This window comes from Oreochromis niloticus, linkage group LG19 (genome assembly GCF_001858045.2).
Source record: "Oreochromis niloticus isolate F11D_XX linkage group LG19, O_niloticus_UMD_NMBU, whole genome shotgun sequence".
NCBI lineage: Eukaryota > Metazoa > Chordata > Actinopteri > Cichliformes > Cichlidae > Oreochromis > Oreochromis niloticus.
This window is the reverse complement of record NC_031983.2, coordinates 29,889,287-30,011,182: the sequence shown is the minus strand read 5'-3', so window position 1 is coordinate 30,011,182 and position 121,896 is coordinate 29,889,287. Positions and strand designations below refer to the sequence as shown.

At 47.9% G+C, this 121,896-nt stretch overlaps 8 protein-coding genes and 1 long non-coding RNA gene across 14 annotated transcripts in view; 7 read left to right on the top strand and 2 right to left on the bottom strand.

Moving 5' to 3' along the window:
* The first annotated feature begins 795 nt into the window (after positions 1 to 795).
* Positions 796 to 4,534, top strand: LOC102075914 (uncharacterized). The gene is made up of 4 exons (XM_005461906.4): positions 796 to 895; positions 973 to 1,034; positions 1,137 to 1,243; positions 3,521 to 4,534. The coding sequence occupies exons 3-4, from the start codon at positions 1,137 to 1,139 to the stop codon at positions 4,413 to 4,415; spliced, it is 1,002 nt and encodes a 333-aa protein (XP_005461963.1). The 5' UTR covers positions 796 to 895; positions 973 to 1,034; the 3' UTR covers positions 4,416 to 4,534.
* Positions 4,535 to 6,573: 2,039 nt separating this feature from the next.
* Positions 6,574 to 34,361, bottom strand: LOC100694553 (MAGUK p55 subfamily member 5-A). 2 transcript variants are annotated; one of them, XM_005461907.4, is made up of 18 exons: positions 34,137 to 34,361; positions 33,851 to 34,025; positions 26,320 to 26,626; positions 25,599 to 25,770; positions 25,211 to 25,311; positions 23,504 to 23,611; positions 20,825 to 20,902; positions 20,441 to 20,581; positions 20,066 to 20,227; positions 19,876 to 19,953; positions 19,587 to 19,770; positions 18,888 to 18,956; positions 18,715 to 18,786; positions 18,444 to 18,611; positions 18,274 to 18,363; positions 17,863 to 17,975; positions 8,140 to 8,250; positions 6,574 to 8,052 (listed from the first exon to the last, which is right to left on the bottom strand). In XM_005461907.4, exons 3-18 carry the CDS (start codon positions 26,500 to 26,502, stop codon positions 7,876 to 7,878), a joined length of 2,007 nt encoding a protein of 668 aa, XP_005461964.1. In that variant the 5' UTR covers positions 26,503 to 26,626; positions 33,851 to 34,025; positions 34,137 to 34,361; the 3' UTR covers positions 6,574 to 7,875. The 2 variants fall into 2 exon arrangements, with proteins under 2 accessions (XP_005461964.1, XP_003457244.2); XM_003457196.5 differs by lacking the exon at positions 33,851 to 34,025.
* A 13,794-nt stretch (positions 34,362 to 48,155) lies between these two features.
* On the top strand, positions 48,156 to 50,167 carry timm9 (translocase of inner mitochondrial membrane 9 homolog). The gene is made up of 4 exons (XM_019348583.2): positions 48,156 to 48,298; positions 48,538 to 48,586; positions 49,653 to 49,748; positions 49,830 to 50,167. Exons 2-4 carry the CDS (start codon positions 48,548 to 48,550, stop codon positions 49,962 to 49,964), a joined length of 270 nt encoding a protein of 89 aa, XP_019204128.1. The 5' UTR covers positions 48,156 to 48,298; positions 48,538 to 48,547; the 3' UTR covers positions 49,965 to 50,167.
* Positions 48,163 to 53,792, bottom strand: LOC112843117 (uncharacterized). Its single transcript, XR_003215259.1, has 2 exons — positions 53,658 to 53,792; positions 48,163 to 48,714 (listed from the first exon to the last, which is right to left on the bottom strand). It is a non-coding gene; the product is annotated as an uncharacterized LOC112843117 (long non-coding RNA).
* Positions 52,089 to 72,928, top strand: kiaa0586 (KIAA0586 ortholog). Of its 5 annotated transcripts, none has more exons than XM_019348556.2 (22): positions 52,089 to 53,164; positions 53,777 to 53,846; positions 53,923 to 54,154; positions 54,307 to 54,377; positions 54,504 to 54,588; positions 54,794 to 54,884; positions 55,833 to 55,944; positions 68,104 to 68,233; positions 68,311 to 68,732; positions 68,817 to 68,889; positions 69,122 to 69,283; positions 69,376 to 69,583; positions 69,663 to 69,869; positions 69,971 to 70,071; positions 70,153 to 70,296; positions 71,345 to 71,526; positions 71,599 to 71,723; positions 71,804 to 71,994; positions 72,063 to 72,216; positions 72,314 to 72,473; positions 72,549 to 72,792; positions 72,875 to 72,928. In XM_019348556.2, exons 1-21 carry the CDS (start codon positions 52,834 to 52,836, stop codon positions 72,709 to 72,711), a joined length of 3,414 nt encoding a protein of 1,137 aa, XP_019204101.1. In that variant the 5' UTR covers positions 52,089 to 52,833; the 3' UTR covers positions 72,712 to 72,792; positions 72,875 to 72,928. The 5 variants fall into 5 exon arrangements, with proteins under 5 accessions (XP_019204101.1, XP_019204102.1, XP_019204103.1 ...); XM_019348557.2 differs by having other exon boundaries at positions 52,090 to 53,164; positions 55,836 to 55,944; positions 71,342 to 71,526; XM_019348558.2 differs by having other exon boundaries at positions 52,090 to 53,164; positions 70,156 to 70,296; positions 71,342 to 71,526.
* On the top strand, positions 58,596 to 63,684 carry irf2bpl (interferon regulatory factor 2 binding protein-like). The gene is given in 3 exon segments (XM_013265299.3): positions 58,596 to 59,682; positions 59,685 to 60,045; positions 60,047 to 63,684. Coding segments are annotated over 3 exon segments (1,914 nt in total). The 5' UTR covers positions 58,596 to 58,637; the 3' UTR covers positions 60,555 to 63,684.
* Positions 72,929 to 80,779: 7,851 nt separating the features above from the next.
* On the top strand, positions 80,780 to 92,333 carry dact1 (dishevelled-binding antagonist of beta-catenin 1). Its single transcript, XM_005461913.4, is given in 5 exon segments — positions 80,780 to 81,316; positions 85,848 to 85,977; positions 86,233 to 86,346; positions 87,938 to 88,888; positions 88,891 to 92,333. Coding segments are annotated over 5 exon segments (2,502 nt in total). The 5' UTR covers positions 80,780 to 81,079; the 3' UTR covers positions 89,961 to 92,333.
* A 17,978-nt stretch (positions 92,334 to 110,311) lies between these two features.
* On the top strand, positions 110,312 to 116,063 carry lgals3b (lectin, galactoside binding soluble 3b). The gene is made up of 7 exons (XM_005461914.3): positions 110,312 to 110,477; positions 111,799 to 111,820; positions 113,919 to 114,006; positions 114,585 to 114,763; positions 114,839 to 114,927; positions 115,514 to 115,682; positions 115,768 to 116,063. Exons 2-7 carry the CDS (start codon positions 111,815 to 111,817, stop codon positions 115,924 to 115,926), a joined length of 690 nt encoding a protein of 229 aa, XP_005461971.1. The 5' UTR covers positions 110,312 to 110,477; positions 111,799 to 111,814; the 3' UTR covers positions 115,927 to 116,063.
* Positions 116,064 to 118,133: 2,070 nt separating this feature from the next.
* fbxo34 (F-box protein 34) overlaps positions 118,134 to 121,896 on the top strand; it is an 8,464-nt gene continuing 4,701 nt past the window's right edge. The window contains exons 1-2 of the mRNA XM_025900969.1: positions 118,134 to 118,281; positions 121,037 to 121,235. The gene's annotated coding sequence lies outside the window, so the exon portion shown is untranslated. The remainder of the gene's footprint in view (positions 118,282 to 121,036; positions 121,236 to 121,896) is intronic.

Below are 121,896 nucleotides of genomic sequence, written 5' to 3'. Positions count from 1 at the left end.
CTCCAATGCACATTACATAGTTTGAAATCTACACTTTCAACACAAGTTAAATGGAGGGTGGCTGCATCTCGTTCCTAAGTCGTCTAAAACTGGTCATGTGATTTGGACGTGTCAGCGCGTCCGTCGACCCCGGAGGGTTAAAGTTGGAGTAAACTTTATCCAGTAGGCTAACCCTTTTTGGATTTTGGAGAACGCTACTTTTAAGTTCACATGATTGTTAAAGAGCTTTTAGTGGTCAGTTACACAAAAGTGTTACACAACTACTGTTTGACTTCTGTCACAAATATCTCTCTGCTGATTGCTTAACCTCCATGTTAAGCAATCAGAGACAATGTTAGAGCAGATCAAACTCTGAATGTAAGCTAAGGATGCTCTTGAGTATCAATCCATAGGTAAAGCAGCCATGACAGATCATGAAGCATGTTTATCGTGTAAGTCTCCACAAAGAGCCGTGAACATCAGCACAGAAGTACAGGTCACATGATCACAGCCTGTAGACAAATTAAATTCCAGCTGTTGTGATCAGTGTATATAGCTCTGGATGCTAAAGCTAACTCAGCCCTTAGTGCCATTAGCACCCAGCAGAACACATAATAGTGAGAACATTCAATCTATAACGGGGTTCTGAGCGTTACATCTGAAGCGTCAACGTCTCATTTTGGCTGAAGCTTGTAAAAAGCTGTCGCACTCACAGAGTTCATCATATTTGCTGACTGTGACCACAGGTGGAGTCTGTCAGAGATGGTGAGGGTGTGATGATGCTCTTCTTCTCGTTTCTGTCTTCCTCATTTTTAGGCTGCTGTGCCCCTCTGCTCATATAAAAACCTCCTGAACGACTGCAGATGGAACCACTCCTTACAGCTAACTGAAGATCACAGACCTTCCACCCGAGCAGGTACGTGAAGCACTTGGTTCACAGTTTAGTCCCAGTTCAGTTTCCTGCATTTCACTGGTTTCTTTCTTCTGTTGCAGTTTTAGGACAAACAAAGCAGTGAAGGTGGAAACTTTTGAGATTTTTAAAAGACTTTTTAAAGGTAAGATATTTTTAAAAGAGTTTTGACTTAACAGTTTACTGTTATGGTTAACTGTTTACTGCATTAAAACTCATCATAAACGTGTTGTTTGAAACGATGCAGATGAAGGTGCTGCCCTGCTTCATGCTGGCTGTGCTACTGTCAGCTGGAACCATTCAGGCTGTGGATGTGAACTGGTTAACTGGTATTATAAAAGCCATAAGGACAGAGTAAGTGAACTTTATTATGTCATTCATCAGTAATCTTCCTGTTTTGTCTTTTTATTGCTTATTTGTGAGGAACTGTGCATAAAACCACTGACCTCAGATGACAGATTTCTTCTGGGGCACAACATTAAATAAGCTGGATATCAGCTGATGAGGCTTTTTCAGGAGCTCACACTGATATCAGTGATTATTAGTAATAAAGAACAACGAAAACTAATATTATAAAAAACAGAAGAAAACAAAACTTTGAGTGATTTAAGTATTTTATATTAAAATCATCTTTCCAAAGGAAACTGTCACTCATTTCTAATCTTAGAGCTGTCGCAGTCTGGAGTCACACGTGTGTTTGTACATTTTTATTATTGTGTTTTTTAATACACTAAACTTTTGCTATTATTCTACTTTTTGTGCTCGCGTGCTTCCACGTTCATCTTCATGTTTTTGATCGATAAATAAGAACTGCAGATGAAAATCTGTCTGTGACTAAATCGACCACTTCTACACATCAGTCTCAGAGCAGATTATGAAATAGTTACGACCTCTGACCTATGATTGGCATTTCTGCACTCTGCGGTTTAACAGTCCACTCTCATATGTACTGATTCATGTAGATGAATGAAAAACGTCCACATGTGCAGGTTGGAGGGTGTTGGAGCACATGAGAAACAGAAGCTGAAGCCATGCATGCTACAGTCTTCACACATGGTTCTTATCTTGAAATGCAGTCATTTCAATGTATTAATTAAAAATTTTACTTTCATCAAAACCTGCTGGGCGAGGTTTAGTAAAAAGCTCATAGTGTCATGGTGCTGGGGTGCTGGGTCGGTGACCCAGCGTTTTGTGTTTATCATTATGATTATTATTATTATTATTATTATTATCTGATGTGAGTGTTTGATTTCTTCATGGTTGTCTGTATTAGTGTGTAGGTTTCACTTTCAGGGTTTCCAGTTCTTAGGTTTTTGTCCTGTGTCCTCCCCCCAGTGCTCTGTTCTGTGCTTGTGAATTTCCTGTTTTACTTTGAAGGTCTGTCTCTCGTGTCTAAGGCTACGTTCACACTGCAGGTCTTAATGCTCAATTCTGATTTTTTGATCAAATCCAATTTTTTTTGTCTGCTTGTTCACACTACAAATAAAATATGACAGCAAACGCGCTCTAGTGTGAACGCTCAAAGTGGCCCGCATGCGCAAAAGAAGACGTCACACACAGCGCGCTCTGTTTAGACCCAGAGCAAACAGTATTGTTTGACTGATGGTCCTTAATATAAAGACTTCGGACTTTACGTTTCCCAATTTTGCTCTAAGTCATAAAGTTATTTTGTTATTTACATTTGGCCTAATAATGATCCTTATTGCTGTTTTAGAGACCAGCAGTGCTTCAAAGGATAGTTGCAGATTTCTGTCAGAATCTGCAGATTATACAGTACAAAAAAAATGTTCACGTTTCTCCAACGTTGTCTTCCCAACAGTTTCACGGGATGGCCAGGAAGCGTTCACGATGTCTTCTCGGGTGCTGAAAATTGGCGTCTGTCTTGTGTCAGTGACATAAAAGACGGATTTAATGCGACATGACCGTTCAAACAGCAGTCGCTTTCTAAAACATCAGATATGTATCGGATTCAGTACCACATACGAAAGTGACCCAGGTCAAATTTGAAAATATCGGATTTGTGCCGTTCACACTGTCATACCATGATCTGATGATTTGATGCGCTTTCGCCTGCAGTATGAACGTAGTCTAATTAGACTCAGCTGTGTCTTCCTCCTGTGTACCATTTCCTCGTTACCTTGTGTGTGTATTTATACTGTGCGCTTGCCTGTGTTCATTGTCGGTTTGTCTGTGTTACCTGGTGTGTCGCTGCTCTACATTCTCCGTGCCGTCTCTCTGCATTTTATGATTTCAGGTTTGTTACTAGTTTTTCCCAGTTTAGGTTATGTTTTAATTCTGTCCTCGCCATCCTCACTTTTGTTGTTTTTCACCTCCTGTAATAAAAGCTCACTCGCATCACAGCCAGTGCCTGCATTTTGGGTCCTTATTCACAAACACCACACGGCTTGCCCCGCAAACCGTGACATGTGGTTTGGGTTGCCTCTTCCTTTTAAGCTCTGCTTTCTCAGTTTTAGCGGTGCTTTACCTACCTCAGCACAACACAAATACACTTCCTACTGAAATACATTCCTTCCAGAGTTTTGCTTACTGACACAACAAAGGACAAAATTGAATTGGAACACAGATGCAGAGTGAAATGACCTGAGATCTTTGTTTCTTTTTCCATAACAGGTACAAACTAAGAGGTCAGTTCTGTCTGGCTGCAACCATCCCAGGTCAACAGGACCCAAACACCCTTATCAGTAATGTCCTTCATAAAGACCGCTTTGATGAGCGCATGGAGGACTCAGTTAAAGGGGGTGAGGTATATGTTGGCAGCAGGGTGGTTTTAGCTGTTCCCATAGGACCTGTACATGCAGAACACGCAGTTCTGCCAAGCTTGGGCAAACTAAAGAAACAGGGAGAGAACGACTTCCTCCTCATCTATTCTTACCTCTCGCCATGTAGCAGCTGTACAGACCATAACCAAGGATTCAACATCCTTAAAATGATTGAAAATCAGGTCAGACCAAGACGGAGTGATAAGGCCTTTGTGTTTACAAAAGTTTTCAGCCATCCTAAAGATGGTTCCATTGTAACCAGAGATGTTTTAGTAAAGTCACTGACTGAGCTTTCTAATTCGATGGGTGGTCTCCAGTACATATTTCGCTGTGATGGACCGAGCAGTTCTGAGTTAGAGTGTCACAGCTGCTCTGTAAATCACAGAGTTTCAGAGTTTTGCATTGATAACAACGCTGAGAGAGAGCGCAGCATCAGCAGAGAAAGAAGCAGGAGCTCCAGTGGAAGCAGAGGTGGAGGGCGTAGGAGCAGCAGCAGCAGCAGCAGGGAAAGAAGCAGGAGCTTCAGTGGAAGCAGAGGTGGAGGGCGTAGGAGCAGCAGCAGCAGCAGGGAAAGAAGCAGGAGCTTCAGTGGAAGCAGAGGTGGAGGGCGTAGCAGGAAGAGAGAGATGTACAGGAGTCAGAGTGAGAGCAGTATCAGCAGCGGAAACAGTAGAGAAGCTGGAAAACATGAAGGTGGAGGCAGGAGCAGCAGGAAGAGAAGCAAGTACAGGAGCAGCAGAGGTTAGAGGAGTTCAAACAAAGCAACATGGTCCCTGAAGACAAACTTTCTTTAAATTTCTTTTCAAACATGATTTAAATTCTGTTCAAACTAAAATGATAAATAAATGTTTTTTTCTGAAAAAGCTTCAAACCTGCTCCATGTGTCTGTCTCTGTTACACAGAACATTTCTGATTAAACTCAGTTTACTCATGTCAGTCCCACAGCTGCCTCATCCACCATCACAGCCTGAAACTTCACAAACACAGAACAATAAAATATCCTCAACTGTGCAGATGAAATGTGGATTATTAACCCTCTGGGGTCGACGCGCCGACACGTCCAAATCACATGACCAATTTTAGACGACATAGTGACGAGATGCAAACTAGCAGTTGGATTAACAACTTCATTTTAAAAATCCTGCTGCTATTCAAATTAGCCACACCGTGGGATGTAAGGAGCTCTCTGATTGGCTGGTCAGACACAGGCTGTCTGCCAGCCTTGATTTTTCTAGCTCATAGCTTCGCCCTGCAACGAAGCGTGTGTGCTTGTACAAAGGCCGTTCAGCCTCGGGATTTACACTCGGCTCGACACGGATATGTGACGAATGAAGGGACCCTGCAGCGAAACGGAGAGCCCAACCTCTGACTGAGTGCCCGTTTACTCAGTCTGACCACCTGTTGAAGGTAACGTGCTAACATGGCTAACGCTAGCATCACCGCACGTAGCCCCGTTATTTTAAGGTCATCTTAGCTAATGAAAGTTTTACGTCGCAGCTGTACGAGCTCGCTACGTGTTTTGTAAGCTGCTGTGCTCTAAACAAATAAAGCTGGAAGCAGCTCAGACTGTTAGAACCAGCACTGAGCCCTGTTACATTTATACGGTGTTAGAGCAATGGCTGCAACCTACAGCCTTTAAACTAGCGATTAAAATGCTGACAGTAAACTCGTCAGTCCAAATGTTACCACATTACTCTATGGTACTTAGAGTTAAAACAACTGAGACAGGCTGATTAAAATAACAGCTGTCAGTTCTCTCATTCCTTATATCAAGACTGGAGATCACACTACTGATTTCAGTTCATTTAATATGTGAGTGCACAGATTCATTCTCAACTGGACATAAATGATGATCAAAGCTTGTATATATGATGAAGTCATCAAATCCCAGCCTCTAACACAGTGCGCTGAATCTTAGCTTTGAATGTCCAGTATATTCTAATCAGTGCACTGTAAGCATTCACTGAACCTACAGTATCTACACCTGTGTGGCAAATGTGTGGTAAAGATACAGATAATGAAATTTAATTATTAATACAATATACATCATGAAAAATGAAAGCTGAAATTGATTCAGTTTAGTACTTTTCTCTGTATGCTCTGTGATTATAAAGGCCTTAAATTCTGTGATATATACTGTAAATGATTTTCACAGAGGTCTTAAAGTACTTAAATCACTGCTGATAGTCTGGTTGTTTATATTTTCACGTTTTTGTGTCTGTAGGGCTGTTTGATGACGATTTGGACTCCTCTGGGAGATGAGGACACACCCACATCTGTTCCATACTGCAGCCATGGATGGTGTTACAGCTCTGAGTCAGCTTTGGGCCATCAGACGCACACACTGGAAAACCAGCACCTTCATGCAGGATAGACGGCCTCAGTGATAATGGACTCTGCATCCTCTACTTTACCTCCTAATCTTTCTCTAGTTCTGGAAATAATGGATTTGTTTTTAGAAAGAATGGAGCTGTTATTCCACATCAAACGTTTATGTGCAATACAATTATGTTTACAGGACCAGGCCATACAAGGATCAGCATCCAGTGACGTCGATCCCTTCCTGTCAGACCTGCAGAAGCTACAGGTCGAATCTTTCTAGTTTCTCTGCTGTGAGAATGAAGTTATTGCTGTGAGTGTGCACGTCTCTCACACAGGTGCTGGTTTAGCGTTGAGCGGGCAACCACGTGCCGTACGGCTGAGAGGGGCCGGGTCGGCCCGAGCCCTCTGCCCCCCCCTCCCACTCCCACCACCGCTGTCCTTTCTTTGCCGTATGTCTCACACACAGCTCTGAGCCGCTGTGGCTTCAGGTAGGAAGCTACGAGTCTGTTTGAAAGGAGGAAGTGATGTCAGTGAGGTTTTTATAATAATAAAGTTTGAATAAAAACAAACAGGTTTATTTTCTACTGATGATCTATTTTATTCATTATTCGTGTCTTCGTGGTGAATATTCATACAAAGTTTTCTCTCAGGAGGAAGTGAGAAACAGGAAGTGGAATCAATTACATTCAGTACAGCTAGCCCCGCCCCCCTCCTCTTTTCTTCCTCCTGGACCAATAGCAGGGGATGAGGGCGAAAAAGCTGCACTCCTATTGGTGCATTCTGGTCTTCATAAATCTATTTTACAAATATATAAAAGCTCTACTTCAGCTCAGAGTGTCACACACACACACACACACCTGCAGGCCGCCGGGTCAAAGGTCAAACAGAATCAGCTGATACAAAAACAATCACAAGTGCAGTAAAAGTCAGTCAGACAGGAAGTCTGCGCTCTCAGCCCGGCCGAGGGGGCGGAGTCAGCCGCCAAAGTGTTTGAGCTTCACATTTCCTCCTGAAGAGCCTCACCTGGACAGGTGGGTGTGTTTATACAACAAACAAAAACAAACATTAAAAACAGACGAAGTGACGACGAGGCGGCACCGACAGCGGCGAGGTCCAACACGAACACGACTCCAAGAAAAACACGACATCCCGAAACAGTCTGACGTCAGAGTGTGTTCATAAACTGATTCAGAGTCAGCGACAGGAAACAAACATCTGAGACTTTCAGAATAAAGCTGGAAAGACGCTCAGAATCTTTCCAAAACAAAGTTTTTAATGCAGCGACGTCAGTGTCGATTTACACAATAAATATTCCAGCAAAACGTTTAAAAACGAGAACAAAGTGAGCAGAAGGTCAAAAGTTTCCGTTTGTGTCGTGAAAAAAAAACAAAAAAAGGATTATAAACTCGCTGCTCCCAGCCTGCTCGCCCTCAGGTATCCCAGAATGCCTCAGTGGGGCAGGGCACGGAGCGCTGCGTCTCTAAAAATGTGAGTGAACAACTCCGTCTGAACGCTGAAATGTGAACCACAACAATCGAGCGGCAGCGATACTACAGGCTGTGAGGCCCGCCCCCTGCTGGGACACTGAGGCGCTGCGGGGAGGAGGAGCTTAATGCCGAGACACATTTTTATTGGTGAGAAACCAGATTGTTCATGTTCCCACTAAGATAACAGAAATAATTTGAGCTGGTTGTGATGTGTGACGTTACTCCGCCTCGTTAGTCATTCATGATTTTATTGTTTTTATTTTCGCTCAGCTCGCAGGACTCGTTCTACCCTTAATAACAAACACGAACAGTTATGATCCAGTTTGATTCAAAATCTCAGATGATTTCTGTCCTGACGCCGACCCCGAGCTCCAGCTGTGTGTGTGTGTGCGTGTGTTCAGCGCAGCCAGGAGCAGGGCACCCACTGCGGCTCCGTGTCCAGCTTGTTGATGAGTCTCAGCAGCTCGGTGAAAGCTTTGTCCTGATCCGTGTTCACGATGATGGAGTCGAACAGGTGACCGCAGCCCTGCTCCATCTCACGTGCCTTCTCGATGATGTCACGCAGCTCCTCGGGCTACACACACACACACACACACACACGTTAGTACTAAGACACACATGCATAAACACAGCTGATGGGCAAAAGTAAACGGACGAGCACCTTGGGGTTTTTGTTTTCTTTAGCCAATAAGGCTCGAAGTCGTTCCTGGGAGGGAGGAGCTATGAAGATGATGTAAGGCTTCAAATCTGAACTCCTCAGCACCTTCAGAGCCTGGAAACACACACACACACACACACACACACACACACACACACACACAGAGTCATGTATAAAAAAGCAAACAGTGGAGAAAGCTCTTCAGCACAGGTGTTACCAGGTATGAACACCTTCATGGCTTTCTGCAGGTGTACTTGGTCACCTCCACAGAGCTCCCATTAGCTTGTTGGCTCAAAGCTGAGCTGCTCTGAGGACCTGCAGCATCTGAACAGCTCACATTCATACTTCAGTGTCTGTTTATCAGGATCACCTGCACTGCAGTGCAAATGAGGTCCGTTTGTGATGAGTGCAGCTTGTTTAATGTGGATCATCAGTGGACGTGATGATGAGCTGTTATTTGCATGGAGAGCCTCTGAGGCAGCTGTTTGACACTCTTCCTGTGTCTGTGCCTTTATCTCAACCAGCAGGCAGCGTCAGAAACGTAACCCCTGTCCTCTGCTCTGTGTCACCTATTGTAGCCAACCTTTACATGGAGGAAGTGGAAAGAAAGGCTCTTGGCTCTTTTAAAGGAAGAGCACCCAGCCACTGGTACAGATATGTAGACGACACTTGGGTCAAAAATCAAGACACAAGAAGTGGAATCCTTCACTGCGCACATTAACGCTGTGGATAAAAACATCAGGTTCACCAGGAAGACACAAAGGACAACTGTTTGCCTTTCCTGGACTGCGCTGTGCACATTGAAGAGAATGGCAACCTCAACATTGAAGTTTACCGGAAGCCCACACACACGGACCAGTACCTCCCCTTGAGTGTAAACTCAAGATGGCGGCGCGCACGGGTGCAGCGGCTCTTAGCTCTCCAGTTTGGTGCTCGTTTTTACTTTTACTGTGTATATTTTTGAATGTTTGCAACGCCACCATCTCTTACAGTCGCCAGAACCTAATTGACCTAGGTTTCAAATATAGTTTGTCTGTTTCTGGCGACTATCAGCGAACACACAACATCCTGGAGGAGATAGCGAGACTGCCAGGGTCACCGTGGATGGTCTGCCCGCCCAGCAAGCGTAGAAGGCGACGGAGGGAGAGAAAGCAGAAGAGGGGATGCCGGTCGGGCTCAGATGCTAGGCTACGCAAACAACCACACCGGCCAGCACTTCCGAGCCTTTTCCTATCGAACGCCAGATCCATCACCCACAAATTAGACGAATTGGAGCTACAGATAGCCACCACGAGCTTTGTACGTAACTGCAGCATTATTCTTATTACGGAGTCGTGGCTTCACCCGCTGATTCCCGACGCTGCAGTCGAGTTAGCAGGCCGCACGCTACACCGGCACGACAGAAACAGCAACTCAGGTAAAAGCAGAGGAGGGGGGCTATGTGTTACGTGCATAACGACTGGTGTTGTAACAGCAGGATCATTCACACACACTGTTCTCCTGATTTGGAGGTTCTGGCAGTCTCGTGCAGACCTTTTTACATCCCGAGGGAGTTTACAGTAGTTATTGTGATAGCTGTTTATATACCGCCGGATGCTAACGTTGGCACGGCTCTCAGCCTCTTGCTCAACACCATAAACAAGCAACAGCTTGCCCACCCCGATGGGGTTTTTATTGTCGCCGGTGACTTTAACAAAGCGTGCCTAAAGACTGTGCTTCCTAAATTTGTCCAGTTTGTGGACTTTGCTACGAGAGGAGAACACACCTTGGACCATGTCTATTCAAACATCAGGCATGCTTTCAGAGCGACAGCCCTCCCCCACCTGGCTGGATCTGACCACCTCTGCATGTCCCTCACCCCCACCTACACCCCCCTGCTGAGAAAAACAAAGCCCCAGACAAAGACAATAAAAACCTGGCCTGAAGGAGCCCTCTCTCAACTGCAGGACTGCTTCTCAACTACTGTATGGGATTTATTCTCCAGCCACAACCTCCAGGAGTACACGGACACTGTACTCTCGTACATCAGGAACTGTGTTGACAATGTCACCGTCAACAAAAGGGTCAGGGTGTTTCCAAATCAAAAACCCTGGATGAACAGCGAAGTGCAATCCCTCCTAAAAAGCCGCAACACTGCCTTCAAGTCAGGGGACAGGGCTGCGTATAGGGCGGCCAGGGCAGACCTGAGCAGAGGCATCAGGAAAGCTAAGGCTGCCTATAGGAGGAGGATTGAAGATCACTTTGCTGACAACGACCCCAGAAAAATGTGGCAGGGGATCAATCACATTACCAACTACAGAAGCAACTAGAAAGCGAAAATTTCAGAAGAAATTTTATGTGTGCCTATGCCGCTGCTAATCACTGTAGTTGCCATTCATACGGCTACAGACAGCAAAACTCAGAAGAGCAGCCATTCTCCACCATGAACTATGGTAAAAACAAACACCGCTCACGCTTCACAGATGACAGCTTACAGTTTTGTGTAAAGATGAAGTTACTTCGTACAGCGCCGATTTGCAGACGCTGTGCACACAGGTTCATGAGCAGAAGTCCCATTGTACTACGGCAGACCCGACAATGTTTGCATGAACACGCTTTGAAGCATTACATTATAGACCACTTTTCACACATGCATTCACTTTTTGTTTTTTGTTATTTCTACACAGTGTTCTGAATGATGAACAATGGTCTACAGCCAATCTTGTGTATTATTATACAAACTTTGGTTGTAAGATTCAGATAAGTATTTAATAAAAGCTAAATATTTTATATGAGAGTAAGAAAGAAAAGTATATCTTTATGTCCACCTTTCTCTGTTAATGCCCTACCTGGCCCCCTGGCAAAAGCTTTGCTAGATCCGCCCCTGCACAGTTACCAGCTGTCAGCTACACAAAAAAAGGAGCTTGGTGTTTACAGGGAGTGCAGAATTATTAGGCAAATGAGTATTTTGTCCACATCATCCTCTTCATGCATGTTGTCTTACTCCAAGCTGTATAGGCTCGAAAGCCTACTACCAATTAAGCATATTAGGTGATGTGCATCTCTGTAATGAGAAGGGGTGTGGTCTAATGACATCAACACCCTATATCAGGTGTGCATAATTATTAGGCAACTTCCTTTCCTTTGGCAAAATGGGTCAAAAGAAGGACTTGACAGGCTCAGAAAAGTCAAAAATAGTGAGATATCTTGCAGAGGCATGGTCTTAAAATTGCAAAGCTTCTGAAGCGTGATCATCGAACAATCAAGCGTTTCATTCAAAATAGTCAACAGGGTCGCAAGAAGCGTGTGGAAAAACCAAGGGGCAAAATAACTGCCCATGAACTGAGAAAAGTCAAGCGTGCAGCTGCCAAGATGCCACTTGCCACCAGTTTGGCCATATTTCAGAGCTGCAACATCACTGGAGTGCCCAAAAGCACAAGGTGTGCAATACTCAGAGACATGGCCAAGGTAAGAAAGGCTGAAAGACGACCACCACTGAACAAGACACACAAGCTGAAACGTCAAGACTGGGCCAAGAAATATCTCAAGACTGATTTTTCTAAGGTTTTATGGACTGATGAAATGAGAGTGAGTCTTGATGGGCCAGATGGATGGGCCCGTGGCTGGATTGGTAAAGGGCAGAGAGCTCCAGTCCGACTCAGACGCCAGCAAGGTGGAGGTGGAGTACTGGTTTGGGCTGGTATCATCAAAGATGAGCTTGTGGGGCCTTTTCGGGTTGAGGATGGAGTCAAGCTCAACTCCCAGTCCTACTGCCAGTTTCTGGAAGACACCTTCTTCAAGCAGTGGTACAGGAAGAAGTCTGCATCCTTCAAGAAAAACATGATTTTCATGCAGGACAATGCTCCATCACACGCGTCCAAGTACTCCACAGCGTGGCTGGCAAGAAAGGGTATAAAAGAAGAAAAACCAATGACACGGCCTCCTTGTTCACCTGATCTGAACCCCATTGAGAACCTGTGGGCCATCATCAAATGTGAGATTTACAAGGAGGGAAAACAATACACCTCTCTGAACAGTGTCTGGGAGGCTGTGGTTGCTGCTGCACGCAATGTTGATGGTGAACAGATCAAAACACTGACAGAATCCATGGATGGCAGGCTTTTGAGTGTCCTTGCAAAGAAAGGTGGCTATATTGGTCGCTGATTTGTTTTGGTTTTGTTTTTGAATGTCAGAAATGTATATTTGTGAATGTGGAGATGTTATATTGGTTTCACTGGTAAAAATAAATAATTGAAATGGGTATATATTTGTTTTTTGTTAAGTTGCCTAATAATTATGCACAGTAATAGTCACCTGCACACACAGATATCCCCCTAAAATAGCTAAAACTAAAAACTACTTCCAAAAACATTCAGCTTTGGTATTAATGAGTTTTTTGGGTTCATTGAGAACATGGTTGTTGTTCAATAATAAAATTATTCCTCAAAAATACAACTTGCCTAATAATTCTGCACTCCCTGTATTTGTCTCTCAAAAATAGTTCATAACTTCCCTTCAACTTATTCATGTCACCTAAAGGGTAAACCTGTTTCTCCATCACCAGTTCAGCTCTGATGATTCAGTAAGGACATCTGCCGTTTTTACAGCTGTAGCTCCAGCAAACATCAGCTGATACCAGAAATTAAAAGCAAATGAATTCTAACAACAGCTGATCAAGCTTAAACGTGCTGCTGTTGTTTTGCGCGATAAACAAACAAGAGAGAAACGCCGATCATTGATCAGTTTCATGACTGAAGTTTCAACAGGCGAGAGAATGACAGGGGAGGCTGTCATAAAGTTCAACATGCGCACACAGCTGTATAGAAACTCTGTCGTGCTAGCTAGAACGCAGTACGAGTTATTGTAAGTGATTGAAAAAGTCAGCACAACGAAAATAAACTACACCTAAACTCGGTCATAACTTCTTACCTGAAATTCAGTTCACCTCACGCTCCTGCCTTCGCTTTCCTTGATCCATGATTGACCACCGCGTTAGCAATCGCCTGCCCGGCCTCGTATGTCTCGTTGGCGGCATGTCCTTTCTGTCACACACCGGTGGATAGCTGCCCTCTGTTGTAGCTCCACCACCAAACAACTCAGTTATTTTTTCCACATCGACCAGCATCATCGGCCCATATAAACGAAAAATAAGTCCAGCTAAGACACAGACCCTTGCTGAGCGATCGGGCGATTAAACAAATTTTAGCCACCTCACTATCAGCCAAGCCTGGGTGGTTTTTCACGAAGGGTCGCTAGCCGCGCTAGCTAGCTAAGCTAGCGGCGCTAGCTAGCTAGCCAGCCGGCTATCAGCAACACGTAAGAGAACTGTTGCTAAATAAACTACACCTAAACTCGGTTTATATCTGACCCAAATAGAGTGCAGGTCATAACTTCTTACCTGAAATTCAGTTCACCTCACGCTCCTGCCTTCGCTTTCCCTGATCCATGATTGACCTCCGCGTTAGCAAACACCGGACGATCGGCGGTAGCCTCACCGCCTCGTATGTCTCGTTCGCGGCATGTCCTTTCTGTCACACACCGGTGGATAGCTGCCGTCTGTTGTAGCTCCACCACCAAACAACTCAGTTATTTTTTCCACATCGACCAGCATCATCGGCCCATATAAACGAAAAATAAGTCCAGCTAAGACACAGACCCTTGCCGAGCGATCGGGCGATTAAACAAATTTTAGCCACCTCACTATCAGCCAAGCCTGGGTGGTTTTTCACGAAGGGGCGCTAGCTAGCTAAGCTAGCGGCGCTAGCTAGCTAGCCGGCTATCAGCAACACTTAAAAGAATTGTCGCTAATATGGGATGTCTTGATAAAACGAGCAGATATTTGAAGTTTACACACCTACATTCTCGCCTGAAAATATCTTAAAAGTGTATTTTGTGACCTAGAAACACGAATAAAAGACATATAAAACGAAGTGGTGTCCGCCATTGTTTGACTCGGTAGAGGCATGCTATGAATTGTGGGATATGTAGTTTTCACCAAGCATGGCACCCTTTAGGCCGTACTACTCCCGGTATACCACTAGAGAGAGCCAACCCACCACAAATGAAGTCTGTTTCTATGGTGCCAAAAGCAGAATCTTTCTCAGGAGCCTAGAAATTGGCCTAAATTTGCACTAAAATCTAAATATTTCAAAAACTATAAAAGTTATGAACACCAAAAGTCACACCATACTAGCCCAGCTCCAGCCGCACAAAATGATGTAACATATGTACCCCTATTGTCAAAACTGTTTGGCAGAGGAGCGCGGGAAAATTTTCACTAAAATATTAATATTTTAAAAACTATAATAGTCATAAACACCAAAAGTCATAGCACACCATTCCAGATCCAGCCGCACAAAATGAGGTAACATATATGAAGCTTTTCTCAAAACTGCGGGGCGTGATACGTGCCGAAATTTAGGCGGAAGATGGAGAATAATAATAATAATAATAATAAGAATAATAAATCCGACGAATAGTAATATGTGTGCCTCTTGTCATAGGCACACATAATAACCAGGCGACATCTAGGACTGATGCCTCGCTGGCTGAGGATCTAAACCATTTCCTTGCCCGCTTTGAGACGACCAGGCCCTCAGCTGTCACACTACTTCCACCCGCCCCCAGCACCGGCACACTAACACTTAGAACACACCTCACTTGATGCTCCCTAAGGTCAGTGAATCCCAGGAAGGCGGCAGGTCCTGATGGAATACATGGAAAGGTTCTCAGAGCATGTGCTGACGAACTGACCGGAGTCTTCACTAAAATCTTCAACCTTTCCTTGTCATTAAACACCGTCCCACCCTGCCTCAAAACCTCCACCATCATCCCCATCGCCAAGAAGACAGCTGTGGTCAGCCCAAATGACTACAGGCCTGTTGCACTTACGCCTGTAGTGATGAAGTGCTTTGAGAGACTGGTCTGTCAGCACATCAGGGCCGGTCTGCCTCCCACTCTGGACCCCCACCAATTTGCCTACAGGACTAATCAATCCACCGAGGACACTATCACCATAGCGCTCCACACTGCGCTGAGTCACCTGGAGCACAGAGGAAGCTATGTAAGAATGCTCTTCCTGGACTTCAGCTCAGCATTCAATCACATCATCCCGGAGATCCTGGTCCAGAAACTGTCTCACCTGGGACTCTCCACCCCCATCTGCCTCTGGATCAAGGACTTCCTGACAAACAGACCACAGTCTGTCAGACTCGGCCCCCACCTGTCCAGCACCATCACACTCAGCACCGGGTCTCCACAAGGATGTGTTCTGAGTCCCCTCCTGTTTACGCTCTACACATCCGACTGCTCCCCTACCCATCTCTCAAACACCATCATAAAGTTTGCGGATGACACCACTGTGGTTGGACTCATCTCAAGGGGGGATGAGTCGGACTACAGAGATGAGGTCAACAGACTGACTGAGTGGTGTTCAGTTAACAACCTCCAACTGAACACCACGAAAACTAAAGAACTTATCTTGGACTTCAGGAAGGGCAGAGCAGACCCGGCCCCACTTTACATTCACGGGAGCTGTGTGGAGAGGGTACACTCCATGAGGTTTCTGGGCATGCAGATCTCTGATGATCTCTCCTGGACTGCAAATACCACGGCGGTGGTAAAAAAGGCCCAGCAGCGTCTCCACTTTCTGAGAGTGCTCAGGAGGAACAACCTGGAGGCTGCTGGTGACTAGGGCTGCACGATTTTTTTTGCTTAGAATTGAGATCACGATTCTCTCACGATTTTCTTTTCCACAATAAATATTTTTATTGCACTTTTTAACTGCACATCAACTTCGTAGCAGTTGAGACTGAACATAAAAACAATAAATAAAACATAAAAACAATAAATGTCTCACATTTTGTGGTTGCCGCAAAATGTTGTACTGCTTGTAATTCCGTCTCCACCGTTGCTCGACACTGCGTGTATAGAGCAGGTAGTGCAACAACAGAAAAATAGTTGCGGGACGGCACTGTGTAGCGTTTGTCTAGGCTGTTGATCATTTTCCTAAATCCCTCGTTTTGCACAGTGTTGATGGGAGCCATATCTTTAGCCAGGTGATAAGTAATAGCCTCCGTAATTTCTTTGTGCCTGCGGGAGTTCGACGTGTATAGGGAAGCGCTGTATAAGGTTCCCGTTATTGATGTTTGGCTGGTTGATCAGGACGGATTTTCTCCTGGATGAAACGTCTTCAAGAAACCTAAAGCAGTCCAGACGCTTTTCTTTCAGAGCTCCTTAGACTTTATTCTCCTGCCTTCTGTCTCTCTGGTGGACCTCTTCAGGCAGCTGGCCAAGGCTGTCAGTCTTTACTTGGCAGTTTCCAAGGACTTGCTGTGCTCCTTGGGCACATTCTTTATTGCACCTTTCTGCAGCTCCAATAGTTGAATAACCTCCCTCTGGGCTGATCTTGCACTCTAATCACCTTCTCCATGGAGGGTACTGCTCCTTGTGGATACAATAGCATACATTTTCATTGCTATGAAAATATCTATCCATGAAAGCTTTACTTAAAAAGCCATCTCTAGACCCAGCAGTCTTAGCTAATTATAGGCCAATCTCCAACCTTCCACCTTGCAGCGCTGCTTTCACAGGAGACAGATGCAAACATGCAAAAGTCTTTCAGTTATGAGGCGTTTTACGCTGGTCACTCTGTGGTGGCAGCTAAAGAACATGATGACCAACATGCTGAATACCACGTTTTGGAACATATTCAGAGTAGGTGGTGGAATGACCGCACAAATAACGTCCTGCTCGTCTACACAAATCCAAGCAGCAGCAGAACCATTCTGGGATCAATCGGAGCGATGGCGCGCTGGAAAGGGCACATCCTGGTGTTTCAGTAACCTTACTCTGATTCAAAAAGCTTAGCTCCCGTTTCTGAAACAGAATTAAAGACTGCTCTTACTACGCTCGCTCAAACGATCGGTTACACAAACATATTACGTTGTTACAAGCCAGCGATCGGTGCGTTTCACTGTGTCACATGCTTCTCAGGTCCACAGAACACAGTTGTTGATGAGTGCATTGAGAGCACAGATCCACAGTCATCCAGCAGGAGTGATTTGTTTTCAAACTGTAAAGCTGACAGTTTCAATTCTGTTAGAAATACTGAAACATTAAAAATGTGATTCTCTAATTTTGTGAATAAATGCCTTATTTCACACTGAAGCAGCTCAGCTTGTGTTTTCAGTTCTTCACACTGGCCTCACTTTAAGATGAGCTCAATACGAATAACACAGCTGGAATCAGCTGCTCCTCATATTTAAACTCTGCTTCGGCCTCTGCAGTGAAATCGGTTTGAGACCAGATGCAGGTAAAAATAGGTGGAGAGCTCCACCTTGTGTGTCCTGGAGCTGCAGGTGGAGGCAGAGTGACGGGGACCTCAGAGCTCTGATTCAGGTCCAGCAGCGTCTGAACTTAGCATGTTTATTTAAAAAGAGACGATGCATATGACTTAATGAACACTTAAATTGATCAGGTTAACATGCCAGAGTTAGCCACACAGGCTAGTTTTCATGTTGGTCAGCTGATCACAACACAAACAGCAGCTCCACACTCGCCCCCTTCACATCTCAGCTGATCTCACCTGGACCCACACCACCATCATCCTGGTAAAGAAGGCCCAGCAGCAGCTGCACTTCCTCCGTGGACCAGTAGCTGCTGCTGGCCTTTTACCGCTCCTCCTGCCTGGTGTTTGGTACGAAGGGGCTGCACAGAGGGTGTGTGTGTGTGCGCTCATATACACACCTGTGTGTGCAGACAGAGCACGCAGATTTTCCCGGTGTTGATGACCTGTCTCACTGAATCCGTACTCGTCCCGTACAGATTCTTCTCGAACTCTCCGGACTCGATCAGCTTCCCTGAAACACAAAAACAACCAAATTCACACCAACAGGAAGTTAAAGACCTCCAGACACCCTGGAGGTCTGTAACTTCACAGGCTGTAGTTTAAATAAAGCACTGACGCCACCTTGTGGTACAAACTGGTATTACATCAGAGTCCATGCTGCCATATTTCAGCCTCAGCATGTTTGGGACACGCTCATCACAGCTGCTCTCTGATGCAGCTGCACTTCAGGACGTTTAAACATTTCTAACTTTAAATCGAGCACATTTTAATGACATCATCACAAATATTCTCGGGTTTAAAGGTCTCACCCGCCGCCAGCTCAGCCTCGAAGGTCTGCCGAGAAACAAAGTGATAGTCCCGACCGCTCTGCTCGCCCTCGCGACGGCTCCGTGTCGTGTCTACAACACACACAGTTAGTTTACACACACACACACACACACACACACACACACACACACACACACACACAGATCCTTACGAGGTACAGCTCCAGCGAAGCGCTCTGGTTCACTGTTGAGCAGCCGCTGCCTGAGCTGTTCCTGCCCACAGCCGCTCGGACCAATCAGAGCAATCGGACGCTTCCTATTGGCCGGCTGGTGGTACAGCGCCATCTCCTCATAGGTGAGAATTTCTTCGTTATCAAGATCTGGAGCAAAAGACAAGCAAAAGAGACATCTGGAGTTTGAGTGAGGGTAGAACAGGAACTGAGGCTCCGCCTCCTCCAAGCATTTGGGGACAGACTGACGCACCGTCGTTCCTGTGAGGGTTGTACAGCAGCTTCTTCCTCTTCCTCTTGTTCTTCTTCCCACACCAGAGCTTCCCTGCAAACAGACACCACTTCAGTGCACGAGTCACATGACCTCTAACCCCACACGGGTTTTTACAGCAGTGAGGTCATAACGTGGGCGGAGCAGGGACTGACCGGACTTCTCGGGCTCGTCTTCTTCTATGGTTTGCTTCATGGCTTCTCTCTGCTGCTGGAAACTCTTCCCTGTGGAGACAGAAGCAGAGAGCTGCACAGCTGACACCAGAACAAACCGAGTTTTCCTCCAAACACGGACGCGTCCTCATGTTGAACAGCTGACCTCAGGAAAGACACGTTCACGCCAAACAAGAGGAAACGTTTCAGCCTAACATATGAAAACGAACACGTGAGCGCAGCATTTCTCCCTTTGCAGGAGTTCTGGGCACGCTCAAATGGGGGAGACCCCAGGGACACCCAGAATCAGCCGGAGAGATCCGACATCATCTGCCCTGGGATCATCCGGGAACAACTGGAAAAGCACGTCAGCTGGAATTCTGCTGATGCCACGGACAATCGGAAATGAAGGCAGAGCTTACTGACGCCCCCTGAGGGCAGCTGGCTCTTAGGACCGAGGCGGTAAGAAGGTGGCACTGGACACGAGGTGAAACGTCACTTCCTGTTTGGTGTGGAGTCAGCAGAGCGAAGCCACGAGTAACCGTCCCAATGGTCACATGGTCACAGAGGTCACGGAGGTCAAAGGCTGCTGCCAATCTGACCTCTGCTTCCTATCCAAATCAAACGCTCTGAGCGCGCTCACACCTTGCAGCATTCTTCAAACCCTTGAGATAAAAACCTCCGGCCGTCAGACTGCCGTACCTGGCACCAGGCCGGCAAGCGGCTGGTTATCCTCGTCTCCGTCCCGGTACGCCTGCCACCAGTTGGGGTCGGACTGGCTGATGATGTGCAGGATATCTCCCTTCTGGAAGGACAAGCCGAGCTCTCTGCACGGCACATAGGGGTCGTCCGAGGGGTCGTAGTCGAAATGAGCCTTCACGTGGACCTGAGGAGCGGAGCAGAGTCACGGGGTCAGAGGAAGGCTTCGACCCTTGGCTCATCACTTCACTGCGTCGGGAACGAGGCGTTCCTCTCATATCGCAGCACTCACCACACTCTCTTTGACGGGAGGAGGTTTGCTCTGATTGCTGGGAATCAGCATGAAGGTCAGGAGGCCGTGCATGTCGGCCTGTTTAGACACAAAGACACGAAATCATCTCCAACCACTGACGTGAAAGCGCCTGAGCTCACAGACGACGCTCAGCCGGAGTCCAACCTGTGCTCATACGCGAAACACTCACCAGGATGTCAAACACCTGGTTGACGTCTTTGCCTCGGATCTCGATGCCGTTAATCTCCAGGATTTCGTCTCCTTCAGACAGAAGCCCGCTTCGTTCAGCCGCGCCGCCGCGAACGATCCGACTGATCACCACGCTGTCCATTTCATTCCGCACAGTCGCCCCCTGCAGAGCAAACCATGCATTTCATCACACAAGCCATGGAGACAAGTCCTGGCATCAAACACCAGGACTTGTCTTCAGGATTTTGTTGTCGTTTGGAACAGAGCTCGACTGTTTCCCAGCCCTCAGATTTCACATCTAACTAAAATGGGTCTGACACAGCTGACTGTGTGTGTGTGTGTGTTTGTGTGTGTGTGTGTGTGTGTGCGTGCGTACCAGAGGGATGTCTCGGGCCTTCTCGATGCGAACAATCTTCACCGTCTCTCCTCCCCACTGCGTCAGCATCTCGCCCTCGGCGGGCAGCGGCTCCGGCTGCATCTCCATCTCTGCTATGCTGTCATGGGTCAGAAGCAACGACTGCACGCACACGCACACACACACACACACACACACACCTGAAGACTGAGAAATCTGTGTGTAACTGTAAATGTTTAGACATCTTTGTGGGGACCAGCAGTCCCGTCCTCAGTGTCAGGGTCACAGAGAGGTTATTCTCAGGGTGAGGCTGAGATGGTCAGGGAGGCTCGGGAAAGCATGAAAGCATTGTGTCAATTAGAGGTCCTCGCTAAGATATGAAAACGAGTGTAGGTGTGTGTGTACCTGCAGATGTGTGTCTGACAGCAGGCTGTGCAGCTCCAGGCCTTCTTTATTGTGGCACGCCTGTAGGAGGTTCCTGACCTGAAACGGCAGCAGACATCCCCACTGTGATCACTTCCTGTCACATGTCCTGCTCCAAACGTGGATTCTACATTCAACATGACCCAAGTTTCTAATAATGACAAAAACAGACATATTGGTGCTGCGGCTGCAGTGATGTGGGCCCAGCACTGGTCCGTCGTGGCGAAGAGACAGCTGAGTGTAAAAGATCTAAATATACTGGTGGATCTACGTCCCTACCCTCACCTATGGTCACGAGCTGTGGGTGTGACCAAAAGAACGAGATTGTGGATAGAGGCGGCAGAAATGGGCTTCCTCAAAAGGGTGGCTGGCCTCTCCCTTAGAGACAGGGTGAGAAGTTCGACCATCTGGGAGGGTCTCAGAGTAGAGCCGCTGCTCCTCCACATTGAAAGGAGCCAGCTGAGGTGGTTCAAGCGTCTGACAAGGATGCCTCCTGAGCAACATGCTCTGGGCTTGTCCCACTGGGAGGAGGCCCCGGGGCAAACCCAGGACACACTGGAGAGATTACATCACTTGGCTGTCCTGGGAACGCCTTAGTGTTCCCCGGGACAAGCTAGAGGAGGTGGCTGGGGAGAGGGAGGTCTGGGCTTCTCTGCTTAGGCTGCTGCCCCTGCGACCCGGCCCAGGATAAGAAAATGGACAGACGGACAAAAACACACCCGTGTTTCCCTTTACGGAGGCGTTGTGAGGCGTTGTCACCAGGCGTTGTGGTGCTATTGGTTACTACAACACGTCACAGCTGAAGACGTCAGTGTTACAGTTCAGTGGGTTTGAAAGTTGCTCATTTCCAGCTTCAGAGCAGCTTTGCCTGATTCACAGCTCACAATAATCCTTCTTTGTCTGATTCCAGCCTCGGCGATGTCTCTGAGTGACACAGGCTCCTCCCCCATTAGGACAATGCTCTACTGGTTGCTACAGATGTATGACCAGCAGTGGGTGTGGCTCACATGATTGTATACCGCCCTCCGTCACATCACACAGATCGCAGAGTGTAAAAACTGGTGGAGTGTACTTACTGTACACACGCTGAGCTGATTGATCAGCGTTGGGGTGACGTGAGGAAGAACAGAAGAAGAAGAGGAGGAAACCTTTGGTGCGGGTTTAGTTAGCGCACGAGCGTTACAGCTGAAGTGGTGCACGAGCAGTAATGTAAGGACAGTTCGATTCTCACGGTCATATTTCTGTTATATTAAAGATTAAAGGCAGATCTGACGTGAACAGCGGCGTGCTGCACTGAAACCATCCTCCTGCACTGCTGCAGCACGTTTCTGCTTCGTTCCTGATTAAGAAGCAGCATTTTTGTGAGGACAGCGTGCACGTCAGCTCTTCTTTTCTCTTTGATTCTGGAAGCCAAATGCAGGGCGGGGTCGAAGACGCCAACATGGATGATGTGCTGCTTTTAATGAGCTGCCTCTGAAACGAGGCCCGAGGAGCGCAAACCTCGTCACCAAGCTTAGCCTCGCTTTCACCGACACGCAGGAAAACTCCCAGAGTCACTCAGGCCGACAGTGTGATGGACCAGACCCCGCCCCTGAGGAAGACTCTGAGCTCAGTGGGAAAGGGAACCACACAAGTTTGATGCCAGGACAAATGTGGATGAGACACAGACGTCCAGAGCACGCAGCTGGACCAGTCCGACTGCTGCATCACATCTGCCCCGAGGAATAATCTGCGCCCGACCTCGGTGTCAGCTCCTCGCCTCGTGTGCAAGCAGTGAAACAGAACAGCTGTTTCTGTTTCTATGGCAGCGCCGGTGCAACAAATACATTACAGAGAGGCGAGCAAAGCTGGAATCGGGGACGCCGTTCTAGACACCGCTCGCTCGCTGAAACCATCTGCCTCTGACTGCTTTGGTTGCTAGGTGGTTGCCATGGTCACCCGCAGTTGACACGGGAGGAGTCGCACTGGGTTGCATGCGGTGCTTGCAACAGTTGGACATTTATTTTGAAGGCGCTTGTTTGCGTTTCGCTGCCACTACATGGCGAGCGTTTGCTGCTACCGGCGACTGCTGCAGTCTGCTCGTGGTCGGATCAGTCAGAGCACATTTCTCCCTAGCAACTGACGGTTGCCGGGGTTGCTGACTGTCTGTAGCCGTGTGTATAGATCAGTGTTACTCACAGACATCTTTACTATGAAGGAGGTCAAATTTGAGGAAATCCATAGTGAAACGTTTTCTGTTCAGATTAGTCTTTGATGTGATTTCAGCTGAGTTTGTGTTAGTTTCACTGTAAGTGAATCAATTATAAGAAGGCAGGTGTGGTTTAGATAAATCACCTGTGTGACTCCAAAGGAAAAGAAAGATCATGAACGATGTTGGTGAGTTACAAATGGCCCAGATCCTGCAGGAAACCTCAGTGTGTGACCTACTGCAGCTCTACAAACATACTAAAGTGAACGTGTCCCCGCTGTGCTGCCCCCTCACAGCAGCTTTGGAGAAACAAACACTAACTCAGTTTGATCTGCAGCACACAGAGGTGAGAAATAACAAAGGATCGACTATTGTAGACCAGCTTTAAGTGTTTAGTTCACATCCAGACTGATGAAGGCTAAACTCTCTGCTCCGTCTGCTTCATTACCGCAGTTCAAATACAGCTGTGTTACCTCCATGGCGAGTGGAAGCGCCTGCTGCGTGTGGGGGTACGGTGGAGACGGTCGGTGCATGCTGCTGGCCACGGCATTGTGGATCTTCAGCGCCGACTGGAAGTCCGACTGCAGAGAGAAAAACAAAGACGTCAGCGACTGTGAGCTGTCATTTATTCCCACTCGATGCTGCGCTGAGTCAAAAACTGGTTTAAACCCTCACAAACCGAGTTCACATTCAGCAAAAGCTCCAGTTTTATGACTGAAGTGTTGACCTCTGACTGTAAACCCACCGACAGGTCACTCAGGTGGACGGCGAGTCGAGGGCTCAGAGTCAGCATAAACATGGCTGAGCTTCTGGAGGAAGACCTCGGTATCCTCAGAGCTCGCAACAGTCGAGGGGAAATTGAGCTCATTTCCACATGAACTTTATCATAATAATGAGATTAATGCACATCAGCACTTTTTAAAGACACGCTCGTTTATCACCAGCAGGTGAGATACAGGTGAGACATTTTGCACAGGTAAAAACAGACTGAACCTCACACACTAGCGCTCCATTTCACTAATTACAGTAAAGCTACAGTTCTCAGGCTGCACTGCTGGTGTGCTCTGCATCAGGTCTGCTTCATGCTGGAAGTCAGGTTTGTGTCACCAGAACAGAAAAGAAAGATTCAGAGATAAAACCTGTGAAGCAGAGACGACGTGAGAGGAAGAAACGTGGCTCTGCTGCTTCTACCTGATCATTAAACGCAGCTCAAACTGCTGCGTAGCTGCAGAGTGACGCTGTCAAAACAAACCCTCGGTTCAGCTCATGACTGCGAGGAAATATGAGTCCAATCAGAGCGCGAGTTTCCTCAAATGATCAGTACAGTTTATTTTAATGAGCTCACAGGAAGTCCTGCAGTAACCCGTGTGGCAGAAATAATACAAACCTTCAGCAGAGCGAAAACCACTCAGGCTGGAAATCAGATGCCTCTATGTGGGCGAAAGGCTTCAGGCATCAGCGAGGCTCTGAAGCACGACTCAGGAGGGTCGACTCTGACTCCAAAGCATCGCAGGAATGCGCTCTTTTATGCATCTGACTGGCTGAACACAGCCACATAACTCCACACGGCTTTGTGACAAAGATTAAACCTAAACCTCTGAGCGGATTTTAAAAACCTCACGTCTCCATGTTTCTGCAGCTTTAAGTGCAACAGAGCGGCAGCGTCACGATGACCACTTTACTGGCACTCCAAGCACAGAAGGATGATTTTGGATTTAAGCTCTGTCAGAAACCAATCCCACTGCAGGTGTCACTCTGCTGAGTGACAGCTTTCAAACGCCAGTACAACCCGGCGCTGACGCTGTGACCCTGTGGTCACGGTCCACATCACGGTCAAAGAAAACAACGAGCCTTTTCCTTCTTCCCGTTTCATGCACTGAAGCGTGCGGATTGCCAGGTCTGTGTTTGTTTGCTGCTCAGAAAAGCACACAAACACAGTCAGTGCACACCTGCACCGTGTGAGAGCGGCTGCAGAGTCACGACCAGCCCGAGGGTCGCTGGCCATCCTGGACCCAGCAGCTAAAAGTAGTCCTGGGTCAGGAGAGAGCCCCGCCTCGAAGCGTCCGAGACCACAAAGCTGCAGCTCAGACAGCAGTGACGAGTCTTTGACCGCAGAATCTCACAAAGAAGCCACAATGACACAGCGAGCCGAGGCCGCATGCCTCACTCGCTAATATTACCTTGTTCAGCAGAGCGAGGACCAACTCGACGTCATTCTGACTCTGCTGGTCCGACAGGCTGCCCCGGACCTGCTTCAGCGACAGCAGCAGCTCCTCCAACTCTGCAGAGACAGAGCACACGTGTTCAAAGCAAGCACACACATAGCTGACCTGAGACGAACAGTGTGTCCTCCTGTGTGTGTCAGCACTGCCGCCCCACAAACAAACTCTTAATTAAGTCGTGTGCTTCACTCCCTCTTTGAGGAATTCCCTCCCTGACTGGCGTCTGACATTCCTGTTCACTTCCCTCCTTTTTCAACTCTGTCAGCATCTCTTTAACTTCCACCTCCTCACCCTTTGACCCCTCAGATCTGCACAGTAATAACTGCTGTGTGTGTGTGTGTGTTACCCAGCAGCGCGTGTGTGTGCTGGCTGCTGAGCGCTGGCAGCTGCGGTGTGTCTTGCAGGAATGTGGGGTTGTCGATCCCACTGTAGGGATTCTGGGAGAGGTTCCTGAGTCTGAGTGAGGCGTTCAGATCCAGCTGCCGACCCTCCTCTTCTCTACGACGCCGAAGGTCCTCCTGACACACAAACACAGAGCAGAGGAAGTTACACAGCAGGCCCTCCATATTCCTCATTCATCAGAGCACACATGGCGTCCTCTGCACTGACCTGTGCACGCTGAGCTGTGATTGGCTCTGTGCTAAAAGCCCACGTGAGCGTGTTATGTAAATGAAGCCCACATCAGGTAAAACCTTCATGGACGATGCTCAGGACTGAAAAATCAGCCGAAGCAATCCCACACCCACTCGAGGAAACTAAACCTCAGTGTTGTCTTGGCTGCAGCTCATTCTGAGCCGACACCTCCCCCACACGCTCAAATCAGCCTGAAAATTTACCCACAATGCACTTAGTGAAGTTTCCTGCACTGAATTATCAGAGATGTGTTTGCAGGAACTCTGATGAGCACTGGCTAACCTGAGCCTCGGAGGGTTAGCAGCACAGGTTAGCTCAGGTGTGCTTTCATCCCTCTGTCGTTACACAAAACCTGTCACAGTGAAACATGCACAGCCCCAAACTGAACACCTGAAGCTAAATGCCCCACCCACGCAGGTTTCTCTGTGTCGTACCTGATGCTGTCGTATCCTCTCCAGCTGAGCGGAGCGCCGCAGAGGCAGCGTTCGGCTGCCCAGGTCTCCCGGACAGTCCACGGCCATTTCTCGGTGCTGCTGTTCTCCCCTCGCCTCTTCATCTCCTCCTCCTCCCTCTCCAGCAACATGGCCGTTCAGATGGGAGGTCGTCATCCCTCGCATGCACGCAGGTCTTGTACTGGGTGCGTTTGATTCGATTCCTCAGACGGGCAGCTTCTACGGTGGTTATGTTAGCGAGATGTTTAGGAGGGCAAGTCGGTGAAGAAGGCAGCCATGACACCGTCACCTGTGCAGGAAGCAGACACACAACGTCACCTGTGTTGAAGGAGCAGATAAGGCAGACAGCGTCTGCTGACAGGTCACAGGAAAATGGACACATTTATGAAGGCGTGACGCCAACCAGGTAACACTCAGCAGATTTTCATCAGGGTGGAGCTGCTGAAGCACAGCAGGATCACTTTAAAAAGGAAGTAAGGACAGTCCCGCGACACACCCGTTTCACCATCACAGCATTTTAATATCACGACAGGAACCTTTTCGCTGCCGCACAAGCTACGAGCGGCAACGACGAGGTGAAGCGATCGGCGCTGCAAGTCAGAGAGACGTCAGGTGGGCAAACAGTTTATCCAATCACAAGACCCCAAACATCCACCCTACGTTCAAACCTCTCCATCCTTTTTGTAACGCTTATCTGCAGCTTAGGGAGGGAAGACCTCCCTGCCCCGGCTCCTCTGCAGGAGCACCGAGGAGTTCCTGAAACTGTCACCGGCTCTCCCCCAGGTGTCCCCCAGCTAGGAGGCACTTCTACTCCCTGCTCCTCACCCGTCTCTGAGGCTTCTTTCGTCCACCTTCTGCTCACAAACTGTGGGGACGTTCTGTCCATAAAGTCTGAACAGGACGGGCGCCGAACATTCAGCCAGATGTGCGGGACACAAACAGCTGGTTTAGTGACAGGGGCAGCAGGTTAACAGCAGCGCCAGATGAAGCTCGGTCATTAGTTCAAAGGCAACAACATCAAGACCGCCGCCCACTCCCCACACATAACCATGACAACGGCTTTGTCTGCAGCCGGGTGGTCCGGGTAGGTGGGATGGACAAGGGACAAGGGGAGGGAGAGGGCGAGCGAGGTAACGACGGATGGAAAGCAAAAGAGAAAGAGAGAGAGAAGGTGAATATAAACAGAGACGGATGGAGGCCTTATCTCAATAACACAATAACATGTTTGTATGTTATCTGTGACACACACACGGCCCATGATGCAGCAGTGAGGAATGCCAGGCAGCCTGGGAACAGCATTCCTGTGATGGGGGAAGGGAGCGTGTCCCCAAAACACAGAGCTGGGATTCAAACATCAACCCACACTTTCAGCTCTCGTCTCTGAGCTGTGCACAAACACACCGACCTGATGAGGGCACGCGCTCGTTTACAGGCACACAAATAATAATCGAGTAAAATACTGAGATATGCAACCAAGCCTGACCCCCGCTCTCAGCCCCCCCATCATCTTTAATATTCACAGAGGTCATCTACGTTTACAGTGACAGGAGTACAAACACACATAACAACCAGCAAAGCTCAGTTTACAGAATTAAATGTGTGAAGTCTGTCCTCAACTCTGTGTCCAGGTGAGCACACCTGAGTACTAACGACCGCTGCAGTCAGACGAGTACTCGAGTATCAATCGATACCTAAAGCTTAACAGGGTTTGCAGACAGTTCTGGACCACGAACAGCTCCGTGCACTCCTGAATCACACAGACCAACTCATTCATCGGGTTTCACACATGCACTGCAGCCCCGAGCCGCTCCATCAAGCGCCCGGCTCCATCTCCGACTGCACGACGTCCCGACCCGAGTCTTCAGAAACCTCCACGTCCGAGGAGCTGCACTGAGCGCTCACATTAATGTCTAATTCAGCGAAATCATAGGTTCAAGTGAATAAAAACAGACAGAGTTCCCGCCTGACCGCCTCAGAGACACCTGACATATTTACAAAATTCAGATGAAGATGATCCTGGTCTGTGGATGCATGTGCTCCCACTCGCCCTGAGCACGCACCCCTCCCACAGGCTGATACCAGCCTTTAACCGTTAGCCAGAATGCACGTTGTGAGGTTTCCTGTAGCAAAAGTGACTCCGGGAGCGTAAAACTGATGTGGTCTCAGTTTTTAAACACACGTTTGCTGTTTAATGGCTTCATTAAAGGCCGATACGACTGCAGGTGTTTGACCTACAGCAGAAAGAAAACTGGACTCAAGTCAGTGCTTGAAGAGAATCAGCTGACAGCGAGGGGGTGAGGAGGAGCGGGCGAGCCCTCCTGCTGAGTGTTTTGGTTTTGCGGGGGATGGGGCGGAGCTTGATTTGAAACCCAGTTTGGCTGGAAAAGCCTGAATCGAAGCTGATCAGGACCTGCAGCCGTTTCCTGCTGGATCGCTGCCCTCAGACCATCAGAAAGGGCATGTTCTAACTCAACACGCCGCCCGTCCCGTCACACGCCGCCCTCTGGGGGCGTTTCACTGCCATCATTCACATTTAGCTTCCAGTGGTTGTAAAAACACAGAGGTAAAGTCATCGGTCTGTTAGCAGTTTGTCTTCCTCAGAGACTGAAGAGACATTTGTCCCACCGAGACAATTACACAACTATGACAAAGACGAGCTCACACAACCAACACGAGATTGTTCCCAGAAACAAACAGTCCAACATTTAATCTGACAGTTTCACAAACTGCAGCTGTGAGTGTTTCATGTTACTGATCATGTGACTCGATCAAGATAAACAATCAATAACAATCCTGATAACAGCCCCTTCCTCCACCTCCACCAGCTGTTCTCAGAACTTCATGAGTGTGAATGAGTTTTGTTACACACACACACACACACACACACACACACACACACACACACACACACACACACACACACACACACACACACACGGCTGTACCAGCCTGTACCAGACAGGAAAACAGATCAGGGAGCGGAGGGCGGACACACAGAAACATAACAAAAACAACTTCAATTATTTTATGTGAGCAAAAAACAAACTGAAAGTGAGAAAGTCTCATCTGAGTCACGGACACGCGAGTGGATTTAAACATGTTGAATATGACACTGATTCCTCCCCCACCCTCCAGAAACACCACAGCCTCTAACAGCCTTTCACGTTGTCTCACAAAATCTGATCGGTTGACTGGAGAGCAACGTCCTGGCTCTTATTCTGAAAGTTCCCGGCCCTTCCTGTCACGTTTCTTTGCCGCTCAGTCTGCTGCTGCTTAGGGATGGGTATCGTTTAGGTTTTATCCGATACCGGTGCCAAATCGGTACTTTTGAAACGGTGCCGGTGCTTAAAGAATGGAGAGCACAAACTTGGTCCAAAAACCTCTCATGTTTTTATTTTTAGCAGTCTCTTTTTTTCTGCAAAATGATAAGAACCGTAACAACATCTAAACATCATCTGTGCAAAGATTTATGTTTTTAAAGTGAAACAGTGAAAAATTACAGTGCTGTCAATACATGAATATCCAGACGTTGTACAAAAATGTCCAATTCTTGCACACAATTGGACACCACGCCAGTTGATTTTTTTAGGTATTTAAGAGCAGTCATTAATTAATTTTATCAACATGCCTAAAACTGCGTTTTTGAAGAATTAACCACACATTTACATGGTAATGGGCCTTTTCTGCCATGGAGCGCTTAATTGGCCTCTGGCCCTTTAAACTCTGAGGGGCTGTAACTTTGGTTTCTTTTGGTTAATTTGCATGATTGACACCTCTTTTTAATTGTTCGAGCCAATAGAGTCACAGTAACATTCCACGTTCACGTTACGTCAACCAATCAGACGTTGTAATGCCAAAACCCACGTGGGTCCAAATTTACTGCATGTGACGTCTGTCCAGTCACGTGTCTATAGGTGGGTCTAAAATGGAGGTTGTTGATGGAAAACGACTGATGCCACTAGGTAGGCGTGGTAACTGCTGATAATCACATGGCTACCGGCTACCGGCAAAAATAACGGAGGAAATCTGGACGGTAAGCCAATTTCTGTCTTAGCGCATTTGCGCCGCTGTGTGTTTTTGTGGTCTTCTTTTGCGGCTCATTCAGTGAATTTTGGTCAGAGTGTGGTGAAACTTGGTGTGTGGAATTGGTGATAGCTCTGGAAGATAACCAGCTTTTCTTTAGCAGGTTACATGAAGTCTGGAGAATTTCTGGTTCGCCTTGTTTGTTTAGCGGACTTGTGCGCATTTACATAACTGCTCGTTTAATCATGGCTTGTTTTCGTTGAGTTTGGTGGTTGTAGAAATGGTTTATATGACATTTTAGCTGAGATTCCGAGGTTTCTGTGGATACCACACATGTCTGGACTTATATTTCTCACCCCGTGTTATAACCGATTAAACGTGATCTCCTCCTTTTTGCTCCCGGTACCGGGGCGTGGGGCTTAAAGCACTTGTTGCAGGCTGCTGAGTTTGCATCTTTTGCTGTGAAGTACAGCCAGACTTTTGACCGCTTTGCCTTGGGCATTTTTAATCTGTAGCTCTGCTCTAAAAGAACGTACGTACCTGGCCCCGCCTACTATCCTTGTAAAGGTAAAATGATTGGCTAGAATCCAAAGTGTATGACATCTCAAGAAAAAAAAAAGCACCAAAATAAAGCACCAAAATGTGCGCTGCTTTTCGGTCTGGTTACTACCGTTTATGTCAGAACCGGTGCCACCGGTACCCATCCCTACTGCTGCTTCCCCAGGAAGGCTCTCATCCTGCGGACGAAGTCCTCCACCTCTGCGCTGGACTGCAGCTGGTGACGTAGTCCTGCTTCTGCTCTGGAGGTTCTGCACCAGAACCAGAACCTGCAACAGGTGGAGAACTGGTCCCTGAGCCACTAACTAACCAGCTCACCTGAGCAGGACAGACTGGTCAGCAGGGCCGTGTTTGTGAGGAAGGAAGCACGAGACAGGAAGTGCTGGGTCTTTCAAAACAAAAGCAATCAGACTGTCTGGTGAAGTAAAAGTAGAAGGTGCTGGTCTCTGGCAGATTAAATAAGGAAATTTTGTAAAATTATATTAAAAAATATCAAAGAATGAAAAGGACTAAACTCAGTCCTCATACACACCTGGTGGTAACACACCTGGACTTCAGCAGCGTCCCACTGCCTGAGGACCTAACTGGACCAAATCAGATAGCAGCGACCAGTGGGCCCCGGCACAAGCCCCCCAATCAGGCCAGAGAAGCAGCGAGCGAGCGAGCATTCCTGAGAACAGAGGACGTCTGTCTCTCTTTGGCCGGACGCCCTCAGCCCCGTCCTCACCTCACTGCTTCACCAGCGCTTGGCGTGGAGAGTAAAGTGAGGCTCCCATCGCTTTCTGAAATTCAGCCGATGACCCTCCACATCCAGCTCGCACAACACCTGCAGCTCTCTTCCTCTGCTGCAGAACCAAATCTACGTCAGCTGACGAGGAAACCAAACACCGGAGCCTGACCTGACTTCCACAGCACCCTCACAGATAACAACAGCCTTACTAAGGACAACAAAGACGAGCTTCAGGGAAAGCTCTGACTTCAAAATAAATCAGAAAAGTCCAATAGTTCCTTCTCCAAAAAGATAAACACTAGTAGTTCTCAGAGAAAACTCACTTCTCCTGCAGAGCCTCACTCATCTTATTTCTTCATTTGGGTCTGAGGGCCGAACACACAGCAAGGGGAGCTGCATCTAAAAGGTGGAGAGCACTCAGAGTCTGGAGCCCTGATGTGAAACTCTTACAGGTGAGAAAACTTTCCACGAACATGCCAGACACGCATGTGCAGCTGAACCGTGACCGTGTGCAGGAAACTGCAGACGCAGCAACGAGTCATCACATCCAACCAGCCGCCGACTGCGGTCACTTCACCGCGCCCAAACACGCCGTGAGACGCTAAGGCAGTCCTGATGTCATCAGATCAAACATCTAGCGCCCGAGAGCTGACTGCCCCGTGAACAGCTCACACTGAAAGGTGACAAATTCCGTCTCACCTGCACAGGTGTGATCAGAGCAGCAGCAACAAGGAAGGGGAGTTTTCTGTCGGTGTCCATGCTGCACAGGTAATGCAGCTCCTCCACACCTGCTGTGTCTGCCAGCAGCATTAGGAGGAGACGCCGGGACCGGACTGGCATCCTCTTCTCAGTGTGAGGAGGCACAGGAGGAGCACGGCGACCTCCAGCGCCTCCTCGTCTGACTGAGATCTCCCAAACAGACTCTGTGATGGTGGCGTGAGGGCATGACGCCCTTTAGTGGGACCTGCGCTCGCAGCTCAGTCCAAACCACACTGTTTGTAAGACTCAACATTCACAGCAACTGCATTGTAACTTTATTCACAGATTTCCAATCAGATAAATGAATTCTGGACACCAGTTTACTCAGAGGGTGAGCTGGCGACCGCGTGCTCCATGGCCAGGAAGCCGGGTACGAGTCCGACCCCCCGCTGTGTCTCCTCTCTGTCTCCATCCAATAAAGGCTATTAAAAAATAATAAATGAAAAGTGAATTTTCAAATATGCCGACTCCGCACTGATGTAGCCACCACTCTCTCTAGAGCAATGCCCCGCCCACAGACATCTGACACCGCCCACATTCACAAGACTCAAATATTTAGGACAGAATTCGCCAAAAACAAGACCAGAGAACTACAAATTTACAAGAAACACAAACTATGAATTGATTAGTTTTTTCATAAAGGTATGACTTTTTCTAAACTCAATTATCAAAATAATAAAAAAGGGAAAGAATTCAAATATTGACAAAAATGTTTAAAAAATGTTACGTTAAAAAATTAAAAATAAAATACAAAAACATTCCAAAAAAAATTCCCTCCAAAAATGACTAAAATATACAAATATTTATGAGGAAAATGTAAACTTAACAAATCAATTTACCAAAAAAGAATAAATTAATAAAAGTGTGGGGCAAAAACTAAAAACAAACAAATTCAAAAACAAATTAGGAAAAAAGTAACCATTTACTGAAAGCCCGTCACAAATGTTTGTTTGTTTTTTAAAAACACCACTAAATGAAGAATAAACCCCCAAAAAAGCACACAAAACATGACTGGAAACGTATATGAGGGGTAAAAAACAAACAAATAATTAAGAGAAAGAAAATATAAAGAAACCCCAAACGCTGAGAGGAGTGCGTGAGGAGGCCGGGCTGGGTTTGCCCTTCACACCGACTGAAGGTTTGAATCCCAGCCGCCCACTGACACTCTCCAGTCCTCGGTAATCTCGGACCCTGATAACGCTCCATTCAAAAACACATTTCCTTCCACAGCAGTCACGGGGAGCGGCAGGGAACAGGAAACAAACACTTTATTTCTCTGTACGGGGAAATAAGCAGCTCACTGTAAATACAGCTTCCTGTAGTTTGACTTGTTGTCCAGCAGTCAGGTGAACTTCAGCAGGTCTTTAGTAAAAATGGCGCTTTTAGTCCCTGCTGAGGTGGAATAACTGTAATAAAGATAAGCTGAGCGGTGTGTGCAGGTACCTCTCCCCCAGCCTGGAGTTTGTCTCACTGACAGCTGGCCAACTTTAGCTCACTCCCGAGCCTCTTTGTGTTTTCCTGCTTCTCTCACTCGAGCGGCAGGGATCCGGGGCGGAACGGCTCCGTTCACAGCCTAAACTCGGACACTTGGGTCGGTTTGGCCCGTCAGCGAGCCGCCCTGCTCGGAGAAACGCACTTTATTCGACCCTAGCATTAGCAGCTAGCTGCTAGCGGCACCTGTTGATAACAAAGCCACTTGAGAGCGAACAGAAAGCGCTGGAAGCCTCACCTGCTTCAGCCCGACCTCCGCCTCTGTCTCACGACTCAATCCCCGGGAAGTTGCCGGGTCACAGCGCCGCTCTGAGCCCTATTCGCCGTTCGCTTCGCGGACTTTCTGTCGGTGTTTCTCTGGCGGACTTGTTGCTCGGTGCTCGGACACCAACGGAGACCTCTTCCTCACTGTCATTCCCAGCTCCAGAGAGGGGGCGGGGCCAGCGAGCCACCAGCGAGATAGCACGGTGACGCTGATTGGACGCACCTATGAAAGGAATTTGGTGTCAGCCAATGAGACACGCCGCTACATGGAATGCAGCACAGCGAGGTTAGCATTAAAAGTAAAGCAGGCAACTGGGCTAGCTGTGCAGGGGCTTCCCCAGGATTTTTAACAGGGGGCCAAGAACACCAACATGGGGGGTTCTGATCAAAAATAAATAAAGAGTTATTTAAACTCTTTAGGTGAGTACAAGTCATAGTCTTCCTTACCCTGTCTTGTATGTATGCAGCTCGTCGGACTGCTGTCTGCTTCAAACAACCACACAGGGAAAATAAGGTTAGCCTCTACCTCGCTCATTGTTTACTCTGAGTGATGTCAGTTTCATGACATCACTCATAAATGTGATCTGTTCAGTCAGCTGTGCTGTGTTTAACTTCTGCCTGCTGTGATTATCTTTGTGCATCATCAGTGACTCACTGTGAGGAATGTAAGTCGGTGAGAATGTGCGGACAGGTGGGATAAAAGCTGCAGATAGGTCTGACCTGCAGAAACTGCCCATTCAGTAAATCACTTTTTGGCACCCAGTCTGACTCAGAGAACGGTGGTCGTGCTCACTCAGAGGAATAATGACAAATACCACAGACTTCCAAAATAAAAGTCCTATTGTACATCAAATGTACCCAAATAGATTACTGGATTGTAACTGAGACAGTCATGTGTTCTACACTTGAATGGTCTCCATGGGTTTGATCACTTTGCTGTTTTAGCTTTCCCAGTACATTTCAGATCCAGTTTAAAGTCTATTACTTGTTTCTAAGAGTGTCGATGGTTTGGCACCACCTTACCTGACAAACCATTTGAAACCCTTCAGTTCTACCACAGCACTGAGCAGTGATGGGAATAATAGCGTTACAAGTAACGGCGTTACTTTTTTCAGTAACGAGTAATCTAACTAATTACTATTCCTGTCATTACAACGCCGTTACAGTTACTAACAAGAAAATGCGGTCCGTTACTATTTTTCAACAAACAGACGGTTGAAGCTGTGTTCAGCTTACCGCATCTTATACCAGTCACACGGAAGTAGCTGTCTACATAAGTAATCTGGACTAGGGCTGGGCGATATGGCCTAAAATTCATATCGCGATATAATTTGAAGCATGTGCGATAACGATATATATCACGATATATTCTTTTCGTATTTTCCAAACTATAAGGCACACTTAAAATCCTTTAATTTTCTCAAAAATCGAGAGTGTGCCTTATGTATGAATTCTGGTTGTGCTCACTGACCTTGAACCGATTTTGGCGTGCAGAAATCTGTTAAAAAATGTTTTAGTACAACTTTGGTAAGCCTGCTGATGGACTGCTTGATGGATTGTCAGAGCATTACGGCTGCCGTAGTGAGGAGTAATCTGGGTCCAAAACCCCATCCCCTTCAGGTCCCAAAGTCAAACGAACACTGAGAGTTAAAAACAGTCTAAATTCTTTCATCTTTAATTAAATCATCAGCGTTGCTGCTTTATCGGGTGTAACAATTAAGTTTAACATCCAGGCATCCATGAAAACAGAATTTATTAAATTTAACGGAGTTAGAAGTTAACAGGAAGTTAGCTCGCTAGTTTATACCTAAACATTTCATACCATGTTCTGACAGAGATTTTTGAAACTAATTAAAACGTACAGCTCTGCTACCACTTCCAACATAAGTGAAGACAGAAAACTAAACAGCAGTGGCGTTTGCAGGGTTACCGAAGTTGGACTACCTGGTATATAATGTTGTGCTACGTGATTGCTAGCGACACAGCTATGTTAGCATAACATTAGCACAGTGAAGCTGGAGGATGAACGCTAACTTTTTTTCCACTCGATAAAAGTTAACGTGAGGGATTCTGGTGGTCAGGGACAAATGCAATTGCATAGCAGGATGCTATACACGGGCCAAACTTCAGTCAGGAGAACATAATTTACTGATGATAATGGTTGTAGCCGCTGTGATACTTTCTACCAAAACAGGCGCAGCTTGATGACATCATCAACATGCGATATCGTGATATAGTCAAAATCTCTATCGTTGGCCAAATCTATATCGTTTCTATCGTATATCGTTTATATCGCCCACCCCTAATCTGGACGCTACAGCTTTAAGCAGCTGCGCGCTCCCGCTGACGGTAATCACGATCACTGTCTAGCACAACACCTGGAGCTAAGGGGGCAAAATAATCGCATGAGTGCTGCTGTTTGACTGAGGAATAAAGTAGTCGTGGTAAGCCAATCACATGACCACTTAAAGACGAAGCAACAAGGTGATATATACCAGTTTTTAAAGTGTGTTGATAGGCCACTTAAAACCAGAGTCATGATAAACAATATATACGCAGCGTTTTTTCCTCAATAGTTTCGCCACGTTAGCGCGAGCAAGCACTCTGTGCTTATGAGCAAAAAAACAAAACAAAACAGGGGAAGTTTTAGGAGTGACGGCGAGAGAGAGAGAGAGAGCAGAAAAAGAGAGAGAGCGAGTTTTGAGATGTGAGAGATTTGTGACGTTTAGTGTGTTTGGGGTGTGTCATGATCGGAGGCAATAAGACGCAGGGGTCTCAAGCATGAACCGCTTTTATTAAATTGTAGCAGCAGTGTACGTGGCTACATCCATTTCTGAAGAAACATATAACACCAGTATTGTAGCGACCCCTAGTGGCTGCCCCCATGGTAGCCTTACTAGGACAACATAAACCGATTTCACAACATCTCCCCCTTTAACAAAAGTACTTTAAACATAAAACAGTGTTGACAGAATGCAGGACATCACAGGGGTAGACTACCCTCAGTCCTGATAAGGGATTATTCTGCCCTTAGAACATAGAAAGGAGATAGCCCTCAGTCTCTGAATCTGAGAGGTACTTTAATCTCCTGCCCCCTGGAAGTCGCTCTCACAGGTGTGGTAGGGTGGAGAGGAGACCCCAGGACAGGAACTGGCAATACCTGCCTTACTGGTGGTTCTTGGGAAGCAGCCGCTCCTTTAGTTGGAGTAGTCGGTGTAGCTGGAACAGTGCTCTGCTGCTGCTCCTCAGGATCAGCGGTGCCTGGGACAGGCAGAAGGTGTCGTCTGTTGCGGCGAGTCACGTTCCCATTCACCATCTCCACCAAGTAGGATCTCGGCTCCTTAGACTTACTGATGACCTTGGCTGGAGTCGTCCATCCCTTTTCCCCGTCAAGCTTCACTACAACATCCTGGCCTGGGAGAAGCTCAGGAAGTGGACGAGCTGAATGTCTGCGGTTGTAGAAGAATCTGTAAGAGTCCTTAGCTGCAGCATCCCTTTGGCACACCGTGTCCCTATTGACTGGACTGGGCAGCAATGTCTTTTCGAGTACTGGGACGGTGGTGCGGATTTGACGTCCTGTCATAAGTTGAGCTGGGCTTGCACCGGTTGCTGCAATTTGTGTAGAGCGGTAACTCATTAAGGCTAAGCAGGGGTCAGGCTGTTTGAGAATGTACTTGGCCGTTTGGACGGCTCTTTCAGCAGCTCCATTTGACTGGGGGCAGTGGCGTGTCTAGAAAATTTTTGTTGGGGGGGCCAGGTAGGGGCACAGATTTGGAGAAGGGTGGCAGATGTAATTGGCAGATAATGTTAAAAAAATTCTACCAACAGTTAACCATCATTCAATAACCCTGTAAACCTAATAACTGAATTTGCTTTTGACTCTTATTAGAATGACGTTTTAACCACTATGGTGCAAAGTTTTTAGATACTGCGTTGATGAAGTACAAGAGATACAATCAGTGCTTTGTCAGTGTTTACGCAGCATTGAAGGACAGCAATATTTGCATAGTATTTTTACTGACATATAATGCACATATGTTTTGGGCACAAACATTTTTAACATACAATTGGCAAATTAGCCAATGCAAAACTTTATCTGCTTATTAAAAAAAAGAAGATAATCTTCTTACAAACTGGTGTTTGATTTTGAAACAGGAAAAAAGTGGGGAAACAAATGAAAAGAAGTAAATACTTTCTATGCTGCCTTATGGTAAACTTTGGTAATATTTGATGTATAAAGAACAACACTGGCTGAAGATGAAATACAGTCAGCTGGCATGGTGACACTGCCAGTATTAACCTGCAGGGCTGGACTGGGACAAAAAAATTGGGCATTCTGACCAGAGACCGACCCACCAGGTATTAAAGCCATAAAGCCTTTGAATGAAAACGAACGCTGTTGTGACAGTGATGTACACTGTCTTGTTGGTTTATGTATGATTTCTATAAATTTTACGTCAGATAAAAACTTTGTTCGAAAGATTCAGATAATTGTTTAATAAAAGCTAGATATTTTAAATGAGAATAAGTAAGAAAAGTATTTCTTTGTGCCCCCCTCTCCCTGTTAATGCCCTACCTGGCCCCCTGGCATAACTTTGCTAGATCCGCCCCTGCACAGTTACCAGCTGTCAGCTACGTAGAAAAGGATCCTGGTGTTTATTTGTCTCTCAGAAACAGTTCATAACTTCCCTTCAACTCATTCATGTCACCTAAAAGGTAAACCTGTTTCTCCATCACCTGTTCAGCTCTGATGATTCAGTAAGGACATCTCCTGGTTTCATCTTCATGTTTCCCTCTCACCAGATAACCAAACCGATATCATGACCAGCAGCTTTACAGCTGTGGCTCCAGCAAACATCAGCTGATACTAGAAATTAATATTAAATAAATTCTAACAACAGCTGATCAAGCTTAAAGGTGCTGCTGTTGTTTAGCACGACATCCGCTGGTTTCCTCTTTCTGGCGCAAAGTGGGCGATAAATAAACAAGAGAAAAGCCGATCAGCTGATCATTGATCAGTTTCATGATTGAAGTAGCAACAGGAGAGGGAGGGGGAGAGAATGAGCGAAGAAGAGGCAGCTGTGCAGCGTAACAACAGAATAACTCCAGCTTTGTGTCTTTTTCATTATAGTTAAAGTACAGGACAAACTCCGTCTCTTCTCAGCTCAATACAAAACCTGTAATATTTTCTCTGAATGAGGGACCATTCCATTTTTAAGGAGCCGTTGGCAACTCTACAAACTAACCTTATGAATAAAATAAAGTTCACTATCAGTAACATCACAGCACCCACCCAGCTGTATAGAAACTCCGTCATGCTAGCTAGCACGCAGTACGAGTTATTGTAACTGACTGTAAAAAGTCAGCACAACGAAAATAAACTCCACCTAAACTTGGTTTATATCTGACCCAGATAGACTGCAGGTCATAACTTCTTACCTGAAGTTCAGTTCTTCCCTCATCCACCTGCTAGCCGCCGTGGAAGCTCCGCCATGCCCGATGGCCAGTCCAGCTATGTTAAACTGTTAATCTTTCGCCGAAAAACTGTTTTCTGTGATGCTGTCTTTCGTGCTTGGCTCTCCTACCTTTGCTAACATGATGCTCATAGCGCAGAAGCCGATGCTGCATTCGCTTACACTCGGATATCTGAGCTTCACTGTGAAAACATAATCGTACATTTGAGATTTCATTGGATTTTATTGTTTTGGCTTCGGGGTGGCACCTGGGGTGGCCAGTCTGGTTGGGGGGGTGGCCTGTGCCCCCCCAGGCCACCCCGCTGGACACGCCACAGACTGGGGGTAATGAGGGCTCGACGTAGTGTGGGTGAAGCCATAACTCAGTGTGAAGTCTTGGAACTCTGATGATGTGAACTGCGTCCCATTATCACTGACCAGTTCTAACGGGATGCCCCATCTAACGAACATGTGTTTAAGCTTGTTAATGACCTGTCTGCTGGTTGTTGTAGTGAGGGAAGCAATCTCAATGTCTCTTGAAAAATAGTCAACAACGACAAGAAAGTTCTTACCCTCCAACTCGCACAGATCAGCTGCAATCTTTTGCCAGGGGCCATTGGGCAGAGGAGTAGTCACGAGGGGTTCCCGTCACTGTGTAGGCTTGTGCTCTCTGCAAAAGATGCATGACCTCACCTTGTGTGTTATTTGAAGTCCAATGTTGGGCCACCACACTGTTGATCTTGCGCGCTCTCTACATTTAGTTAGTCCTTGGTGGTCTTCATGTAATTGGTCAAGGACACTGGGTCTGAGTGCTGTGGGAATTACGATGCGATCGTGGTAGAGCACTAGACCATCTGATTCTGAAAGGTGGCTTCTGGCTGGATAAAAGCCTTGCAGTGGTGAGCTCTTTGCCATTCTCCGAGGCCACCCTTGTCTGATGAAGATGATTGCTTTTTGAAGCTCTGGGTCCCTCTGTGTAACTCTACGAATTTCCTCCAACTTATGTGACTTGATAGGTTTGCTTGTCACTACGTTGCTCACATATGCCTTGACCTGGCTGTCTGTCTCGGACGGGTAGCATCCGTGCAGTGGATGTCTGGAGAGTGCGTCCGCCACCACTAACTGTTTGCCGGGAACGTGCTCAGCAGTGACATTGAATCGCATCAGCCGCATCAGCAGTCTCTGACATCTCAGTGGCGTTTTATCAAGGTCGTACAAGTTGATCAAGGGCTTATGGTCAGTTTGTAGACGTACATGACCCATGCCTTGGATGTAGTGGGCAAAACGTTCGCAGGCCCAGACAGATGCTAAACACTCTTTTTCGATCTGCGAATATCTTTTCTCTGCGTCTGTGAGCATGCGAGAACAAAAAGCAACGGGCCGTAACTCCCCCTCATGGTCCTGTAACAGTGCAGCACCCAGGCCATAGCTGCTGGCGTCCACACTGACAACTGTTGGTCGGCCTGCATCATAATAACAAAGTGCTGGTGCAGCCACGAGCATTGCTTTTGCTTTGTTGAATGCTTGCTCCTGAGGCTCGCCCCACACCCATACAGTCTCTTTCTTGAGTAGGTTGGAGAAGGGGTGCAGCACCGTGGAGAGGCCCGGCAGGAATTTTCCAACATAGTTTATTAATCCGAGTACCTGCCTGAATTGTTCTACATTGGTGGGGCTGGGCATCCTAGCAATAGCCTCCACCTTGCCATCATCAGGTTTCACACCATCTGCACTGATGATGTGACTGAAGAACTGTAGTTCATTCTTTCCGAAGTGGCACTTGGTCCTGTTGAGCTTAAGGCCTGATGCTTTGATTGTCTGTAATACTGCATCTAAGCGTTGGTCATGCTCCTCTTTGTTAGCCCCGAAAACCAGTATGTCGTCCATCACGACGACAGTCCCCTCTAGGCCCTTGAGCAAGGTGCTCATGAGCCGCTGGAAGATCTCGGGTGCTGAAGTTATGCCAAATGGCAGGCGTCTGAAGCAAAACCTGCCCATGGAAGTTATGAACGTGGTTAGTTTTTGGCAGCTGGGGTCCAGTGGTATCTGCCAGAACCCGCTGGAGGCATCCAAAGTGGAGAAAACTTTAGCCCCTGCTAACTTGGGAGTTATGTCATCCAATGTGGGCAAGATGTACCGTTCGCGCTTTACACCCTTATTCAGACGTTTTAAGTCCACACACACTCTGACCTCATCCTTGTTGCGCTTCGGAGCAGGCACCATTGGCGCACACCAGTCTGTTGGCTCGGTGACTTCCTCAATGATGCCAAGTTTGAGCATGCGCTTTATTTCCTTTTCCACCTTTGGGAGGAGAGGAAAAGGCACCCGGCGTGGGGTGGTTACACTGTACGGCACTGCTTCTTCGGTCAGCTCGATTTTTACAGGTTCACAGTTCAGCAGGCCAATTTCTCCGAACACATCCTCTGTTAAATCACTACTGATTTTGTTAACTCTAGCGACTAGTCCCAGTAGGTTACTTGCATATTGCCCTTTTATAACTGTAATCCAGTACTGGTACTTTTGGCCTTTGTACACTGTAGTAGCAAGAAATTTACCCACGCACTTGACTTTTCCACCAGGGCTGTACACAGTTGGCTTACACTGGATAAGTTTGGGTCTCTGCTGCAGCTTATTAAAGGTCGTTTCTGTCATAACAGAGGTGTCTGCGCCTGTATCAATTTTGAAATCAACTGGACTGCTATTTACCAGTAGCTCAATGTCCCAGTCGGCATCTGAGCCTGACTCCTCAATCACTGTTGTTTTTGGCTCAGTTACTGCTCCCAGAAAAAGCTCCCCTATGAAGAATGAATCCTCATCTGAGTCCTCTACAGACTCAGCCCTGACCTCTTTTAGCATTTTGGTTTTGCATACAACTTCAAAGTGTCCCAACTTATTGCACTTTCTGCATCTTTTATTGCAGGCTGGGCAGTTTTCTCTTTTCTCATGCACCCTGTTGCATCTTTGGCATTTTGGGTTACTCTCACCATGTTGTTGCTCACGTACCTGACGAGGTTGGTAGTAACTCCTTCTCATGCTGTTATAATGATCAATAATCAATGTCCACAAGGCTGCAGGTCCTGATGGCATCCCCGGGCGTGTTCTCAGAGCGTGTTCTGGGGAGCTTGCAGGAGTGCTGACAGACATATTCAACCTGTCCTTGGCCCACGCTGTGGTACCGGCCTGCTTCAAATCCACCACCATCGTCCCGATACCCAAAAATTCCAACCCATCTTGCCTCAATGACTACCGCCCAGTAGCACTCACCCCCATCATCACTAAGTGCTTAGAGCAGCTGGTCCTAGCACACTTCAAATCCTGTCTCCCCCCCACCCTGGACCCCCACCAATTTGCATACCGCCAGAACAGGAGCACAGAGGATGCAGTCTCCATCGCACTGCACTCTGTCCTCTCACACCTGGACAACAACAACACCTACACCAGAATGCTGTTTATAGACTTCAGTTCAGCGTTCAATACAATCCACCCCTCACAACTCATCAGGAAACTGACAGACCTGGGCATCAGTTCCCTCATCTGCAAATGGTTACTGGACTTCCTGACCAACCGCCCCCAACATGTCCGGCTGGATAACCGCTGCTCATCAACAATCACAATGAACACCGGTGTACCACAAGGCTGTGTGATGAGCCCTTTCCTCTACTCCCTCTTCACCCATGACTGCAGACCTGCTGATGGTTCCAACACCATCATTAAGTTTGCAGATGACACCACGGTGATTGGCCTCATCAGTGACAACAATGAGGCCGCCTACAGGGAGGAGGTGGATCGTCTGGCTGAGTGGTGCGACACAAACAACCTGCTGCTTAACACCGAGAAGACCAAGGAGCTCATCGTGGACTACAGGAGGAATGCTGACCCACATCCACCCATCCACATTAAGGGGACGGCTGTGGAGCGTGTGAGCAGCTTCAAGTTCCTGGGTGTCCACATCTCCGAGGATCTCATCTGGACGACCAACTGCTCCAAGCTGGTCAAGAAGGCTCACCAGCGCCTCTTCTTGAGGACTCTGAGGAAGAACCACCTGTCCTCAGACATCCTGGTGAACTTCTATCGCTGCACCATCGAGAGCATCCTGACCAACTGTATAACAGTCTGGTACGGGAACTGCTCTGCCTCGGACCGGAAGGCGTTGCAGAGGGTCGTGAAAACTGCCCAGCGCATCGCCGGAGCACCACTTCCTGCCATAAAAGACATCTACAGGAAGCGGTGTCTGAAAAGGGCTGGGAAAATCATCAAAGACCCCAGTCACCCATCACATAGACTCTTCACCCTCCTGCCCTCTGGGAGGCGCTACAGGAGCCTCCGGACTAAGACCACCAGGTACCGGAACAGCTTCTTCCCCACAGCTGTCAGACTCCTGAACTCTGCCTCCTGACATCTGACCCACGTTAACACATGGACTGAACATACACACACCCACAATGGACAACCGTACCCTCAAACACACAATAATAACATGGACTGAACCACCACTCACAACCACCAGCACTTTATACAGCCTCTGTAGAAATTATCCACACCCTCACTTATCTTAACTGCACTACTGTATAGTTCTGTGTAAATAATCATTCTGTACATACAATAATTTTTAACCTTACAACTGTTTACAACTTGCATAGTTCCCATTTCTGTATAACTGTATATCTCATATTTCTGTAAAGTTATTTATTTCATATTCTGTATAGTTTTTCATATTTATATCCTGTTCATAGCCTGTACATAGCTTGTACTCACTACAGCCTGTACATACTTATAGTTATAGCATATTCATAACATACTTCATACCGTGTGCATTATAACATACCACAATAGACCCATTTCTGTAATATACTTGCATATCTATACTATTATTGACCAAGATGGCGGCGCGTGAACAACGCGAGGCTCAGTGTCTCTCCAGAATCTGCTATTTAGCGGTTTTTTATCTATCTATATCACGACTAAAGCACTTTCTGGATGGATGCAAACTGCATTTCGTTGCCCTGTACCTGTGCATGTGCAATGACAATAAAGTTGAATTCTATTCTATTCTATAATGCCTCTGTTTCACCTCATTCACAGTGCTTTCCACTCGCTCCGCACTTTGCTGTTTGACTTGTTCACTCTGGCATGCTAGTTGAATGGCTTTATCTAGAGTTAAGTCCGCCTCGAGCTTGAGTTTTTGTGAAACATCTTTGTCAATTAATCCAATCACGATACGGTCCCGGATCTGCTCGTCTTTACTGCCGCCGAACTCGCAGTGCTGTGCGAGCTCGTACAGGCTCCGCACAAAAGCCTCGACCGTCTCCCCGACCCTCTGGCTCCGTTTGTGAAAACAGGCGCGATCGTGGATAACGTTTCTCTTTGGGACAAAGTGCTCATCGAACTTTTGTATAACCAGATCATACTCAAACTGCGGACTTGGCCTGGCCTCTGTAGCAGCAGGAAACACAAATGAGCCATATATTGAAGCGAGTTCACCTGCACTTCGCCGCTCTCCATCCCTAGCTGGGACGCTACTCGAGAACGGGAGAATCTCTGCCGCCATATCGGCCACTCTGCCGGCTGTGTAAAGTCGAACGGCTCCGGAGGTCCAAATTTAGCCATTTCTCCGTGTAACTCGGCGTGAAGTCCTCAATTCTGGCACCATGTCATGATCGGAGGCAATAAGACGCAGGGTTCTCAAGCACGAACCGCTTTTATTGAATTGTAGCAGCAGTGTACGTGGCTACATCCATTTCTGAAGAAACATATACACACCAGTATTATAGCGACCCCTAGTGGCTGCCCCCATGGTAGCCTTACTAGGACAACATAAACCGATTTCACAACAGGGTGTGTAGTTAATGTGTTGTCTTGTGTAGTTAGTGCAGTGGTTCCCAAAGTGTGGGGCCCGCCCCCTAGGGGGGCGCAGAGCTATTGCAGGGGGGGCGCGGCATGAAAAGGGAAAAAAACAAAAAAACAAAAACAACGCTTGGACAATGTTAGCACGGGGCGCCCACACAAACGCAAAGCAGGAGATGAAGCATCGCTGAATATGTTTCCAAACCAACTTCATTCTAAGCCAAAGACTAGAAAATATGGTGAAGCATATCTTCCCTTTGGCTTCACCTGCACAAGTGCTGAGGTAGGTCTCCCTGCAGAATTAGTTTTCCCTGCATCGGGAGCAGCGCTGGGCTGTTCAAATCACGGACAAACAGTATCCCACAGTTGTTTATGTTTTTGAACCCATTTTGTAGAGGGTTTTTTTGAAAAATGTATTGATAGCAATGTTGAACATTATTACACAGGAAAAAAAACAACTACATGTAAAATAATTACACCGTGATGCCTCTGCCTTTCTAAATGCAGGGACAGTAATGGCCTGTATATGTAAGCCTGTAAAACCTGCAGATAGTCAGATTAACAGTAACAGTATTTTGTCTCTATCTGCCATTCTGCAATTCATCTCATGTAAACAATAACGTGGCGCACAGTGTGACGTGAAAAAGGCACATACCTTTGACATTGCGTGACAAACTCTGTATTCCTTGTCCACACGTAAACGCAAAAAAAAGGAGTTTTAAAAAATCTCCGTTCTCGGTGATTCGATACGCCGTTTACATGTGCCCGAAACAGCTGCGTGTTCAAAAATACCCGTGTAGGTGCGGACTGAGCGTAAAAGAGTTGGTATTATTTTCTTACTACCTGTAATTTATTGCAGATTATTTGTATTTGCTTAATTGTTTAATAAATGTTTGAGGTGTGAAATAAACCCCAATGGAGCAAAATATGGGTGGTGTGGTTGAAGGATGTGTTTGTGCGTGTGCGTGCGTGTGCGTGCGCGCGTGCACGCGCGGGGTGGGGGGCGCGAACATTTTTCTTGTTAAACAAGGGGGGCCCAGCAAAAAAAGTTTGGGAACCACTGGTCTAGCACAACACCTGGAGCTCAGGGGGCAAAACAATCGCATGAGTGCTGCTGTTTGACTGAGGAAGAATAAAGTAGTCGTGGTAAGACAATCACATGACCACTTCAAGATGACAAAGCAACAAGGTGATATATACCAGTTTTTAAATTGTGTTGATAGGCCACGTAAAACCAGTCATGATAAACAATATATACGTGTGTTTTTCCTGAATAGTTTCGTCACGTTTACTGTGTAAGAACAGCGCTAGCGAGCACTCTTTGCTTATGAGCAAACCCCCTCCCCCCAAAAATAGGGGAAGTTTTAGGAGTGACGGCGAGAGAGTGAGAGAGAGAGACAGCAGAAAGAGAGAGAGCAGAAAGAGAGAGAGAGAGCGAGTTTTGAGATGTGAGAGATTTGTGACGTTTAGCGTGTTTGGGGTGTGTAGTTAATGTGTTGTCTTGTGTAGTTAGTGTGTAGTGTTGTGGACAGTTTTGTGTTGTGTGTCAGAACAATGAGGCGACTGCTGTCTCCAGGTAGAAACAGGAGTGATACACCTGCTGCTGTCAGACCTGCAGGGATCAGGCTGTGATGTTCTCCTTTATAGTGGACACAAAATGTTTTTTGGAGTGGCACAAATGCAGAACAGCTGATTGTTCTGTAAATAGTTTGAAATGGTTATACAAAAGGGTGAAAGGTAAATGGATGCAAATAACTTTGTTTGCAAAACTTGTGCATATGATTTTAAAATTGACAATTAATATTTGCATTTAAAGTTATGAAATAGGATTCATTAAACATGTTTGTGGTTGTTACAGTAAAAATATAACTTTTTCTACTGTGATTTTATGGGTTTTGTCTGATTTTAGATCAATTGTGTTAGTACAGTATGTCAAAATGAAAACATGACTGTAAATTCAGACACGTGAGGTTGTGCTGAAAAAGATGATACCAAACAAGGCAAAGTAAATAGTTTTTAAAGGTGAAATGTAGAGGAAAAATCAAAAGTAGTTAAAATGGCCAATTATACCCTGGACCCCTGATGGTTAAACTCTTTTTTTAAAGTAACGCAATAGTTACTTTTCAAATAATTAATTACTTTTAGAATCTTGTAATTCAGTTACCAACTCAGTTACTTTTTTGAAGAAGTAACTGGTAACTATAATTAATTACTTTTTCAAAGTAACTTGCCCAACACTGGAAACAACCCTGTAAAGGTGGACTGGTTCAGGAGAAATTATGATTGAAGATGGTTTGCCTGTATAGAAGGACTTACTGATGAAGTTTAGATTTAGTTTAATGCGTTTATTTTTTGGAGGTCGGAACACAAGTCGCAGAACTTTTCTTGCTCTCCGGAAAGTTTCTGTTTCTGTTTCTGACCTGGACATTCGTGACATTTTTCTCTCAAATGTACATTTTTATTCGTGTTTTGAGTGTAATAAAAATATTAATTAATAGCTGAATATTAAGCTTAATGTAAGCCTCATGTTGAACGTGTTTATTTTTTTTTTTTTTTTAAATGAAAAGTCGCAAAAAAATGGGAGAGAATCTGCTGTTCTTTGCGCATGCGTCCTTCAGTCCGTCACTCGGAGGCTCCCCTCCTGCAGTTGGGATCTCAGGTGGAATAAAAACTGTCTTCCTGCTGCTGTAAAGGGGAACTGAGCGCTGCTGCTCGGGAGGCTGAAGAGGAACATCTCCAGGAGAACACAGGAACCCTCATCGGAGGGCGGGATCACGGAGCTTACCGGGCTAGCCGATAGCCGTTAGCAGCAGCAGTCCGTTTAAACGCGCTGTTTTGTCAGGTAGGTTTGTTCATCATGTCACTAAATCCCGAGTAACTTCTGCTCCCTGAAGCGTTACTAAACCAGCCAACCTAAGCTGAACGGCACACCTGTAAGGTCACATTGAAAGAATAACACGTGAGCGCCGGAGGAGCTTTAAAAGAGGCGGACCGAGGAGAGGGCTAAAAATGGAGGATTTATGAAGGGAGTCTGGTGTGTTAGCATTGCTGCTAATTGTTGCCCCGTTTCCCCTCCTACAGAGTCCGAATCATGGCGGTCCAGGTGTCCGAGTCCGACCAGATCAAACAGGTAAGTGACCCCAAGAGTTTTCATGTGGACTCTGAGAACAGAGGCTCAGAATTCAGAGGCACAAAGTCCGGTTACTGTGGCCTCCGGGGTCCATAGAAAACCCGCACTGAACTACACAGCAAGGAGGCCTGTGAGGGACAAAACAGGAGAGAGCGACAGAACCGTAGGTTAAAATAAATAGATAAAAATAGAAATCAGTCAAAACAAGCTGAAATACCGTCAATGCCAGAAAACTGTGGCAGCTTATTGGGACCAATACAGGAGTGACAGTGGACAAGAAAGTAATTAATTTTAATTTAGAAATGAAAAATGCCTTTGAAGGGTAGCTAAAAGTAATGCACATAAATAATAAATAAATGAAACAGTTATTTCTTTTGTATAATTTAGAGATAGAGTCATGAAATGTTTTAAAAGTAAAAAATTAAGCACGTAAATTAGAAAGTAAGATAAAAGTAACTCAAATGATCATAAAGTATTTGTTAATTTCATTTATAAATGAAAATAAATAAAATAAAAATAAATCAAGTAAAACAAGAAAATATTATGTGGCATTACATGGAAAATTATAGGTAAGGGAATATGTGAAATGAAAAGCAAGTTGGTAAAAAAGGAAGTAAATAAATGGAGAAAGGTGCAACTTAAGGAAAGGAAAAAAAGAAGAAAATTTAAAACAAAATAATAATAATTCAATAACATTGAAGAGCTCATTTATGACAAATGGGGAGCCTCTGTGCTGCACTTCACTGTGAACATTTAGTTTTTCAGAGCAGTAGACTTTTTTTTCCTTCACAAATGTGCTTTAGTGAACAAAAGGAGCAGCTCTCCAGCACACATTTCTACTTATGAGCTCCACCTGAAGTTGAATCATTTTTTTTTTTTTTAATTTCTAAAACTGAGCGTGCCTGGAGCAGCGAGAGGACGGAGGTCTCCGCTGAGCGTGAAACCTGTTTCAGGAAATTTCTTCCCAGACCTGAACCTCGGATCCTTCTCGGTCGTCTCTCAGATTGTTTTGTTGAATTGCTGCTCTGCAGCCGTTTTCTGAGTCGTGTCTGTTTCCTGTGTTCAGTTTAAGGAGTTTCTGGGGACGTACAACAAGGTGACGGAGAACTGCTTCATGGACTGCGTCCGAGACTTCACCACGAGAGACGTGAAGCCCGAGGAGGTAAAAAAAGATGATTGGATGACAGAACCATGTAAGTGAAGGAACATCTGGATAAAATCCTCACAGCTGTTTGTGTTTCAGTCGAGCTGCTCCGAGTCGTGCCTGCAGAAGTATCTGAAGATGACTCAGAGGATCTCCATGCGTTTCCAGGAGTATCACATCCAGCAGAACGAGGCTCTGGCGGCTAAAGCTGGCCTGCTGGGACAGCCGCGCTGACCCTGAACCTGTGCCGGGCTGTGCTGGTCCTGGTCCAGCAGATCCTCCGGCGCTGTAAAAACAGACTCTGAAGCTGCGCATGAGGACGTTTTGTTACAGTTTCTGACCGGAAGCTCCGCCCCCTCAGAGTCTGTCTGCAGGGTGAAGGAATCAGTCGGCTGTTCTGTGCATCATGGGAAATGTAGTTTCAGATTCTTTATTAACATGCAGAATATTCCTTTAATGTGCAGATTTGTCTTTTTATTGAACACAACAACGACGATGATGATGATGATGAGCTGACCTCATTTTTCATGTCTGGAAATAAAAATAATCCGACATCAGGAATGTGTGGACGTTTTCATCCCTGTTAGGAAGTACTTTACTGCATCCGACCTCACTCTGGCTCTGCTGCAGATCACACAGAGGCTGTATCCCAATTCAGGGTCTGCAGCCTTAACGGTCCTCAAGCGCCGCCTACTCAAAGATCGCTAAGGCCGGAAGTGCGAGGCTTGTGAAATGGGACGGTCTAGCCTCCGTGGCGCTGCCCAGGTTGCCTAGCAACCATGATACTAACAGCTGGAAACGTTTCATACAGCATTATTTGACAGAAATGAAGGAGAAAGTCTTTTGTTCATTTGTTTGTTTGTTTCTACATGAGCTTTGAGTGATTTAATAAGTATCTGAGGCTGAGACCACAGGACTGTAAAACATGATAAATAAATAACAATTAGCTAATGTTGTTCATGAGACTAAAGTCATCTCACTTTGGTAATGTAAATATAATATGGCCAATATTATAGTTATTTCAATCATTATTAGTTATTACAGCAGTGAGTTTGAACTCTGTAAAATACTGAGCTTCAGTAAAGATTCAGGTTGCATTTATTTATATTTCCTGTCACCTTAAATCTTCACTCAAAGACAGGTTTCTTTGACAGTGTATATATAAATGTATTATATATAAGAGACAAATATTGTTCTTTTAATATGTTGGCATTACTAATTTTCTCTCAGTGCTTACTTTAAATATCCATGAAATCATATTGAACGGCGTATATTTTAAAGGCTTTAAAACCAAGTTAGTACAAACGTCACTAATGTCACATAACTTTGCCGACATGTGGCCAACAGTAATGTTTTAATGTTCTTCGTTATTAAACATTTGCACATAAATAAGTGACATAATATTCAGTACTTACTTTTAAAAGTTTACTCTTTGGGCGCCCCTCTTCCGCCGTTTTTTTTCTGGCAAAATTATCCACACCCACCGCCGCGCTATGGATTCTGGGATATGTTGGGCCACGAAGTCTACACCGCCACATCCTTAAAATTCAGGGAAATGAAGGACGCATTTGAGGGCCGCATTTCGAGCAGCCTTTGAATTGGGACAGCCTTCGTCGCGTCGCTGTGACGTAATCGGCCTTAAAATGCGGCCTTTAAGGCTGCAGACCCTGAATTGGGATACAGCCATTGTCCTGAGAAACGTTCAGACCAGCTGCAGCGTTTCACCTGCTCAGGCTGGACAGCTCGTTACGTCCTGAAAGTTACTGATTAACCTGCTTTTAGTACTGAAGTGTTTCTGCAGCAGACCCTCACTGATGGACTTACTCTAAAGTCAAAGGTTAATTTTATTGCATGTTGCATTGCAACTTATACCAAACATATGCTGTATAAAACAATCACTAAATCAACAATGAATACAGACTACAAATCACAGCGATTAAATCAGACTGTGGCTGCATAAACACAGCCGGGGTCTGCGGCTCTAACAGACCTGAGAGCAGCTGTTTTTGTTTAAAGTGACTTAGAGGCCGGGCAGCTCTAATGTGAAAAGCTAAGTTTAGCAGCCACCCCTGAGAAGGCTCCATCGCCTCTGCTTTCAAACCTGGATCTCTGAATCTCCAGGAGCAGCAGGTTCGTGGACCTCAGTGCCAGTGTTGGGCAAGTTACTTTGAAAAAGTAATTCAATTATAGTTACTAGTTACTTCTTCAAAAAAGTAACTGAGTTAGTAACTGAGTTACAGTATTCTGAAAGTAATTAATTACTTGAAAAGTAACTATTGCGTTACTTTAAAAAAAAACGTTTAACCCTCTGGCGTCCAGGGTATAATTGGCCATGTTTTACTACTTTTGATTTTCACTCCACATTTTACCTTTAAAAACTATTTACTTTGCCTTGTTTGTTTTCACAACTGCAGCTTTTAGAATATTAAACGAGTGTTTCAAGTATCAATGAATGATGTGCCAGACTCATGGCACATTCAAAAGTCAGTCAAATACGTAAAAACCAATCAAGCATCCATTGTTATATGAAGAGACCTCTGTTTCTTTTTGTTTATTTATATTGTTACTTTATTATTTGATTTTATTTAAGTCCATTCATTATGTTTGTATTTGTTATTTAATTGAGTTAATGTTCGTTTGAATACATGTTTTCAGTCATTTTCCGCACTTACTTATTTATTTTTCCATGATACAGGTGTACTGTCCAGTTTTCGGCTAATAATTAAAATTTTAATGTGCTGTGTTTACTTTGTTTCTCAGAGCCGTTTCTTCTTCTTCGTATTTTGATTTTGAGGGTGAGTTTTTTCAGCATCCTGTCTGGAGCGGAGGCCGGAAGTTCGGTTGTTTGTTGTCAGCAACAGTTGCTGTGTTTGAACATTTTCTTTTTTCTGTCGTAGTTTCTGTAGGGTTTTTTTTCCTGGCGTCTCGTTGGGGTGTAAATTATTTTAACTCTCTCCCCGCGCCCCCGCGGCGCTGACCGCCGCCTCCCTCCGATCTTTACACGGCCAGCGGCGGGTTTTAGAGCCGGAGCGGGAAGTTTGAACGAAGTTAGCCTCCATGCTAACAGTGCAGCTTTGTTAACACTCTGTACGTAAACAGCGTCATGTCTGCTCCGGCTGCACTCAGTCCGGATCAGTCCTCCTGCAGCTCGGACACCGGGGACGTTTTAATCCGCTCCACCCGAGTCCTCCACCCGGACCGGACCGGTCCCGGAGGCGGACCGGGACCCGGAACCGTCCAGATAACCGTCCGAAAACTGCGGGACCTTCCTCCTCCTCCTCCTCCTCTGACCGAACCGAGACAGAATAAGCAGCGGCGGCGGAGTCCCAGAGAGAACCCGGATATCGCTGCTCTACATCGGTCAGCAGCGTACTTAAAGCCCCATAAGATCTCCGGAGGAGGAGACCGAAAACTCGCTGAGGCGATGGACACAGGTGGGGGGTAATATAATACCTGGGAGGTGTGTTGATTATTTTAAAAAGTGCCCAGACTGAAGGTGTTTCCGTGCATCAGGGTGTGGGGGAATTTGTGAGGGTCATGGGAGAAATCCAGAAACTTTGGATGGAGTCACAGCTGCTCACGTGACTCACAGCTGACACCAGCTGAAGGTCCCACAGCTGCGTGGAGTTGTGACGTTCACTTTAGTTCAGGGTGAGGTTTAAAAACCAGTAGCACAGAGAAACACTTCAAAACGTTAACAAACAAAACTGTAATAACTCTGGTACACCTGAGGCCATTAAACCCGACGGTCCTTTAAAAGCAGTGAAGATCGCGTTTCAGCCAACAATCAGCAGCCTCGCGTTACAGATCCTCCTGAGCTCTCACAGAAACGCCTCTAGACATTACACAGAATTGCTTCACACACGATCGTAAAATTATTTTGTGTTTTAGTTTGACTCGGTGTGAAAGTGAGCCTCGGAGACTCACCTCTCACCATAATCATTCAATCTGAGTCGTAAAAGGTCCTCCCCAACCCTTTGTCGCACATCCAGGCTGTTTATCTTTAATCATCACAATACTGACTCCATCTCTGCTTGCATCATCAGGTGACGACGTCCTGACATCACGCTTTGCGTCTGGGGGTCGGGGAGTCGTGCTGGCGGCTTTGAAGCAGCGGTGAGTGAAACGCGTTTCTTCAGACTCGCTACTGGTTGCTCATAAAAACACGTCTCATCTTATCTGTGCTGCTCAGCTCTCACAGCGCCCCCTGCAGGAGGGAGGTCAGAGTTCACTTCTTGGACCCGATGCCGCTCCACTCTGTGGGAAACCTCCCAGATGCCCCTGCTCTGAGCTCCCGGGATGCAGCGAAGGATGCTGGGGTCCAGATGGAGACGCCGCTGTCCTCTGGTCACCTGGGAGATGCCAGCAGCACAGCCGCCGCCGCTGCGGCTGCAGCTTTGGCAGCTGCTGCTCCTCTCTTCAAGGTGAGTACAGCTGATAGAACGATCAATAATTTGATAGATCTGATCTGATTTCTGCTTTTTCAACATGTGAGTCTCTAGGACCGACTCACTGCTGCCTTTGCTGGACATCAGAGGAACTGCAGCTAATGTTTAGCACATCTGTTTGTTTACAGGCTCAGTCTGATATGGAGGCTCGAGTGACTCAGCTGGCTGACGGCATCCAGAAGCTGCTGCAAGCTGACAGGTAAACACACCTGTGTGCACCTGTCATCTCGTTATGCTGCAAACAAAAACAATAAGAGAAAAATAATTCTGTGTTATAAAAAGTCACTTTAAATGTGACATCACTGTGACATCACCGTGTCATCAGGGAGGGTGGGGACAGAGGGCGGAGCCTGAGCCATCAGACACTGCAGCACCTGGAGATGCTGCAGAGCCAGCAGGTGCAGCTGCAGGTGAGTACAGAATCACCTTTAATGATGTCACCGAGCTGACCAATAGCAGCGCAGTGGGGCTTGCACACACAATGGTGATTGGATAACACGTCTGACATGCCCACCAATCAAAGAAAATGTTAAACCTGGGAATTGTAGGAATAAAGATGCCACGCCTCTGGCTTCTCTTTCTAAACTTTCATTGGCCATTCTATCCTCCACTCAGAGCCAGCTGCTGGAATCAGCCCTCAGGATAGCGAGCGGCCATGCTTCAGACCCGCCGATGCACCTGCAGGCCACACACCTGGATGCTGCAGGTAAGCACACAGCAGTAGTTTGTGTTGGTCAGTGTGAGGTGCGTCCTGTGAGTCAGCTCAGTGGGTCAGCCTGGAGCTCTTACACATTGGTACAGGGGAGGTGACAGGAAGGCGGAGTTTGCAGTATGCGACCAATCAGAAACATGGACAGGTGTACCAACAGCAGAGCAGGTGCATGTTTGTGCTGTGTACTGTTCCGACCCACACGTGACCTTTTGAATTATTTAGCAAACAATAGATTAAAAATATCTAACTGTTTAACATAATTATTAACATAATTAACATAAATAATTATGTTAATATTAATTAACATAATTATTTCAAAAATGCTGATAAAAATAAAATAATTTTCTTTTTCTCATCCAGTAACTGAAAAATCAAATATTTTTTTCATTTTATGGCTGATTAAAAACACATTGTTTGGTCTTAATGTGCAGAAATACAGAGATTTAAAATAATAAAAATTATTATATTATTAATAATAATTAAAATGATAAAAATGTTATTTGTTTGTGTATAACAAACAATTATAAACAAATAAATAAGCAGTAAGTTTTGGACTGTCAGCCCTGAGGTGTTATCAGGAAGGTGAGCCAGCAGGTGGCAGCAGCATCTGTGTGTGTGTGTCATTACTGCAGGGATGGAGACAGTTGTCATGGTACCCAGAGTGTTTGTAGCAGCATGACTATTTTTACCTTCAATGATGAATTCAGATCTTGTGCGTGTGTGTGTGTGTGTGTGTGTGTGTGTGTGTGTGTGTGTGTACACATCTGTCGAGGCAAATATTGCAGAATTCATGTCTGAAATTCTGAAATATACTTTCAACATCTTCATGAGATCCACCTGGAAAATTCCTGCACAATTTTCCAGGTTTGCCAGGCCTGGAAAATGTTGAAACTTCGTGGATGATTAACCTCTGTCTCTGCTTTGTCTTCTTCTTCACTCTAGCAGCAAACAGCCTCGGCGCCCAGCCACCGAGCTCCTCGCCAAACGTAGCTCTCCCTGCTGCCCCAGTTACCATGGAAACGCATCGCCTTGACCGACGGGGAGATCAAACCAGGTGAAGGGGGGGGGGATGTTTCTGTGGGTTTGACGGAGGCGGTTTTGTTAAACAGAGACTGAGAGACACAGACAGGAAACAGGCTCAGGGTTCAGGTGCACTCCTGACACACCTGGAAAAGCGCGAACCTGCTTATTAAACAGCCACCAATCAACAAGCTCAGAAGGACACCTGGTTTCTGTTGTTCTCATTTATGTGACGCGTTCAGCGTGAGCGCACATGGAGATCTGAAGTGATGTCGTCATAAAAATGTCTTTAGGTTGTGAAAGCTCCTCAGAGTGTCCTGAATGATCCTAAACTAGTCTGGATGGGTCTGTTTTGGTCACTCCATGGTGAGAATTCCCAGTGCAAACACCATTATTCCTGCCCCCTGACACACTCTGTGCACAGAGTTGGTTTGACTGCTGGGCTCTACATGGGCTTTCTCCTGGTTTAAAGAAGCCTTCAGAGGTGTCGACACACATTACCATCAGTGATCTGCATGTGGTCACCGTTAGGTCTGAGTCAATTAAACCCACCTATAAAAAAACAAGCCCATGATTTTCTTGCGGTGGAAGGGCAGAGTGAAGCCCTCGTGTGTTTTAGAGACAAAGGTTAGATTAGTCCCTGTGCACTGCTGCTTCAGCTAAAGCGATGAAAGGTCATGTGAGAGTATGTGGAGGTGCTGATTGGTCTGCTCGGTCAGTCGGAGTGCTGTGTGAAGGCTGGAGCAGGTGGAGACATAAAGGAGCCTCGGAGCGTCTGAACGCTACAGCAGGTCTCCGTCGCTTCATTTGCATAATCATTCATAGTGTGTGTGTGTGTGTGTGTGTGTGTGTGTGTGTGGTGGTGGTGGGGGAGCTACAGTTGATCCTATATTCTGCAGTTTCTCCTCACATGTTTCCATGGCAACGCCAGCAGTATCCATGAGAGGCACGCCGATGCTTTTGTGTGTTTATGGAGATGGCACTAAGCCAAAGCCGCCACCCACTGCTGATAACTGAAAAACCACAATATTCCCAGAATGCACCAGTGTGGTGCATATTTTCATAACTCACCTGTGTAAACTCTGTCAAGGCTTAAAGGTTCCATATCAGGGGCGTGGCCTCTTGACTGACAGGTGGATGGTGGGTGTAGCTGCTAGCTTGTGCTAACTGGACGTGTTTGTGCTGCTGCTGAAAGGTTTCTGTACGAACAGATGTCTGAGAAGTCTTTTATTTGGGTGTTATGAGCAGGTACCTGTGACTGTGACAGCTGGATAACCAGAGCTGACAACAGCACTCCACCCTCTCGTCCAAATATGGTCACTTCAGGAAACACAAAAACAACGCAGCAAAGGCCAAACTGCAGCCAAGCCCCTCTGTGAGTTACAGGCTGTGAGTTAATTCAATTCAATTCAATTTTATTTATATAGCGCCAAATCACAACAAAAGTCGCCTTAAGGCGCTTTATATTGTACAGTAGATCGCACAATAATAAATACAGAGAAAAACCCAACAATCATATGACCCCCTATGAGCAAGCAGGCTGTGAGTTAACCCCATCCTGTTTGTGCACACTGTGCTTGAAACTAGTGTAGTTTTTATTTTTCTGCCTGTTTCATGAACTGAATGCAGACAGCTCCACAGAGACTCATTACTCAGTGATGTGATTGCTGTCTAGAGCAGAGCTGAAGCTGCTGTGTGGAGAATCGGGATATTTTCCACGGTCAGACGTGCTCTGAGCACCGAGAGGCTCGGGTCAGAGAGCTGCTAGTCACGCCACACAGCCGGCTAATATCATGTCTGACTGCACGGCACCTCGGTCAGGTGACACACGAGGGGAAGGAAAGAGGCAAATAAACCTCTTCTATTCGTTAGTTCTTTGTTTTAATCTAAACAGATTTACAGTATACTACTGTAATCCTTTGCTGATTACTGTAGTATACTGCATGTGTTACACATCACAAGCCTCCTTTTTATTTATCGTTTATTTATTTAACTGTGCTGCACAAATAAGGTTGAGATTATTGTTGATTATAGATTTTTTTCAAAGAAACATCAGAGCAGAGAGGGCGATCGAGGCTGAGTGCATACTGAGAGAGAGAGGAGGGGTGGGTTAAAGCAGAGAGGTAAAACCTGCCTAGCAACACGGATGCCTCTGCAGCCCAAACCCCCAGGGTCCACCTTTATTATTCCACCTTAAACTGCTGTGAGGTGATGAAACATCTGTGCTGTTATTTTCTCTGAGGAGGAGGGGGGGTGATCTCCCAGTTTCTTCTCACCCTGGGGGAAGCACAGCAGACCCCCACCCTCAAAAACCAAAGGCTGGTAAAAGAATCAGGACTTATTTAGAGAAACCAGCCGTGATACTTTTATGATGACTCGTGAACAACCCCACAAACTACAGACAAAAATATGAATGGGAGGAGGGGGGGTCCTCAGCCATCCCGCTGTGTGCCCCCTCCGGACCGTGTGTGCTGGGCTCAGACCCGTGAACCTGTGACCCCGGCAGCTGGAGTGCTGCAGGTGGAGCGGGGCTGCTTCTTTACCTGGATGTGACAAACACAGGAGGCTGAAGAGGAGGTGGGGGTGACACAGATGGGGGAAGAACGAGGGCAACAAGTGGGATCGTGGAGGGGGGGGGGGTGACGTCAGCTACTCCACCAGGTGGCATTGTGTGAGAGGGGAGAGGGGGTAACAATCCGAATTCCTCCGCTTCCCCGGGAGTGATGCATGCAGGGAAAAAAACGCAGAGCTCACTCCTCCTCCTCCCTCCGCCATCTCTGCAGCAGCACACGGAGCTCCAGCAGCAGGAGGAAGAGGAGGAGGAACAATAAGCTCAGAGGAGGCTCAGCAGTCCGGCGGCGTGTCGCAGTTTTAGCGGAAGCTGGTAAAGCGGCTGCCCGGAGGAGGAGGCAGGGGGCCGGCAGAGGGAACATGTCCTCCCCGCAGGTATCCCGCCGGCAGTCGTGCTACCTGTGCGACCTGCCGCGCATGCCTTGGGCCATGATCTGGGACTTCACGGAGCCCGTGTGCCGCGGATGCGTCAACTATGAGGGCGCGGACCGGATCGAGTTCGTCATCGAGACCGCCCGCCACCTGAAGCGCGCTCACGGCTTCCAGGAGACCCGCGGCGCCGCGGGAGCGCCCCCGCAGCAGCAGCCCGGGGCGACGAAGAGCCAGGCGGCCATACTAAGCGGCAAAGAGCCGCCAAGCCACCACCACCCGGCGGATGGAGCAGCCAAGCCCCAGCAGCCCGGGCCGGACCGCTACTCGCTTGGACGCTTCGACTACGGCGGCAGGCCGCCCACCGGGCTCGGAGGACCGAACGGCTTCAAGGACGACGGACCGCCGGAGTTGAACCGCCAGAGCCCGAACTCCCGCGGCAGGACCCCCGCCGGGCCGCCGTCCGCCGCCGTGCCGCCCAGCCTGGTGCCGCAGACGGGCCGGGCCGAGCCCGGGGCGAAGCGGCCCGCCTCGGTGTCCGCCGCCGACCCGGACCGGGAGCTGAAGGAGAAGCAGCGCAACGCGGAGGTGCTGGCCGAGCTGAGCGACAGCCTGCGGAGCCGCCAGGAGGAGTGGGCGGGCCGGCCGAAGGCCGTGCGCGACACGCTGCTCGCGCTCACCGGAAGCACGCCCTTCGATGTCCGCTTCAAGAAGGACCACGCGCTGCTGGGCCGCGTGTTCGCTTTCGACGCCGCGTCGAAGCCCGGCGCGGAGCATGAGCTGAAGCTGTTCATCGAGTACCCGAGCGGCTCCGGGACGGTGTTCTCCAGCGCCTCGGGGTGGCCAAGCAGATGTACCAGGACTGCATGAAGGACTTCGGCCGCGGGCTCTCATCCGGCTTCAAGTACCTGGAGTACGAGAAGAAGCCGGGCTCCGGGGACTGGCGGCTGCTCGGGGACCTGCTGCCGGAGCCGCTGCGCTTCTTTCGGGAGCCGCTGTCCGTAGAGCTGCTGCCGCAGCCGCACGCCGACGGCGGCTTCCCGCTGCCGCCAGGGCGGGCGGGGGGCTCCCGGCCCGGGCTGAGGAAGAGGAAGGCCTCCCCGGAGCCGGACTCTGCGGACGAGCAGCAGCGGCAGCAGTGGCTCGGTGGCCCGGGCGAGGCCCTCAAGACCCCCCGGAGTCCGCCGCCGCCCCCCCGCAGAACGGACAATCCCCATGGCCGCGCTCATGTCGGTGGCGGATGCGCTCGGGAACGCTCACTCGCCCGGCAAGGACAGAGACTCCGCCGCCCACTCCAGGCACGCGGCCGGCAGCCCGGCGTCCCCGTCCTCCGCGTCCGGCCAAAGGCGCCTCTCCTCCCGCAACGGGGACCTCGGGCTGTCCGCGCCCGCGCAGGACCAGGTGCACCCGCAGAGCGTGCCCGACTCCCCCGTGGCCAACAGCGGACCGCTGTGCTGCACCATCTGCCACGAGCGCCTGGAGGACACCCACTTCGTGCAGTGTCCCTCCGTCCCCGGACACAAGTTCTGCTTCCCCTGCTCTCGGGAGAGCATCAAGGCCCAAGGGGCTTCCGGGGAGGTGTACTGCCCCAGCGGGGACAAGTGCCCGCTGGTCGGCTCCAACGTGCCCTGGGCCTTTATGCAGGGGGAGATTGCCACCATCCTGGCTGGAGATGTGAAGGTAAAGAAGGAGAGGGACCCCTGAGGAGGAGGAGGTGCTAGAGCCTCAAACCCAGACTTTGTTTTTTATGTTCCCTGGATCACAGCCCAGGTCGAGGTACTTTACTTCAGCCCCCCCCAACAGAGATTCCTCTAACCTAAACCTAAACTCGGTAAAATATTCAAAACTATGAAGAACAGCAAACTGTTTCAGTCATTTAGAGTCCAGACTGGTGCTCATGTGAAAACTTTTCTGATTTAACACTTTCCACCTTCCTTTGTCATCGTGTCTGTTTTGTCACATCAAAAACAGACACGATGAGGTTAAAGGTTGAGTTTTAACCTGGCGTCAGTAAAATAAATGAGTGTTAATGATCCAAAGCAGCGCTGATGCTCTTCAGTTTATACATCGAGCTGAGTAAAGAGCTGACTCCAGCTCCGTGTACACGTGTGTGTGCAGACAGATCACGCGTGCTATCGTTTCTGTCCAACACTCATCACAGTTTCTTTACTGTGAGGCTTAAATTAACCTGAATATTCTGTTAAAAGGAGTTCATGTAATTGTAGGTGGCTCCTGCAGCGTAATGTGTGTGTGAAATTTGTTATATTTTAAAAGAAAAATGTAACCAAATTATCCAACAAACTCCAGTGTATGACATCACAGTCATGGTCTTTGGTTCATCTGGCGTTTAAACTTGTGCGTTTACTTTGTGAATCAGTCGTTTGTGTTTTTGTCTGTTGTTCAGGACGATGTGCTCACAGACTGAAACAGTTTGACTGAAACATGAAACATTACTGGCGTTAATCTGCGCCTGTTGTGTGGATCCAGGTGTCGCTCCTGCCATCGTTCATGTTCGTCTGGAGTTTGATTAACATACAGTCACAGTTTGTGTCCTCGGTCCGAGTCGCCGTCACACTTCCATCTCACAGTGCTATTCACATTAGTTATGTTTGTTTTGAACGGTCGTAAGTTCTTCCTGGTTGATAAACAAACCCTCCCAGGAAACTGTTGACGGGCTCAGACGTTACGTTTCACCGCTGGTGGAGAAGCGTGTGGAGGGTGGGCGGTGCTCATGTTCAGTGTTTATTACGTTTGACTCTGTGTAATTAACGTCGTGGACATCGTCAACCTCGTGCTCTCAGAATGATATCAGGCTGGACTGTTGTGAAACAAAGGTCCGTTAGCAGCGATGAGACCGGCGGGGAGTTTCAGGGCGTCTTTGTGCACGTTCCCACTACAGGAAGCGGCCGGTAGGACACCGTTCTAGGAGGAGAAAGCACTCGCTTACGGTCCGTCGCTCCACATTCCCACTCTGTGGAGTCGCACTCGCGGCAGCTGGAGGGGCTCTTCATGAAGGGTTATTACAGAAATGCAGCTGAAGCTGTGGAGCGCGCTCACAGCAGGTCCATACCTGTGTCAGGTGTCCTCACTGTGAGCGTGCACACTCACTCATTTTAAACTGATCGTTACAACGATCGCCACCGTCTCGGCCCGCTGTCGTTCGCTGTGAGCTCACAGAGCCTTCGTTTGAATTATGGCTCGTGGTTTTGGTGCCATTAACGCTGGCGTCGAGCTTCAAGCCGTCGCACGAAGATCAGCTCGGTAACGTTCTCAGACTTCCTGCGGTGGGAAGCGGCGGTAGGCTGTCACTCCTGCGGCATGTCGGCAGAAGCAGGGGTGTTTGCTCGTGAGCTTAAGATGATTAGACAATAACTGGCTGTGTACAGACTTGAACTTTGACCTCAGCCTTGTTGGACGTGCGGATGAAACGGGCGACATGCTGTTACAGAGCCGCTCCTCGCCTGAAACAGCTGCAGCATCAGTTCACCTCCTCTAACCCAGCATGGCTGAGAGGAGGCGCGGCCGCCTTCACTCGTGACTCTTCCTGATCTCTGCAGCAGCTTTGAGACGAGTACAAACGGAGACTCTCTGCAGTCGTCAGCCGTCACGATTCAGCTGTACGTGTTTGCTGCTCCTCATAACTCGGGTGTAGAAACTTTCTGTGCTTTAAAAAACAAACAAACTTCATTGTCGGATATTTTAGAGCTTTGTTGATCCTGTCCAGCGAATAAATGTTATGTTTCTGTTGCACCTGGATCCACAAAGCAAACGCAGAGATGGAGGTCAGACTGGTGAATTCTTCATTTTCAGTAAATTTAAAACAAATTAACTCTCAAATCCAGAGTGTTTCTTCTGTGAACAAACTGGTTCCATTAGTTTGAAGTAAACCAACCAAAAAACGCCTCGACTTTAGCCCTGAGAGTCTGAAGGTAAACTCACCTCGAGGAACATGTCTGCTGCTCGTTTGCTGGTTTTCTTCTGTTTGGACTGGACAGGAAGTGAGACCTGTGAACACGCTCGGACGCTCGCTGTTGGAGAGACTAAACAGGAAGTTCAGTTTGTTTCTTCTGCCCTGAAAGCCGACGGTGTCAGAGTATAATTATGCTGACGTTTCACTGCAGATGTAAACGAATAAATCAGCATAAAAACAGATGAGCAGGACGTGACGTAGAGTCAGGTTTAAACGATGCTTGGAATTGTGTATAGTTTCTACCTTGTGTCATGATCTAAATGTAAAAAAGAAAAAAACCTTTTGTACTTGAAAACTGTGTCAGATGTTTTGGGACATCGAAGAGGAGACCGTCGCCGTGCACACGCCGTCTTCCCTCCATCCAGTCATTTGAAAGGACAGATGAGGACTGGTTCCAGGCTGAGTTTGGAGCAGACCGCTGAACTTATAAATATTCTACATGTGGATGTTTCAGAAAACGTGTTTAACAAAGAAACGAGCGTGTTGTGTTGTTGTGGAGATGAAGGCGTGATCAGTGCCGTGGTGTTTAGGAGGTTCAGCGTGAGGCAGCCTGTAGTCACACTAACACTTGCTCCATTTTTACATTAGAAAGTTGTGTCTGTAAAGAAAACAACAAAAAACAACTTTTTTTATTTTTATAGAAATAATTTATTTCATATTTTCATTTTGAATTGGACGTTTTTAATTTTTTCCTTTCTAATATATTTTTTACTGCAATAAGAACCCTCCTCCTCTCTGTTCCTGCCTCACATGAAGGTTCAGCTTGTTTTGTATTTCTGTTCAGATAAAAATGAAACTAACACATTTGATCTTGTAACGTGCCTTGGAGCTGAGTCGGTTGTAATAAATTCCTTTTCTGTCAAACGTGACGTTTCTTTAATGCGACACTCGAATTTATTTTGAAATTCTGGTGCTGGAATCGCTCACATCCTGTGGCTTACAGCTTCTTTCAGTAGAAACTGAGTCAGGCTGTGATGGAGCGGCTCACCTGTTTTTCCAGAAGCCCAGCTAAAGTAAGAACAGTGGAGTGAATGAAGTCTCACTTATTGACCTTTATGTCTCCAGGAAGTTGTGTTCGGATCAAATCGGGCCTCTCAGGGAAAACGGCCACATTTCCACCGTTCATGGTGGAGCTTAAACACAGCACGGGTATTTTCAAAATTAGAAATCAAAAACACTTTTTCACAGCTTTGTGTCTGAATTTGTCGGCTCCTGAAATCCTGCACTCAGCGTCTTCACATGGACGCATTTATGTTCTTATAATTCCAACATTTGTATTTGACAAAGATGCAGATTTGATCATCGTGAAGCCAAGAGCGAAACTTTCTCTGCAGTGTCTGGGTTGGTGAAGAAACTCAAAATGTTGAGCCTTACTTTTAATTTTACATCCACTTGAACTGCGACCTTTCCTTCATCACCAAAAGTGATCAGCATTTTAATGAAAGCTCGAGGAACTCGTTCATTTTCACAGCGGGCCGTATTGGACTGTTTGGTGGGCCACATGTAGCCCCCGAGCCACATGTTGGAGTCACAAATGTTAGAAATGATCATGTGAGGAGGAGCTGAGCGGCATCAGCGTCCAGCACCAAAGTGTAACCAACAGAAACACACACACAGATCAGCGTGGTTAGCATTCACACAGCGAGCTGCTGCACTGAGCCAAGGGCACCTTAACCATCACAGTCCACACACACACACACACACACACACACACACACACACACACACACACACACACACACCAGGGGTGTTGTTGTTGTTCAAAGAGAAAAATCTGCAATGCAGCAAGAAACTACAAGTACAGTGAGTACTGCTGCTGATACTGCAGTAATGGTAGTACCGATACTGTATCAGGAGTTTGTTAACGAGGCAGCGAGGACTCTGATTACAGACACGGCGTCGTATTAAGATCCAGAAACTGCACCCGCTCAGTTCACCTCTGCTGCGCTCTGATTGGCCACTGTGCCTCTGACACAGTGTTTTTGTGCGTGCAGCTGCTGCAGTGGAGCCGAAGCGGCTCAGACAAAGACGCCACGCTGCAGATGTGTGCATTTACAGCGAGCCGCTCTCAGACCTGCAGCTCGTTTCTCGCGCTCTGAGAGAGCAGCTTTGAGCGATCCTAACGGCGAGTCGGGACATCCACAACATCAGCGGCTGCTCTGAATGTTTTCACATTCTGTGGCAGATCGCAGCGTGTGGGGACGACACGGTTGCACAGAGCTCGAGGGTGTTGCACTCGCTGTTCTGATCACAGAGAGGCAGCCTCTCTGCGAGCTGTCTGACTCTTATGGCAACCTTTGTGTTTGCAGCCATAAGTAACTGAACTGAGGTGACTTTATCTTACTGGATAAAACGCAGATATTGACAAAGTTCACTTACAGTTGGAGAAAGGTCATAAATTGCAATAATAGGTGAATGTGGTTTCATGGGATGTCTGGGGATCCCTGCCTGTACACACACTGAGCTCATTGTTAGAAGCTTCATGTTTATCCTGAACCACAGAAACATGACAGCATCCGGTCTAAAATTGTGAAAACTCTGAATGAAGTCTGGCACAGTGCACTGAAGAATGCCAGCTTGGATCAGTCTCCATGTTCAGACACAGTTGAGGCGTTAGGCGGAGCGGGCGGAGCCTCCGTCAGTGAGTCGGTGCTCACGTGGGCTGAACGTGCAGAGCTAAATAAAGACACGGAGTCGCAGCGAGGCTGAAGCGGCTGAGGTTTGATTCATCTGTCTGCACAGCACCGCAGTCGGTTCTCTCCCCCTCCTCTTCCTTCACTGTAGCCGTGGAGGATGCTGTTGTTGCCATGGTTACCAGCTTCACGTTTTAAAGACATAATTTATTCAGGAATGTGCAGAGACAAGCGCTGCACTGATCGGCCGCTCTTCAAACACAGAATCACAGAATCGTGATCATAGCCGTCAATAATTTCACACTTGTGCCGATAAACAAGCCCCCACCCCCACCCTTCCCTGCATGTCACAGTGTTGACTCCATTTGAGTCGATGATGTCAGCACTCTTTTTTCGTCCATCTGCGCCCCCCCCCCCCCCCCCCCCCCCCCCACACACACACACACACACACACACACACACACACACACACACACACCTATGACTGTTTGTGGCGTCGACCCTCCCCCACTGCCCTGCTCAGAAGCCTCCGTCCTGCTGTGTTTTTATGTCGCCTGATTGGTCCACTCGTGCTGCAGATTTAATGCAAACCTGATTTAGCTCCACGCAGATCCGTGTTTTGGAGTCCAGATGCTAAAACGCGTTATGTGGGCCAGATGTCAGGTATGTCATGATATTTGAACCACATCTGGCCCACAGGTCCACTTCACATGGGCACACGTGAGCTCTGAGCCACATCTGGATGAACCAAAGTGCCCCGCTAAGTGATAAGTAGACCAGGTTTGGCCCCAATGTGTCTGCTGCCTGTTCTTGATTTAGTAGGTTCAGGTCTGAGTCCACGTGGACTCTCTTTATGTAACATGTTTAAGTGTTATACCCAGACCCCACCACACATCTGGCTCCACATCTGTCCTAGGTGGGTTAGCCCGTTCGGGTCCACATTCAGGCAGCACAGCCTGTGCTCAGCATTAATCATCGAATGAATGCGGTCCACGTGGTCCTGCACAGGTCTGGTTTTAGCTCATGTGTCGAACACGCAGCGCGCTCGGAGCGCTGAAGGGAAGCACAAGGACAAAGAAAAGGGTGAAGCGCACAGACGCGGCATTAATATTCATCTGCAGCCGTTACTACGGCGCTCATGAATTATTGCTGGCATGTAAAGGTCTACAGAGAGGAGGAAGGGGAGGCCCGGGCCCCCTCCCCCGCCCGTTTCCTCCATCAGCATCTCTGCTCGCTGTCACCATGGGAAACCACTGGGGTGTTGCCTAGCAACAGCAGCAGCAGACGGTCTGCAGCAGCTGTTTGTGATCGTTTCTGAGCGATTAAATGACAGAGCGCAAGGCGACAACGGCGCCCATTTTATCCCCACCCACCGCCACATTTCCATCTTCAGCGAGCGTCACGACTTTAGCTGAGGGCGTTTGGACCTTCTGAGATAAAGGTCAGACGTTTCTGAGGGACCTCAGAACGTCTCTGTGGTGTCATCAGAAATAACCGAACTGTGGTTCTGTCAGGCCAGTCGTGATGTTACGGTGGGACTCACCTGTGAGCCTCGGGGGCGTTCCTCTCCGAGCTCGCATCACTGCGTACATCCTCCTCAGTCTGTATATTTTAGTTTTGATATTCTGAGACTGAAACCATTTTTCTCCTGCTGTGATTTTATTGTATGTATTTTTTACCTGCAGCAGCTCTGAAACATCACCGTACAAACTCCCCACGATGTCACTGTGCTCGCATCAGTAACCCTCCGAGTCCTCGGAGTGATCCAGACGCTGCAGACGGCCCGCTGTGTGTGTGTGTTTGTGTGTGTGTGTGTCTGTGTGCGTGTGTGTTTGTGTGTCTGTGTGTGTGTGTGTGTGTGTGTGTGTGTGTGTGTCTGTTTGTGTGTGTGTGTGCTTTAGACTCAGCTGACTTGCCAAGAATATAATACTAGTTGCGTGTTTGAGCTCATTAATTTGAATCCGTGCAACGTTCAGTGTCAGTTGTTTTCCTCGGCGCTGTCTGACGCTGCAGTCGCATCATTTATTTGTTTGTTTGCTTCTGTTTAATGGTTCTGATCTTGGTTTCCTGTCAGTCCTCAGCGCTGCTGTGTGATCTTAGCAGCATGTGCTGTTCGGAGGGTGGGTAACTTTCTCGCCCGCTGGTGGATGGCTGTCGGATACATCATAAGTCCCGCCCCCTCCACGTGAGAACGCGGTTAAGAGTGTAAGCATTGGTGTTTCTGGAGCAGCCTGAAGGGCGTGGCTCAGCTCAGAGTGTCGACTTCATTCCACCAACCTGTCAGGTTGCTCTACAAGTACAGTAGGAAGTACTCGAGTATAGTAGAAGTACTTGAGTAAAGTGAAAGCACAGACTGGGGGTCACATGGGGTTTTGGTCCTTTTCAGATGTTTGGAGGGTTTTTATTTCAGAGCCATATGTGAGTCAGATTGTGTATTAGGATATGTAACGCTGCGTGGAGCGGAGTGCTGGATGGGCTGTTACTTTCACTTCTTGAGTAGCAACAGCGTTGTTGAGGCGTGAGTGTTTAGTCAGATAAGACACTCAAAAACTAACAGATATTAATATTATAGCGTTACACTTGTCATTTATTCAGGCTGAGTGATCTAGGAAGTTAAATCTGTTCTCTTTGCATGTTTTTAATACTTCAGAGATGCTCACATGGCTGAAAGGTCTCAGCTCCAGTCTTTAGCCAATCACAGCTGGGAGGCAGCGAGGAGAGCCAATGACGTACTGCAGGAGATGAAGCGTCTGAAGACTGAGATGAAGATGCTGCTGACGGTCAGTGCACGATTCAGCTCAGCTCGAGTTAACGGGAGTCTGTAATACTGAAGCCTGACACACGTTCTGTCCCCCAGCAGCCAGAAGACCCTCTGAAAACCAGCAGACCTGCATCGGAGCACCAGCAATCCCAACAAACCCAGTCCCAACAAAACCAGTCCCAAAAAACCACCTCAAAGGAAACTCGCTCGAGCTCCCAATCTTCCCACCTCCAACTAAACTTATCCCATGAAAACAGCTTACACTCCCAGCAAAACCAGTCCAGACTACCTCAGCCCCATAAAACCACTGATGGAGAACATAACCTCAGGTCACAGCAGTCCCGGTCTGTGCTGGTCCAGAGGAGGTCCGCGGTCCCGTCCCTGGTGGAGGAGGCAGGTCAGGTTCTCCGTCAGGTTCGAAAGCAGAAGAAAGTTCTGGAGGAGAACCTGGAGGCTCTGCTCCGAGCCCGAACCGGAGAGGTCCTGCACTGCCAGCTGGAGGCGCTAGCTGCTAACAGGTAGCTAATGATAGTGTTGACTTTAGGTGTGCTCACTAACACAGGACAGGTTTAAACACTTAGGATGGTTTCTCTGACCGGCAGACACCACAGCGAGGACGTCCGCATCAAGAAGACAGTGGACGCCTGGATCAGCAGGTTAAGCAGAGACATCCAGGTGAGCTCCAGCAGGCCGGGAACATCTGCGTTTTTCTCTTTGTCTGCTTCTTCATCTTCTTCTTAAACTTCACTTCTCGAATTCCGATGTGGCGCCATCTGTTCTCTCGCTGATACGACAGCACAAACGCTTCTTCTTCTTTGAACTTTTCTTCTTCTGCTCCTCCCCCGGTGCTCAGAGAAAGAGCAGAAGAAGAAAACCGGGGACTGACCCTTCTCTGCCTTGCCCTCAGGGAGAGATGTCCTCGGGGAACATCAGCAGCCATCACTCAGCTGTGGACGCTGATAGCTCCGCCCACACGGGGAGGGAGAGGACAGTGGGCGCGCTCAAAGGGACAGGAAGTATGAGGGCAGCGAGGAGAGGAAGCAGAGGGCAGAGAGCCGGAATCAGAGCGGTGAGGCTGGATTCTTCTGGCAGCCATTAATTAGTTTCTCATCAATAACAAACAGGCGATCACTGATTGGTTATGTGTTTATGAACCCGCAGGGGGTGGAGCCTAACCGAGCCACAGGTGTAGCAGCGGAGCGTCATCAGTTGGAAGTGGATGGAGAGTCGTACCTGACCCGGCTGTATGGCCGGGCACCGTATGAAGGTCTGAGACGAACCCTGAAGAAGAGTCCGTACCTTCGCCTCAGCTCACCTGCCTCACCAGTCGGAAGGAAGCCCCGCCCCCGACTAGTGGAGAGTGTCCGAGGTCAGAAGGTCGACATCAGTAAGTGTGATGGTAAAGGTTCAGCTGTGGGCGTCGTCAAACTTTCTGCTCCGTGTCTCAGGTGTGAAGCTGAAGTCCTCCAAGACTCAGACCAGCCTGGCCCCGCCCCTCACTCAGGCCCAACCAATCATTTTAGCCCCTCCCTTTGCTTCCTCCTCATCTGGACGAGCTCACATTTTCAGCTCATCACACCTGACCTCAGGTCACCTTGATGACCTCAGCATGACCCCTACAAACAGCTGCCCTGTCGCCATAGCGATCCCACTGGGTCAGTAACATAGTAACGTGTTTTTGTAAAGGTTAAAATAAACATAAACAACAGTTCCAGGTCAAAGGTCAAGTATAACACACACAACCCTCCCCCTGCAGGTCCACCCCGGATGGACTCCAGGTGTGAGCATCCTCAGGAAGTGACATCAGCGCTCGCTGCCCCTCCAGCAGCCTCTGTGGGCGATGAAGCACCTGACCAGGTGAGCAGCTTTGAGCCTCTGAGGACTTTAGTCAGTCAAAGGTGGAGGTGTGAGCTCTGACAGGTGTTTGTGTGTTCACAGCAGCACCTGGAGGCAGAAGAAGCTCCTCCCCCTCCCCGTCCTCCATCACACACGATTGACATCATCGAAGGGAACGAGGAAGAAGCGGAAGAGGACGACGTCTTCCCTGGAACTGACTTCCTGTCTGTTGTTGATGTTGTGCAGGTGAGCCCGCCCCCCTCCTGTTTGCTTTAGAGCAGCCAAACATAAAGAGCTGTGAGCCACCGTCGTCTCATTGGACGGCCACTTTAGTCTTCAAGTAGTATAAAATCAAACAAACAAGAAAACGCCCACAAATACTTCCTGAAACGTTTTCCTCCCTCTTCACTAACTGAAGCCTTTCATTGGACAACCAAATAAACACATCGTTCCTCTCGTTCTGTGCGCACACGTGGCAGCACTGCTGCTGTCATTGTGTTCGTGTTTAACTAAATCACAGTGCAGATGTAAGTGAACACATGAGTTTGTGACTCTCACTGAACTAACAGACGTCCCTCAGCATGTTTGTGCTCTCTGCTCATGTCGCCCTCATATTCAATCATTTTTGGATTTTTAAAGAACTTTTTTAACATCGTGCAACAAACAATTCCTCCTTAACAAAAAAGTCACTTCAACCAACAAACTTCATTTGATTTCTTCACGTCAACATACGGCCACCAGTTTGAGACCTCTGCTGTAGACTGTCAGTGTTTTCAGTGAGGCTGCAGCGCCACCTGCTGGACGAAAACAGAACAGCAGCAACTTAGAGCGAAGACGAACCAGAGAAGATGATGGTGATGATGGTTGTTATTATTATTCATGTATTTGGACACATTACTGTTATGAAAGACGTTTGATTAATTAATCCTTTGGTCTCATTTTTGTGTTTTCGTAGATTTTTCTCTGTGATTTCTGTAACATCTGATTTATATCTCGTTCATTTGTCCTGTCATTTCATTGATTTTTCAGTTCTGATGTTTTTTTGTTTTTTTTAGACTTTCAGTGGAAATCTCAGAAAACTTTAAAAACTGAATCGGTGTTTGAGAATTTGGGGCTTTTTGAGATTTTTGGTTTTCAGTCATGAAGCAGGTGAAGATGTTATTTAGATTTTTAAAATAGATTAGTGACTCATTAATATTAATGTCAGGCACATTTAGGTTACAGTGCCGTGCAGAAATCTTGAGCTCAGGTGTAGTGATGTCACTGAATAATGAACGTCCTCTCCTCTCAGCAGGAGGTCAGCGTGCCAGGTGAGGAGGCCGTGGAGCTGGACGGGGGTCCGTCTCCCCCTCCGGTCCTCTACCAGGGTCCCGTCTTCCCTCCCCAGGTTCCCTCTGCCCTCCCAGCCCAGGATCAGGTCCCCGCCCTGGGCACGGCTCTGCAGCGGGACGCCCTGGAGAGCCGGCTGGTGGAATGGTGAGAAACCAGCGCCAACCCCTGACCGTGGAAACAGCGCCACGTTGTCACCATTTTGGTTTCTGTGTTCAGGGTGGAGCAGCAGCTGATGTCCAGGATGATCTCAGAGCTGTACCGGCCCCCACCCTCTGATCCCGCCCACAATAGTGACGTGGACCAGTCAGATCCCGAGGAACGCAGCGTCACCTCAGACATTGGTAGGTGTACCTCCTCCTCCTGCTCCTCCTGTTCTGCTCCCCGCCCCTCCCTGACTGTTTGCTCCTCTGTGTGTCTGCAGTGGAGGCAGCAGGAGACGCAGGCCTGCAGCTGTTCGTGGACGCCAGCGTGCCCGTGGACTCGGAGTTAATCCGGCAACTGGTGAACGAGGTTTTGGCTGAGACTATCGCCCTGATGCTGGGCCAGAGAGACCCGCTGGGCGCAGGACCAGACCCGGGACTGGAACCAGCAGGACCAGCAGCCCCTCAGGAGGTACGGAAACTCTGTCGTAGCGTCGTAGCGTTAAGCCCCGTCTCTGAAGGCCGCCGCTTCTCTTCCAGAACGAACCGCTCCCATTGGTTCCCACACCGGAACCGACCCCACCGCCCAGTCCGGCCCCGCCCAGCAGAGAGACCACAGCGGTAACCACACCCCCTCCATCAGAACCAACAAGCCCGCTGAATAAGGAGCCTCCTCAACCAATCGCACCACCAGGTTAGAGGTCGCAGCGCTCTCAGCAGACCAAACAGCTAACGTCCAGCATGAAGCTGTCGTCTCGTCTGACTTTCTGTCGCTCTTTTGGTGACCTCAGAGCTCGTAGCCACACCCACTCTCAGCCCAGAGCCCACCCCCTCTGCAGAAAGCCCATTTACTGTACACCAAGCCCCGCCTCCCTTCACCTGGGAAGAAACTGAGCTTCCATTGGACGAGGAGAGACTGGTGGAAGACATAACCATACACAAACCACCTCTGTATGTCCAACACACACACACACACACACACACACACACACATCCTGGTTCATTAACACGTTTCTTCTCCTGCAGGCTGATGTCAGTAGCGGAGGAGGAACCTCCTCTCGCTTCTCCTCACCCTCCTCCTCCTCCTCCTCCCTCCCTCCCCCTGCTCGCTCCCCGTCTCCTCCACCTGAGGCAGGGCCGGCGTCCCCCCCCACCTCCTCTGAGGAGTCCAGCAGCTCCAGCACGGTGACGGCCGGCACTGAAGCAGCTCTGAAACACATTTCAGAGGGAGAGCTGCTCATCAGTGCCAACCAGCTGACAGCCATGACAGGTACCATCATCATCATCATGTGTGTGTTAGCAGCACATCTGTAACCTGCGGGTGTGACTCTCTGTCTCTGTTTGTCTGTCAGGGGGCGGGGCTGTGTGCAGCTTCAACAGCTCTCTGCAGGAGCTGCAGGATATGGTGAGGAACCACTGAGCAAGGCAGTGCTGGAAGCTTAGCACGAGCTGAATATTAATATAATGATGTGCCCCCTCCAGGACTTTGACCCCCCCAGTGAAGGACAGGTGAAAGGTTGCGACCTCCTGCGGGCCCTGCTGACCAAAATGGAGCAGGGAGTCACACAGAGAGGAGAGAGGCCTCAGCCCAAGGTGAGCCTGCAGGCATCAGAGTGCATGTGAGAGGCACCACATCTCAGCTTATGACCTCTGACCTCATACGTCCTCAGGGCTCCTGGGGGAGGGCGGACGGGAAAGTAAGCTCCACCCACAACGGTCAGACCAGCTCACCTGGACAGATCAGCCAGGCTGCAGGTACGCCTGCCTTCAGACGACACTCAGGGACGAAAAGACCAAAGTGTCCTCTCGTTTAACACAACAGAGCCACTCACACTGTTCTCATTCAGACACCTCCAGGTTTTACACTCTCACCTGGCTTCTGTAGAAACTGGCTCCGCCTCTGATTTACCTCTCCCTGCAGATGTGTCAGAGGTCAGCTTTGAAGCCACCAATCAGGGCTCGTTTACTTTGGGCGACCTGACGGGGGAGCTAATGGGTACACTGACCTCTGACTTCCACACAGAGCTGTCACTGTCTCCTCCTCCACACCTGGAGAACACACACACTCCAGGACAGGTGAGACACACACACACACCACATACATGGCTGTTTTCATGTGTTTTAATTTTTATGCCAATAAATCTGTGTGTGTGTGCGTGCGTGTGTGTGTGTGTGTGTGTGTGTGTGTTCAGGTGCTGCTGGTCAGGAAGTCCAGCAGTCACACAGGTAAGAAACACACCTGTCTGTGATTCTTGAACGTTTTGTGGGTCTGAAGATGTTTTTTAGCTGAGATCACAAAGTGATGAAATGACCGAGTTGACCAACATCTGAGGATCTGTAACAGAAACTGATCCCAGGTCAGCTGTCCACATACTTTTGGTCACATAGAGAATGAAATGGCTGCTCTTCATCGTGTGAGCAGCAGGGGGCGTCGAGTGTCCACACAAAAACCAGCCTGAGTCTCCCAGTGGGCTGCCCTGGTTTACTGGTTTACTGGTCGGGAACCAGTGAGACCTGTTTGATTCTTAAAGATGACATCAGAAACAGGAAACACCTGACAGGTAGATCAGTATGAAAACTGACCCACAGTAAAAACTAACCTGGTGAGAGCCGCAGCTGTTTACGAGATCAGGTGAGTGCTCACTCTTCAGCTTTTATTGTTTTAAAGTTGGAGATTTGATTTCTTGATGCTGATTGTAATACGACACAAACACCTTGTCACGGCAGCGTGACGCCCCCGAGGCGTCCCAGCACGGCGGCGCTGTGCTCAGGTCGATGTTAAATGAGCAGATTTTCTTTTATTACATCTGGAATTTGATCCCATGGGTCACGGATGTCGAGCTGGGGCGCTCTGAGCTGGGTGAATTGTTTAAGAAGGAGCAGGCTTCTGTTTGACTCCGCCTCCTTCGGCGAGGTGTCAGGTGGTGAAGGCAAACTTTTTAATGGGAAGCTGAGCGGGGTCAAACACTCGCTCTGAGGAAATGGGAGCGTGTGGGTGTGTGCTCTTAGCTTTAGATCTGAACAACCAGGCGAGTGGTTTGTTTACGTGCAGTCGTGTGATGTCACGCCTGCACGCCAGCGCCTTACAGGAACAAGAAACTGCTGCGGTTCACGTCCTGTGAATGAAATGTGCCTGAAGACGAGGACGAAGAACTGAACCTCATCACCAGCCTCTCTCTTTGTTGCTCTGGTTGTCATGGAAACATGTCAGCTATCGCAGCTGGTGTGCACGCAGGCTTCACCGACCAATCAGAGCACGTGTTTACATACATCTGTGTGTGTGTGTGAAGGTTCCTCAGCTCCACCTTCGTCTCTTGAATTAGAAGATGCTCAGTAACCATGACAACCAGCTCACGGAGGCATGTGTAGTAGTTATATCTCTGTCTTCATCGTCATGGAGACGCAGGCTCACGGGCCACTCGCTCTGATTGGTTTATCTCTGAACTCGGTCAGAGCAGCTCTGCATGACTCGGTTCATAATAATCCTTCTTTGTCTCAGCTCATCTGCTGTGTGAAACAAGCGGTCTTAGCTCCGCCCCCTTTAAGGCACTAAAAGGAGCATTTGAACGGCGGTTGGGAGGAGCCGTTCTGTGACATCACACAGACCCCTGAGTGTTGAGAGCAGGCGGCGCCGTTACCGTCCTCACACTGAGCTCATTGTCCTGTTTTAACGTCCGTCCCAGCGGCAGGAGTCATGTGACAGGAAGTGAGGAGCAGCAGTTTCACAGAGGTTCGATTCAGCGACTGAAACAAAAATAAATAGTGCAGCCCTCCATCATGGCGGCTCCTCCTCACAGTGAGCTCAGTGTCCTGCAGCTCCTCACACCGCCTCCTGTCTCCCCGTCAGAGCTCCTCTTTCATGCTCCTCCCTGCTGGAGACAGCCGCTCAGTGTGTCCCAGAAACCCACAGCGCCTTTTCCATTCCTGCTGGCAGCTCAGGGTCAGCGAGTTCCTGCTGCTCTCAGGCTTCAGACTAACCTCGTGAGCCGAGCCGGCAGAAGGAAACGGACGCGTCAAAGCGTTTCTCGTCACCTCCTCTTCCTCGCCTCGAGCGCGCCATGCTGCTCGGCTGTGACTTCAGCGAGCCTCTTTCTCCTTTCACAGCGCTCTGATGTCAGTCCGTTATGTAAACGTTTTACTCACTCAGCAGATATGAACACTGCAGCTCTGAGTGCTGCCCATCTGCAGGCTTGCAGAGGTCAGCCAATCAGAAGAAGGCTAAGTTAAAGGGGGGAGGAGCTAGAACTATTTTGGGGAGGAGCTGAGGAGTTTATTACTAACGGAGTAATGCAAAGCTGGTCTAGCAGAGTCCAGAATAAAAGATTCAGCAGGAAGAAGCGCCGTCCACACGGGAAGTGACTCACAGAGGTCAAAAAAAGTTCAGCACCTTCAACAGCGGGACGAATCAGAATCAGAGTACTTTATTGATCCCTGGGGGAAATTCTGTTGGTTACAGTGCTCCTTGGTCTTTGCCACATTGAGCTGCAGATGATTCTGCTCACACCATGTGACAAATGAGTCGAATAACGGCAGGGTGGGCGGGCCCAGCTTCCTGTGTGGACGCAGCTGATTTCATCTTTTGTGTTTGTACCTGCAGCTCGACAGCAGGAGGAGGAGGGAGGAAGCAGGAAGATGGGCGTCCACCTGCCCCCCATAAGACCTCCGGAGGAGGAGGAGGTGATGGAGGCGTCGGTCAGTGCGGCGGCAGACTCAGATTCCTCCACCAGCGATGTTTTTTAAAAAGAATATTTTTATATTTTAACTCATTTCAAATAAATAAAGTCTGATGGAAACCAAACAAACGTTATAACTTCATTTTGAAAATTTGCTCACAGCAATAAAAGCTTAATGCTACACGTAACCAAAGAAACAAAAACCCAAAGAGACACCTCAACATCTTAATATAACACCATCCTCTTTGAGTTTATTCTGTAAGACTCCAATAACGTTAGATATACTTAAATAAAGTTTCACTAACCTGGGCAAACAGCGGCTAACAGCAGCTAATACTAGCGAACAGTAGCTAATAGAAGCTGACAATAGCTAACAGAGATCCCAGCTAAACAGCAGCCCTTACAGACAGTTCAGCATATGTTCAACAGCTTGTCATCAGTCAGCAGTGAGCTTCTCTGACTCACTGACTCGTATCGGCTCCTTGCACAAAGTGTTACAGCCCCCAGAGTAAATAAAGATGGACGCCTCTCCCCCGGCATAGACAGCTGAGGTAAACAGTGCACGGACAGCTGGCCACAGCTGTTATGGGGTACAATCATATTTAATGTTTGTGATCTCTCTTGAATGACTAAAACATGTTTAGCCAGGATTATGCAGTTGAATCTGGAGAGGCGGGGCCTTTGTGTGAGTCAGAGTCCTGTCAGCGGGGGTTCAGAATTCAGGGTCATAGCCTTCAAAGAGTTCCCTCAACTTCTTATCGGGCAGTTGGAATGTGTGCTGATAAGAAGCTGATGGTTTTTAACTTCTCACCTTTAAATATAAATGTGGCACAGCTACTGTATGTTGCTAACATGTGGAACTAATGTGAGGCTCCATAAAACGCCATTGCTGTAAAAACACGGTCCTTGGGAGAGAACGCAGATGACTCGACTCCTCCATTCAACGGCTCCAGGGGGAGGAAAACAGATCTACTGGCCGCGGAGGATTCAGCTCTCAGAGTAGAACAGTCGAGCTGCTGGAGACCCGTGGACGTTAAAGCAGCATGGCTTCATTCCCACCACATGCCGCTAACGTGACGTCGCACATCTGTCATGGAATTTAAAGAGCGTTAGTTTGACTTATAAAACTTTATTGCTTTTGGGACATGAAGACGCTTAAAGACGTAAACCAAACTCTCCAGGTGTCGCTTCATGTGGAAATGTGTTTCTTCGTATTTCACCTTCACGGTGAATTTCACTTGTCAGTCATTCGAAATCACAGAGTGAGCCTGCAAGTCCAAACCCTGGGAACATTTCCTACAACACAGCACACGCACACACTCTCACACACACACAGACTCACACACACTCAGCAAATACAGACTGTGTTGCAGATAAGAGGATGATGGGGAGGAAATGGGATTAGTGAAGCAGCGAGGGAGACAGTGAGACTGACACTGACCAGGCCTCACACTCACACACACACACACACACACACCCTCTCTCTCTCTCTCTCTCACACACACACACACCCTCTCTCTCTCTCTCACACACACACCCTCTCTCTCTCTCTCTCTCTCACACACACACACACACTAACTGATCTGCAGGGGCCTCTGGGTCATGTGGTAGCAGACTGATCCCAACAGTGTGAGGAATCCAGCACAGAAAAGTCTTCTCATCCGAGAAGCTTCAGTTCTGTTTATTGTTAAACAGAACTGAAGCTTCTCGGATGAGAGGTGAAACGTCTTTGAGCAACTTAAAGAAGTCCAAACGCTTTTCTTTCCAAGCTCCTTAGACTACGATGACCTGGATGACTGAGAGCCTTCACAGACACCTGCAGGAAGCTGTTATTTACCACAATAAGAGCTCAGAGATAAAGTCGACTCTTCACAATAAAAGCTGAGCTGAAAATACAGAAATTAGTTTTATTAAAATGGAATACATACTTTATGATTTCATCAGAAGTGAAACGATCCTGACAGTGTGAGGAATCCAGCACATCTGCTGGTGTGTGTGTGTGAGAGAGAGTATTGATCGGGCTGATCGATCGGCTCTCTGAGGGTCCGTGTGTTTGTGTGATGATCGATGTTCTCAGAAGGAGGCTTGAACTCTGTGCAGGTTTAATTAAGCTGCAGATGATCAGCGGGTCTCCAGCCTCAGGAAACACACACACACACACACACTGCTTCTTTACCTGCAGTCGTGTTTCTGATTGATCTGCTGAGCCCTGACTCAAAGATCTCATTTCACAGTTAACGAGGCTGAAGTGCAGATCAGCTGAGAAATAATCCGAAAAATGATTTTCTGCAGGGATTAAAGACAAACGAGAGAGGGAGAGAACGATCGTGCTTCGAGTGCTGCACTGAGCAGAACAGAGCGTGTGTGTGTGTGTGTGTGTGTGTGTGTGTTACTGATCCATAAATATCTACAGAAACTTTCATGGAGCTGTGTTTGCTCCTCCGGTCTTGATCAATATTCTATCCTGTGTTTTTTTCGTTGTAAAACAGAAGTTTGTTGCCATGACGTTCAGCTCCACCAAAGCAGAAGATGAGCTTCATGTCATCGTGTGGTCGTCGTGTGCTCCCCTCTGTCTGGGGGTCTGATGGTTAAAATGAAGTTTGTCCTGTAAACATCTGAGGAACTGAAGCTCATTGACAGATCGTCTGAGCTGACTGAAACTCAGGCTGTCCTTCGCAGGAGGCGGGGCTCAGGACGGCTTCAGGAGGTTCTCGTGATCTTCTGGAGCTAGCTGGAGCTGAAAACGTGGATGATTTGGATCTTTAAGTCTGCATCCCTCTGAGGACTCCGGGAGCCATCACCAGGTAACACACACAGAGTTGTCAGGGCAACGCATCACTTCCTGCTCCCCCATCAGCAGCTGGTTGGACGTCGGCCGTCCCTTTAGACCTTCAGGCTGAACGTGCAGGAGCACCGTTCTGCTCCCTTTTTGTGTTCCTGTTCCCGGCTCAGTGGCGTCTTTGAGCCCGCTGGCTCGCCTGATTGGTCGACAGGTGACAAGCCGATTAGTTCTTTCTAACGGGATGTTTTGTCCCGAGCTGCAGCAGAGAGCAGGATCCAGGTTTTTAGGAGGATTTCTGGGTCTGAGACTCAGCAGATTACCCGCCCACGTATTCCTCATGAAACGGCCCAACGCCATGACATCACAGGAGCTTAACAGGAAGTCGCTGCACAGAAGAACAAAGGCTTCTCAGCGCTGCATTGTTAGAGCTCTGATTGGTCAAGTGTAGAGTGTCCCACCACAGGTCAGCTTCACCTTCACGCTCAGCTCGCTCCACCACGACAAACCGGTACGCCGTCCACATCAGCGCTCCTCCACCCATCATCATTACCTGTGAGAGGAACACCTCACACGCCATCATAGCCCCGCCCAGTCTGAGATAAAGGCCACATTCTGGCGCTGTGAGGTTTCCAAGACACCCTCCTTGCTTCACTACACTGTGATGATTTGTTTTTAATGTTGTCTGATCACTGATCAGCTTCACGAGGTCTCAGCCTGTCAGACAGGAAGTGACTGCCGACCGTGGTCAGCAGGGGGCGCTGTGCTGTGAGCGCCTCATTAATGAAGCATGACCTCATTAGCAGACTGAGACTGTTGTGACCCAAAAACCGCACAAAGGACCTCTCACTGTCTGTTCAGCTGTTTGCAGGAGAACAATAAAGATTAGTCAAAGTGATGACGCGCACAAACACGATTTCAGCTCTCAGCCACGCCCCCCGCCTTGGCAGATGAACTGTTAGAAAAATAAAAGCCTAAATAAAAAGTTTATTTTTCGCAGAACTTTGTTTGTTGTTTGCAGTTATTTCCTTTTTCAGTGACAATAAATTCTAATGTAACATAAAAAATAGAAACTAAATGTTTCCAGTTTGTGGTTTATTAAAAACACGAAGCGGTTCGAACAACAGGAGAGAGTGGACGGCTTTGGGACCTGCGGGAAACCCTCAGAGAACTGCCCGGCCTGAGCTGCGGCGCATCACGCTAACGCTAATTAACGTGATCAGAAAGGAAGTGCCCTGACTCCGCCCTCCAAAATAAAACCCCATGCTCGGTCCGATATTAAAATAAAAGCCTTGACAGTGATTCGGTATTTTTGCTGCTCTCGTCTGCAGTTTTTCGACTCCAGTCATAAGTTAAAAACTCGTTTCTGCTGCAAACACCTGAGCAGAGATCAGGACAGCAGACACAAACGTAAATTCATATTTCAGCATGCTCACTATCCACTGGGACGGTTTCTCTTTTATATACTTAATTTCCTGAAAAAGATCGAATGTGTTTGTAATTTTAATGAACTTTGTGGCTGATATTATTGATCATCTGTCCTGATGCTCACGTTGATGACTGTTTGTTCATATTTAATGTGGCGATCGTGCCTCGTTTCTTCAAACATCAACCCTCGAAACACAATTTTCAAACTCTACATGAAAACTTGTTCGTGTTCTTGGTTCACAGCGTGCGTATTCTTTAGGAGTATGTAATGAGCGCTTCTGCAGTATAAAAAGTGAAACTGAGGCATTTTATTTTGAAGGAGAGAACAGGAAGCGCGCGTTTGTCTGCTGGTGCGTCACTGTGAGGGGCGTGTCTGTGCGCAGGGGGCGGGGTTTAGTTGCAGAGGGTGCAGCGGAGGTTCAGTGTGTTCGGAGCTTCGGCGGCGGCAGTAGCTCTGCACACATCTCTGCGCCTTCTCTCGGGTCCTGTGCGTGCGGCGCCTCCGGGGAGCCTCGGAGCTCCCTGCAGACCGCCTGAGGAGACCCCGCAGCGGATTGCCGACGGCACCGGCGGAGACCTGAGGGTCCGGTTCGCGCTCCGGGGCTCTCAGGTGAGGTCCAGGTGGGCTCGGCAGGTGTGTCTCCGCGGGATGCTCCCGCCCTGAGCTCTGTTGGGAGATGCTGCCGTCCGGGACCTGCAGACGGGATAGATTGGCGGTCCGGGAGCGGCTGGAGGCCTCCGTGTCCGGGCTCGGGGAGCTGGAGCTCCTGCGGCGGCGGCAGGAGGTGCTGGTCCGGGCCGCGCTGGGGCTCCGGGAGCCGCGGGAGGAGGAGGAGCGGCGGCGGCGAGAGGCTCAGCTGAGCTCGGAGGAGAAGCTGCTGGAGGGGAACATCCTGCTGCTCCGGAAACAGCTGGTAGGTCCTCACCTGTGTCTGTCTATGACCTCTGTCTTCTGTGAGCCTGGGTCAGGGTGCAGGGAGGGGTCAGCCTGACGATCACGTGCAGAGCTGCAGGTAGTCAGCTGATCAGTGATCGATCAGTTAAAGGATAAATCAGCTGATCTGGAGTCATTTAAGTTTCAGATAAAACGGAAATAAAACAATCAGCAGAAAGAGAATGAGAATGCATCAAGACGAAATCAGCAGAAATATTCAGATCATGAGTCACAGTGTGAAATCTCCCATCACATGTGAGCAAAACCCATTTAATATTTACATTTCTCCATATTTGACATGATAAACACTAAACATGTGTTTATGAAAGAAAAGAATGTCGTTCATTAATAATTAAAAGTATAAGTTTTTATTAAAAATGGGTAAAACAAACTTATTTTATCATTATGCTGTTATCACAAAGAAATAACTCCACTTTATGTTATGTTATTTACGTCAATAAATATTCAAAATAAATGATTTCATTCTGGTGAATTTGAACCTGACCAGACAGAAAATGAGATGAGGACTGAGCACAGAGCCCTGAGGAACTCTTCAGGCTGACCTGAGATCAGCTCACCTGAGCCAGGTATGCCAGAGCAGCGGTTTCTATGGCGATAATTTATCAGAGGAAGGGGAACGGGCTTCTGATTTTCTCCTGAAGATTTCCTGTGAGGCCTCAAAGCTGCTGTGAACGTCAGCGGGTTCACTGTGGAGAATAAAACGGCGTGTGTGTGTGTCTGGTCCTCCCAGCGCGTGCGTCACAGCTGATCGATCAGATTGGAAAATCACCTGTTGTCAGGCCACGCCTCCTACATCAGCTGTGGCACAGTCACACCTCTGTGGCTGCTGTGAATGTCTCCTGCTCTGTTGTCGGACTTAACAGTGAGAACACCTGCGTACCTGCACAAACCTGGACTTCCTGTTTGAGTCGGCGTCACCTGAAATGAGCAACCGAGTTCAGAAACATATCAGGAAGGTGTTCACTGAGGGCGGAGCTGAAGGCGGAGCTGGAAGTGAAGGTGTGAGGCACATCTAAATCGGCTGTTTTGTCGCTCACGCTTCGGCATCACGTGGACGGCTGCAGCCAGTCATGTGCCTCTCTGGTTAAATTCCCACAATCCTTTGCAGAGCTTCACCGACCCAAACACAGGAGCACGAACGCAGCTTCAGGCTGAAGTGAAGCTGAAACCAAAAAGGTCAGAGGTCAGAGACCAAGGAAGCTTGAAGTTGGGAAGAAGAAAAACAGGAAGTGATGTCACACCAAGGTTAATGTCAGGCTGAAGCTGAAGATGTGGAAACGCTGGAACGGACCCGGCCTTCACTTTGATCTGCGCTGAGAGCACTTCCTGTCAGCTGACCGTCAGCTGTCGTCCCCATGGTGCGTTCAGGCGCCACTCCTCACACGTTGGCGTGTGAGTAAGAGCTTTGAAGTGTTGGCGTGAAGTCAAACAGGATGGGGGAGGAAGAGCCTCCTCGTCTTCATCTGCACGGTCACGGCACGTTCAGGTGCATGTTGGGAAGCCTGGACATGCGGGCGCTGTGTTCTTGTCCAGGATCTGACCTCAGATCTGCTCCCAGCTCACATGTCTGAGCTGGTCGAGCATTTGTTTGCTGTCTGTCCTGCAGCTGAAGCTCTTCCCCGCCGTCTGGATCGCATTAGTGACCCCCCACCACCACCACCACATTCAGCCCCGCCCCTCCCCTTACGAACAAATGGAGATTCCTGCGAGCGGCTGGAAACTCTGCAGCTCGACTTTCAGCTGAGACACAAACCAGGCGGCTGACTCATTCTCTAAAATCAGACTGAGAACGCTCCGCGTCTCAGAGCTTTTCTGGTCCGACCCCAAACTCTGAACCGAGAGGCTGCTGTGACCTCTGACCTCTGACCTATTGTGTACTGTACTGTGTGCAGTAGTATTGTGTGTACTGTACTGTAGTATGTACTGCTGTGACGTCAGGCTGGATGCCATGTTGCTGTTTGCTGTCGGCTGGTGCAGACCGTCGGCCGCAGTGCTGTTCGGGCTTCTTCACTGAAACCAGCCGATCACTGCACAGGTGTCGGAAAAGAGTAATCTGATTACAGTAACCTGTAACTTCACAGGGGCATCAGTGTCATTAAACATGCTGTTTTTGTTCTTTTTGGAACAGCTGATTGATTTATGACATCAGCTCTGTTTTTACGAGCTGCTCTGTGGTAGGCTGCAGAGCGTTTGGAGCAGTGAACGCATCAGGGAGGAGCTTCCAGGCTTGAAACGGAGCTAAAGCACTGAGGACAGACGCAGTCATGAGGTCAGCTCTTCGCTCTTTATTGGAAAAGAGTGATGGTGAAGCCGCACTGAGCGGTGCAGAGGCAGGCTTTTATTTTGAAGGCTCACAGAGGTCTCTCAGGGAAAATTCGTGAAGCTGAACGAGCAGACATACAGCAAGCTGCAAGTAAAAACAATGTTACCTGGGCGAACAGTTGGGCTGTCCCGGTTGGGCGGTTAGTTTGTGTTTTTGTGTCTTTTTCTGGTATTAATGGGTTCAAAGTACAAACTGGGCCGCTGAAGCTACTCTGAGCTAAAATCAGTGTTTTTTTGGAGTCTGGTAGATCGTAAATTTAAACCTTTAACTAAGTCCAACCCTCTACGTGTGTTTTATAGTTGGAGCATGCTCAGTGCTGCAGGACGGCTGCATGTGTGTGAGGTCGTGTTTAGCCTAAGTATCGATCTAACTGCCGCTTCGTCCCGATTGGGGCGATCGTGGCTCAAGAGTTGGGAGTTCGCCTTGTAATCGGAAGGTTGCCGGTTCGAGCCCCGGCTTGGACAGTCTCGGTCGTTGTGTCCACTTCACCCGTTGCCTGCTGGTGGTGGTCAGAGGGGCCCTCGGTGGCGCCAGTGTTCGGCAGCCTCGCCTCTGTCAGTGCGCCCCAGGGTGGCTGTGGCTACAATGTAGCTGCCATCACCAGTGTGTGAATGGGTGGATGACTGGGTGTGTAAAGCGCTTTGGGGTCCTTAGGGACTAGTAGTAGTCTAGTACTAGTAGACTAGTAAAGCGCTATACAAATACAGGCCATTTACCATTTACCAAAATATCACCACATGTTTAAAAGTGACCAACGCTGCACAGTCTACATGGTGGTGTCAAATCAGAGGTCAAAGGTCACATTGTCAGCTACAAGTGTGTGTGTGACACCACTTCCTGCTTGCGCTCAGATGGGCAGAGACTGAGGCCAGCTGTCAGCTGATAGAGAAAACAGCTGGATGGGTTTGACGCTCGTTACTGAACTGCAGCTACACACACACACAGACATACACAGTAATCCTTTATTATTGATCGGGTACTGATGATGTATTGGTGATGGCAGCAGCTGTGTTTGTGTTGCAGTTCAGCTGCAGGAATGCAGCACATGACCCGCAGCAGCGCCACATAGCCTGCATGTTTTCCATTGTAGCTGGGGGAGGGGCTGCTTCAGCCTGTGTGTGTGTGTGTGTGTGTGTCAGTATGTTACCTTCGGTCTCTGTTTATAGCTACATGTTTTGTCACATGACTTCCTGTTTGTCTTTAAAGCCTTTCAGGACGTTTCGATGTGAAAAATGTTTCTAAGACGATTTTGGTTGTTAAAGTCACCTGGTCCTTCCTGTGTAGTCGACGCTGATTTGTGTGATGTCTGAGCTGCTTCCTGTTCTTCCATCAATAATCAGTAATCAATAATCTTTATGATCTCAGGCCTGGCGGTCTGTCCCAGGACCGTCCAGGATGTTTGGTGTCCTCTGGTGACCTCTGACCTTCAGTGTCTGGCCTCACACAGAATAAGAGTCTCCGGTTTACTTCAGTTTGTGCTCAAAGCTTTTATTTTTATAAGCAGGACCAATCAGGGGCAGCGTTACTGCTCTGAGTCTGAGGTCTTCACGTCAGCTCCGCCTCCCTCGCGTGCTCCTGAAGTTTGATTTGTTGGCTGATCTCAGGTCTGTTCTCTCCGGGATGAGCGCTCCTGTTCTTCTTCTGATGTTCGGAGCAGAGACGAAACAGGAAACAGCTGACCTGACGGCGGCGAGGAGAAAACCCTCAGACGGACGTTAACATAAAAACCAAAATTGTCTTTTTTGTTGGTTAAAACAAAACCAGACATTCATCACAAAAGAAGTTCGAGCCTGAAAATAAAAACCTGCGAATAAAGACAAAAAACATTTTTTAGAAATACGTGAAAAGAGAAAAGTCGAGTTTGACTTTTGCTGCACAAAAACATACAAAAGTCCAGATTAAAAAGTTCAGAAACATCAAAGATAAAAACCATAAAAATGTTTTTAAAATGAAGAAAAATACTTTTGACTGATTTTAATTCAAAGGTCAAAGGTCCTCTGTGAATAAAATAAATGTTACTGGAAATTATAAAATAAATCAAAAGTCCAGATTGTCATCTTTTATTCTCTGTTAGTCATTCAGGCTGTGGTTGTTATTGTGGTGTTGTTGTTGTTGTTGTTGTGGTCACGGCGGTGCGCGATCTCAGCTGTTTGTGTTTGTGTGTCAGAACTGTCTGAGGAGGCGGGACGCTGGCCTCATCGCTCAGCTGCAGGAGCTCGACCGACAAATCAGTGACCTACAATTGGACACCGAGACGTCACATGACCAGCCGGAGCCCGACAGCCGACCGAGCTCAGGTACGCCTTACCTGTGTAAGTGTGTGTGTGTGTGTGTGTGTGCGCGCTGTGGCAGGTGGAGGTTAAACTGTGATTAAACAGGAAGCGAGATGATTTTTAAGATTCAGAAGCAAAAGTTTTGAGCTGAGCAGAAAAACAAGTTTCAAAATAAAAAATGTCAGATTTTCAGATTAAAAGAAAGTGAGGTCTTTAACTGTTGCCATGACAATAGACGTAAATTTGAGCTTTGTTAACCCCGCTTTCTCTCTCCCTCAGGTTTCTACGACCTCAGCGACGCCGCGTCCGGCTCGCTCTCCAACTCGTCTAACTCGATCTTCAGCGAATGTTTCTGCTCGACGGCCGACGCCGACGGACGCCTGCCGTCCACAGGTATGCACGCCCTCTTTGATGTCACATGACTCAACTCAGCTCCATTTGGTCACTTTGACATGAAGACACACACACAGTGTTTAAGTCACTGTGTGTGTGTCCTCGGTTACAGCAGGCCTGCAGCCTCCTCGCGCTCATCAAGACGTCCTTGAATGTGTCACAGATGCATGTCTCTAAGAATGACGCCATGTTGGGTCAGCTGTGGGATGTTTGCCGTTACTGAGCGTGTGGACGTTTGGAGGCTGGAGGATGCAGACCTCGTGGAGTACTTTAACTAACGTCAGTTTATAGTCTCACTCTGAGCAAAGCCTGCAGATCCCGCAGGACGCTGAAAAAGCGCCCCACAGCTAGTCTGTCTGCATTAAAACGAGCCACTCTGTGACCTTTGACCTCCAGCGGGAGTCTGTCGGCACAGAGAAGATTCCTTTTAAACAAACCTTGAGCGCTGCAGGCTTCCTGAGGCTCTGCTCATACTTGGCACTAACACATCATCAGATAAGCGGCATGAACACGCCCACACGTTTCTGTCTCTGTGCGACCGATCTGCAGCAACAAGTACTCCAAGAGCCGCGACCAGCCCGAACGCACCACCAGACGCTGCAGCGTCACCTTCTATGGTCATGTTCAGGCGCCACGGGCCGTCTGCACGTCCGCTTCTCGCTGTCTTTCATTCCTGCCTCTCTGATTATTTGTGTCCACGAAGCCGCCGAGGGCCGGCGCGGGACACCAACCCCGCTGCAGAGCGCGACGCATCACAGCAAGAAAAACATCTGCGACACTTCATTAACTTTATTGGCTCCAGCTGACCAACGCCTGCCAGAGCGCCGTCACACCGGCGGCACTTTAATGCTCCGTAGTTTACACGAAGACACCAGACCTCAGGCTCCGCCCATCACAGTGGAGTAACAACCTGTGTGTGTGTGTTTTTTTTCTGTGTGTGTGTGTGTTTTTTTCTGTGTGTGTGGTTTTTTTTTTTTTCTGTGTGTGTGTGTGTTTTTTTCTGTGTGTGTGTGTCGATGCCTCGTAGCTCTGCCTTCCTTCCTGTGGGACCTCAGAGCTGCTGTGAAGCGGATCGAGCCGCCGGTTGTGTTTGTGTCCGATGCGCGAGCGTGGGCGTTCTCGTTGGCCCCGCGGGGTCGGCGGAGCTTCCGGCTGTGCTTCGGCTTTGTTCCCAGACTTCAGCTGCTGAATAAACGGCGTTTTCGGCCGTGAGCCGGCCCACACGGTTATGCTGTGTTCAGTCTGATTTCCACTGCAGGGAGAGCGGTGGGTGTGGAGGGTTAACGTTTCACAGCACACTGTCTCCACTGAAAGAATTTTCCACTTACTAATGCCCGAGCTTCCACAGCGACCCAAACAGAGTCATTACCGCAGTCAGCCGAGCATTTCGTCAGAGCAGCGCTGCCTGGAAACGGCCTGCTCTCCCTGAACTTCCTGTCAGCTTTTAGCAAACACAGCGGCGTTAAAATAAGCTCACAGTGTTTATGTTTGAAGCTGTGAGGGGAGGGCACGTGCTCGCCATCACACGCCCTCGCCATGTAAACTAACACCTCTGGTCTGCTCGCTAATGTCGCCTTCTTTCTGTCTGCAGATGAGCTGGCCAGCTGTTTGGAGTGTGACGTCCTGGTTGGAGGGCTTTGTGATGAGTCATCATCCTCTGGTACGGTCCGGTGCTCGCTCTCGGCTCCGAACCCGCCCACTGTGGATGCAGCCTCGTCCTTTCTTTCCACTGAGCCTCAGTCTAAATACCATTGTGACCTGGTGGCCCAAAACGGCAACGATGTTTATCGCTACCCGAGTCCTCTGCACGCCGTGGTGGTCCAGAGCCCCGCCTTTCTGCAGATGTTGGGTTTCGGAGGTCCCGGCAGAGATGAGCCAGATACCTCAGCTCTTCCTGCCTCTGTTTCAGCCCCTCATGTATCTCAGAGCTCCTCCTGGCCGGCCTCCTCCTCCCAGACTCCTTCCCATAAGCGACTGGATAGCTACATCTACAGTCTGCTCCAGAGGAGGGCCCAGCCAATCAGGACCAGCAAACCCAGGACCAGCATCAGCACCGACGCCTTAAAGAGCATCCTCAGGCAGGCTAGTCTGTGTGTGAGGCAGGTGTCCGGCCCTGGCTCTGGTTTTGGGACTCTGAGTGGATCCGAATTTAAAGCCTCGTGGACGGCTAGAAGAACATCAGCAGAGGGAGCTGGGACCTCGTCTTCACAGAGGCAGTGGTCTGTGGACGGGAAACTGGAGGAGCAGGAGACCCAGAGTGTACTGAAGGATGGTGGCTTTGAGGCGATGCACAATGGCTTCAGGAGGGGCAGCGGCGAGTCCGGCTCTCCTCTTCGGTACGACGTACAGAGCAGCTGCTCTGCCAACAACAACGACAGCAGCACCAACAGTCTGAGAAAGAAGAGCAAAGCAGATCTTCCTCACGCTGAGCTGTCTGCCAAAACTCTGCCTAAAAACTTCAGGGACCTGGGCAGTCCCAAAGCTAACCCCGCCCCCAAAGAGATCAAACCGCCATGTTGCCCCCGGACCAGGAGATGTTCCTGAAATCTGCTCCAGTCATGAAAACACAGTCGAGTACTCCCAGGAACAGTCCAGGAACAGGAAGGTCAGCGCTGGAGCTCGCCAGTGCGGGGTCCTCCTCCCAGAGTCAGGACGAAGCAGCCGGCGAAGGAGGAAGCTGTCACACAGTTACGAACAGGTACGTCCCCGCCCACCAGCACAAACTCCGCAAGGGCGGCTTCAAGATAGTGAAGGTGAAGAGCTCATCGATGAAGACAAATCGTGTCTCTGAGCACAGCGAGCCTCCGCCAGAGAGAAGACGGGACAAACTCCACCACAGGTCCTGCCTCCTAGAAGATGGAGGCTCCGCCCACATTAAAGTCTCCAAGAGATTTGCTTCCTCAAGAATAAAGCGCCTACCTGCATCCATCCCAGAAGGCCGAGTGCTGGACAGACAGCCCCCATCGGCACTTAACAGCGCACGACCGAGCATATCCAAGCACCACCACCATGGAAACCATCACTGCTGCAGTGGTAACCACCACCACCATCATCACCACCATCACCATGGACGTGACCAGGTCGTGGTTGTGGCCAAACCAAAGTACAAAAGGAACGATTACCGGCGGTTACGAGCCATGATGGAGGTCTCGTACGACGAGGCGTTTAGACGTGCTCAGCGGCGTCAGAGAAAGGAGCTGCTGAACAGCAGCGTGTACCCGCCCGCCGGAGCGCGGCTGACCAGCCCGTACTCTTACACAGCAGGAAGTGACTCGGAGTACTCGGCTGAGTGCGCCTCACTCTTTCACTCCACCATCGTGGATACCAGCGAAGACGAGAGGTCGAACTACACCGCAAACTGCTTTGGAGACAGCGAGTCCAGCGAGGAGGAGTACGTGGAGGAGAGTACCAACACCAGCGATACTGAGGAGAGTGGCGGGGGAGGCATGGGCAGGGGGCGGGGCCAGCTGGGGGGAGCTGGGGTCAGGGCAACGGGGCAGGAAATGACGTCAGCTCAGGCAAAGGCTTTTGTTAAGATTAAGGCGTCTCACAACCTGAAGAAGAAGATCCTGCGATTCAGGTCGGGCTCGCTGAAGCTCATGACCACCGTGTAACCTCCAAGACTGGACCATAGCCACACCTGCCTTACCCACGTGCCTCAGGTGGACCTGACCCAAACCCAGTTTACCCAGCCCTAACCCGACTCATTCAAACACTAACCCGGTGGACAGACGCAGGGTGGCAGCACAGTTTGGTTCACCTGGTTTATCTGTTGATCCCCAACAGATAAACCGTTCTGATTGGATCTTTTGTAATTAAACAAAGTACATTTTAGGCAAACACAGTCGAGCTCACCTCGGTGACCCAGTAAATGTGTTTCTTCCCCTGCTTGTGGTCTTCACTGTCATTTTTAAATGCTACAAACCAGGCCACCTGATTGGAAACCACATCAGCCCAGCTGCTTACTGGTCCCACTCTTCAGAAATCTAAGGAAGCAACCTGAAGGTCAGCACTGGGTGATTCACCTGGACTCTGGGTACAATAGTTTAAGACATCAAAGAAATCAACATCTGTTGAAGTAGGAAATGTATAAACAAGCATAATTTTTTTAAACTTAAAAAAGCATCTTTGAATTTCATCCTTTCACTGGTTCTTACAATCAAAAAATCTAAAAACGTTTTGATTGTAAAAGTTTTCTATTTCCAACTTCCCTCAAACGCAGCATTGTTTCTGTAATGACGTGAAGGTATGGTTTGGGTCCAGCCAATCACTTCCCTGTCCTTTCTCTGGTCAAACACGTGACTTGGCTGAACCCGGAACCGCGCTGCTTCAAACGCGTTGAAGGCCGCCCTCGCCACCACCGTCTGGCTTCCCAGATTTGTTGCTCGGTCTGTGCTGAGCAGTGGAGCTGAGTCGTGATAGATTCACCGACAACAGCGTCACTCACTGATTAAACCAGAAATAATTTAGAGCAAATGTGTGGAAACATCCGGTGGCGGCGGTTCGGTCGGTCTGACGACATATTTGTCAGAAGCAACCTGGACTCGAGCCTCATGTCCTCTGACCTGTTCTAGAAGTGGAACTTTAGTCTGGTTCCTCAGAGTTTCTCCAACGTTCCACCAAAAGTCCAAGAACTTGTATTTGAAGGGACTGATTGTCCAGGATCTGTCCGAGGCAGTCAGAGTTCCTCCGGTTTGTTATGTGTCCACATGAAAAAGCAGCAGATGTTTCGTCTAATCTGTGTCGGTACAAAATAATGAGGAACATTTTGGGGTTCTCCGACTTTGAGGCCTGGACTGTCAGCAGATTCCTCCTGTAGCTTCACTCTGGGCCTTTTTGCCTTTTTAAAAAAAATTGATTGTAACGCAGGAAATGAGTCTAGAACTTTCTGCCGTCAGACTTCTGGACTTTTTGGCTCTTTGAGCTTCATTTGGACCCGGGTTCCTGCGGTGGTTCTTCATCACTGAGGCTCTGTTGGACTCCTTTAAAACCCGGTGTGAGGTTTGAGGACGTTCTCGCCACAGTAACCTTTTTTATTTCCTACACTTTGAGATGAGTCGTCAGTGGACGGGGCGGTGGCGTAACGCTTGTGTTCTGTTGTTTGTATGTAGCCTTGGTTTGTATTTATTATCACATGACCTTTGCTGTTGCGCAGCACGCCAAATGCCTGTAAATGCTTCTCTCTTTTTTAGGTCCTGAGATGTTTTTTGATGAAATCTATTTAAAGCCTAATATATTTGCTTGGTGCATTTAGAAAAGCCCACACGGTACTAACTGACAGGTCCCGATCTGGATCTTTATGACTTTATACTCGAGTCTAACGCGACTTTTTTAACACAAATGTTTCTACTGCATCTGTTTTTCATACTCACAGTTAGACAGCAGCGTATCGGGTACGGTGGAGGGACGTGTTTACCGAGCTCAGCTGGAAGCAGGAAGTGTTTAAGGATGTAGACACAGAAATGGAAACTCTGTGGTTTTCTACTGTTTTTAGCCTGTAATCAGAGTCGACACGAGTATCAGTGTGTGAGGTCCGTGAATGTCAGTTTTCAGCTCTGCTTGTAGACGTGTTTGTGCTAAACGTGTCCTGCAGGGATGTTTCACGCACTCGCCTCCGTCGTCTCATCTGATTCTGCGATGACGGAACGAAGAGGATTCAAATAAGATATTCGAGACGTTTGATGATGAGCAGTCTTCAGTTTCCAGTTCTTTCTTCTCATTGGCCGGGGCTACAGTTTACATGTTCAGGGTATAAATAGCTCCTCAGCTTTTAAAAGCCATATAAAGCTCATTAAAGCTGCCATCCACTGTTCTGCCTTTGTGTTGAGCTATTTGTTTTTTTCCTGCTGTTCATCCGACTGCACCACCTCCACTCTGTAAATGTTCACATATGCAGCTGGAGACGACTGTTACTGATGTGTGTATAAGCCTGTGTATGTCAACAATGGTGCTTTACCTTTCTGTGCTTCATTAAATGTGGACTTTCAGCGCCCGTGTCCTGACTCGGTGTTGCCTCTGGCCCGTGAGGGCTTTGTCCCAGCTGTAATCTCCTGTTTGCTGCTCAGCCTGATCACAAGTGTTTTAAGCTGCGTCACACTTCTGACCTTTGCATCGAACCTTTTAATCGGCACATTTTTCACCATTCAGTCTGCGGATCGCTGAGCCGTACAGACAACACTGCTTTCTACATCTAGCAACAAATCACAACAACAGTCACTCTGAGGTGCTTTATGAGGCAAAGATAACACAATCAGATGGCCCAGGTTCAGGTGAGAGCAGCTAAAGTAACAAAAGGTTTGAACAAAAGCTTTTTTTCAATAATGGAAACTCTTGTGTCCTGATAGTAATTATTGCTGATCTCCAGACGTCCTGGAGAGGACGGCAGCGTCTCTGCTTCAGGATCACTAAAAACTAACACGTGTTTCAGATATTTCAGTCTGTTCAGCACAGAAAGTGTGACGGTAAATGATGACGACCTCCGTGCTTCAGATGACGGAGCGTTATCCTAATGCTGCTGGGCTTCAGTGCAGCTTTGGACCTCTCGTCAACGAGCTGACACCGACGCAGCATACGTCGTGGATAACGCCCGGCCTCACAGACAGGATGCAGTCAGTGTTAGTGGGATATTTTCATCGTTACACTGATGACACTTGGCTTTATGTGTCTGTGCGGCTGACGGTGTCACTGCCAACAGAATCTACCTCCAAGGTGGAAACTTGTGAACGGCTAAAAAATGAAGCAGCACTGGCTCCAAACCAGCTGTGAAGCTGAACACTTTCCCACTCTGCAGATGCCCTAACCGTGTCAGAGCCTCAGATGGGTTTAATGTGAGTAATGCAATGTTCACACTGTGTGCGATGAAGACTTCGCAGCCTGCTTTGTTGCCACTAATCACTCTAAAGTTCACCGCCATCGTCCCAGGATGTGCATACATGGCTTTATGGGTAATCGCAGTCCTGCTCTGCTGATCGGTGAGCGTGCCGTGTACACGGTGACAAGTTTGTGGCTTCGTGTTGCCGGCTAACGTTGAGAAAGTCGGTCGCTGTATTCCCCGACGGGTTGCTGGTGCAGACACTTGCTAGCAGATTGTTGCGGTCGCCTGACGTCTGCACAGAAGACGCTGACGAGTGAAACTGAGAATCGTGATGTGGAAGTTGTGCCTTTTGAATCATGTTGGTTGCAGACTTCACCCGGAGACAACCGGCAACCTGTTGCCAACCGGTCAGGGAATGCTCATATTTTCGTGTCATTTCCTTCCTCAAACTGCTCTCTGACCTGTTTCTTTGTAAACGCTGACGTTTTGTTTCTGCAGAATCTCCAGCTGCAGTCGGAGATTCCTCACAGACACCTGGGAAGTGTCAGGTGGACATGACGACGGCGTCATTGTCCGGGTTTGTTTCATTGCCTTTGGTTCTTATGATGCATCCTTGGTCTGAACCATATTTGAAGGCTGTGGAGGATTTCCTTGCTCTCAGGATGCCTCATCAGTCGGTTAAAGAGGCTCTGCCTGACTGTTCCTCATTGTACAGCTGCAGGAACCACGGAGGCTGTAACGGGCTCCGTGTTTTTGGAGCGATGACTAATGGCTGTAATTAGTGCAACCACAAATCTTCATGCTGTTTTCAGAGAGAGTTCAGAGCGAGTTCAGCTCGTCACATCACACACGCCGGCTCTCCGCCGCATGAATCGGTTATGTAAGCGAGAGCTGGGTGCGTGGATTTAAGAGAAAGTTGAAGAATTTAATCTGCGGCTCTGATCTGATTCTTCTGATGTCGACTCCGGCGCTGTCGTCTGATCTGAGCTTCATTATTCAAACAAACCTTTGTTCTGCTCTCTCTCTCTCTCTCTCTCTCTCTCTCTCTCACACTCACACTCACACACTCACACTCACACACACACACACACACACACACACACACACACACACATAGAGTTTTCATTTAGATTCTGCTTTATTTACACAGCCAAGTAAGAAAGCAGCTCAAAACAATAAATATAACAGCCATGCAGGAGAGGCCATCATGTGGGTGTGTATGGCGGAAGAAAAGCACTCTGGGTAAGTCTGTGTCTGTCTGAGTGTGCGCCACATGGTGACAGTGGGAAGAAAGAACTCCATTTTAACAGGAAGAGATACATGGACTGGATCAGTGTGTGACGCCGCCTGCTGGTTTATGTTTTTGTCATCGCCGTCTTGGTGGTTTGGAACGTGACGTGTTGAGCGAGTCGGCGGCGTGCTCGCTGAGCCTTCGACATGTCGAGGAACCAGAATCCAGATGTGGAGCTGAAAGTTCACCGAGGTCTCGTCCTCAGACCTTCAGACACCAGAACAGGTGTGAGTCCATGTTTCAGTTTGGTGTCTTCACGCTCTGCTCTCTCCTGGATCAGATGGAGCTACACACACAGGTCTGACTCTGTGTGTGTGTGTGTGTGTGTGTGTGTGGGGACACATATGGTTGTCCAGATACTCTCATACAGTCTGCATGCTTCAGCTGATTTCCTCTCTGTGACGACGTCGTGTTGCAGAGAAAACGTCCGTCTCTCGTGGCGTCATCAGTCTGCAGACTTCCTGCTGGTCCCTCCTCTGAACGTAAAGAGGAGGCGGAGTTTTGTGTGTGTGGAGACAGCCCGGTGTTTGTGTCGTACTCCTGAGACTCATTTCCATGCAACTACTGTCCTCAGAGCACGCTTAGTCTATGTGCACACTGAGGCTCTGTTTGACCACTGCATCAGCAGCAGCATCATCATCATCCTGCTGCTGCTGCCGACTCTGCACGGGCACACAGCCGGAGACGGCCGAGTCCAGCGGCACTGACAGCTTAAACGGTGTGAGAGTCTCTGAGGCCTGTGGGCTGCCAGGTGAGACACAGGCAGGTGAAGCATTTGTATACATTTCATTTAAAAGGTCTAAAAAGCCTGAAGTTGAACGTGTCCCCACATCTCCTGTCTGTGTGTGCTGACCTCTGGTTTTGTTTGCAGAGCTGAGTCAGACGCCAGGAAAAATGAAGACGAATGTCCCGACACGTCTGCATTTTCAGGGCAGTGTGCACATGTTCACACGCTGCACGCTGATGGGGCAGGTCAGCCTCTCTGGTGTTATTCTTACCCTGTGTGTGTGTGTGTGTGTGTGTGTGTGTGTGAGAGAGGTCATTACTCATGGCTTTTATCTGATCATTACTGTAATGGGAGTCGACTGCTGAAGACTGAGCTGATAAGAACTGCATTAACATGCACGCACAACGAGCATGTTCACACAGCCCAGCTGCAGATTCACATTAAAGCTGCTTCACATCATTAAATTAAATCATTAACAAATTAACTATTTAATCACCAGAACCTGCAGTTCCTCTAATGTCCACTGGGGGTTCCGGCAGTCATCAGAATCAGAATCAGAATCAGAAAGGGTTTTATTGCCAAATGTTGAGCAGGTTTACAACATTAGGAAATTGCTACGGTACTTAGTGCAAACATACTGTCATATAACGCTTAAATAGACATAAAAATAAGAATTAAAGAATTAAAAGTGCTAAGCAGATAGATATATACATGGGTGCAGGTGATCATCAGGTCCAAACATGGAATGATGCAGTGAACACAGTGTAGGGTCACGTGTTAGTGGTGGGAACAGTCATGTGGTTATTGTTCATGAGTCCAACAGCAGAGGGGAAGAAACTGTTCTTATGGCGAGAGGTTCTGGTGCGAATGGACCGGAGCCTCCTGCCTGAGGGGAGCAGGTCAAACAGACTGTGTCCAGGGTGAGAAGGGTCAGCTGTGATCCGAGCTGCACGCCCCAGTGTCCTGGAGGTGTACAGGTCCTGCAGAGATGGGAGACCGCAGCCAATCACCTTCTCAGCAGAGCGCACAACACGCTGCAGTCTCTGCTTGTCCTTGATAGTGGCTCCAGCGTACCACACGGTGATGGAGGAGGTGAGGATGGACTCGATGATTGCTGTAGAACTGCATCATCGTCCGTGTTGGCAGGTTGAATTTCTTCAGCTGCCTCAGGAAGTACATCCTCTGCTGGGCTTTCTTTATGACGGAGGTGATGGTGGGCTCCCACTTCAGGTCCTGGGTGATGGTGGTACCCAGGAAGCGGAATGAGTCCACAAAGGTGATGGGGGTGTCAGTCAGGATGATGGGGGGGAGTGGGGCTGTGTGCTTCCTGAAGTCCACAATAATCTCCACTGTCTTCTGGGCGTTCATGGGCTCCCATGTTAAAATAAACATGTTTGCAGCCTGAAACACAAACTGCAGATGGCGTCACAGCTGTACGGGCCCACGATGGTTTTAGAATTCACATTAAGGCTTGAAGTTTGAATTTTTAGGGGCGTGGCCTCATTGAATAACGGCCGGACGGGGACGTAGGCGGCTGTAGTTCACGTTACGTTAAACTGTTCACACAAGTCAAATCTACAAAAACACAACTAATCATGTTTAAACTGCAGGAAACAGCTGTGAGAAGGTAAAATGAAACGTTTGGGCGTCTTTTCAAAGGTGCAGCAGAAGCGCTCGCTCTTTCCCTCTGATGCTTCCGCAGGCGAGCGGATTTCGTCTCTTTAGTGTGAAATTACTCGAGCTAATCTGTCCATGTTCCCTCTGGACTCTGGAGAAGTGTCCCAGGGGAACAATCAGGAAGCACTGATGCTGAAAACAGTGTCCCCGGGATGAACCTATCACAGATCAGTCTGCACCGCAGCTTCACTGACAGCACGAAGAAGCGTTCAGGCTCCTTTCCAGAGGAGCCTGAACGCATCAGCTCACTTTTTTTCCTGTTTTTCCATCTGAGTCGCAGGTTTGGCTGCGAGACGACACACACAGACACACACACAGACACACACACTCACACACACTGGATGTGGATCAGGCTGTCGGCTCAGAGGGAACAGAGGAATAAATCATTGCAGTGTTGCTCACAGGAAACACTGAAACACACACACATACATACAGAGAGAGAAACATGCAATCTGCCTACACACATACACACAGAAACACACACACACACACACACACACAGAAACACACCCCCTCTCCAGCCATTTGCTCGCCTCCCTCAACACCATCAGATACAGAAAATCCCTCCTGGCCTTCTCAGCAGCTGTGTGTGTGTGTGTGTGTGTGTGTGTGTGTGTGTGTGTGCGTGTGTGTGTGTGTGTGTGCGTGCGCGTGTGAGTGAGTGAGAGAGAGAGGATGTATTTGAGTTTGCTAACTTGTGGGGGGCACAGAGCTTCAGTCCGGGGTTTGGGGGCATTTAGTTTGGGCCTGACTGATGTTTTCCATGTTTTCCATGTTTTCCAGTGCTTGTGGCCTGAGATGAAGTCAGAGTCCAGACGATGACATCACACACTTTATATTTCAGCTCAACAAACGAACACATGACTCTCCATGGTGACAGCATCACTGTCACCATGGAGACAAGGAACATGTGTCTGATAGAGAGATGCGTCCTCAAAGAGTTCAGAGGTGCAGCCTGAGCAGCGAAGGTTCAACCTTCAGACACGCGCTGCAAAGTTTCATCCGCAGGTCACATCAGACATTTACCTTCAAAATAAGAGCTCAGAGGCTTTACCCCCATGGCTGCCGAGTGAGGAGATCGCCACGTTCAAGTTCACGACCTGTGAGTGGGGCCTGCATCCACAGCAGGGCTTCCACAGGAACCACGACATCTGAGCAGGAAGGAATCCAGGGCAGAGACCCGAGGCTCGTACAGACGGATCACAGGTATCCAGGTTGGTTAATACGAGCTTCACAAAGTACACAGAGACAAATCAGACCGTGGACTCACAGGAGGTCCTGTTTCAGTATGGACAGATGTTTACAGCTGGAGCAGATCTGTGATGTTATTGGATGATTGTGACTCTTACACGGCAGCACAGCTTCATGTGTTTCAAAAGTGCAGAATAAGAAAGAAATCAAAGTACAGGTACAACAAAACTGCAGTAAAATACTCGAGTAAATGTCCATCTGTCACCCACAGGTGAGTGGATGAATAACAGCACTGTCCTGCTGTGTATATGTGTGTGTGTGTGTCATGCTGGTATTTTAAGTTCTGCTTTGCTTTCATTCAAATTCAGAGTAAAGGTGAAGCTGATTTGACTGAACGCGCACGGAGAGCAGCAGGTCTGGCCCCGCCCCCTCAGACTGTGACACAGCTCCTCACTGACTGCAGGCCCACTGCTAATGTCGGCTGCATTAGGGGGGGTCTACGAATTTGGACAGCCTTCGGTGTGTCGCTGTGACGTAGTTGGTCTACAAATGCGACCTCAGGAGGATGCAGCCCATGAATTTGGACACGACCATGATGTGAGTTTTGATGGTCACATCGGTGATGTTGCCAGAACTGCTTTCTATCGCTTCAAAATGTCTGTGGTTACAATATTCTCACGTCACACTGCCTCGGAGACACAGCTCAGATTACTGTAATGCTGCAGGACTCTCAGACTCATCAGCCGGTCGACCTCACAGGTGCATGACATGTGACCACAGACATGTGACCACACTACCCCGGTGTTGAAGGGTCCCAATGCACCATAGAGTTACCTTTAAATCCTTCTGTTAGTTCAGAAAGCTCTGAGTGGTTCAGCACATCTCACCTCTCAGACCATCAGCTGCAGATCTTTGAACTGTTCTGGGATCAGATCTCAGCGCTGAAGGTGGACCTGTTCCTTGGGACACTCTGCCGGCTGACCTGAGATCAGTTACAGTTGTGCATACGTTCCAAAGGTAGATACAGACAGAGAGCGAGATTACAAGTAAGAAAAAACAAGTTGCACCAAGTGTTACGAAGCTGTAACTGAGCAGTCGTGTACTGCGTGAACGTAAATGTGACCTGGCTGATATCACCGAGCGACAGCCTGAGGGAAGAAACTGTCTCCTGTGAGGTGGCGTAACGTAAGCAGCAAGGAAGGTGATAAGTGGACAGCATCAGCATACTAGTCAAGTTTCTTTTTATTTCTGGCATCTCCATTCGACCATAAAACAACCAACCTGGTCCCACTTGCTTTATACAGGACTTTACACACACCTGAGCCTCGTTAGTCTCTACCATTGAAACAAACAGGTCAGACCAAAGCACAGAAGTAAGATTTTGCATGAAACTCATTTACTCAGCTAAATGTTTTGAAAAGTAAAACACTGCATACAATACAACTCAAAAGGCCACTTTAAAAAAATAAATAAACAACACTATACAAAATGAAAAACCCTTCATTTGGTTGCACCCAGTGATGTTATCAATGACCTCATGACCCTATATAAACAGGAAGTACTGGGGCGGCCCCTCCCACACACCTGTTTAAATATAGGACCTGAATAAATGGACTGACATGGTAAGTATAACCAAAGCAACATGAAGAAACATCATTTAGCAGCCTTTTGCCTGTGAACAGAAGAAAATTCAACTGACCTGATGGTTAGTAGTGTTTGCTTTAAAAACATATGCATGGATGTAACGACTGCTGCCACAAACAAACCCGGGATAGTGTGTTAACCAACGTTACACCAGCAACGTCTAAATCAAACCATTACGGTCAACTGTAAAATAACGAGGAGTAAATTATCAATATGGCCAAAGGACAAGTGGTCAATGAGTTCATGCCGAACCACTTTGTCACTCTTAGTAAACGGCGCTCTGTAGCGCCTCCTGAAGGCAGCGGTTTGAACAGCTTATGTTCGGGTTGTTTGCATGGATCCGACTTGAACTACTGTGTACCTCTGCCCTAAATCCAGGGTGAAAGGTCAAATGTCGCATTAATCTGACCTCAGATCTGCTGACATCACAGGAAGTCTGCTGACTCGCCTCTGGCCGCTCTGCAGCCGTTCAGAGTCAAACCATCAATAAATGAAATCAGCTGCTTCACAGCCACGGGGTCAAAGGTCACAGAGGGGTGAGCAGCAGCACTGCGGTGTCCTTTCGGATTATTGATTAACTATTAATAAGTGATCACACCCAAACGACCCGATGACAGTTAATGAGTCACTTTACATTGCGAGTACGCCGACATCAGAGTTTCACATGTTTATCTTTAGATTTGATTTTCTTTGTTTCCCAAATAAAAGCACAACATTGCAAAATAAAGTGATATTTAAAGTTTAAAAGCACACAAACACTTTTACACTGAAAAATAAAACTTAAAAAAAGCATGAAGCAACAGCATACTTTCAAAATAAAGTCATTTTTGGTAATAAGAATTTATTTAATAATAATAATCACCAAATAAATAAATAGTTCAAAACTTTTTCCAAAATAAAAGATTTTCTTTATGGTTTCTGTATTTGTTGGGCTGCAGTGAGGCTTTAAAGCTCATCATCACAGACCTGGACTAGAGTTTCCTCCCGTTTCCATGGAAACCATCTGCACAGCAGGGATGAGTGACAGTCCAGGCGAGAGGTGAGAGCGTGTGTGTGTGTGTGTGTGTGTGTGTGTGTGAGACAGAAAGAATGAACTCATCCACTGATGGAGGAAAAAGGAGAAAATGAAGGATCGAGGTTAATTATCTGATTGGCTGACAGGCAGCAGAGAGAGCCAATAGGAATGTTTTTAATCTGCAGCAGGCGACACAAAGAAACAGGAAGAGAGAGAAGAAAACTGACCCCAGATCAGCCTGACGGCTCAGACTCGGAGGCTGGATACTTCCTCTGCCCCTGTTTCACAAACCAGGTCATCTATTCTGGATGCTGGGCATGTTTAAGGAGGAGCAACAGAAGAGAAATTCCATCTTAAGAAGGTTTCATAATGACCTGCAGCTGCAGAGCTTCAATTCAATTTTTATTATACAGCATCAAATCACAACAACAGTTGCATCAAGGCACTTTACATCATAAGGTGGACCCTACAAGTGACAGCGACAGAGGGAAGCAAAAACCCTTTTACAGCAAGAAACCTCCAGCAGAACCAGGCTCTCTCTGTAGTCCCCGTCAGTACAGTGTGTGTGTGTGTGTGTGTGTGTGAGTGTGTGTGACGACCTCGGCTGATAACACACCTTTAACATGCTGATGAGCCCGTCAGTTCATTGCGTCATTAATCGGCACTGGGTTGAAGGGATGCTGCAGAGCTTCGCTGTTGTGGCAACAGCACCGGGCTTCCCTCCAACTCAGCGTGCAGGGTTCCTGATGAAAAGAGGCTGATTTCACCCAAAGACCACCAACACCACCCTGTAGCAAACACCACCGAGTCTGTTATCAGTGCCTAAACCAGCAGAGAAAGTAGATGCAGCCGTCTGGAGCCTCGCGCTCTTGCTGATGAACCTGCACGCGGTGATTTATTCACAGCTCCGAGCGCCGCTCAGCTGGGCTCACATGTTGTATCTGTCTTCTTCTTTAGGGAGTCCCAGAGGAGGAGCAGGACTGTCAGAGGTCAGAGGTCACTAAGGGTCAGTGAGTCAGGCTCAGACATGATGTCTTCATCCACAGTGAGGAGGAATAGGAGGATGAAGGACAGAGGTCAGCTGCTGTGTGACTCATTGATGTACTGAGTGACGTCACCTCAGCAGAGTGAGGATGATGATGATGATGATGATGATGATGAAGAGCATAGTGTATGGGCGGAGCAGGAAGGATGCCTGCCAGGCGTGGTCCCAGGTGGTGCTTTGGTCTCATGAATATTAATGAAATGCAGGTTGTGTGGGCGGAGCCTGGGCCTCGGGAGGCTTCGGCTCAGATCTGCGTCTCTGATGTGTCAGTGTGAGATATCGAGAGTCCGAATTAGGGAGGATCTAAGCTCAGAGAGTCTCAGCTGATCCCTCAGCCTCATTACGCAACCAGAGGAGGACGCTTTAACCCTCCCACCGAGGAGGTGAACCAATCCCTGCGGGAGGAATCGGCCAATCACACGTTAACGTTCACACCAAGCAGAACAGATGAGGATGGACATAGGAAGCAGGTCGGCTACTGCCTCACAAACTAATCAATACAACAGGTAATAAATGAGGCTGGAGTCACACAGGAAGTCATGTGACGGACCTGGACTGGGCGATCTACTGATTCTGATCAGGTCATTTAATCTCCAAGATATTACATAATGTTTATTTGATTTCAGTAAAAACCCTGAAATTCAAACTGAAGTCAGAGTTAAAGAAGATTAAAAATGCAGAGCACGCCTCAGAGTCATCACGCCCTTTAATGAAGGGAGCCCGAGACGTCACGCTCTGATTGGCTGGAGGACAGCAGGTCCACTGTCACCCTGAGACATGTGGTCAGTCTTTACACCTGATCAGGTGGCTGTGTGCACCTGGCCTGTGAGTGACATCACTTTAAATGAACCCAGTGATGACTGTAAGAATAAAGGGCGTCTCTCACAGCTGATGGTGGCGTCGCTCAGGTGGCAGCAGCAGGTCCATGTGAGAGCTGGTGTTTATTGGGACTCTGGTCCTCTCCCCGTCCTCACCGAGCTGCAGTGACACCTCTGTGGTTTACACGCTGCCAGCTCCAAACCTTCAAAATAAGAGGAGGAGCAGTCCACCCACTGTGATCAGGGAAGCCTTTAACCCTCAGCTTCAACTCAACCTGCCAGGTGTGGAAGGAGAACTTCTTTAACCGTGTGCTCACACCTCCTGTGCCTCGGGGCAGGTGGGTGTGGGCTGTGCTGGCTCAAGCAGCAGTTTCAGTCCTGGGTGGAGACGTCGCTGGTTCGTGGATGCTCTTCACCGCTCAGATGAAGTTCCTGCTCTGTTCCATTAGCTTCATTACATCTCCCCCTGATTTACGGCGCCCTTCTCTCGGTGTTTTATCCCCCCCCTCCCCGTCACTGCATTGACACCTCAGTGAGATTTACACACAAACACGATGAGGTCAGCTGTTGTAGCTCAGAGGGTCTATATGATGTGGCAGAGGGGGAGGAGCCACAAGGAGATGGTGGCCCCGGGCTCCATCCGATGTGATTTAATGGTCCTGCAGGCAGAGACGAGCCCGCGGAGCAGGTTTATCCTCATGCCCAACCCCCCCCCCCCCCCCCACACACACACACATCCCCCCCCCCCACACACACACGCACACACAGATAATATCCCCATATTGCAGATCATTAAAATTTAATATGAAGGCTTAAGGATGAACATGAAATGATGAAGACTCAGGCCTCTTCCCCCAAAGAGACGCGTGAGCAGGTTTTATATTTTTAACTAAACAAGTTTAATAAAACTAAAACTCAGTGAACTGAAAAATTAATATTCAAGAGATTTAAAGCCCAATAACTCCGAGTGTGTGTGTGTGTGTGTGTGTGTGTGTGTGTGTGTGTGTGTGTGTGTGTGTGTGTGTGTGCTGAGTCCCTGCAGGCATAATTAAATGTGTATGAGGGTCTGTAGTGTTAAATAAATGCGGATTAAAACACACACACAGTCTGACCACAGAGCGTTTAATTAAACCTGTTGTCACCTGAGGGGTCGACGAGGCGTGCTTATTACTCAGACAGGAAGTCTACTCCTCATGTAATTCTGTTACTTTACTGATTACTTATTTTCAAGTAATTAGTTACTTTATTACTTAGTTATTTTCTACAAACATGATACACAACCTGAATACGTAATACCGCCATAGACCTTTCAGCCCAATTCTATTTTTCTGCATAATCCATCATATAAAATGTAATCAAATGGAAAAGCCTCTTTTAAAAATTGTTTTATTCGATTTAATCTTTTAACTTCATGCATCAGGCAAAAATTAAATTATATGCAACAGTCTTTGACTTGAAGAAATGTGTTTAACATTTAAACATTTAAACATTTAAACATTTAAACATTTAACATTAAACATTAAACATTTAAACCTATGTTCTGCATATTCCAGCATATCATCTGGACGACCAACTGCTCCAAGCTGGTCAAGAAGACTCACCAGCGCCTCTTCTTCTTGAGGACTCTGAGGAAGAACCACCTGTCCTCAGACATCCTGGTGAACTTCTACCGCTGCACCATCGAGAGCATCCTGACCAACTGTATAACAGTCTGGTACGGGAACTGCTCTGCCTCGGACCGGAAGGCGTTGCAGAGGGTCGTGAAAACTGCCCAGCGCATCGCCGGAGCACCACTTCCTGCCATAAAAGACATCTACAGGAAGCGGTGTCTGAAAAGGGCTGGGAAAATCATCAGAGACCCCAGTCACCCATCACATAGACTCTTCACCCTCCTGCCCTCTGGGAGGCGCTACAGGAGCCTCCGGACTAAGACCACCAGGTACCGGAACAGCTTCTTCCCCACAGCTGTCAGACTCCTGAACTCTGCCTCCTGACATCTGACCCACGTTAACACATGGACTGAACATACACACACCCACAACCACTAGCACTTTACCACTACTGTATAGTTCTGTGTAGATAATCATTCTGTACATACGATAATTTTTAATCCCACAACTGTTTATAACTTACATAGTTCACATTCTGTATAACTGTATATCTCAGATTTCTGTATAGGTTTTATTTCATATTTATATCCTGTTCATAGCCTGTACATAGCTTGTACTCACTACAGCCTGTACATACTTATAGTTATAGAATATTCATAACATACTTCACACTGTGTACATTATAACATACCATAATAGACCCATTTCTGTAATATACTTACACATCTCTATTATTGCTAATTTATATTGTAATATATCTATATCACGACTAAAGCACTTTCTGGATGGATGCAAACTGCATTTTGTTGCCCTGTACCTGTGACATGTGCAATGACAATAAAGTTGAATTCTATTCTAATTCTATTCTATTCTATAAAATAAAATCATGTTTTATGTTTACACTCTTTCAAATAGATGCAAGTAAAATACAGCAGAAAAGATTCAGCAGCTCTTAAATCTATTGCCAGCTGTTTAGCAGGAGTGGGGCAGGTGGAGGTTTGCCCACAGCGGTCATGTCAGTGGGAGGATCTGGGGGTTTCTCTGTGAATGTCACGTTCCCGTGGCGACGTGCTCGCTGCTCGCTCAGATTTGAAGTTTAACTTTTCGCTGTAGAAAGAAGTTTTCTTCCCACGCAGAGTGTACAGCGGACGCTAATGTTTGTGTCACTTTTTACAGAATCAAACTCAAAGTAATGTGATTACTTCCACACTTTAAATGCTGCATGGTCGTACTCTCTCCTGCACTCCATATTAGCCATTGTTGATCTGCACACGTCTGTTACCACGGACGTCACTCATGAGACTCTCTGACAAACAAAATCACGGTTTAGTAACGCAGCGTGCTTATGGGAAAGTAACAGTAATCTAATTACTTTTTTTGCAATAGTAATCCTTACTTGTTACTTGAAAAAAGTAATCGGATTACAGTAACTCGTTACTGCCCATCTCTGCACATGACTAATAGAAACGAGGCGCTGAGTTCAAACACAAGGCGAAGGAAATCATTCTGTGTCCCAGTTCGGTGAACTGGTTTACATGCATGTATGGGGACCTCTAGAGCCTCTTCAACAGCTGTCCGGACCTCGGGGGCAAACAGTGTTTGTTATTTATGAATGAAAGATACTTATTAAACATTTAAACATCATACATCACAAAGTTTCGTCCAGGACATAACGTACAGAGAGATACATGTTTGGGAAGCAGGAAGCAGAGCGCAGCGGCCTGATGTGAACAGACTTTTAGGCTTCAGCGGGAAATCACGTCGTAACCGAAAGACCGGAAACGCAGATTATTCCGTGTTCAGCAGCTGATGTGTGTTTGATGTCAACATGAAAAATAATTGATTGGAAAACTTTTTTCTGCTTTATTGTGAATAAAATCTGAAGATTTTCTGAAGATTTCTGTGTTTTTGTTCTTCAGTCTGGTTTCCTCGCAGTAAGCATAACGACTGTGATGAAGATCACATCCTCCTCTGAGCGCTGACGGCTGCAGGCTTCAGATCAGATCTGCGTTCAGCTCTTTGGGCCTGCGGTATTTAACACATCCACCACCTCCAGCAGGGCGGGGGCAGGATCCTCGTTTACTCCACATTATTCTTCACACTGAATATTTTCCTGCACAGCTGATTTTGATGTTGTTTTTCAGGCCCTGTGAGGTCGCTCTGACTCATCATCAGTACATCTCACCGTTCTTTCATTCCACGGTGAAAAACTGTCGGACGTTCACAGGTGAGACACCGACTCATTAACAGCCACTTCCTGTCAATTACCGGAGTGATTGATGAAGCTGAGCTGGAAGCTGCAGGTCTGGGCCCCGGGGCCTCGCTGTGAGGAGGCTTATCTGCGGCTCATCGCTGCAGGTTTCTGCGTGTCTGAGCAGCTCGCGGAGCCACAAACCGCAGGTGTGTGTGCAGGTACACCTCCGCTCTCTCCGCACTGACCCGTTTCACACTACCACAGGTTTTTCAGGTCTTTTCTTTTTCAGAAATTATTATGATTTAATAAAAACAGAGTTTTGGCTTAAAGGCAATTTTACATTTCTGACTGCGCTCAGATTAATGACCTAACTCTGCGTAAGGATGAACAAGCTGTTAGCGTTAGCTACGGCTAACTTTATATTGATAAGAAAATGAGAAACAGGAATAAGAGGTCAGTCCTTCATCGCTGCTGTTTGACAGCTAACACTTAGTTTGCAGATGACGTAATAATAAACAATAATAAACTTTATTGTCATGGCAACCTCGATATTCTTTAAGGATGAAATACAAAAATAATCAAACTACGGGGGGAGGGGCTTAAATACCGTTTATTATGTGAGTGTGAAGAGAAGACGAGCATCATCATCATCATAAACAGTCTGTAACCTAAATCCTCACACACACACACACACACACACACACACAGTCGTTGTCTGTTTGGGTCTCTGCTCTCCTGCTGAACTGGTTTCGTGTCGAGGTCAGCAGCTCGGATGGGATTATCCCAGTCTGCAGGCAGCACACACACACACGCACACACACACGCACGCACGCACGCACGTCCACATTTACTTTTAAAAAAACGGAGCAGCAAACATGAACTCACCGTCAGGCTGAGCTGATTTCTGATTATTCCCGTCATACTTGTGTGTTTATTGTGTTTCATTTCCCTCGTGTCCCTCTGTGAGTGGCTCCAGTTATAGTTCTGTGTTGCTGTGAACTGTTCTTGTCTTTAATGAAAGTTTTTCCACTTGATCACATGTTCCGTTTATCATAACCAGTGAGATGATTTAACATCACTGAAGCTCTTTAGAGAAAACCACAGGGATGAAGTGGGTGTTAAAGGGTGAAGTCTGATGGAAATCCTCTGTTTTAACCTTGAAAATAAACCAGAGCTTCAGTTTGTGGTTTTATTATGAAAAACCAGGATGGGAAGTGTGGTGTTATGAATCTGCAGATCCACAGCTCCCCCTGCTGTCGGTCAGCTGCTGTGACATCTCTCTGCCGCCTCATCTTTCACACAAACACACACACACACACACACACACAGTGAATAAATCCATTGAACTTGTCACAGATGTGTCCTCGTTCTCTCTCTTTCTCTCTATCTTGAACTCTAACATCATCGTTAAATATCATTAACTAAAAAACAACCTTTTATATTGTAAAGATCCAACAATAATACTGAGAAAAGCCAACAATCATATGACCCCCTATGAGCAGCACTTTGGCGACAGTGGGAAGGAAAAACTCCCTTTTAACAGGAAGAAACCTCCGGCAGAACCAGGCTCAGGGAGGGGCGGGGCCATCTGCTGCAACCGGTTGGGGTGAGAGAAGGAAGACAGGATAAAGACATGCTGTGGAAGAGAGACAGAGATTAATAACAGATATGATTCGATGCAGAGAGGTCTGTTAACACATAGTGAGTGAAGAAGAAACACCGAGTGCATCATGGGAATCCCCCAGCAGCCTACACCTATTGCAGCATAACTAAGGGAGGATTCAGGGTCACCTGATCCAGCCCTAACTATATGCTTTGTGTTTGTAGATTAGGGATCATTAAAAAAATTTATGAGACCAAAATAATCCATCAGTCCGACATGAACAATAGGAGAAGGATGTGAAGGACGGTCAGTGAGACAAAGATCAGGGACCAGGTTCACTCAACTTTCTTTTTCCCTGCTCGTGTCCGACCTCCTGCAGTGACTCTGTGTGCCACCAGAGGGCCCTTCCCCACAGTGTTAGAGCCCCACAGGTGGTTAGTGCGGTGGAGATGGGTGGATGTGGCGCACGCTGTGACTCAGACGGTGCAGCAGTAATCGGTCGGCAGTAAGCAGGTCACTTCCTGGTGATATTGCTTCACCAGGAAGTGGACACAAGGACGCAGATTCTGTGCTGTGTGATTAAATTTTACCTGACTTTAATCACACTTCACCTGACTGCAGGTGTGCACTGACAACTATTTAACACCCCTGTGGATCTGATTGGTTCATTTTGAACACACCCCTGGTAAAAAAAAAAAAAAAAAAAATTAAAGAGTGCACTTTGCAGTTCAAATGTAAAGGATGGCGCGGCGGGAGCGTCCCTGCAGGTGTTCAACAACGTGTTTGTGGTGCTGGTGGAGGATTACCTGTGATTGCTTCAGACATGCAGTCACTCCACCACACCTGCTCTGTGCTCAGTGTCAGGTGTGGTGAGACCCATGTCCCTGGTATGAGGGGGAACTTTAACATTACAATGAAAAAGAAGACGTGTTTGAGGTGAGGATGAAGAAGATTAACAGAAGGACGGCTTTGATCCTCACCGCTTCAACAGGAGTGTAAGGTGCGGCCAGGTGCATTTACTGACTGATCATCGTCAGTGTGAGCGCCTCGATGAAAGCAGACATTTTTCCAGTTTGCAGGTCTGGAGCGTTCGGCTGTGTTAAACCAATGAGCCAGTCTTCCACAGAGTGGACATCCTGGAAAATTCACCCCAAGGTCAGAACCAAGAGCTCCGTCTCACTCTCTACAGGGTCAAAGGTCATAGCAGTACAGTCAGAAATAGGTGGAACAAGTACGGCCGGTTTGTAAAGCACCAGGACAAAGAGCCTCCTGGAACAATGTGCTCTGTCAGACGAGACCAAGGAGCAGATGTTCTTCATGCACAGCAGCACGTTTGGAGGAAATGTGCAGTTTCTCCTGTCTGTTGTTTATTCCTGCACACCTGGCACGGAGCTCCCATAATTACTTTGTACAATAACAATAAAGGGCTGCTCTATTCTAACCAAACACCTGACAAGAGCTGTGAGCACGGTGCAGGAGGGATGATGAACTCCAAACTCTCCCAGAGTCAGTGTGAGGCCGGCTGTCCCACAGATAAAGCTGGGACCAAACTGGGTCATCAACAGGACAAAGATCCAACAGAACGGCTGAAAAAGGAAAGAACGGAGCTGCTGCAGAGCTCAGAGAGCTGTGCATGAACGAATGCTGCAAACCTCAATGACCAAAGCTCGTCCACAGTGATGGCACAGACCGATCACTGCTGCTGAGTCACAGAGTGACCAGCTCGTCATCCCACCGGCACTGTGCCGTCAAACCGAGTGTTTCTTTCACACGTGAACCCTCTCAGCACAACTGTCATCCTCTGTGGGTCGTACCCTCCACAGCAGGGTCAACAGAGACAGATCACAGAAATGATTAAACACCCGTTTACTTCAATCCCAAACTTAAATCACTAATTACAACAAAAAAGTAATCTGAGTATTCCAACAGCCTGCTGTAATCTGTATCATATTCAACTCGCTGGTCCACCAAGTGGAAAAAAACAATCAGCCATGACACGAGGCGGGAACTTCCAGGAATCAGGGTTGGGAAGCAGACCTGATCCTGGGAAAGAGCGAGGGAATCTTGTAGCCACCACATACTAAAGGGGAATGTTTCTGCGTGTGCAGTAACCATGGTGACACGCTGCAGTTTCTTCTTATTTGTTTTTTCTGTTTTTATTCTTTTGTAACACATCTCTAACTTCCCCTTTGTGCTGCTGTAACAAGTGAATATTGTCTAAAACAATCGTGCTCTGTGTAGTGAGGGTGCGGTCTGATTGGCTCTTCAGGTTTCCTGGTAACATAAAAACAGACCAATCAAACCTGCAAAGACCATCATCAGTAAAGTGTGCTAAATCCGGCTGTCAGCAAACAAAAGCAGGGTTCAAAATAAAAACACACCCAGCTGTGTGTGCGTGCGGTGTGGGTGTGGTCTGCATGCAGGAGCAGGGCGAGGCTCAGGACTTAAAGCGCGTCTCCTGTTTCAGAGTCTGTGTGATCGGCAGCGCTCAGGTGAACTCAGGTAGGTCTCCTTCTCGTCCTTGTGCTCTCTACCTGCAGGTCGGACTCAGTTCGGCGTCTCTTCCTCTGATGCTCGAATCAAAGCACGCAGACAAACAGGAAGCTGCCGAGACGCCCGATTCGGTTCGTTGTTCAGAAGAAGAGGAAGTTGCTGATCTGTGAGGTTTCGTGTCTGTTACTCAGGGAGCTTTGACTGCGAGTGCTTTCATTCAAACTGTATTTACACTGAGCAGCGCGCAGAGGAACAGACGCCTCTTTGACTCAAGCTCAGGAGCAGCAGAGAGGTCTGCTGACAGCCGTGTGATCCTGGGCGGCGTCTGCTCCTGCTGCAGGCGCCATGTTTGTTTGTTTAGCATGAGAACGTTGCTCCACCCGCCAGCAGCAGGAAACCACAGGAACATCTGGAAAACATTCAGAGGGCACTTCTGCACAGTCTGATTTTGCAGTTTCACACCTTGCTGACAGAGTCCTGCAGGGATCTGTGTCTCCAGCTAGAATCGAACCAGCAACCTTTTGCTATCAATTGACAGCGTAAACTAATACATCGATACCAGCAGACAGAAAACATTAAAAAAACTTCCAGATAACTTCAGAGAACATAAACTGGGTGATGTGGCGGTGTTCCCAGTTTGAGACCAGGAGACAAATCGTCCATCAGGAACATCATGTGACATGCTGCTCTGCTAGCTGTGGCGCCCCCTTGTGACTAACACAGCAGCTGCTTTTCACTGATTTCTGATCGTGTCGTATTTCTTTTGTCTCTCTGACTGTGCTGATGGCCGAGGTTTCTACGACAGTCAGCGGGGAAACAGACCCGCCTGTGTTGGCTGGCTCGTAAACAGATATTTACTGCATGCGGCCGGTCTGTTTCACAGCTCACTGAGCTCAGCGGCCAGTTTACCGGCTCACGCTGCCCTCTGCAGGGAGCATTCAGAAGCACACCCTAGCTGGCTATGTAAACAAGTTTAAATGTGAAGGTTTGTTAGTTTGTTTCTGGGATCCATGTAAACGGCACGAACACGGTTCAAAGGTCGAGTTCAGGGACTCCAAACGAGCTGCAGCTGAGCCTTAAAGGTCAGAATCCCCAAAAACCCAAACCTGAGTTTAGGGGAAACTTCCGCCGGCTGTTGGGCCTCAGACGCTCTGAACAGAGTCCCGTTCTCTGTGTTTTCCATGTCAAGGCGGCGGTGCACCTGCTATAAGCACTTTCAGTTTTTTGTTGTGTTGTTTGCGCTCAGTGTCAGGACTCGCACCACCACGCCCTCAGACCTCATTTTCTTCTTCTTCTGGTTTTAATGCTGCTTCCTGTCTGTGTGTTTCAGGTTGCAGAAGAGCAGAATGGACGTGAGTCTCTTTTTTTCTCTTTCATCTTCTCTCACAAACTTTCACCTGGATGTTTCCTGATGTGCAGCTTTCAGGTTTTATCGATGCTTCAGTTATTCTGATGTGACATTAGGTGGAACGTGCAGCACGGTCCTGTTAATGTGGTCACGAGGCACCAGCTGATTATCCATCCTTTAGAAACCTGTAAAAAAATCTCAAATCAGTGCAGTTTAACTCAGTTTATCTCAAACAGTTTCAGATGCTCATTAATAATAATGAGAAGAGCCGGCTGCACATGAACATCAGAGAGACATGATGAGACATGACCTCGTGAGCTCTGCATAACAGACACCGTTGATGTCCTTAGGACACTTTTCCTCAACGTGATCCTGAAACAAAAAACTCAAACTGGTTTGTGTGTGTGTGTGTGTGTGTGTGTGTGTGTGTGTGTGTGAGAGAGAGTCTGTGTGTGTGAGAGAGAGAGAGTCTGTGTGTGTGTGAGAGTCTGTGTGTGTGAGAGAGAGTCTGTGTGTGTGAGAGAGAGTCTGTGTGTGTGTGAGAGTCTGTGTGTGTGAGAGAGAGTCTGTGTGTGTGTGAGAGAGTCTGTGTGTGTGAGAGAGTCTGTGTGTGTGTGTGTGTGAGAGAGTCTGTGTGTGTGTGTGTGTGTGTGTGTGAGAGAGTCTGTGTGTGTGTGAGAGAGTCTGTGTGTGTGTGTGTGTGTGTGTGTGTGTGTGTGTGTGTGTGTGTGAGAGTCTTTGGCTGTGTGTGTGAGAGAGTCTGTCTGTGTGTGTGAGAGAGTCTGTGTGTGTGTGTGTGAGAGAGTCTGTGTGTGTGTGTGTGTGTGTGTGTGTGTGTGTGTGTGTGTGTGAGAGTCTTTGGCTGTGTGTGTGAGAGAGTCTGTCTGTGTGTGTGAGAGAGTCTGTGTGTGTGTGAGAGAGTCTGTGTGTGTGTGTGTGAGAGTCTGTGTGTGTGTGTGTGTGTGTGTGTGTGTGTGTGTGTGTGAGAGAGAGTCTGTGTGTGTGTGTGAGAGTCTGTGTGTGTGTGTGTGAGAGTCTGTGTGTGTGTGTGTGTGTGTGTGTGTGTGTGTGTGTGTGTGAGAACAGGGCGTTATTATTCCTTCTTTACAGCCAGTTCATACAGAACATTCCTGAAGAGTCTGTCACTGAACACACCCTCAGTGTGAACTGTGGTGCGTTCAGTTGCACTCAGTACTTCAGACGACCACTTCGTGTCCCTCTGGCGTCGTTGGCGCTGCTGCAGTGAGGTGAAGCTGGGCCGCTGACGTGGGGTCGCAGCAAAGCTTTGGCAGCGTCTCAGCTCGTGTTTCAGACACGCTGTCTCTGTGGCAGACTGAAGAACAGTCACAACGGTTTCATATGTTTTACAAACTTTTATTGTGAAGTGTTGACTCTTCCTGTTCATAACCTCTGCAGCCCTCGGTGGAATTTATCCTCGACTTCTTCTCCCAGTGATCCCAGAGCAGTTTGACAACAGTCCAGCATTTTCCAGCACAGGCTTCTTCCTGTTAAAATGCAGTTTTTCCTTCCTGGTGTCACCTACCACCTGCTCATAGTGGGCTGAAGGTTGTTGAAGTTACTTCCTACTATTTTAGGGTCTTTACCGTTGAAAGCACTGGGAGGAGACTGTTGGCAGGGACAGACTCCTCAGATCTTAATCCCATCCAGAATCTGTGGTCAGCCGTTTGGCTCAGACCTGTGAGGCAGGATTTGGCTCAGAAGCTGCAGAAGTGATGAAGAAGAAGGCTGAAGAGTGCAAATCCTGACTCTGTGTGGACATTTAGACTAAAAGTCTTTCAAACTAAAATGATTTTCACTCTCACAAAAACAGGTAAAACAATAACGGCATGAAATGAAAAACATCTCATTAATTACACCTTCATGACCTCAGTCCTTGTCTGACAGTGCACTGCTAAGAATTATGGGATGGAATGACCTCCTTTCCTCTCATGGAGGAACTCCAATGTCCCCTCTGCTAAAGGAGGCAATGAAGGAAGCACCTTAGCCCTGCGTGTTTCAGACAGCTCTGATCGCGGCTGCAGAGACTTTGCTCAGTCAGAAACCGTCGAGCTCAGGGTTTCTTTGCTTCTGGGTCTCTGCAGCTCTCAGACGCTCTTGATGGTGGCACCACCCAGTCAGCAGCAGGAGGAGGTCTCTGGCCCGGACAGCCCAATGCACCCGTGTGGCCGGGTAAGAGTTTGAGTCTTTCAAAATCTTCTGACAGTGAGAGTTTTCATTAAAGCACAAAATAAATGAAAAGTGACGGTTTTATAGTCTTCATGCATCCAAATGTTCCAGATCACCGTGTCTGCAGTCTGTGCACATTGCACTTGATGTAGTCCTGTGTTGATTGTCTGTCATGTGTAGCACCATGGTCTGTCTCCTTTCACTGTGCACATGGTTGAAATGACAATGAAGTCACCTGACTTGACTTGGTCAACCCAAACACAAGCCCAACCCTCCGCTGTAGAGAAATTAGACTTTTGTTGACCTCTGATAGTCACGTCTCTGAAGGGACTTCAGTCTTCACGAGGCCTCATTAATAAAGCAGGCTCACCTCTTTACATCCATCAGGTCACCTTCTACCTGTCTAAGGTTAGGGTGGGATGTCATCTGTCAAACAAAGTCTCCTACAGTTATTTTGCCATTGCCGTTCGCAGCTTCCATCTGGGTTTATGCTTGGACTGCGGTGCCCAGGTGGAAGTTTCTAGGTTAAATAAACAGGTGAATGTTTGTGGAAATGACTTTTACCTCCACTGAAACCTCAGGTCAGCCCAACCAGCCCACCTGGCCCGGAGGTTCCACTGGTCCAGCCTGGCCTGGAGGTCAGCCTGCTAACCCTACCTGGCCCCAAGGCCCCAGCCAACCCAGCGGACCTTGGGGTCCAGGTCCAGGCCCTTCACCTGGACCTGGACCCACTCCTCCTGTTGCACCCCAGCAGAATCTGGTGAGCCAAACAGAGACGGAAACAGAGGAAAGACAGAAGGACAGATGTAGTAAACAGCTGTTTTCTTCTTGACAGACGGTTCCCTTCAATCTGCCTCTGCCTCAAGGAGTGTACGACAAGCTGCTGATCACCATCGCTGGAACTATCAAACCCAACGCTGACAAGTCAGTACGAATGCTGTGACGTCACGTAGTGACGAGAGAGCAGAGGTCAGACTAAAGAAGCGAACGGGCGGGTGTAGAGCCAAGTAAACAGGAAGCACAGAGCAATAAACTGAGAGTGGTTAAATCCAGTCCAGAGACAGCAGATGAGTAACAGTAATGAAAGCCGGGCAGTAGGAGAGGACAGTGAGCTGTTATCCCGTAGAAACCCACAAACACTCGCCCTCACACTCATGTCACCTTATTGGACAAACTTTAGGTGAAATCACACAAAACCTTCATGTTTGCTGTGAACACATGATTAAAAAAACAACGAGATATGCGAGGACAAGTTTTCTGATCCAGGTCCTGAATTACAGCTGGTGTCTCATTCACCTGAACAAGGATGAGTGAGGTCAGACATCAGCTACATTTTCATTTGTTTGCATTTGTTCACTCGTTTCAGTGAAGCAAAATCAGACTTATGTCGCGTTAACACCACATTTAACATCGGCCAAAAAGAGAAACGACTGATCCAGATAATCAGATTCTGATGGAGGAGAAGCTCTAATAGAGTCAGTAATTCACTGAGGTCTCTGTCATTTATCAGGATCACAGTGGACCTGGCCACAGCTCGTGACATCGCCTTCCACTTCAACCCTCGCTTCAACGAGGGCGGCAAGAAGCTGATCGTCAGAAACAGCTGCATCGGTGAAAAGTGGGGCAAAGAGGAGAGGGAGCTGCAGCACTTCCCGTTTGTGCCGGGGCAGAATTTTGAGGTCAGACAGCTTCAAAAAAATCCTCCGTTTGACTTCTGTGAGGTGGAGATGACGCCAACGACAGTCTGTCACGTTTCTCTTCCAGATCAAGATCCTGTGCACCAACACGGAGTTCAAGGTGGCCGTCAACAACTCTCACATGCTGGACTTCAAGCATCGTATCACCAACCTGAGAGACATCAAGAGACTCAGCATCTACTACGACCTCACGCTGTCAAGGGTCAACATGGAGATGATGCCCTGAGACAGGCTGCTGACCCAGCAGAGATCAGTCAGGAGGAAATTATCAGTGAATGTTTGAAGGCAATCATCAGTAGATGCTTTGATTCTTCCACATGTTTCTGTTCAGGTGTCTAATGAATAAAGACTTCATATTCTGGGTTTTGTGCTTATTTCTGTGTCCTGCCTGGATGCTTGAAAATGATGAGCCTTGTCAAACCACGACAAAAACTCTTCAAACGGGAGTTTTAAAACAGCTGGGGTCATCTGCAGAGGAGTGAGTGAGCGTTGCCAGAGACCGTCTTATGGCCTCTGACTACAGAGATGTCAGTGCAGCATTTAATGCCGCTTTAAACAGAGACTACAACACAGCGTTGGTGTTACAGGAAATGCACTGCAGTGGCTGAATCATCCACTTTATAGGGACGAGGATCAGGGCCACTGAAAAAAAGGTGTGGACGTATTTTTTTTTAATCAGAATTCAGAGAAAAAAGTCAGAATTCTGACACTGTTTTGTTTCCTCCTCTTCCGTAAGTTTGTTCACGTAAACAAGGAATGTTTTTTTACACATAACAACTGTTCATGGAGCTCCACAGGGTTATGTGCTGGGAACAACACTTTTAGAAAACACTGCATATTTTTCATTGCTGTGCAGATGATACCCAGTTTTATTTATCACATGACAGAAACTTTCAGCCTGCAGTTCCTCTAATGTCCAGCAGGGGCCCCAGCGGTGAGTCGTCCCTACAGATTCCCATGTTAAAATAAACATGTTTACAGCCTAATGTAAGAAACTGGTCCAGAGAAGTTTCCCCTTCATAACAACTACAGAGAGGAAGAATGGCATCATGGCTTCAGAGGCTGGCAGCTTAGTTACAAGCAAAGGTTTTGGATTCACATTTAAATAAATTCATTTTGCTTCCATCCATTTACTTCAGCTTATCCAATTCAGGGGGGCCTGGAGCCCATCCTGGGTAATCATTCACATTCACACCTACCAGCGGTGTGGAACTGACTGTTGGAGGAAACCGGAGAGAAGCCGTGCAGACACGTGGGAAAACATGCAAACTCCACATAGAAAGAAATCTATGACGGATTGTCAGAGCTACATTCAGGAACAAATGTGTCCCTAGTACTCCTACATACACTCGAAAAAAATAGAATTACTTTAAAGTTAGCGTGTCAGCACAGCTCCGAGGAAGAGTTTAAGTTTACCTGAGTCATTTACAGAGGTGGCAAAAGTACAGACTCTCTTTACTTCTAATACATATAGATTTAAAAATATATATATTTTTATGGATGATGCACTGATCGGAGACCGCTTTTAATTTCATTGTACCTGCAACAATGACAATAAAGACATTCTGATTCTGATTAAAAATACTCCAGTAAAAGTTGAAGTACTGAAGCAACTTTTTCACTGAAGTAAAACTGAAAAAGTACGGCTCTGACGTGTACTCAGAGTAAGAAAGTAAAAAGTGGCTCCTTGAAGGACAATTCTACAGTTACAAAGGAAACTGAACCTTGTGCTGTACTAATATAATATGAAGCAATATTAGTACATGAGAATACAAATATTAATCCAATGTAATTCTGTACGAACTCAGTTTGAATCTGTTATGTAGGACACCCGCACTGACAGAGAATTTAAATAAATAACGAGTTTCTGTTGTCTAGATTACACAGTGTGACTTTCCCTCCACAGTTAAACAGACTGTGCACAGTCAGGGTCATAGTGGATTCAGTGGGTGGGGAACCCTAAGATCAGTGTAATGATTCAGTGTGGGGAAAACAATCACACTCACAATCATTTCTACTGAGAGCTGCAGAAGATTGTCTTGGTGTGCAGGCTGTGATCAGCGGACCTGCTGCTCTGGATGTACACCTTTGGTCTTTTGGGTAATTTCGGGTGAACTCCGTGGCTTTTCATCGAGTCAGTCTCAACACGTAAAATGTAAAACACGGTCCGTTTCTTGTGAGGTGCTTAGCACAGACACAGAACCCTGCTCGGATTCAAACCCGGGACCTCCTTGCCTTCGTGCCGTTGAGCCATCACCGTCCATACTGATGAAGGCCCTCTGGGTGTCGCTAAAACCGAACCTACATGTTGTTGATGCTCAGGACATGACTGCTACGTCATGACGCACAGCCGCAGGTTGACGTGCGCGTGCTCGGTCGGGAGCTCTACTATGTAAGTTAGGTGAGGAGCGCGCACCTCCGTGCTGCCTTTAAGCATTAAACAGTTCAAAAGTGGGTCCACGCACCGGCGAAGCGGAGCCATCGACAGTAGCTGGGCTACGGACAGTCAGGACATCCTGGACCGGAGGACTGCACCGTCTGCGGTCGCTGCCAGCGGACGGGCTCAGCTTCCTCCCTCAGGTCAGTGCGACCCGCGGCCTCTTCTCTCCAAGAGTCCGTGGCTCGGGGCCGCTGCTGGGTGTCGGTGTGCGGTGGAAACGGTCCGACCTCCACCCGCAACGTCTCCTCCAACTTCCCCCGTGTTCTCCGGAGTGTCGACGTGCCGCTCCGTCCTCCTCTGCTCCCCGCTAGTTAGCTGCAGAGGCTAGCTTGTTAGCCAGGTGTTTAATAGGAGCGAGCGGCTGCAGCTAGTAGCATGCTAACTAGCGCTGCGGCAGCGAAGTTTGTTTTCGTGTAGCTCGGTTGTTTGTTTGTAAACAGTGCGCGGGACACTTTGTTTACTGAGTGTCCCGGTGATGGCGGCGGGTGTGGCGGAGCTCCAAGCCGCTCCCAGCTGGGTTACCGATAAATGTTCGTTGTTAGCAGGGCGGAGGCCCCGGAGGGTGGGAAGTTTACAGGCTGATAGCTGATAGCTGTTAGCCTCAGAGTGCAGACTCAGCAGCTGGCGGACGGTTTGGCCCGGGTCTGTCCCGGTCTGATCTGAGACTGAGCTAGATGTGGCTCTCACAGGGTCTAATGTTCTCGTGGTGGTTATAAAATCACTTTAGAAACACACTTTTCTCTAAACTCTGTCACACCCAGAGATGAGTCAGAGCCCACAAACACTCGGGTATCTCTCTGTGTGTGGACGTTATCAGCTGGTGTCTCTGTCTTCAGCCCGTGTAGATCACAGCATGTGAGTGAACGCCGTCTTTTCTCATTGAAACAGAGTTGTTGTGATCCTCGCTCCTCTTCAGGATCCTCGGGGTCCTCACAGGACTTTGAGCCTCTGCTGCAGAAACCATCAGGACCTTGTTCCTCAGCAGCTCGCTCCTCTGTTTGTCTTATACCTGACCACTCATATAACCTGTCAATGTGGTGCTTTCTTGCCTATAAGCGGACTTTAGTCTCAAGGGTGTCCTGGTTAAATAAATAAAAGAATCAGTGGCCTGAAACACAGACCTCTGTGATTCGTACAGGATGTTTTAGGCTCCTGATCAGTGACTCAGCACTAAAGATGCTAATGATTAATCACTGATTTAAAGAAGCTTTTAATTTGAAGGCTCAGGACACTGCAGAGTTACCGCAGTTTGACACAATTTATTTGGATTTTAATTGACTTTTTTTAGAGATGTCGTTCAGATTATTATCATGAATGTTACAAAAGTAAATGAGGTCACATGTCTGAGCTCTCCTGCTCACCCTGAAGGAAACAGGCATCTGACAGGCGGGGACACAGTTAGGACGCCGCTGAATGGACGGCAGCATGTCTTGGAGATGAAACCGTAGGCAGATGTTGGTGTTTGTTTATCTTTACCTTCACCCGTGTCAGATCACACCTGACGGCCTCAGGCTGCTGGATCAGTGTTCCATCAGGGGAAGGTGGAATATAAAAAACTAAAGTATCATCGTAAAATCCCCAAACAATCAATAATCTCCTGTTAACACAGAGTAAATAATGAGGCCTGCAATGCTTCAGCATACGCTCACTGTGTGTTCCTTAATCAGAGTCAGCATCTGGTTCAACAGCATTAACGAAGCTTTGAAACGATCCCTTTTTAGACTGCCTCGGCTCGTGTATTGATCCTGATCAGGATCCATGTCTCTGATTGGTTCACGTCAAACAAAAGAGAAGGAAGCTGCAGATCCAGCAGCAGGAGGTGGTTTCAGGAGAGGGAGGAAGAGGGAAATACCTCCACTCCACCCCAACCCCCGCTCGGGCTCCTCTGTGTGTGTGTTTGGTTAATCAGTCAGCTGATCGGTAATCATTTCTTATCAGAATCTTTGACACTTGAAGGAACTGAGTCAAGTCGTCCTCTTTATTCTCTGCTATTGATTATTGATTGATAATCCGAGTCTGAACTGAGGAATTTTGTTCATTTTTAACAACAAAAATCATTAAAAGGATTTTTGATGATAAGAATATTTTTCAGCTCACTGTGAAAATGATGTATTAGAGGTTTTTATTTCAAAAATAGAAGAGGATTTATTTTTCATGGTAAAAAATAAAAATCGAATTATGTTTGGGCTCGACTTCCAACATGTCGAGCAGAAAAAGGTGAAAACAGGAGGCTACAGGACACCCCCAGTCCTGTCACACCTGTGCAGGTGAGCAGGTCCATGTCATTCAGTCCTGAACTCTTCCTGTGGTGGGAGCAGGAAGCACCTGCAGATCGTCTGAGCTGGGACGATGTGGCGGGAATTGATCAGCTATGAAGCTGTGAGGAGAAATGGCTGGTCACTAAACTCTCAGCTTTTATTTTGAAATATTTCCAGTTTCCTGCTTCAACAGCACAAACACACACACCAGTATGTACACGTATGTGTGTGTGTTTGTGCGCCTGTGTGTGTGTGTGTGCTGAACACACTGTGACCGGCTCCTTATATAGACAGAGAGGACAGAGCTGGCAGCTGATTGGCTGTCAGGTATCAGGAGCTGGTGTCTCGCTATAGACGCGAGCTGCAGGTTTCTCTGATGTACGGCGAGCTTTTACTGGAGGCTGTGAGCTCACTGCTGCTCCATGTGTCGTAAACTGACTTCTGGCCCTGCTGGTTCACTCCCAGTCCTCCCAGTCTGAGTCTGCATGTCTGATCCAGCTGTTGTAGAACATGTTTTCATTTCATTTTGAAGAGAAGAGCTGCTCACAGTGTGAGGATTATACACCTGGGCCGTGGCCTCAGGTGTGCGTGTGTGTGTGAGTCACTGATGTGTTGGTGTGTGCTTGTTTTTTCCTGCAGGGTGTGTGTGTGCGTTCACATCCTGACTGCTGTGGAGACATTAGCGCAGGAGAAACGGCGTCTGGTTCAGCTTCCTGTGTGGGAGGAGTCAAGGCGAACGTCTGAGAAATGTGAAGCTGAAGGATCAGCGGAGCTGTCACTCAAATCAGTACCACGCCCCCCAGCACCACCACCGGCCAATCAGCACACAGAGTGGAGGTAAACGCCGTTAGCATTGTGTAAAAGTGACACAGAGAAACACATGAATACAACTCCCAAGATGCTGTGTGACAGATCAGAGCTCCGGGTTCTGATTCTGGATCAGTTTGTGTTCACCACACCAAAGTCCACCTCGGCAGCCATCTTGAAACACCACTGAGCGGCTGTTTTGAATCTAAAGACCTTTAAAGAGCTCACTGGGACATGAATACCTCAGAAACACAGCTGTGCCTCATCCCTCGCTGCCTGCGTGCGACCTCTGACCTCCGTGTGCTCCCAGTGTGTTTTATACCTGGCTCTGATTGGCCGCCCTGCTGCGGTTTGAGTAATCCTAATTGTTCCCAGGCGCAGTGCCGACGGCCTGGAAACCAAACTCCTCTCGCTCAGAAACCTTTCTGCAGCTCTTCTCGCTGTGGATGCGCGTCTGATTGGATACGAGTCGACTTCACTGCTACTGTGTTCAAACGGGCTTCGTGTTTCTGAGCACGGTTGTGTAACTGTTATGTGTTCGTACAAACACGCCTTTTTCACGGGTTACATCATCACTGAGGTCATCCTGCAAACCTGAAGCTCCGAGTCGGTCTTGCCTCTGTGAGCCGTCTCTGTAAGCTTCACGAGGTTATATAAACTCTGCGCACACGGGACACTTCACACGGAGCTG

What these genes read in the sequence shown, in the direction of transcription:
- LOC102075914 (XM_005461906.4), top strand. Translation starts at nt 1,137, where the DNA reads ATGAAGGTGCTGCCCTGCTTCATGCTGGCTGTGCTACTGTCAGCTGGA. An exon ending in ATAAAAGCCATAAGGACAGA is followed by an intron (nt 1,244 to 3,520) that starts GTAAGTGAACTT and finishes TTTCCATAACAG; the next exon opens with GTACAAACTAAGAGGTCAGT.
- LOC100694553 (XM_005461907.4), bottom strand. Translation starts at nt 26,502, where the DNA reads ATGCGAGGGATGACGACCTCCCATCTGAACGGCCATGTTGCTGGAGAG. An exon ending in AGACGAGCCCGAGAAGTCCG is followed by an intron (nt 18,787 to 18,887) that starts GTCAGTCCCTGC and finishes GTCTGTTTGCAG; the next exon opens with GGAAGCTCTGGTGTGGGAAG. An exon ending in CAACCCTCACAGGAACGACG is followed by an intron (nt 18,612 to 18,714) that starts GTGCGTCAGTCT and finishes CTTTTGCTCCAG; the next exon opens with ATCTTGATAACGAAGAAATT.
- timm9 (XM_019348583.2), top strand. Translation starts at nt 48,548, where the DNA reads ATGGCGGTCCAGGTGTCCGAGTCCGACCAGATCAAACAG. An exon ending in AGTCCGACCAGATCAAACAG is followed by an intron (nt 48,587 to 49,652) that starts GTAAGTGACCCC and finishes TCCTGTGTTCAG; the next exon opens with TTTAAGGAGTTTCTGGGGAC. An exon ending in GAGACGTGAAGCCCGAGGAG is followed by an intron (nt 49,749 to 49,829) that starts GTAAAAAAAGAT and finishes TTTGTGTTTCAG; the next exon opens with TCGAGCTGCTCCGAGTCGTG.
- kiaa0586 (XM_019348554.2), top strand. Translation starts at nt 52,834, where the DNA reads ATGTCTGCTCCGGCTGCACTCAGTCCGGATCAGTCCTCCTGCAGCTCG. An exon ending in GAGGCGCTAGCTGCTAACAG is followed by an intron (nt 68,733 to 68,816) that starts GTAGCTAATGAT and finishes TCTGACCGGCAG; the next exon opens with ACACCACAGCGAGGACGTCC. An exon ending in GACCAGCAGCCCCTCAGGAG is followed by an intron (nt 71,995 to 72,062) that starts GTACGGAAACTC and finishes CTTCTCTTCCAG; the next exon opens with AACGAACCGCTCCCATTGGT.
- lgals3b (XM_005461914.3), top strand. An exon ending in CAATGCACCCGTGTGGCCGG is followed by an intron (nt 114,007 to 114,584) that starts GTAAGAGTTTGA and finishes CTGAAACCTCAG; the next exon opens with GTCAGCCCAACCAGCCCACC. An exon ending in ATCAAACCCAACGCTGACAA is followed by an intron (nt 114,928 to 115,513) that starts GTCAGTACGAAT and finishes GTCATTTATCAG; the next exon opens with GATCACAGTGGACCTGGCCA.